At 47.9% G+C, this 144,179-nt stretch overlaps 1 protein-coding gene across 2 annotated transcripts; it reads left to right on the top strand.

The window, feature by feature from the left end:
- Positions 1-66,237: 66,237 nt before the first annotated feature.
- Positions 66,238-130,015, top strand: MAPRE1 (microtubule associated protein RP/EB family member 1). 2 transcript variants are annotated; one of them, XM_069750972.1, is made up of 7 exons: positions 66,238-66,375; positions 70,946-71,070; positions 113,104-113,249; positions 114,332-114,539; positions 119,058-119,179; positions 127,318-127,470; positions 128,674-130,015. In XM_069750972.1, exons 2-7 carry the CDS (start codon positions 70,950-70,952, stop codon positions 128,728-128,730), a joined length of 807 nt encoding a protein of 268 aa, XP_069607073.1. In that variant the 5' UTR covers positions 66,238-66,375; positions 70,946-70,949; the 3' UTR covers positions 128,731-130,015. The 2 variants fall into 2 exon arrangements, with proteins under 2 accessions (XP_069607073.1, XP_069607074.1); XM_069750973.1 differs by lacking the exon at positions 66,238-66,375 and adding an exon at positions 66,377-66,413.
- The last annotated feature ends 14,164 nt before the right edge of the window (positions 130,016-144,179 follow it).

Raw genomic sequence — 144,179 nt, 5'->3', positions numbered from 1 at the left:
GCCTCCATTCAATACATAGCCGCCGGAACTGACTGACAACCGGCTCAGCAGGGAATCAGTACAGAGCCGGCTGTCAGTCAATGATGGTGCACCGTTATAGCCGCCGCTCACCATGTACAGAGCCGGCTGTCAGCCAGTGGTGGTACACGGTTACAGCCGTCGCTCTCCATATACAGAGCTGGCTGTCAGCCAGTGATGGTGCACGGTTACAGCCGCCGCTTACCATGTACAGAGCCGGCTGTCAGCCAGTGATGGTGCACTGTTACAGCCGCCGCTCACCATGTACAGAGCTGGCTGTCAGTCAGAGATGGTGCATGGTTACAGCTGCCGCTCACTATGTACTGAACGGTGACTGAAGGCACACCTCTATAACTGAAAATGGGAGAAATAAAGTTAATTTCCTCCAGGCAGCAGGACACCTTTACATTGCTATTAACCTGTAGATTACACCCATATGTGCAGGTTAATAGCATTTTTGACATGACTAATTCCCTTTACAAGTGTAACCCCTTCTGAATCCCTATGTTTCCCCCAGTATAATAATAAATAATATCAGGTATAGTCACTTCCAATGCAGCGCCGTTCCAGCGGTGTCGGCACTTGCACCCAGGTATCACATGATATTGTCACGTAATCCCTGCAGACCATCAACTCTGGCTGTGCTCTCCTCTCCAGAGGACAAATCAGACATCCAGAGGAAGTGAGAGCTGTAGCTGCCCTTTCACTTCCTCCAGATGTCAATTATGTCCATAGGAGAGAAAAGCAAAGCCAGCCCTGATTATCTGCAGGGATTACGTGACATAACAATGTCACATGCAGGGGTGTAACTACCACGGTCACTGCTGCGACCGGGCCTGGCAGGTCAGAGGCCCGACAGGTCAGAGGCACCCGACTCCCCCTGCCATCGCCGCATTGAACTATACAGTTCAAAGCAATGATGGAGGAGAGAATGTCAGCTGGCGCTCACTCTCCCATCATTCCCCTCTGACACTGCGAGTGCGCGATGACGTCACTTCATTGCGCTGTGTGCGGGTCCCAGGCAGTGCAGCCTCTGGCACAAGTTTAGAGGAGGCTGGATTTTTATAAAGCTGGGAAATTTGCATCACCTGGTCTTTCCTAACGAAGACAGTGAACAAGCTATAAACGTAACAGGCTAATTAAGGTCTGAAAACTTGGTCAAAATTATCTGAGCACACAAATCTCAAAAGGGTGTAAACACTTATGTATTGGCCCATTTTCTTTTTGGTAATTTTTAACCCCTTTACCCCCCATGTTAATGACCAAGCCAATTTGTACAATTCTGACCACTGTCCATTTATGAGGTAATAACTCTGGAATGTTTCAATGGATTCCGGTGATTCTGACAATGTTTTTTCATGACGTATTGTACTTCATGTTAGTGGTAAAATTTCATTTATATGACTTGAGATTATTTGTGAAAAAAAAACGGAAATCTGGCGAAAATGTTGCAATTTTCCAACTTTGAGGTTTTATGCCCTTAAATCACAGAGATATGTCACACAAAATACTTAAAGGGAACCTGTCACCCCGAAAATCGCGGGTGAGGTAAGCCCACCGGCATCAGGGGCTTATCTGCAGCATTCTGTAATGCTGTAGATAAGCCCCCGATGTTACTTGAAAAAGGAGAAAAAGACGTTAGATTATACTCACCCAGGGGCGGTCCCGCTGCTGGTCAGGTCAGATGGGCGCCTCCGGTCCGCTGCGGCGCCTCCCATCTTCTTTCCATGGCGTCCTCTTCTGATCTTCAGCCACGGCTCCGGCGCAGGCGTACTTTGCTCTGCCCTGTTGAGGGCAGACAAAGTACTGCAGTGCGCAGGCGCCGGGCCTCTGACCTTTCCGGCGCCTGCGCACTGCAGTACTATCCTCTGCCCTCAAGAGGGCAGAGCAAAGTATGCCTGCGCCGGAGCCGCAGAAGAGGACGTCATGGAAAGAAGATGGGAGGCGCCGCAGCGGACCAGAGACGCCCATCCGACCTGACCAGCAGCGGGACCGCCCCTGGGTAAGTATAATATAACGTCTTTTTCTCCTTTTTCAGATAACATCGGGGGCTTATCTACAGCATTACAGAATGCTGTAGATAAGCCCCTGATGCCGGTGGGCTTACCTCACCCGCGATTTTCGGGGTGACAGGTTCCCTTTAATAAGTAACAATTCCCACATGTCTACTTTACATCAGCACAATTTTGGAACCAAAATTTTTGTTTGCTAGGAAGTTAAAAGTTAAACTGCGATTTCTCATTTTTACAACACCATTTTTTTTTTAGGGATCACCTCACATTTGAGGTCACTTTGAGGGGTCTATTTGATAGAAAATACCCAAGTGTGACACCATTCTAAAAACTGCACCCCTCAAGATGCTAAAAACTACATTCTAGGTGTTTATTAACCCTTCAGGTGCTTCACAGGAATTTTTAGAATGTTTAAAAAAAATTAACATTTAACTTTTTTTCACAAAAAATATAATTCAGACCAAATTTTTTTATTTTACCAAGCGTAACAGGAGAAATTGGAGCCCAAAAGTTGTTGTGCAATTTGTCCTGAGTACTCTGATACCCCATATGTGCAGGTAAACTACTGTTTGGGCGCATGGCAGAGCTCGGAAGAGAAGGAGTGCCGCTTGACCTTTCAATGCAAAATTGGCTGGAATTGAGATCGGACGCCATGTCGCGTTTGGAGAGCCCCTGATGTGCCTAAAAGTGTCACCATTTTGAAAACTAGACTCCCTAAGGAACTTATCTAGATGTGTGGTGAGCACTTTGAACCCCCAAGTGCTTCACAGAAGTTTATAATGTAGAGCCTTAAAAATAAAAAATCGGGGGCGTGGTTTGCAAGGGAGCAGGAGCAGACCTATTTTACAGGAGCTCCTGTAATTTCCCAGATCCAAGCTACTAAAAAGCTACAAAAAGTGGATTATTTGGGTCCTAAAGCTCTATCAACATGCCTGGAACTGACTCCAAGAAGAATGGACCCAGTCCTGTGAAGAGAAAACCTTCTCCAGGACAGAAACATAGCCGTGGCTCTGGAGGAGTGCTGTCCCTGCATGGAGGAAAGCATGGAGGATCTGCACAGCTGAAGCCGACACCCTGTCAGACCCCAGCTAAACCAAGGACTCCTGGAGTAAAGCTGATCTCCGGGGTGCAGACCAGCAAGAAAGCTCCCCTTCCAGCGGTGCTATCACTGGTGAGTGGCAGCAGAAAGAAACAGGGAGCTGTGGTGGAACTGGGTGCCGGGATGAAGCAAGCAGCAGCTGAGAACAAAGAGATGACTCATCCTTTACAGGCGCCCGGCAAGCTGCAGCTGCCCAGCCAAGCACGGAGGAGCAGCCTAAACCACAGGGCACAGGAGTTTGTGCCGAAGACACTGACAGCTGCTGGGACCCGGAGTGAGACTGCGACTCTGACTGCTGAACAGGGGTCACAGAAAGGAATGCCGCTCTATGCAGAGAAAGCGGTAACGGGATCGCCCCAGGGGAGTTTCACACTGGAATTACAAGAGGGAGCGCTGCTGCATATGGAAAGGAGCGACAGGTTGCTGAACCAAGGGAACCTGGATAAAGAAGATTGCGCTACTACTACAGGAGTGGATTATAAAACACGGAATTGAGAATGGAGAGGATCAAGGGACTTCTGTGTGGGTAAGCAATGTGCTGCACTACCCCATTTTAAATGAACAGTCATCTCCTTACAATAGCACTGCAGGGGGCTTAGCTGCGTTTACCAGCATTAAGGGGAAACATGACACTATTGAAGTACAATTACAGCACAGCCCAACTGTTGTAAGCCCCCCCTGCCATAACATCTTAGAGCTGCAGAGAGAGAATCCCAATGAAACACCACTAGGGGAAATATCTAGAAGTCAAAAAACTATAATGGATGATCTTGGGTTTAATTCTGAGTTTTATGAGTCCCTAATTACTTACTTTAATAGAAACGGAGCTACAGGAAGAAAGCAGGAGGGGGAAGGGGAAGAAGTAGAAGATGTAATGACTAATATATCTAACAGCTGTAATGGATCCTTAGAGGGATCAGAGCGTTCAATATCAAACGAGTCATCTGTGAATAGTGAAGGCTTTAATTTCTCTGACTATGAAACGGATAATTATTCCGGATATTCTACATCAAGTGAGGCTCCCTGTGAGTCATCTAAATTGCCTAAAAAGCGCAGCTTTACAAACTCTTCCCCTGCTTTATTAACATTGGAAGGGATCCCAGCATCTGATGACTATCCAACTGAGGGTTTTATGGTGTATCTCCTCAAATCATTTTTGACCACTATGAATATTTGTGCTAAAGATGTCATCCCTGATCCTAAACAATCATTTAATTCAAAGGCTTCCCAAGCTTTTATAAAAAAGCTTTTCCAAGAGATAATAAAATCTGTAAACTCTGTCACTGAGTCAATCCCCCCTAGCATAGCTACTGGAACTTCACTTGCTCAAGAATCATTTGCATATAAAAACAAACTTGAAAAAAATGAACAAAACTTATCTCAAGCAACCTCTAAGCCTTCAGAATTATTGGAGGTGATTCAGAAAAAAATGGATCTTCTAAAAGCCAATTTAAACAACTTTGAGGATTTTAGAAGGAAGAATAACGTTAAGATCAGGGGTATACCAGATTCAATTCAGGCTTCCCAGTTGGAGAGTTATGTATCATCAATGATCTCTAACTTATTTCCTAACTCTACCGAAGGCCCTCTGATAGAAAAGGTTGTCAGAATACGCAGACCACCCACGCTTCCCAGGGATTTATCATGTGACGTCATTGTTACTTTTTACCCAAATTGGGTCAGGAACGCGCTCTTAGGTATCTCAAAAAATCCGAGATTTCTCTCTTCCCCTTACAAGCAACTAGTTTTTTATAAGGATTTGTCTAAAGTCACTCTCCAAAACAGGAGAGTTTTTTCACATACCACAAGAGAACTACTGCGTGCAGGCCTCTCTTACTCCTGGACAAGATCATCAACCCTCCGGGTGAGACTTCCGTCAGGTTTATTTCATGTTGCCTCTCCGGACGAGGGTATTGAATTTTTAAAACGCATTGGAATCAACTCCTCTGAAGCCACATCCAGTTCCCTACCAACAACTTGAAGGGTAACTGTTCTGGTTGAACAATCTACAAAGATCTGTTATTTGATTAGCTGTAACAACTTAATTCCACTTTAAAAGTTTTTTTTTTTTTTTTTCGTTACTTGTTTGTTTCTTGGATCAAAACCGAACTTTCCTCCACTAGGTCTTAGGGGTGCCATGTGCACTCTGGGACTTGGGCAGGCATTATATCACACATTATGCGACCTTTAATCTACTTTTATCTCACAGGCTATAAAAAACGTGTATACTAATATTACTGAGCATCATATAATATTGACTTTTCAGCGACGTTATCTGATATTCCACTTATTGTGTTTATAAGTAGGCATCATATTCATACAGTATATCTCTATACTTAGGCTACTTTGAATCCGACATGTCTATTGTTGTTTTCTTTTTTAGGCCCAGCTATTAAGCAACATTTTTCTTTACTGTAAATGCTTATTATTATTCTACTTCATCGCACAGGCTACTTTAATTCTGACTTGTATACTTTTGTCTATTCTCTTGGGCCTAGTTATTAAGCAACATTTTTCTTTACTGCTAATGCTTATTTTTACTATACTGCATCGCAAGACTAATTTATTTTCATCCCTTTGTTAGTGACATATATATGTAGTATATTTAAGCTACCATTTTATGGTCTGTTTTCTAATGCCTGATATTTCATTCCCCATTTCACTTGGGGATTCCTTTCCTTTTCCCTACCCTATGTTTATTTCCTTCCCCTTTCTCTCATTTCTACCTGTTTAAAATTGAAAATACCAATAAAAACGTTTGAAAACAAAAATAAAAAATCATATTTTTTAATTTTTTTTCACAAAAATGATCTTTTTGCCCCCAATTTTTATTTTTCCCAAGGGTAACAGAAGAAATTGGACCCCAAAAGTTATTGTGCAATACCCCATATGTGGGGATAAACCACTGTTTGGGTGCATGGCAGAGCTCAGAAGGGAGCGCCAGATTTTACTGTTATTGTTTACAAAATTTGTTCCACAATTTCTACTGAAAGTGGCAATACCCCATATGTGGCCGTACAGTGCTACTTAGCCATGCGGAGAGACTCGGGAGGAACAGAGCGCTATTTGCCTATTCAAGTGAATGGGTCTGTGCACATTATTATTATTATTATTATTATTTTTTATTTATATAGCACCATTAATTCCATGGTGCTGTACATGTGAAAAGGGGTTACATACAGGGTTATAGATATCGTTAACAGTAAACAAATTTACAATGACAGACTGGTACAGAGGGGAGAGGACTCTGTCCTTGGGGACTTACATTCTTTGGGATAATGGGGAAGAGACAGGAGGTCGGTGTGCTGCAGCACTGGTGGTGGTGAGCTAGCAGCTCGGGTGGTTGGTGAGGCGGCAGCTCTGGCAGTGGCGACACGGCAGCTCAGGTGGTTGGTGGGGCGGCAGCGGCTCAGGTGGTTGGTGGGGCGGCAGCTCGGGTTGTTGGTGAAGCGTACGGTAGAATGGTTATTGCAGGCTGTAGGCTTTCCTGAAGAGATGGGTTTTCAGGTTCCGTTTGAAGGATCCGAGGGTGGTGGATATTCGGACGTGTTGAGGCATGGAATTCCAGAGGATGGGGGATATTCGGGAGAAATCTTGGAGGCAGTTGTGTGAAGAACGAATAAGTGTGAAGGAGAGTAGGAGGTCTTGGGAGGATCGAAGATTACTTGAGGGAAGATAGTGGGAAATTAGTTAGAGATATTGGGAGGGGACAGGTTGTGGATGGCTTTGTAGATCAGTGTTAGTAGTTTGAACTGGATTAGCTGGGGAATTGGGAGCCAGTGGAGGGATTTGCAGGCGGGTGAAGCAGGGGAGTAGCGAGGAGAGAGGTGGATTTGCCGAGCAGCAGAGTTGAGGACAGACTGGAGTGGTGCAGGGAGTTAGCGGGGAGGCCACAGAGGAGGGTGTTGCAGTAATCGAGGCGGGAGATGATGAGGGCATGCACAAGAGTTTTAGTAGATTGTGGGCTGAGGAAGTGACGGATTCTGGCAATATTTTTGAGTTGGAGGCGTCAGGAGGTAGCAAGAGTTTGGATGTGAGGTTTGAAGGACAGGGCAGATTCGAGAGTTACCCCGAGGCAGCGGATTTCCGGTGCAGGACAGACCGTGATGCCGTTGAAGGTTTTTTTCGGTATTTATTTATGGTAGTACCTTCATGGCCCTGTAAGGGATATTACTCGGTGTTTCTTGTATCTTTTTTTCTTAGATTGTATTTATATCCCGGTCCATTATGGATTTTAGAAGCAGAGATGCTTCTTGGACCATTCATGCTCAAAACGTGTTCTGTGGTGGTACACCATTGGCGCAGGAGTCAGTCCAGAAGACAGCATTGAAAAAAACGTTTAAAAATGTGCTTAACCGCGGTACTAGGATATGGTGGAATAAGACATCACTGGAGAACTATGTTTCCAAAAGTCTCATTCCTAGAGGACTACGTGTCCAGATTTTTCCTTCATTTCCAGTCAGTGACGTATCCATGCATTCAAGATGGGAAACAGCATGCCATACGTGTTCCATTACCTTTATGACTATTTTGTTTGAGATTAATGGCAAATCTATAAATGATTTAGGTATTGAAATTAACGAGATTTATAAAAAACTTCAGAAGGAATGTACACCTGATGAATTTGAAGACTTTAAAAAGGAAATTGACGAATGTTGTGACACATGGGAAAATGATATCTCAAGTAATAAAAATAAAATTTTTTTGCGTGATCAGCAAGATAAAACTGACAACAAAGTGTCTACAAACAAGGTTGGCCCTACATTGGAATCTACAAGTATATCTAGTGCCAATACTTCTACGTCATTGATTGGACAGGAAGCCGAGCGCCACTTGAGATTTCATCAGAGGCAGAAGGAAGATTGATTTCGTGGGTACAACACGAGGAGACGTCTGAGAAATATTGGCTCTGACCATGATGATGAATCTCAGAATACTTCTATGAAGGTAATTAATTTATCCGGTTTAATATTATCACCTGCTCAAATCTCTCTCCTCAAGAAAGGTTTAACTTTTTCTCCATCCTCAGCTCTTGACCATTTTTCCGTCCTTAAGGATTTGCAACTTTTCGCTAGGAGATTATTTTTTAAAAGAATGTATTTTCACGATACACGTGTTGATATCTCTCCAACAGAAACAGAGGCGGAAGCAATCCAGATTCTAGAGGAATTGGAGGAGGAGGCTGAAGGATGTATAACTAACATTTATCCTAAACATCTCCTTCCAAAGTCCAAGAAGTTTCCTCAAACAAATACTGTGCCCGTTAATGATCTCTTTGTACGACTAGTGATGCAAGAGGTGAAAAATATCCCTGAAACAATTAAGGGGGACAATCTTAATAAAGAGGAAAGAAGTGCGCTCAAGGAATTGAGAAACCTCAATGAGGTAATTATTAAACCATCTGACAAAGGTGGTAATGTGGTGGTGTGGTTGGTGAAAACCTACGAAAAGGAAATGATGAGGCAGCTCAGAAATATCTCTTGCTATCAGAAATTAACATTTAACCCTTTGTCTAAATATAGGAGTGAGCTCCGGGATCTTTTACAGAAGGTAGTTGATAATGGTGTCCTGACGACTAAACAGATGGAGGGGCTGTGGATAGAAGATCCAACAATAGCAATAGCAAGCATATATTTACTTTAAAAAATTCACAAGGACCCAATAACACCCCCAGGTAGGCCCATTGTCTCTGGGACCAACAACATTTCTGAACCTATCTCTAAATTGGTTGATTTCTATCTGAAACCATTGGTGGAAACTTTACCTTCGTTCTTGAAGGATACCACTGATAATTTGAAGAAACTTGATGGGATTCAACTGGCGTCAAATATGGTCCTTGTGACATGTGATGTCGAATCCTTGTATACATCGATTCGCCACAAAGATGGTTTGGAAGCGGTCACCTTTTGGGCAATAGCGGGCTTGATGATCATCTCTGTGTCTTTCTCATCAAAGCCCTGACATTTGTGTTGACACACAACTTTTTTATTTATCGTGACTCAGTTTTCCGTCAGGTACAAGGTACCGCTATGGGGGCGTCTTGTGTGCCCTCATATGCAAATCTTTTTTTAGGACTTTGAGAGCATGAGATCTTCCAAATATTACCACACCAATTGAGCTATGGGGTGGTCTCTTAGTGGAGGTACATTGATGATGTCCTTATGAAATGGCAGGGGACTCGGGCTGAGTTGGATTCTTTTTTCACCGTCTTGAATGAGAACTCTAAAAATATTAAACTGACATACAAATGTGATACGAGGTTAACTGAGTTCCTGGACATCTCCATCTCTGTTGATAACTGTGGGTTTTTGCAAACAGATTTGTTTAGCAAGAGCACGTCGGTCAACTCACTATTGCATGCTTTCTCTCAACATCCCCAACATCTCATTAGAAACATCCCTACAGGACAGTATCTTCGTGCTAGAAGGATTTGTTCAAATGATGTTCTTTTTGAAAAACAGGCATCGGATCTTCACAAACGGTTTAAGGATCGAGGCTATGGGAGGAAAGTCATTTGTTGTTCCTACCAGCGTGCCTTCCGGAGCCACAGGACGGAACTGTTACAAAAACAGAAAGCTGTGGGATACCAAGATCAGGTACGATGTATTCTGGATTACAATTCAAGGAGCAGTGAGATTAGGGATGCTATTGTCAAACATTGGCATATTCTCCAACTGGATGATACTATTTCCAAACTTATCAACAGGACTCCAGCAATTACATTTAGGAGATCCCAGAATCTCAGAGACCAACTGGTCCACAGCTACCACAAAGGTCCAAATCAGAAATACATTTTCGGCTCTAAAGGTCCGTAGTGGGGTTGCATTAGCTGTGGGAGGTGTGTATCATGTAAAAACATCTGTGATACCACCGAGTTCTCTAATTCTATGATAGGACCTTCAAGATTACACACACCATCACATGTACTACCAGGGCAGTTGTGTATCATGCAACTTGCCCTTGTGGTCTCATTTATGTGGGCATGACATCTCGAGAACTTCGTCGAAGGGTGCTTGAACATGTCTTGGACATTGAGAGCGCTTCCGTTGAAGACGATCTCCACAAATTAAAACCAATACCACGACACTTCAAGATCATGCATAATTGTGACCCTAATGGGTTGAAGGTCAAATGTATTGACAGGGTCTTTATTGGCCCCCGAGGCAGCAATTGGAGGAGACTTTTGGCCCAAAAAGAGACCAGGTGGATATACAGATTGAATACCATCTCACCACTTGGCCTCAACGACCATAACAGCTTTGTTCCCTTCCTGCCCACATCATTACATGGTTCCTATTGTTGTTTGTTTCAATTTGAATGCTGTCTTCTGGCTGATGGTTTTATCCTGGTTTTTATTATTATTCACATTTTCTCTCATTCTTTTTATTAATTCTTATTTATTTTTATCTGTTGATAGGGGTTGTTGGTCATGGCTGAATTGGTTCTTCCCTTGGTGTACTTCGGCTTTTGGTCATCTCTGGACTTCGATGCTATGTGAAGCTTGACTACTTGGCGACCAATTTTTCCATCTGCCATCCTTTTCATTGAGATTTCACTTCGTTGGGGGCACAAGATTGCTCTTTATTTAAAATTTTTATGTTTAGTATTTATGTTTTTATATATGTCTTATTATATTGTTGTTCACATTTTTTGTTTCACACAGTGTATATTAATTATATTTCATTATATGCACGTGACACTTTATTTTTTATATATATTATTGTTGCACTTAGTGGTTACTTCTAGTACGTGTATTCATATGTTTCTTTGCTGTTGCACTTTCTTTACGAACGTGCTATACGCTTTACATTCACATTCAGCAGGTATCACATTTTATGTATACTCATTGTCACATAAATTTATTCACTTTTATATATATATATATATATATATATATATATATATATGTATATATATATATAATTTATGTTGTATTATATGCTAATCTTGTTTCCTTCCCAATTTCTAGGTCCCTCATTATCAGTATTTTTATGTTTATTTTTCACCGGTCTGCGCATGTGCCTAGCGCGTATATTGAGGCAGGTATATTGGTTCATTATTATGAGCCTTCCCATTTAGCTTATGGTTGCTATGGTGATAGTCGTTATACCTATTGTGGCATTCTTTATTTCTTACATCCCAGCGCACTGCTGTTATCATAACTAATTATTCTCAGCATTTACCGTACCTAGTGCAGTTGTGGAATTGATGGTGATTCCATCATTTTTATTTTTTCTCACTCCATTTTGGCACTTTTCATTTTCATTCGTTGCACCTTGCACTAAGTATTCCTGATCGCTATGTTACATACTTACCATTAGGTACGTTGAATTTTTAGTCGGTACCATGATAATGGTTGCTGTTCATATGTGCCTTTGCACGTATATATTCATTTTTCTTATGTTTTTTCATCTTTTTGATTGCACTATTTATGCATTATTGTTGCTTATCTTGTTTATTCTGCAATGTTTTTGGTCGATTTTTATTATTATTTTTTCATTTTTCCTTATTGGTTTGCGCATGCGTCAAATACGTACTGTATATAGTGGTGACCATAGCTTGAGTCTATTGCTACTATGGTGATATATGCTATGCCTAGTGAGGTATCGCTCTTCCTTTGGATCTCTGCGCACTATTGTTATTATAACTAATTTCTCTTAACATTCACCTTATGTACAGTAGCTATGTAAATTCCTGTGTGGGGATCCCATTTATAATAGTATTAGTTTTACTTCATTTTGGTACTCCTTGAATCTATTTGCCGCACCCTACATCTGCACATGCGCTAGTTCGGCCTTCTTATCGCTACGTCACATACTTACTTCTAGGTACGTTGTATTCCCAGTTAGTGTTATGGCAACGATTGCCGCTCACATGTGCGCCTACGCGGCGAACTCAGGAAGGCTTTGATTCATTTCTGGGTCAGGAAATCCGTCTCCGCGTTCAATCCTATGCATCGCGCCCGTACTAATAGAGTGGTGGACCTCCTGCCCTATCGTATCGCTACATCACAAGTGCCGATATATATTATAATCAGCAGTGTTCTGTTCTATTGGTCATGACTACCGTAATATAAAACCCCTATCTGGCCAGTACCCAACGGACGAAGCATTTCAGTGCGAAACGCGCGTTGGGTGTGGTGGGTCCCCGGGGTCTCCCTCTTGGTATCTATACCTCTTCCTTTACATCTATGCAGTTCACACTGCTTTTGTTAGACTGGTTAGCTGGCGCTACACATTGTTACTTATCATATTTTCTGCATTATGTGGATGCCATTTTCTATTTGTGTGTGTATATCTATTACCAGTAAGTGATTGTTCACTATTTATATTTGTGCTATTATTGTTGTTGACGTATTTATTGTGACTACATTATTTGATATACATTTCTATGTAGAGGTTGTTCCTGAGGTTTTCCCACCTGTTTTTCTGCGCTAGTGGTTACTGCCCAGCTTTTATGGTAATATGTTTTCTAATAAAGCTTATATTCTTTTATGACTTTTTGGTCCTGTGTGAAGGTTTTTTCGGTATTCGTTTACCATAATAGATAGATCAGGTAGGGGGGGATACGCGAGATGGGGAAAGATGATGAGTTCGGTTTTGTCTACATTGAGTTTTAGGAAGCGAGAGTTGAAGAAGGAGGATATGGCTGACAGACACTGTGGGATTCTGGACAGAAGAGAGGTAACATCTGAGCCAGAGAGGTAGATCTGAGGCTATGTGCACACGTTCAGGTTTTTCGTGTTTTTTTCGCTATAAAAATGCATTAAAAACACATACATATGCATCCTATCGTTTAGAATGCATTCTACAATTTTTGTGCACATGATGCGTTTTTTTTCCACAAAAAAAACGCATCGCGGTAAAAAAAAGCAGCATGTTCATTAATTTTGCAGATTTTTTGCGTTTTTCCCACTATTTAATGCATTGGGAAAAAACGCGGAAAAAAACCGCATTAAAAACGCGAAAAAAACATGAAAAAAATGCATGCAGATTTCTGGCAGAAATGTCCGTTTTTTGTCAGGAAATTTCTGCTAGAAATCCTGACGTGTGCACATACCCTGAAGTGTCGTCCGCATATGGGTGGTACTGGAAGCCATGGGACTTTGAGTTGTCCTAGGCCAAGGGTATAGATGGAAAAAAGTAAAGGCCCTAGGACAGAGCCTTGAGGGACTCCAACTGAAAAGGGGTGGGTGAGGAGGTAGTGTGGGAGTGGGATACGCTAAATGTGCAGTCGGAAAGGTATGAGGCAATCCAGGACAGGGCAAGGCCTTTGATGCTGAGGGAAGAAAGAATCTGTAGCAGTAGGCAGTGGTCGACTGTGTCGAAAGCATAGGACAGGCCGAGAAGGAGGAGGATGGAGAACTGTCGGTTAGCTTTGGCTGTGAGTAAGTCATTAGTAATTTTGGTCAGAGCAGTTTCGGTGGAGTGGTGAGGGCAGAAGCCAGATTGGAGGTTGTCAAGGAGAGAGTTAGATGAGAGGTGGGAGGAAAGTTGACCATGGACATGCTGCTTGAGGAGTTTGGAAGCAAACGGGAGCAGTGATATGGGGCGATAGCTGGGCATAGCAGTTGGGTCAAGGTTAGCTTTTTTGAGGATGGGTGTGATTGTGGCGTTTGAAGGCAGAGGGGAAAGTACCAGAAGATAGCGATAGGTTGAATAGATGGGTTAGGGCTGGAATGAGCATGTTAGTGAGGTTGGGGAGCAGGTGGGAAGGGATAGGGTCAAGTGCACAGGTGGTGAGGTGCGATTTGGAAAGGAGGCGAGTAAGTTCTCCTTCAGTCATGTTGGAGAGGGAAGTTATTGGGGAAGGGCAGAGGTCTGGTATATGGAGTGGTTGGGGTGGTGGAAGACTAAAGGTTTGCCTTGTTTGGTCGATCTTGTTTTTGAAGTAGGTGACAAAGTCCTCAGAAGAGATGAGGGGAGGTGGCAGTAGCGGGCTGAGGAGAGAGTTAAATGTGCTGAACAGTTGTTTTGGGTTGTGGGATAGTGAAGATACAAGGTTAGTGAAATAGGTCTGTTTAGCAGAAGTGAGGGCTAGTTTGAAGGCAAGTGTAGTTTGTTTGAAAGCAGTGAAGTCGTCTGGCAGGCGTGTTTTTTTCCAACGCTGCTCCGTGACCCTGGATGCTTGTCGGAGTTTTTTGGTGAGGTTGTTATGCCAGGGTTGCCTATTGATTTGTCGCACTTTGCCATGCATGAGAGGGGCGACTGAGTCTATGGCTGATGTGAGGGAGGAGTTATAGAAAGCGGTGGCACTATCCTTGTTGTGGAGTGAAGATATGGAGGACAGGGGTTGAAGAGGGTCTGAGAGTCTGTGAATGTCTAGGTGTGCAAGGTTTCTGCGAGGATGTGGTACTGGCTGGACATGGGGGGCGGGTGAGGAGGACAAGGATGAGAAGGTGAGTAGTTGGTGGTCAGATAGGGGGAAGGGAGAGGTTGTGAGATTAGATAAGGAACAGAGGCGGGTGAAGATGAGGTCTAGTGTATGTTCGTCTGTGTGGGTGGCTGTGGAAGACCACTGAGTAAGTCCAAAGGATGAGGTAAGGGCCAGGAGCTTGGAGGCTGCAGGCTGGCGGGTGTCAGTAGGGATATTAAAGTCACCCATTATGATCGTGGGGATGACAGCAGACAGAAAGTGAAGAAGACAGGTGGAGAATTGGTCAATGAAGGCAGTGGCTGAGCCCGGTGGTCGGTATATGACAGCCATTTGGAGATTAGAGGGAGCGTAGATACGGACAGAGTGGACCTCGAAAGAAGGGAGGATAAGGGAGGGTGGGGGTTGGATAGAGTTGAAGTAACAGTTTTTAGAAAGAAGGAAACCCACTCCCCTGCCATGTCTGTTACCAGAGCGAGGAATGTGGGTAAAGTGGAGGCCACCGTAACTCAGTGCAGCAGGGGAGGCCGTGTCAGGGGGCGTCAGCCAGGTCTCAGTGAGGGCCAGGAAGGAAAGGTTGCGGGAAGTAAAGAGATCGTGGATCATTTGGAGCTTGTTGCAGACAGAGCGGGCATTCCAAAGTGCCCCAGACAGAGGAAGTAGGGGGGTGGGGGTCAGTGGCACAGATTTTAAGTGTGAGGGATTGCGGTAGTTTCTCATAGTGTGAGAAGTATAGGGGTGTGGATTAGTGGGATGTATGAAGGGGGGGGCAGGATTGGGGGATATGTCGCCAGCAGTGAAAATGAGGAAAGAGAACAAAAAAAGGGAAAGCAGGTGGGTGAAGGAGAGCAGACGGCTTATATTATATGTTAGTAGGTGAGGTTTGAGGTTGTAGAGCAGGTCTACGTGTGAAGCAAGGTGGGGGGTAGGAGAGAGGGGGAGATAGTTTGGTTTGAGGGTGCAGGGTTAGGGGTTAGCGAAGGAGAGTGAGGATTAGTGGAGCGAAAATAGTCAGGGCAAATCTGAGTATGGTTAAATAGTAGGGCAAGAAGGAGAAGCAAGTAAAATTAGAATACAGTGATTAGTTTTACCATCTGGCTGATTCCTGGACTATTTCTGGCATATTTCTGATGATACACTTAAAGATGTCACTTGAAATGATGTCACATCTGACTAAAGTGAAATCTGACTAGTGCCATTCAACTTATACCATTCAAGTGTCCAAGAAATGAAGCCAGGTGAGAGAGGGAGGGGGAGGAGGAAGGAAGTGGAGGACAGTCCACAGCAGGGGACAATTAACAGATTGCAGTTTAATGAACATTTGACTGCCATCAAAGCTGAAGAAAGATAGGATAAGATAGGAGGATAGTGTTAGGTGTGAAAAGCATAGATAGATGCACGTCACTGTGTTTCCGTGGACCGTGCGTCCGTGGGCAAAACACGCTGACATGTCCATTTTTTAATGTCAGCAGAGGCCATAAAACGTCCCGCACACATGCATATACATAACACACATGAATGTCATCCATGTGACACGCATCAGAGCCGGGAAAAAGCGTTACAGTAAGCGCTGGTGCTGAAAAGGGCTCTCCTCATTCTTCCCTGCTATGCCGGCAGTCGGCGCAAGCAGGGGAGAATAATGTGAGTTACATTTAAGTAATAAAAGAGACAACAGTCGTCAGCAGATGGGACTATAACTCCTATCAGCCTACCCCTGCTGCTTCAAAAAACAGTGACAGCAGGAGTGGCGGATGGGAGCATTCATCTGCCGCTTGTGTGCTGTAAATAAATGCGGTAATTAAAACAAAAATGCTGTGGGTTCCCCCCTTATTTTTGATAACCAGCCAGAAGAAACTCACAGCTGGGGGCTGCAACTCTCAGCTGTCAGCTTCAGCAAAGTTGGATATCAAAAATAGAAGGGTCCCCACGCCATATTTTTTAATTATTTAAATAAATAATAAAACTGCATAGGGTCCCCCCATTTTTGACAGCCAGGTTTGCTAAAGCTCACAGCTGGGAGTTGGTATTCTCAGGCTGGTAAGGGGCCATGGATATTGAGCCCCTTAGTAGCAGCCCGCAGCTGCCCAGAAAAGGCACATTTAATAGATTTGCAAATTCTGGCGCTTTGCCCGGCTCCTCCCACTTGCCCTGTATCGGTGGCAAGTGGGGTAATAGTTGTGGGGTTGATGTTACCGGTGACATCAAGCCCACGGCTTAGTAATGGAGAAGCATCTATAAGACACCTATCCATTACTAATCCTATAGTTGTAATCTATCTATCTATCCATCTATATATATATATATATACATATATAAGCTGAGTGTATGTATATGTGTGTGTGTGTGTATATATCAAGCCATGACCACTCCACATAGCCCCGACCACTGGCGGCTGGAGAGCGGGGTTGCAGAGGGAAAGTCCGGGACGCGGGTGGAGAGCGGAGCTGCGAGGGAGAGAGCGGGACACAGATGTAGAGAAGGACTGCGGAGGGATTGAGCGGGGCTGTGCAGTGAGAGAGCTAGGCTGTGGAAGGAGAGAGCAGGACACGAATGGAGCGCGGGGCTGTGGAAAGATAGAGCGGGATGGCGCATGGAGAGCAGGGCTGTGGAGGGGGAGAGCGGGGTTGTGGAGTGAGAGCGTGATGGTGGGTGGAGTGCGGGGCTGTTAAGGGAGAGAGCAGGACGCGGGCGGGGAGCTGGGCTGCTGAGGGAGAGAGTGGAATGGCCAGTGGAGACGGGCTGTGGAGGGAGAGAGTGGGACGGCAAGTGGAGAGCAGGATGGCGAGTGGAGAGCGGGGCTGCAGAGGGAGAGAGCGGGATGGCCAGTGGAGACAGGCTGCTGAGAGAGAGAGAGCGGGACTGTGGAGGGAGAATGCGGGACGGCAATTGGAGAGTGGGGCTCTGGAAGGAGAGAGCGTGACAGTGGATGGCAAGCTGGGCTGCTGAGGGAGAATACAGGACGGCGAGTGGAGAGCTGGGTTTTGGAGGGAGAGAGTGGGACGGCAACTGGAGAGCAGGGCTGAAGAGGGAGAGAGCAAGACGGCAGTTAATTACTTTGCCGGGCAATACCGGGCTCTTCAACTAGTGCTAAATATAGACACAGCCAGAATAAAGTCTTGTATTTGAAAAAAATGACACAGACACCTTTTATTATTCTTAATTAAGTCATACTTACTGCAACGCCTATTCTAAGCGAAGAACTCTATCTCCTGTAATAAAAGTAAAATAAAAAACCAACAATATTTACATACATATCCGTCGTGTCCCACGCCGTAATCCATATCTGGGGGATATACAGTTTTCAACCTGGACGGTGCTCAGATGCGACCGTCCCGGCTAAAAACCACTAGTGAATGAGCTGCTTGGGAGCGGAGCTTCAGTGACTGGGGGATGAAGTCATAGAGGTTACCTCTGGTCACTGAGCTCCGTTCCCAGCCGGGCTGAGCTGCGGTGACTTCTGTGAGATCCCCGTTAGCACTGGGAGCCATGAGTGCTCACTGTGTTAGTAGGATCTGATTGCACTTCAGTTCGGCTGGGAACGGAGCTCAGTGACCGGAGGTTACCTCTATGACGTCACCCCCGGTCACTGAAGCTCCGCTCCCAAGCAGCTCTTTCACCAGTAGTTTTCAGCCAGGACGGTCGCGTCTTAGCACCGTCCAGGTTGAAAACTGTATATCCCCCAGATATGGATTACGGCGTGGGACAAGACGAAGGACATGTATGGTATATTGTGATTTTTTTTTTATTTTACTTTTATTATAGGAGATCGAGAGCTTTGCTTGGCTTAGGCGTTGCAGTAAGTATGATTTAATTAAGAATAATAAAAGGTGTCTGTGACATTTTTTTCAAATAGAAGACTTTATTCTGGCTGTGTCTTTATTTAACATTACAACTACAAGATTAGTAATGGATAGGTGACTTATTGACGCTTCTCCATTACTAAGCCGTGGGCTTGATGTCACCATTGACATCAACCCCACAACCATTACCTCACTTGCCACCGCTACAGACAAGTGGGAAGAGCCGGGCAAAGCGCCTGTATTGGCGCATCTAATAGATATGCCTTTTATGGGCAGCTGTGGGCTGCTATTTTTAGGCTGGGGGACGTCAATATCCATGGCCCTTCACCAGCCTGAGAATTACAGCCCCCAGCTGTGAGCTTTAGGAAGGCTGGTTGTCAAAAATGGGGGGACCTCATGACGTTTTTTTAAAATTATTTAAATAATTAAAAAATATGGCGTGGGGACCCCTCTATTCTTGATATCCAACCTTGCTGAAGCTGACGGCTGAGGATTGCAGCACCCAGCTGTGAGTTTTACCTGGATAGTTATCAAAAATAGGGGGGAACCCACGCCGATTTTTTTTTTATTAACGTATTTATTCACAGCACAGGAGCGGAAGATAAATACTCCCATTCGCCGCTCCTGCTGTCACTGTTATTAGCAGCAGCACGGGTAGGCTGATGAGAGTAATAGTCCCATCAGCCACCGCCTGTTGTCTCTCTTATTGCTTAAATGTAACTCTCATCATTCTCCCCTGCTCGCTCCGATCGCCGGCATAGCAGGGAAAAATGAGGAGAGCCGTGTTCAGCGCCTGGCGCCGGGGACCAGCGCTTACTGTAACGCTTCTTCCCCAGTGCCGATGCGTGTCACATGGATGACATCCATGTGTGTTATGTGTATGTACTGTAGCGTGGCTAAAGGGTGTCTAATCGATGGGAGATATGTCCCTTATAGATGGCTTGCTACTGTGATGTAACCATAGCTACCTATATGTGTTTCAGGACCTGTGGTGATGTCACAACCACATGTCTGGTCATGTGATGGGTTCTGGGTGTGGTTAGACATATAAAAGAAAGCCTAATGCTTAACACAGGGAGATATGTGTGGAGGTGAGACCCTCCTGAGTGTGTTACGGCTTCAGGACTGAGCCGGATGAACTGGACCCTTGTTTTTCTTTGCCTGACCCAAAGGCTATTTGCTTTCTGTTGTTTTGTCATATGGTTTATGGAGCAATAAACCCAGTGAACTTTAAAGGAACCTGCCTCCTGAGTGTCAGCCGTCGCAGCTGAGTGAGTGGAACCCCTACAATTGGTGGTAGACATGCGAGCAGCGTTCCCAGCGGAGAAGTGAGTTTATTTTTTGAATGTCCTGGGTCAAGGCTGTTGCAAGCCAGCAAGCATTGCCGGAGAAAATGGAGGACTTGCTGAAACACTTGGTCCAGCAGGAGCAAAGGCAGCTGAGTCCCAAAAAGGGGTGGTGCGTCCAAGGTCACAAAGGGCGGGGGAGGTGGTGCCCAAGGTCCCCACGGGTGATATTATTTGTTGGAGGTGCCACAAGCCAGGACATATAGCTGCCCGTTGTTCCCAAACCACTGAGCAGATGGACTGCAGCATGGGACGCCGTTGTTCATACTATGCGTATCCAGCCTGTAGTGTGAACTCTCCATCTAACGAGGGACCTCAAGCGTGTCCCGTAAAGGTGAACGGTCGAGCAGTAACGGCACTGTTAGACTCGGGGAGCCTAGTGACCCTGGTGAGGGCCACTTTTCCTCTCCACCTGCTCCCAGGAAAGAAGGTCGGAGTGCGGTGCATACATGGTGATGCAAAGGACTACCCTATGGCCAGGGTGGACATTGAAACGGCATGTGGCACTGAGTCCCACATAGTCGGCGTAGTTCAGGACTTGTTGCACCCTATAATTATTGGCCGGGATTTCTGTTTGTTTTGGGATTTGTGGGGAAAAGGTTCTGAGCTCCCTGGCAGGGAACCAGTGAACCCTGGAAGGGTATCGCCACACCCAGAGGCAGACAGCTTTCCTTTTTGTGTTCTGGTTGGGGATGAGGAGGAAGTATCCCCTACATCTGACATTTTGGAGTTAGAAGTTACCGGTTAAAATTTTGGGACTGCCCAACATAGGGACCCCACTCTGAGGGAAGCCTTTAATAATGTCACAGTTATTGACGGGGTGGTACAGGAGCCGGGGGCAGACACAAGATTTCCCCATTTTCTGTTGAGGGGGGAGTTGTTGTACCGGGTCACGAAAATAAGGGAGGAGTTGGTAGAGCAGTTGATAGTGCCGGGTCCGTATAGACGGAAAGTGTTGGACATGGCCCATTCACACATCTTGGGTGGACACCTGGGGGTGGAAAAAACGCAGGAACGGGTTGTGCAGAGGTTCTATTGGCCTGGGTGTCACCGGGAAATAGTGAACTATTGCAGGTCCTGCCCTACATGTCAGTTAACTGCTCCCACTCCTCATTTCCGGAACCCCCTTGTGCCACTGCCCATTATTGAGGTACCGTTCGAGAGAATTGCCATGGACTTGGTCGGTCCCTTAGTTAAATCAGCTCAGGGCCATCAGTATATATTAGTCATCCTGGACTATGCCACACGCTATCCTGAGGCAATTCCCTTGAGAAATTCTTCCTCAAAAAGCATAGCCCGCGAGTTGGTCCATGTCTTTTCCCGGACAGGTCTGCCAAAGGAGATCCTGACTGACCAGGGTACACCTTTCATGAGCAAGGTGATGAGGGAGTTGTGCAAAGCCCTGAAGATCTCCCAGTTGAGGACCTCGGTGTACCATCCCCAGTCAGATGGCCTTGTTGAGAGGTTTAACAAGACACTAAAGAGCATGCTGAGAAAAGCTATAGAGAAAGACGGTAGAGACTGGGATTGTCTCTTACCCTATCTGATGTTTTCCATTCGTGAAGTTCCACAGGCCTCCACAGGGTTCTCACCGTTTGAGCTTCTATATGGCCGACATCCACGAGGACTCCTGGATATAGCCAAGGAAACCTGGGAGGCCGAAGTCACGCCCCACAGAAGCGTCATTGAGCATGTGGCCCTGATGCAGCAGAGGATTGCAAAGGTGATGCCGATCGTGAAAGAACACCTTCTCCAAGCACAAGAAGCTCAAGCCAGGGTCTACAACCGGTCTGCAAGAGTGAGGCAGTTCAATCCGGGAGACCGAGTTCTTGTGTTAGTTCCAACGGTGGAAAGCAAGTTCTTGGCCAAATGGCAAGGGCCATATGAGGTTGTCGAGAAACTTGGTGAGGTAAATTATAAAATTCATCAACCAGGAAGACGGAAACCATTCCAAGTTTACCATGTCAACCTCATCAAGCCATGGCAAGATAGAGAACCGACAGTAACTCCGTCATTGTTAAGCAACCCAGAAGGTGAGGTTGGAGCGGTTACTATAGCAGAGACGCTATCAAAGACCCAGAAACAGCAGTGCCGGGAGTTACTCCAGAAAAACAGGGACCTGTTTTCAGAATTGCCAGGATACACGAAGGTCATAGAGCACGAGGTCCTAACAGAGCCACATGTGCGGGTGAATGTGAAACCTTATCGTATTCCTGAGGCTCGTCGAGAAGTTATCTCCAAGGAAGTGGAGCGTATGTTGAGGCTTGGAGTCATTGAGGAATCCAAGAGCGGTTGGTCGAGCCCAATTGTCCTGGTCCCAAAACCTGATGGGGAGTGGAGATTTTGCAACGACTATAGGAAGTTGAATGAGGTCTCTAAGTTTGATGCATATCCCATGCCCCGCGTTGATGAGCTCATCGAAAGGCTTGGGCCCGCCAGGTACATAACCACCTTGGATTTGACGAAGGGGTATTGGCAGATCCCCATGGCACAGGAAGCCAAGGAGAAGACGGCGTTTTCTACACCAGATGGGTGCTTCCAGTATGTCCGGATGCCATTTGGCCTACAGGGAGCTCCGGCCACCTTCCAAAGGGCTATGGATAGAGTCCTTGCACCCCACAAGGCATACGCTGCTGCGTACCTAGATGATATCGTCATCTTTAGCCCGGACTGGGAGAGTCATCTGGAGAAAGTCCAAGCGGTGTTTGATGCTATAAGAGAGGCCGGATTTACAATAAACCCGAAGAAGTGTGCATTGGGTAAAGAAGAAGCTAAGTACCTTGGATACATAGTGGGTCATGGAGAAATAAAACCCCAAATCAGTAAAGTGGAGGCAATTCAAACATGGCCAAAACCAGTTTCCAAGAAGCAAGTTAAAGCCTTCCTGGGAATCGTGGGATATTACAGGAGGTTCATCCCAAACTTCGCCACAATGGCGGCGCCTCTGACTGACCTGCTAAAAGGGACAAAATCAGTAATGGTTAAGTGGTCCGAAGAAACAGATTCAGCCTTCCAAGAAATGAAAGAGGCTTTATGTAAGCAACCCGTTCTGATGGCCCCAAACTTCAAGAAAGAGTTTATTCTTCAAACAGATGCCTCAGATGTTGGGGTGGGAGCAGTCCTTTCCCAAGAACTACATGGAGAGGAGCATCCTGTTCTCTATCTGAGTAGGAAGCTGTCCTCGTCTGAAAAGAACTACTCAGTCGTTGAAAAGGAGTGCTTGGCCATAAAATGGGCAGTCGACACATTACGATACTATTTGCTGGGACGTAAATTTAGACTGATATCCGACCATGCCCCACTTAGGTGGATGAGGGAAACGAAGGGTAGAAATGCTAGGGTCACCCGTTGGTTCTTAGCCCTGCAGGACTTCTGTTTCCATGTGGAACATAGGGCCGGAAAGCTGCACGGTAATGCTGATGCCCTGTCAAGAATCCCTTGTCTAGTGGGAGAAAGTGCCAAGCCCCACGGCTTTAGGCAGAGGGGGGAGGTATGTAGCGTGGCTAAAGGGTGTCTAATCGATGGGAGATATGTCCCTTATAGATGGCTTGCTACTGTGATGTAACCATAGCTACCTATATGTGTTTCAGGACCTGTGGTGATGTCACAACCACATGTCTGGTCATGTGATGGGTTCTGGGTGTGGTTAGACATATAAAAGAAAGCCTAATGCTTAACACAGGGAGATATGTGTGGAGGTGAGACCCTCCTGAGTGTGTTACGGCTTCAGGACTGAGCCGGATGAACTGGACCCTTGTTTTTCTTTGCCTGACCCAAAGGCTATTTGCTTTCTGTTGTTTTGTCATATGGTTTATGGAGCAATAAACCCAGTGAACTTTAAAGGAACCTGCCTCCTGAGTGTCAGCCGTCGCAGCTGAGTGAGTGGAACCCCTACAGTACGTGTGCGGGACATTTATGGCCTGTGCTGACATTAAAAAATGGCCATGTCAGTGTGTTTTGCCCACGGAGTAACGCTTCTTCCCTGGCGCCCATCCTTGTGGTACTGATGTGCGTGTGCCACATGTGTCCAGCAAGTTTTACACACATGGACACTGACATCGCCGGCACCAGAAATATCAGGATGTGTGAAAGAGACCTTATAGCGGGTTTTTATGTTTGGCTGCTGTCACAGACTAAAAGATGGTTTTTATTGCAAAAAATAGTTTTTGCATCGCCATATTTTGAGAGCTATAATTTTTTCATATTTCTGCTGACAGAGTCATGTGAGGTCTTGTTTTTTTGTAGGACGAGTTGACATTTTTATTGGTATCATTTTCAGGCACATAAAATTTTTTGATCGCTTTCTATTCTGATTTTTGGGAGGCAGAATGAGCAAAAACCAGCAATTCATGAATTTCTTTTTTTTAATAAGATATAAATGGAAACACCACTCATGTAATTTTAACCTTCAGTAAATATAAATATATATATTTATTTTAGCGGCCTTCAGATCACTCTCGAGCCATGGCAACTTGTTGGATGAATGCTCTGTAGGAAGATCGATCTTGTACAACCCTAGATCGGTCAACCAGGGTCTTTTATGCCTTTATCCTAAGGGTATGTGCACACGTTGCGGATTCTCTGCGGATCCGCAGGGTTTTTTGAGGTGCAGAAACGCTGCAGATCCGCAATTGATTTACAGTACAATGTAAATCAATGAGAAAAAAAAAATGCTGTGCACACTTTGCGGAAAATCTTTTTTGTGAATCTGCAGCGTTTTTGTACCCATTCCATTATAGAAAACCGCAGGGGTAAAAAACGCAGCAAATCCGCAAGAAAAACGCACAAAAAATGCTGCGGAACCGCACAAAAAACGGAACAAATCCGCAGGTGCGTTTTCTGCCACGAGAGGCAGAATCCGCACCAGAAATTCCTAAACCTAATCCGCAACATGTGCACATAGCACTAATAGTTTCAAGCCATTCGGTTGCTGGTCTTCCTTTTTGCCTTGTTCCTTGTATTCTTCCGACCATGTTGTCCTCCAGTGATTGCTCTATTCGTATGATGTGTTCAAAGTAGATAAGTCATAGCTTTGTGATCCTTGCTTCGAGTGTGTAGCGCCGGCGTCCCTGCACGCTGCCCCTCCTCCCTGGCCGAGACGGCGACTCACCGCCGTGGCCCCCGTCCTGCTCTTACTCCTTCCTTGTCTGCTGCTGCCTGTCGTGCGCACACGGCTCGCAGATCCCCGGTCACTGTGCTTAGGGCTTGTGCGCTCCCTACTTCTTAAAGGGGAAGCGTGCTCTGTCCTTAAGTGTCTCCAGCCAGTATCTGAGGGGCACTTATTATTTAAGGCACCTCCACCTGCATGAAGGTGCCTGTGCAATATTGTTAGTCTGTTCCTAAACAAACTTGCTAATTCTCAGGTCCCAGTCAACTAGTTACTGCTAGTGTCTGTCCATCCCTAACTTTCTTGCCAGTACTTGTCTTGTCAGTCTGTATTACAGCCAGACCCGCCAGCATCTGCCGTGCCAGTTTAAACAGCAGCTGCATCTGCCAGCACCTGCCGTGCCAGTCTGTACATCAGTCAGATCCTCAACATCTGCCGTGCCAGTATGTACATCAGCCAGATCTACCAGCACCTGCCGTGTCAGACTGTACATCAGCCGCATACGTCAGCAAGTGCCGTGCCAGTCTGTACATCAGCCGAATCTACCACCGTCTGCCGTGCCAGTCTGTACATCAGCCGGATCCGTCGGCACCTGCCGTGCCAGTTTGTACATCAACCAAATCTGCCAGCATTGCCAGTGCCTGCTTTCATCAGCCGTTCTTTCCCTCCAGGCCGTTTCAGCTACCAGTCACATGGGGGTTAGCTGGCGTGCGTCCGTGATCTTTCCAGGAGTCGCACTTGGTGTTCATCGGGAGCCAAGCCTAACCCCACGATCAGGGGCTCTAGTGAAAAGTCAGGTGCTCACCCAATCACATCTCTCTGAGCGCTCCTCGGACCACGGCACAGTAGTTCCACAGAGTGACATATCTGGCTTGATTTGCTCCAAAATGAATGTGTTTGTTCTTCTTGCCATCTATGGTATTGATAACATCTTTCTCCAGCACCACTCCATATTGTGGAGTCTACTGAAACAGACTAAGTGACCTTTTTAAATGCTTAGGAAGCCTTTGCAGGTGCTTTTGTTAATTACTCTAATTTATTGAGATAATGATTTTTGGGTTTTCATTGTCTGTAAGCCATAATCATCAACATTAACAGAAACAAACACTTGAAATAGATCACTCTGTTTGTAATTACTCTATATAATATATGAGTTTCACGTTTTGTATTGTAGAACTGAAATAAATTAACTTTTTGATGATATTATAATTTTGTGAGATTCTGTATTACTTTATGATATTTTTGAATCATTTTCACAGTTATGTTTCTCTGAGTAAGATGCCTTTGTCTATTTCAAGCCCAAAGTTTCTATATATAAGAGCTGACCAAGAGCAGCTATAATACAGTGGATTGCAGAATTTTCAATACCCCCCTTCTCTTGGCATTTTTCGTGTTTTGGATTTTCTCTGGGGGTTTTTTTATTTGGGGGGGGGGAGGAGTGTTCTATCAGTTCATGTAAAATACATGCCTACAACTGTGAACTGTGAACCTTTGGTTGTATTTTTTTGTGAAGCAAATGACAATTAGGACATAATAAGTGAAAACATCAGTGTACATAACTATTCACCGCCCTAAAGTCAATACTTTAGAGAGCTTTATTTTGCGGCAATTACAGCTGCAAGTCAGGTTGGATAAGTCTCTATAAGCTTTCCACATCTTGCCACTGGGATTTTTCCCCATTCCTCAAGGCAAAACTGCTCCAGCTCCTTCAAGTTAGATGGTTTCCTCTGGTGAGCAGCAATCTTCAAGTCTGACCACAGGTTCTCAATTGGATTAAGGTCTGGGCTTTAACTGAGCCATTCCAATACAATCACACATTTCCCCTAAAACTAGTCAAGTGTTGCTTTAGCAGTGTGCTTTGAGTCATTGTCTTGTAGGAAGGTGAACCTCTATCCCAGTCTCAAATCACTGACAGACTGAAACAGGTTTTGCTCAAGAATATCCCTGTATTTCGCACAATCCATCTTCCCCTCGACTGTGACCATTTTTCCTGTCCCTGCTGCTGAAAACATCCTCACATCATGATGCTGCCACCACCATGCTTCACTCTGGGAATGAGGTTCTTGGAGTGATGAGCTGTGTTGGTTTGATGCTAGTAGAGGAGCTGCGGAGACACCATGACGTGTTTCTCAACGCAGGCAGTGAATAGCCAGGCCTTTCCTCGGGAAGGAACAACCAAGGGAAGGGCAGCATCCAATAAAGGAAAACATCCAATAAAGGAAAACCACCTATGCCCCGAAACAGCTGTCTGTGGATGGATACTGTCCAGGTGAAAATATATATCTTTATACTCTTTTGTACTTTTATATATTCTTATGCTGTGAAACAATAAGTTTTTCCTTTATGCTTGCTAATGCAGATTTAATTGTATTTAAGATGGCTGCCAGTATTCACCTTTGCCCCAGATTCGCTCTGCTGAAGAAGCAAGTTACACATTCCAGAAGGACAAGTATCATTTCTCTGGAAATGATACTTAAAGCGATGTGGACAAGATGTGGACAAAGGAAGATTCATCAGATGATGTCAGAGCCAACCAGAAAGACTGAATACTAGATACATTGCTTAAACCCCGCTTAACCCCGCCCTCTGCACACCTTCCCCCAATAGATCATATAATGTTGTGTATTAGAAAATAAAGTCAGTTGTTGCTGTGACGTTACACACGAGCATGCAATGAGTTTGAACCAGCATTGTGTCTGACTCATTCTTATCCGGTACCAACATGCTCTTTATTCTGATTTGGAATGACTGGTGGATGAAGGGTATTGTCGTGACGACCCGGACAATTTGGCGCAACCAACGTGGGGCGTGGCCGGTGATCCGAGACCCCCTGGACCCATGCCTGGACGTCCGTGGACGACACCCGTAGTGGCTGACCTCGAGGACTGATCACCCTCCAAACACGGGAAGTGGAGATCACATACTATGTATGTGTCACACCTGCTAGTGTTTCAGCCGTTATTGGTTTGTCTGTGGTCTCCTTGGGTCTGGGGAGTGACCGGTCGAGTGGTGAGACCGAGCGCGATCACGTGCCACGCTTCGAACCAGCAACTGAGAGACGTTGCACTCTGCGCGTCCTCGTGTACACCACACCTCCTCCACCGGTCATTGTACTCCATTCAACCACCCTACCCGTGACTATTGTCTAGTAGTGATAGAGTGAAAGATTGAAGAAGTTGTGGATTGGGGGCGGCTGAGAGAAAGGGATAAGAGACGCAGCCTCTGTGATATTGCACACATTGGTAATTAAGACGTCCCAAGAGGGGGACCACCAGAATCACATTGGTAATTAAGACGTCCCAAGTGGGGTGACCACCAGAATCACATTGGTAATTAAGACGTCCCAAGTGGGGGGACCACCAGAATCACTTACTTGCACAAATTGGTAATTAAGACGTCCCAAGTGGGGGGACCACCAGAATCACATTGGTAATTAAGACGTCCCAAGTGGGGGGACCACCAGAATCACATTGGTAATTAAGACGTCCCAAGTGGGGGGGACCACCAGAATCACAGTGGAGGGGTCTCACTAGGAGACCGCCTCCCAACATTTAGAATATCGTGACAGGACAGACTGTAATCACTGGTGTTCAGGTTAGGGAAAAATATTGAGCGCGAGGCTCTTTATTCATAGCACGTTGAACGAGAAGCTCCGTGTTAAGGACCCAGTGTTGTCGTTGCTGTCAGCGGCCTGCTGCAGAAGGGCGTAGTATTCTGTGAGTCATGTTGCGTCTCTTGAAGCAAGAAGAAGTCCGTGCCCCATGAGTTAAGTGAGGATGCTGTGGAAGTCAAGACAATAGTAGAGTCACGGGAGGGGAAGAAGGCAGTCAAGAATGTTGAGAGGTTGTACAAGCATGTAGGATTGCCCTCGTCAGGGAGATTGCAGCCGTCTACATGGCACCATCTCATAGAGAACAAAAAGGGCATGTTGAAAGAGAAAGGATTGTTAGAACAAGCGCAAGCTCATCTGCGAGTTGCGTGAGGCTTAAAGAACGAGGGATGGAAAGAGGTTGATGGAGAGGGAGGATCATAGGATGCAGAGCCCGTGTTTGGTTATAAAATGTCTCAATCATTGGTTTTTCTAAGGTGTTCTGGCATATGAATTGTGTGAAGGTTTTGTAGAAATTAATTAAGTCTGAGAACTGCTGTATTCCGTTACTCTGTGTGGTTTTCCGAGACACCCGATGGGAGGGGTCAAACAGCTGCGCTGTGCCTTTCTACTTTGTGTTGAGGAATGCTGTGATGTTCTTATCTGTTCCGTGTTTCTGGTATGGAGGGGGCGAGTCGCTGCATCCTCTCCTTGTGTAGTAAGAAGTATTGTAAGTTTAAAGTAAAATATGGTGCTTTGTTTTAGATTGTTATGTTGAAAAAAAAAAAAGGAAAATTATCTATTGCTATGACAAAAAAAACTGGATGTTTTGTGGTGCAAGAAGGAACTGAGAAAGTGACTGAGATTAATGTGTTGGGAAAGCAAACAATAAGAAATTTGGTACAGGGGGGATCCCTGTTAGGTAATATGGTCCCTCCCCAGGAAATTAAGTCTCTTCTCCCGACTGTAAGCTCTGTGCCCCTTAACCCCAAGGCACCAATATATCCTAGACTGCCGAGAAGTTCTATGGGCGTCTTATGGTAGTGTTTAAAGATCTGGGGTTTTCACTGTATAATAAAGCCCATTCACACGTTTTTTGTGGTAGCTTTGATGTCCGAGTTTTAAATCTGAATTGAAAGAGGCAATAATGTCAGTTAGACCTGACATCGAGAATTCCACTCCGGACGATGCATTAAAAGTAGTACAAAGTTTCCAGAAGACCTTAACCCATTCTGTATCAGCAGCTGCGCTCTGTAGCCCCCACCGCAGCTTCAAGGAGCAGGAACGGCAGCTTCAAGGACGCAGCTCCATTCCTTATCAGTGGCCCACTAGACTCCAGCTCCAGCCCCCCTCCCTTACACAAATCTAGTCTCATACTCCAATATCCATTTTAACCCTGTGTCTGGAAATCTCCCTCGCCATGTTAATTCTCAGACCAAGACAAGACAGATGGACTTGTAAACATTGCGGTCAGACAAACCCAGACTGGAGAAATACTTGTATAATCTGTGCTGCAACCCAACCTAAGTGAATTACACTGAATCCTGTCCAGACAAGATCACATGTAGTGACATAAGAAGCTGACGCAGGATTGTGGTTAGTGGGTAGTGGAGACATTAACTTTTGGGAGTAAGCTGACAGTAATCCTTTTGGGAAGGAGCTGTAGACCAGCATGTCATGTCACCCCCAACCGGTCATCTAGTCACCCCCACTACCAGAGAACCAACCACATCAGGGAGTGTAAGACAGATACAGGAGTATTATCCCTGGAGGCCCTCTGACTAGCTAGCTACGCTAAAATAATTGGCTGACCCTGAGAACAAACCTTTCCCATTTTACAGACAAAGATAATATGATGGACGTATAAGTGCACTTGAGCAGACCTAGAGAGTTGGTGAGCCAAGATGATGGTCAGATGGTATTTATGTTATATAACCCCTATGCAGATGAGCATAATGAGATGTGTATCTTACATGTCCTTTCCCAATCAGTTTGAAAAAATAAAATAGGGGGGATAGTGTCGTTAACCCTAGCAGGAAGCCATTATTGCCACTGTTAGTTTTCACAAGTATCTGGCAGATCTGAACTGTCGGGTTTCGGCCTCGAAACTTCGGTTCTGCCTTGGTCAAGTGATATTTTTGGGTCACTGTCTCCTTCAGGGTGCCAGACACCTCACAGAAGAAAAAAAAATAGCCGTCAGCTACAAAGGATGAGACTGAACTCCAGCGTTTCCTTGGACTATGTACTTATTGTTGTCAATGGATACCGGACGCATCCCGCATAATGCAATTTCTCTACAAGGCCCTGAAAGATTGTTTCAAGATATGGTGATGATTTTGGCAGATTCCACACCGGATACACTGTTACTACAGAAGACACTGTATTGCCCGGAGCTGCACTCCCTCCCTCCCTCACTGTCAGCACAAGAAGCAGAATTTCAGGCTCTGTCTACTGCATGTGTTCTGGCCAAAGACAGGCGGGCTAATATACACGGACTCACAGTATGCATTTGGTATTGCTCATGATTTCGGAGCCCTATGGGCCAATCGAGGGTTTGTTACTACCGCCGGGACTCCAGTGAAGAATGCTGAAGCTGTTAAAGCCCTCATGGACTCAATCGAATTACCTACTCAGGTGGCCATTATCAAAGTTAAGGAGCACGGTACTATGGAACAGACCACAGACTGGTGGTAACGCCTTTGCGGATATGCAAGCAAAAGCCGCTGCTCTTCTGCCTGTTGAACAGACCATACCAGCTATCAGGGCTGCCACAAAGAATTTCAGGGCCCCATACTGGCAAAATTTTCAGGGCCCCCTTAAGACTCCGCCCAGGCTCCACCCCAGCCACGCCTCCACCCCTCGAACTGTCCAGAGCCCCACCGCTGTCTCTTGGCAAAACTCCACTTCTCACAAATCACACATTAACAGTTCCCATCACCAGATTAAACACATAGCCAGCAGCTTTTGTTTTGGCCAAAAGGTTTTTTTAAATCTGAGACGACAACAAGGTAGACTCTTTTGGCCGGGCCCTACTCTACTCTAACCTATTAAACATTTGTTAAAATATGCAATACAATTTAGGTGTATTTTTATTTATTTTTCAATTTTTCAAATGACCAATAATACCACATACAAGGGACAAATACCACCACACCATGACCAGACACCATATTATCACCACATAGTAACCTATAATACTATCTACAAGGAACAAATACCGCCACACCATGTGCAGACCACATATTACCACCACAGTGACTGAACAATATCACATACAAGGGACAAATACCATCGCAGCATGTCCAGACCACATATTACCATCACATGGTGGCCAACTACATACAAGGAATAAATACCAACACAACATGAACAGACCACATATTACCACCACACAGTGACCGAATAATAGCACATAGAAGGAACAAATATCGCTACACCATGGCCGGACAACATATTACCACCACATTGTGACTGAATAGTACAATACTGATCATTAATTTAAAAAAAAAATACTATCACCATAAGTGCCATTATACACATGAGATCTGTACTTAGTATGCAGTGTGTGTACAGGTAATACAGTGGTCACCGATGCCATTATACACAGGAGCTCTTTATATAGTGTCAGTGTACAGGTAATACAGGGATCACCATTGACATTATACACAGGAGCTCTGTATATAGGGTACCGTGTACATGTAATACAGCGATCACTAGTGACATTATACACAGGAGCTCTGTATATAGTGTATAGTGTACAGATAATATAGTGATCACCAGTGACATTATACACAGGAGCTCTGTATACAGTATACAGTGTATGGTGTCAGTGTACAGGTAACATACTCACCAGTGACGTCTCTAGCTAAAGTCCTTCATCTTTGCGTTTCTTTTTAATCCAGCGCAGACCGCTATCACTTCTTTCTGCCAGGACTCGACTCTGCATAAAATAAGACAGTTATCTAGAGCACCGCTTCCAGAGCACATTCCCCATTTTTTCCCTTTCTTCTACACTACACATCTGACTACAGACGTTCACCCACCATTAATATATAATTGGTTATTATGCAACCCACCATTCCAAATATAAATTATAATCCACCACTGTGCCCCCACTATCTGTATATAGCCACTTTCCCCATTTAATATATAAACTAATTTGCACCTGTATTCTTTCTCCCAATTTATTACCAGTCACTTTATCTTCAACAACCCCCACTATTTACCTCCCGCTCTAAACCTTTCCCCAATTGATTATAGTTACATACCCCTTCTGCCTCAATTCATTGCCATGTCTTCTCTCTCTCCCACCCTCTATTCATTATCAATTGCTCTTCCCCACCCTCAAAATTCATTATTTGCTCTTCCCACCTTCAATACACCATTTGCTCTTCCCACCCCCACCTTCAATTCAATTGCTGTCCACGTCCCTCACATTCACTTCATGTGCAGTCCCCATCACCCCCACTTCATCATTTAGTCCCCTACCATCATTTAGTCCCCTATCCCCCCATCACTTCATCTGCAGTCCCCCTTACTTCATCATTTGCAGCCCCAATCATTTCATCATGTGCAGAACCCCCTCAAACACACTTCATCATCTGCAGTCCCTATCACTCCCACATCATTTCCTGTCCCCATCACCCCCACATCATCATTTGCAGTCCCCATCACCCCAACATCATCATTTGCAGTCCCCATTATCCCCACATCATTTGCAGTCCCCATCACCCCCACATCATCATTTGCAGTCCCCATCACCCCCACATCATTTGCAGTCTCCATCACCCCCACATCATTTGCAGTCCCCATCACACCCACATCATTTGCAGTCCCCATCACCCCCACATCATTTGCTGTCCCCATCACCCCCACATCATTTGCAGTCCCTATCACCCCCACATCATCATTTGCAGTCCCCCCACATAATTTCAGTCCCCATCACCCCATCATTTGCAGTCCCCATCACCCCCACATCATTTGCAGTCCCCATCACACCCACATCACTTGCAGTCCCCATCACCCCCACATCATTTGCTGTCCCCATCACCCCCACATCATTTGCAGTCCCCATCACCCCCACATCATCATTTGCAGTCCCCCCACATAATTTGCAGTCCCCATCACCCCATCATTTGCAGTCCCCATCACACCCACATCATTTGCAGTCCCCATCACACCCACATCATTTGCAGTCCCCATCACCCCCACATCATTATTTGCAGTCCCCCCACATCATTTGCAGTCCACAGCACCCCCACATCATTTGCAGTCTCCATCACCCCCACATCATCATTTGCAGTCCCCCTCACCCCCACATCATTTGCAGTCCCCATCACACCCACATCATTGCAGTCCCCATCACCCCCACATCATTTGCTGTCCCCATCACCCCCACATCATTTGCAGTTCCCATCACCCCCACATCATCATTTGCAGTCCCCCCACATAATTTGCAGTCCCCATCACCCCCACATAATTTGCAGTCCCCATCACACCCACATAATTTGCAGTCCCCATCACACCCACATCATTTGCAGTCCCCATCACCCCCACATCATCATTTGCAGTCCCCATCACCCCCACATCATCATTTGGAGTCCCCCCACATCATTTGCAGTCCACATCACCCCCACATCATTTGCAGTCCCCATCACCCCCACATCATCATTTGCAGTCCCCCCACATCATTTGCAGTCCACATCACCCCCACATCATTTGCAGTCCCCATCACCCCAACATCATCATTTGCAGTCCCCATCACCCCCACATCATCATTTGCAGTCCCCCCACATCATTTGCAGTCCCCATCACCCCCACATCATCATTTGCAGTCCCCATCACCCCCACATCATCATTTGCAGTCCCCCCACATCATTTGCAGTCCACATCACCCCCCACATCATTTGCAGTCCCCATCACCCCCACATCATTTGCAGTCCCCATCACCCCCACATCATTTGCAGTCCCCATCACCCCCACATCATTCGCAGTTCCCATCACCCCATCATCATTTGCAGTCCCATATCCCCTTCACTTAATCTGCAGTCCCCCTTACTTCATCATTTGCAGCCCCAATCATTTCATGTGCAGTATAGTACCCCCTCAAATACACTTTGTCATTTGCAGCCCCCTATTATTTCATCATGTGCAGTACTCCCTAAAACACACTCCATCAACTGCAGTCTCACTCCCCCTCACCTATTTAAAAAAAAAAAAATGTTTTTTATACTTACCTCAGTCATTCCCGGGGCGTCTAGTGTTTCCAGCAGTGAAGCAGCAGCTAGAATATATGGGCTGCTGAGAGGACCTGACAGGAGCCCTTACATTCTAGCACATTCACTACTGAGACGGCTAGAATGTATGGGCTGTAGTCAGGACCTGCAGGGAGCCCATACATTCTAGCTACAGCCGAGCAGGAGCTGCGCAGCCGACTAGGTGAGACGGCCGTGCACAGCTCCAAGAAGGCTCCCGGGCCCCAGCGCCGACGTGTGCGCCGCAGTGCAGAGTATTTTAGTGCACGATGGGGCCCGATCAGTAGAAGCACAACAGTGGGGCCCCGGATCTGCGGGCCCCTCTGTGTACTGCTGCTGACCGGGCCCCATACAGTAGTAACAGCTGTAATGCCCTGATGGCGGCCCTGCCAGCTATGGTGACCACACGCTCTCAGCGTAAACAGTTACAAGAAACACTGACTCTACAGGAACCTGATGATCTATGCCAGACTGAGGTTTTCTGCTGGACCCCACAAGACCGCTTAATGACGATGCAGAGAATGTCTCCAAAGGAAGAAGTGAAGCAGTGGAAGCTGATGGAGCACGTATGGACATGGTCGCTGGAAAAAGGACCAACTTGTGTGTCTCCCTAAGCGGATGTACCCTGCTATTGCCACATGGGCGCATGGGCCCACACATCGAGGTATCTGTCAGACCTGCAATCCCGGTCAACTTCAACGTGTAACCCCGAAGCACCTTGCTAAGCCCGACTATCCTTTCCAAAGGCTCCAGGTGGACCTCATCACGTTGCCTAAGTCTAGAAGGTATGAATATTGTCTGGTGTCGATATGTTCTCCAGTTGGCCAGAAGTATTCCCCGTTACCAACGTGACTGCAAAGATCACAGCAAAGAATCTGGTGATGGAAGTTATATGCAGATATGGTGTTCCAGAAGTTGTTGAAAGTGACCAAGGCCCGACCTTTTCTTCTTATGTGTATCAGGAGGTTCTGACAATGATTGGATCCACTGTAGCCCTCCATACTCCGTACCATCCACAATCTAGTAGGAAAATTAAGAGGCTGAACGGCACACTGAAGGGACAATTGACCAAAATGATGCAGGAGACTACGGCTCCATGGCCAGGGCTCTTATATATTTGTACTACCCCTATTGCAAAACATGGCCTGTCCCCATATGAGATATTGTTTGGTGCTAGGTTCTCAGTTGTAAATTTTCAGTCTCAGTAGTTGTCAGAAGAAACTGACTGTGCTGTTCAATATGTTATTCAGCTTAGTAAAAATGTTGCTAACACCCATGTTTTAGTTTCTTCTTCCCTTCCAGATTCAGCAGAAACCGACACTGGTCATAATTTGAAGCCTGGTGATTTTGTGGTCGTGAAAAGGCATGTCAGAAGACATGGACTAGAACCCCTGTATGACGGTCCCTACCAGGTCCTCCTCATTATTTCTATGTCAGTAAAGCTGGAAGGAAGGCCGACATGGATCCACGTATCGCACTGCAAGCTGGTCAAACAGACTAGTAGCAAATAAAAGAGGATTCTTTACTGTTAGGGCAGTGAGAATCTGGAATTGCTTGCCTGAGGAGGTGGTGATGGCGAACTCAGTCGAGGGGTTCAAGAGAGGCCTGGGTATCTTCCTGGAGAAGAACAGTATTGTATCATACAATAATTAGGTTCTGTAGAAGGACGTGGATCTGGGGATTTATTATGATGGAATATAGGCTGAACTGGATGGACAAATGTCTTTTTTCGGCCTCACTATGTTACTATGTTACTATGTAAATAAGGGGACATAATGTTTTGGTTTTTCGTATTTCCATATAATAATATTGGTAACTGCATGGGACAGTCTAAATTCCCCAATATCCTTGAATAATAAGTTTGTACAATATCATGAAAGATTAGTAGTACAGATGGGTATAGCCAATAAAATTGTCAGTTATACAAATGTGGGATAAATTGGTTAGGGCCACAGATTATCCAGATGATCAAATTTGGGATATATTGGATATACTTAATACTACTGCCTGTGTTATGAATCTGTTGAAGGGTCTAAAGCCCACTGATTGTTCAGATTATGTCCCACTAATTCATGAAGAACCCAAACTAAAGGTCCCAGGGGGGATAACCGTATTAGCTGATAATTATACCTGCTATAATTCCCACGACACTACAGGTACACCAGTAGGGGTCTTCGAGACAGGTTCTGCAAAGAGAACAGTTCCCTAGATACTGATTTGCTAACTAAACATACACAGTACATGTACGACATTTATTGGTTATGTGGAGATGGTAAGCTCCGTCCTAGGTTGCCTAATGCCTGGACAGGTCAATGCACTCTTGTTAAATTAGCTATGCAGTTCAAGATTTTACCTTGGGATCCGGAGATACCTAATGAATATACCAGAAAGAGGAGAAGTCTCGATCAGCTCCATATGAGTTATGAAGAAGATCTATTGGTATATGTCGATGGCATTGGAGTGCCAAGGGGGGTGCCTGACCAATTTAAAGCCCAGAACCAGATCTATGCTAGCTTTGCTTCTTTAATCCACAAGTGCAGATTAATAAAAATGTTGATTGGATCAATTACATATATTACAGTGAATAAAGTTTTGCCAATTTTATCTGTGATGCCTTCCAAGGTATAGTTGAGGAATTGGGCCCTAACACTAGAATGACTCTCCAAAACCGACTCGCCCTTGATATGATCTTAGCTGAGAAAGGAGGAGTCTGTGGGATGGTGGGAGAGGAGTGTTGTACCTATATCCCTCAGAACTCTGGGGTAAATGAAAGACCATGATAGCCCTTAAAAAGATAAATGAGTTAGCAGCAGAATTAAAATCTAATGCTGGAGTAGACATATCTTTCTTTTCCAGTTGGTTGGGTGGGCTCAAAGGATTCCTTCAACAAGCTTGTCTGGTACTGATTGCTCTCCTTGTAGTTGGATCAATAATTCTCTGTTGTGTTATTCCCCTGTATAAAAAGGTTATCACTGAGGCAACTCCGACTGGCACCTTCCTCAACCAAGAAGTAGACTCACCAGAGTACAATGGCACTGATTAAGGGGAGTTCCCCAAGTATGTCCCCCTCAAGAAGATAGACAAAACCCCTTACTCTCAGATGTTGCTAGGAGAACTCCATGTGAAGCTAGTGAAGGGTTCAGCTGCCTGGAGGCCTCTCGCAAGGGGAGAGCTTCTGAGGTGTCTGGATGAAGAAATCCACCTCCCCTTTCCCCATCACATGGACAGTCTCGAAGGATCTTTCTTTTTAGGGAAAAACTTAGTGTTTAGGGGGGATTGTCAAGGTGAAAATATATATCTTTATACTCTTGTACTTTTATATATTCTTATGCTGTGAAACAATAAGTTTTTCCTTTATGCTTGCTAATGCAGATTTAATTGTATTTAAGATGGCTGCCAGTATTCACCTTTGCCCCAGATTCGCTCTGCTGAAGAAGCAAGTTACACATTCCAGAAGGACAAGTATCATTTCTCTGGAAATGATACTTAAAGCGATGTGGACAAGATGTGGACAAAGGAAGATTCATCAGATGATGTCAGAGCCAACCAGAAAGACTGAATACTAGATACATTGCTTAAACCCCGCTTAACCCCGCCCTCTGCACACCTTCCCCCAATAGATCATATAATGTTGTGTACTAGAAAATAAAGTCAGTTGTTGCTGTGACGTTACACATGAGCATGCAATGAGTTTGAACCAGCATTGTGTCTGACTCATTCTTATCCGGTACCAACATGCTCTTTATTCTGATTTGGAATGACTGGTGGATGAAGGGTATTGTCGTGACAACCCCGACAATACCATGCTTGGCATAGGTGGTTTTCCTTTATTGGATGTTTTCCTTTATTGGATGCTGACCTTCCCTTGGTTGTTCCTTCCCAGGGAAAGGCCTGGCTATTCACTGCCTGCGTTGAGAACCACGTGATGGTGTCTCCGCAGCTCCTCTACATGCATTTGCATATTTGGGGGCAGTGTTCTGGATCACTGCGTAGAGAAACACGTGATGGTGTCTCCGCGGTGTTGGATGTTTTGGTCTCCACGAGGTCAATCATCCGTGCCTTTATTGGTTTGATGCTAGACATAGCGTTTACCTTGGTGACCAAAAAGTTAATTTGTGAAGTCTCACACGTCTTTTGGCAAACTCAAAACGAGCCTTGCAATTTTTGTTTGTAAGTAAAGGCTTTTTTTCTGCCCACTCTTCCATAAAGGCCACTTCTATGGAGTGTACGGCTTATTGTGGTCAAATGCACAGATGCTCCAGCCTCTGCTTGGGAACTCTGCAGCTCCTTCACGGTCACCTTTGGTGTCTGTGCCGCCTCTCTGATTAATGCCCTCATTGCCCAGGCTGAGCATTTTGGTGGGTGTCCCTCTCTTGGCAGGTTTGTTGTAATACCATGTTCTTTCCATTTGATAATGGATTTGATGGTGCTCTGGTGGATCATCAGAAATTGGGATATTTTTTTGTAACCCAACCGTGACTCGTACTGACTCAGGCATTTGTAACTAAAAGAGCCATCTTGTGCAGCACTAATGCTGCATTCTGACAAGGTGGCTCTTTTAGTTATTGTTCGTTGCACTGCAGAAATAATCGCTTTTGAATTTGGTCCCCATACCTGTGAAATCGCCAGGGAGGCAGGTCTTTCCCCCCCTCATCCAGACACAACACAGCCGTCACTCTGGGAGAAGGGCGCCGCCTCCTCGACGTTATTCAGTTGTCCAGGCGCCTACGCGGTCATATTCTGCCTTGGGCATGCGCAGTTCGCACTGCCCGACAACTGACATCACTTGATGTCTTGTTTACTGCGCCTGCGTGAATGCGCAGGATCTCGGGCCGCGCCTGAGTGATGGCTGTGTTGTGTCTGGATGAGGGGGGAAAGACCTGCCTCCCTGGCGATTTCACAGGTATGAGGGACCAAATTCAAAAGCGATTATTTCTGCAGATTCACAGACTTTAAACATGGAGGATACAGACTTCAGCACAAACCATATGGGTAAGAATCTCAACGCGTTTCTGGAGACTAAGCTCCCTTAATCATGACATGGTTAAGGGAGCTTAGTCTCCAGAAACGCGTTGAGTTTCTGAATAAAGAAAACTCTTTTTTTACGGATTCGGTGAAGCTGGACATTCTCTTCTTTTTTGAATTTTATACGCTTGGACACAGCGGGTCCGTGCTCCCGAAGATTGGTTTATGCATCACGGGTGAGCTGGTTTATATTCCTTCTTTCTAAGTACTCAAGGTTCCTAAGAGCACAGTGGTCTCCATAATCCTTAAATGGAAGAAGTTTGGGACCACCAGAAGTCTTCCTAGACCTGGCCGTCCAGCCAAACTGAGCAATCGTGGGAGAAGAGCCTTGGTGAGAGAGGTAAAGAAGAACCTCAAGATCACTGTGGCTGCGCTCCAGAGATGCAGTAGGGAGATGGGAGAAAGTTCCACAAAGTCAACCATCAGAGCAGCCCTCCACCAGTCAGGCCTTTATGGCCCGACGGAAGCCTCTTCTCTGTGCAAGATATATGAAAGCCTGCATAGAGTTTGCTAAAAAAAAACACATAAAGGCTCCCAGACTATGAGAAATAAGATTCACTGGTCTGATGAGACGAAGATAGACCTTTTTGGTGATAATTCTAAGCGGTATGTGTGGATAAAACCAGGCACTGCTCATCAACTGCCCAATACAATCCCAGCAGTGAAACGTGGTGGCAGCATCATGCTATGGGGGTGTTTTTCAGGGACAGGATGACTAGTTGTCATTGAAGTAAACATGAGGGCGGCAAAGTACCGAGATATCCTTGATGAAAACCTCTTCCAGAGTGCTCTGGACCCCAGACTTGGCCGAAGGTTCACCTTCCAACAAGACAATAACCCTAAGCACACAGCTAAAATAACAAAGGAGTGGCTTCAGAACAACTCTGTGACCGTTCTTGACTGGCCCAGCCAGAGCACTGACCTAAACCCAATCGAGCATCTCTGAAGAGACCTGAAAATGGCTGTCCACCAACGTTCACCATCCAACCTGGTGGAACTGGAGAGGATCTGCAAGGAAGAATGGCAGAGGATCCCCAAATCCAGGTGTGAAAAACTTGTTGCATCATTCCCAAGATGACTCATGGCTGTACTAGCTCAAAAGGGGGCTTCTACTCAATACTGAGCAAAGGGTCTGAATACTTATGACCATCTGATATTTCAGTTTTTCTTTTTTTAATAAATTTGCAAAAAATTTTACATTTCTGTTTTTTTTTTTAAGTAAAGATGGGGTGCAGAGTGCACATTAATGAGAACAAAAATAACTTTTTTAAATTTACCAAATGGCTGCAATGAAACAAAGAGTGAAAATGTAAAGGGGTCTGAATTCTTTCCATACCCACTGTATATTCCCCATCCTGGTATGTATGTTACCCATACTAGTATAAATGTCCCTTGTCCTGGGCCCCATCCTGGTATATATATTTCCCCATCCTGGTATGTATAGCTACCATCCTGATATATGTCCCCTGTTCTGCCGCTGTTCTTTAACCCCTTCCCGACCTTTGACGCCATGTAGGCGTCATGAAAGTCGGTGCCAATCCGACCCATGACGCCTATGTGGCGTCATGGAAAGATCGCGTCCCTGCAGATCGGGTGAAAGGGTTAACTCCCATTTCACCCGATCTGCAGGGACAGGGGGAGTGGTAGTTTAGCCCAGGGGGGGTGGCTTCACCCCCCCGTGGCTACAATCGCTCTGATTGGCTGTTGAAAGTGAAACTGCCAATCAGAGCGATTTGTAATATTTCACCTATTATAACTGGTGAAATATTACAATCCAGCCATGGCCGATGCTGCAATATCATCGGCCATGGCTGGAAACACTAATGTGCCCCCACCCCACCCCACCGATCGCCCCCCCAGCCCTCCGATCTGTCCGGTACACTGCTACGGCTCCCCTCCGTCCTGTGCTCCGCTCCCCCCGTGCTTTTGTCCGCTCCCCCCGTGCTCCAATCACCCTCCCCGTGCTCTAATCACCCCCCCTGCACTCCGATCCACCCCCCCCGTGCTCCGTTACACCCCCCGTGCTCCGTTCCACCCCCGTGCTCCGTTCCACCCCCCGTGCTCCGTTCCACCCCTCCCGCGCTCCGATCCACCCCCCCATGCTCCGATCCCCCCCCGTGCTCCCCCCCACCCCATCATACTTACCGATCCTGCCGGGGTCCGTCCGTCTTCTCCCCGGGCGCCGCCATCTTCCAAAATGGCGGGCGCATGCGCAGTGCGCCCGCCGAATCTGCCGGCCGTCAGATTCGTTCCAAAGTGCATTTTAATCACTGAGATATAATCTATCTCAGTGATCAAAATAAAAAAAATAATAAATGACCCCCCCCCCCTTTGTCACCCTCATAGGTAGGGACAATAAAAAATAAAGAATTTTTTTTTCCACTAATGTTAGAATAGGGTTAGGGGTAGGGTTAGGGGTAGGGTTAGGGGTAGGGTTAGGGGTAGGGTTAGGGCTAGGGGTAGGGCTAGGGGTAGGGTTAGGGTTAGGGTTTCGGTATGTGCACACGTATTCTGGTCCTCTGCGGATTTTTCCGCTGCAGATTTGATAAATCCACAGTGCTAAACCGCTGCGGATTTATGGTGGATTTACCGCGTTTTTTCTGCGCATTTCACTGCGGTTTTACAACTGCGATTTTCTATTTGAGCAGTTGTAAAACCGCTGCGAAATCCGCACAAAGAAGTGACATGCTGCGGAATGTAAACCCCTGCGTTTCCGTGCAGTTTTTCTGCAGCATGTGTACAGCGATTTTTGTTTCCCATAGGTTTACATTGAACTATAAACTCATGGGAAACTGCTGCGGATCCGCAGCGTTTTCCGCAGCGTGTGCACATACCTTTAGAATTAGGCTATGTGCACATGGTGCGGATTTGGCTGCGGATCCGCAGCAGTGTTCCATCAGGTTTACAGTACCATGTAAGCATATGAAAAACCAAATCCGCTGTGCCCATGGTGCGGAAAATACCGCGCGGAAACGCTGCGTTGTATTTTCCGCAGCATGTCAATTCTTTGTGCGGATTCCGCAGCGTTTTACACCTGTTCCTCAATAGGAATCCGCAGGTGAAATCCGCACAAAAAACACTGGAAATCCGCGGAAAATCCGCAGGTAAAACGCAGTGCCTTTTACCCGCGGATTTTTCAAAAATGATGCTGAAAAATCTCACACGAATCCGCAACGTGGGCACATAGCCTTAGGGTTAGGGTTTGAATTAGGGTTGTGGTTAGGGTTGTGATTAGGGTTATGGCTACAGTTGGGATTAGGGTTAGGGGTGTGTTGGGGTTAGTGTTGGAGGTAGAATTGAGGGGTTACCACTGTTTAGGCACATCAGGGGTCTCCAAACGCAACATGGCGCCACCATTGATTCCAGCCAATCTCGGATTCAAAAAGTCAAATGGTGCTCCCTCACTCCCGAGCCCCGACGTGTGCCCAAACAGTGGTTTACCCCCACATATGGGGTACCAGCATACTCAGGATAAACTGCGCAACAATTACTGGGGTCCAATTTCTCCTGTTACCTTTGTGAAAATAAAAAAATGCTTGCTAAAACATCATTTTTGAGGAAAGAAAAATGATTTTTTATTTTCACGGCTCTGCGTTGTAAACGTCTGTGAAGCACTTGGGGGTTCAAAGTGCTCACCACATATCTAGATAAGTTCCTTGGGGGGTCTAGTTTCTAAAATGGGGTCACTTGTGGGGGTTTCTACTGTTTAGGCACACCAGGGGCTCTGCAAACGCAACGTGACGCCCGCAGACCATTCCATCAAAGTCTGCATTTCAAAAGTCACTACTTCCTTTCTGAGCCCCGACGTGTGCCCAAACAGTGGTTTACCTCCACACATGGGGTATCAGCGTACTCAGGAGAAACTGGACAACAACTTTTGGGGTCCAATTTCTCCTGTAACCCTTGGGAAAATAAAAAATTCTGGGCTAAATAATTATTTTTGAGGAAAGAAAACGTATTTATTATTGTCACGGCTCTGCATTATAAACTTCTATGAAGCACTTGGGGGTTCAAAGTGCTCACCACACATCTAGATAAGTTCCTTTCGGGGTCTAGTTTCCAAAATGGGGTCACTTGTGGGGGGTTTCTACTGTTTAGCCACATCAGGGGCTCTGCAAACGCAACGTGATGCCCGCAGAGCATTCCATCAAAGTCTGCATTTCAAAACGTTACTACTTCAATTCCGAGCCCCGGCATGTGCCCAAACAGTAGTTTACCCCCACATATGGGGTATCACCGTACTCAGGAGAAACTGGACAACAAATATTGGGGTCAAATTTCTCCTGTTACCCTTGCAAAAATTAAAAAATTCTGGGCTAAATAATTATTTTTGAGGAAAGAAAACGTATTTATTATTTTCACGGCTCTGCATTATAAACTTCTGTGAAGCACTTGGGGGTTCAAAGTGCTCACCACACATCTAGATAAGTTCCTTTCAGGGTCTAGTTTCCAAAATGGGGTCACTTGTGGGGGGTTTCTACTGTTAAGCCACATCAGGGGCTCTGCAAACGCAACGTGACGCCCACAGAGCATTCCATCAAAGTCTGCATTTCAAAACGTCACTACTTCACTTCCGAGCCCCGGCATGTGCCCAAACAGTGGTTTACCCCCACATATGGGGTATCAGCGTACTCAGGAGAAACTGGACAACAACTTTTGGGGGTCAGATTTCTCCTGTTACCCTTGGAAAAATAAAAAATTGCAGGCTAAAAGATCATTTTTGAGAAAATAATTTTTATTTTTATTTTCAAGGCTCTGCGTTACAAACAAACAGTATGGTTCAGTGATTACACCATAGAATGTGCCCCTATGAAATCCAGACCAGACAGTGGTACATAAAAATATCAATTTTATTTAGAAAATATTCAATACACTAGTACCGGTGCAGACGTTAAATATAGTGGCACCGGTACAAACAGGACAACAGTAATAAAGCAAAAGAACAGCTAAAAAGGAACGGTGCATCAGATGTAATACCGTATAGGGGGATGCATTTAAAGACTGCACAGAAAAAATCCCTGCTGCAGATACCAAAACCACCTGAAGCCTAGATGCCGAACAAATAATAGCGCCCACTATAGTCAGTGTACTGTATAGACATCTATACTGTATACTGACTATAGTGGGCGCTATTATTTGTTCGGCATCTAGGCTTCAGGTGGTTTTGGTATCTGCAGCAGGGATTTTTTCTGTGCAGTCTTTAAATGCATCCCCCTATACGGTATTACATCTGATGCACCGTTCCTTTTTAGCTGTTCTTTTGCTTTATTACTGTTGTCCTGTTTGTACCGGTGCCACTATATTTAACGTCTGCACCGGTACTAGTGTATTGAATATTTTCTAAATAAAATTTATATTTTTATGTACCCCTGTCTGGTCTGGATTTCATAGGGGCACATTCTATGGTGTAATCACTGAACCATACTATTTATCTGGCACCATACTTTAGGGTTGCTAAGTTCCCCTTCTTCTTTTTTTCGGTTTATATGTATTAGCTGACGGGGGTTGCCCTTTGGTAGCTTCTAGGGTTTTCTCTTAGGTGATCTGCGTTACAAACTTCTGTGAAGCACTTGGGGGTTCAAAGTCCTCACCACACATCTAGATTAGTTCCTTTGGTGGACTAGTTTCGAAAATGGGGTCATTTCTGGGGGATCTCCAATGTTTAGGCACACAGGGGCTCTCCAAACGTGACATGGTGTCCGCTAATGATTTGAGCTAATTTTCCATTTATAAAGCCAAATGGCGTGCCTTCCCTTCCGAGCTCTGCCGTGCGCCCAAACAGTGGTTTACCCCCACATATGGGGTATCAGCGTACTCAGGACAAACTGGACAACAACATTTGGGGTCCAATTTCTCCTATTACCCTTGGCAAAATAGGAAATTCCAGGCTAAAAAATCATTTTTGAGGAAAGAAAAATTATTTTTTATTTTCATGGCTCTGCGTTATAAACTTCTGTGAAGCACCTGGGGGTTTAAAGTGCTCAATATGCATCTAGATAAGTTCCTTGGGGGGTCTAGTTTCCAAAATGGGGTCACTTGTGGGGGAGCTCCAATGTTTAGGCACACAGGGGCTCTCCAAACGCGACATGGTGTCCGCTAACAATTGGAGCTAATTTTCCATTCAAAAAGTCAAATGGCGCGCCTTCCCTTCCGAGCCCTGCCGAGTGCCCAAACAGTAGTTTACCCCCACATATGAGGTATCGGCGTACTCGGGAGAAATTGCCCAACAAATTTTATGATCCATTTTATCCTATTGCCCATGTGAAAATGAAACAATTGAGGCGAAAAGAATTTTTTTGTGAAAAAAAAGTACTTTTTAATTTTTACAGATCAATTTGTGAAGCACCTGAGGGTTTAAAGTGCTCACTAGGCATCTAAATAAGTTCCTTGGGGGGTCTAGTTTCCAAAATGGGGTCACTTGTGGGGGAGCGCCAATGTTTAGGCACACAGGAGCTCTCCAAACGCGACATGGTGTCCGCTAACGATGGAGATAATTTTTCATTCAAAAAGTCAAATGGCGCTCCTTCCCTTCCAAGCCCTGCCGTGTGCCCAAACAGTGGTTTACCCCCACATATGAGGTATCAGTGTACTCAGGAGAAATTGCCCAACAAATTGTAGGATCCATTTTATCCTGTTGCCCATGTGAAAATGAAAAAATTGAGGCTAAAAGAATTTTTTTGTGAAAAAAAAGTACTTTTTCATTTTTACGGATCAATTTGTGAAGCACCTGGGGGATCAAAGTGCTCACTATGCATCTAGATAAGTTCCTTGGGGCGTCTAGTTTCCAAAATGGGGTCACTTGTGGGGGAGCTCCAATTTTTAGGCACACGGGGGCTCTCCAAACGTGACATGGTATCCGCTAAAGAGTGGAGCCAATTTTTGATTCAAAAAGTCAAATGGCGCTCCTTCCCTTCCAAGCCCTGCCGTGCGCCCAAACAGTGGTTTACCCCCACATATGAGGTATCAGCGTACTCAGGACAAATTGGACAACAACTTTCTTGGTTCAGTTTCTCCTTTTACCATTGGGAAAATAAAAAAATTGTTGCTAAAAGATAATTTTTGTGACTAAAAAGTTAAATGTTCATTTTTTCCTTCCATGTTGCTTCTGCTGCTGTGAAGCACCTGAAGGGTTAATAAACTTCTTGAATGTGGTTTTGAGTACCTTGAGGGGTGCAGTTTTTAGAATGGTGTCACTTTTGGGTATTTTCAGCCATATAGACCCCTCAAACTGACTTCAAATGTGAGGTGGTCCCTAAAAAAATGGTTTTGTAAATTTCGTTGTAAAAATGAGAAATCGCTGGTCAAATTTTAACCCTTATAACTTCCTAGCAAAAAAAAATTTTGTTTCCAAAATTGTGCTGATGTAAAGTAAACATGTGGGAAATGTTATTTATTAACTATTTTGTGTCACATAACTCTCTGGTTTAACAGAATAAAAATTCAAAATGTGAAAATTGCGAAATTTTCAAAATTTTCGCCAAATTTCCGTTTTTATCACAAATAAACGCAGAATTTATTGACCTAAATTTACCACTAACATGAAGCCCAATATGTCACGAAAAAACAATCTCAGAACCGCTAGGATTCGTTGAAGCGTTCCTGAGTTATTACCTCATAAAGGGACACTGGTCAGAATTGCAAAAAACAGCAAGGTCTTTAAGGTCAAAATAGGCTGGGTCATGAAGGGGTTAATGTATAGAAAAAAATAAACCATTATACTCCCCTCCCCCGCTGTGCGGCATCCTCTTTTGAAGTTGGCTGCTGACTTCAGAGTGCAATCACAGGTAGAACATGACGTCACTGCTATGTGTCCCAACACAGGTGCACGTCAACGTCAAGTGCTGTCCTCTGATTGGCCAGCTGCGCGCATGGACCTGATGGATCTCTGTGCAATACACTTTAGTTTAAGTTTGCGCTAGCGTTGGAGGGCCCCTCAATCGCAGAGGCCAGGTCGCAATCTCTGAGACTGTGGGCCTTACGTTCCTGCCCTTACCTGCTTACTAAACTGTCTGACTTGTGCATGTTCAAGCTTTTTCTGACCACACTGCCCATTTTCCTTGTATTCAGGTTTTATGGGGTTTCTTAAGGTTTATTGTTTTTCGGAGATGTGTTGAATTTGTTTATTAATAGTGATGAGCGAATATACTCGTTATTCGAGATTCTCCAGCACGCTCGGGTGTCCTCCAAGTATTTTTTAGTGCTTGGAGATTTAGTTTTCCTCACCTCAGCTGAATGATTTACATCTCTTAGGCTACGTTCACATTAGCGTTGTGCGCCGCTGCGTCGGCGACGCAACGCACAACGCACGCCAAAACGCACGCAAAAACGCTGCGTTTTGCGACGCATGCATCGTTTTTTGCCGAAATTTGGACGCAAGAAAAATGCAACTTGTTGCGTTTTCTTGGTCCGACGCTTGCGGCAAAAAAGACGCATGCGTCGCACAACGCAACAAACAAAAACGCATGCGTCCCCCATGTTAAATGTAGGGGCGCATGACGCATGCGTCGCCGCTGCGTCGCCCAACGCAAACCAGCATAACGCTAATGTGAACGTTACCATAGCCAGCTTGATTACATGTGGGAATTCCCTAGCAACCAGGCAACCCCCACATGTACTTATGCTGGCTATCAGATGTAAATCATTCAGCTGAGGTGAGGAAAACTAAATATCCGAGCATTAAAATTACTCGGAGGACACCCGAGCGTGCTCGAGAAATCTTGAGTAACGAGTATATTCGCTCATCACTATTCATTAATAAAGTTGTTATGCTATTTATACTATTTCTAAGGCCGGAGTCACACTACAGCGAGATACGGCCGAGTCTCGCAGGTTAAAACCAAACTCTGGCACCGGCACTCCGGAGCGGAGCGTGCGGCTCCATGTATTGCTATGCGGCCACACGCTCCGCTCCGGAGTGCCAGAGCTTGTTTTTAACTTGCGAGACTCGGCCTTATCTCGCTGTAGTGTGACTCTGGCCTTAGAGGGGTTATTTGTACTACATTATATACGTTTTGTCGGTAATTATAGGAATATGTACTACTAGATGGTGGCCCGATTCTAACGCATCGGGTATTCTAGAATATGCATGTCCTCGTAGTATATTGCCCAACCACGTAGTATATTGCCCAGCGACGTAGTATATTGCCCAGTCACGTAGTACATTGCCCAGTGACGTAGTATATTGCCCAGTCACGTAGTATATTGCCCAGTCACGTAGTATATTGCCCAGCCACGTAGCATATTGCCCAGTCACGTAGTATATTGCCCAGTCACATAGTATATTGCACAGCCACGTAGTATATTGCCCAGTCACGTAGTACATTGCCCAGTGATGTAGTATATTGCCCAGTCACGTAGTATATTGCCCAGTCACGTAGTATATTGCCCAGCCACGTAGCATATTGCCCAGTCACGTAGTATATTGCCCAGTCACGTATTATATTGCACAGCCACGTAGTATATTGCCCAGTCACCTAGTACATTGCCCAGTGATGTAGTACATTGCCCAGTCACGTAGTATATTGCCCAGTCACGTAGTATATTGCCCAGCCACGTAGCATATTGCCCAGTCACGTAGTATATTGCCCAGTCACGTAGTATATTGCCCAGTCATGTAGTATATTGCCCAGTCACGTAGTATATTGCCCAGTCACGTAGTATATTGCCCAGCCACGTAGTATATTGCCCAGTCATGTAGTATATTGCCCAGTCACCTAGTATATTGCCCAGTCACATAGTATATTGCCCAGCCACGTAGTATATTGCCCAGTCAAGTAGTATATTGCCCAGTCACGTAGTATATTGCCCAGTCACGTAGTATATTGCCCAGCCACGTAGTATATTGCCCAGTCACGTAGTATATTGCCCAGTCACGTAGTATATTGCCCAGCCACGTAGTATATTGCCCAGTCACGTAGTATATTGCCCAGTCACGTAGTATATTGCCCAGTCACGTAGTATATTGCCCAGTCACGTAGTATATTGCCCAGCCCTCATAGTATATTGTCCAACCACGTAGTATATTGCCCAGTCACGTAGTATATTGCCCAGTGACGTAGTATATTGCCCAGTCACGTAGTATATTGCCCAGTCACGTAGTATATTGCCCAGCCACGTAGCATATTGCCCAGTCACGTGGTATATTGCCCAGTCACGTAGTATATTGCACAGTCACATAGTATATTGCCAAGCGACGTAGTATATTGCCCAGCAACGTAGTATTCAGCAGAGCCACGTAGTATATTGCCCAGCGACGTAGTATTCAGCACAGAGCCATGTAGTATATTGCCCAGTCACATAGTATATTGGCCAGTCATGTAGTATATTGCCCAGACACCTAGGTATATAACACTGCCCACGCAGTATTTAGTAGTGTGTGCACCATATCCCTGTTAAAAAAAAAAAATTAAAATAAAAAATAGTTCTATACTCACCCCTGGGATCCAGCGAAGCTGTGTGATGCGGCCGCCATCTTCCGTTCCCAGGATGCATTGCGAAATTACCCAGATGACTTAGCGGTCTTGCGAGATCGCTAAGTCTTCTGGGTAAGTTCGCAATGCATCTCTGGGAACGGAAGATGGCGGCCGGCGCGAGCGCATCGTCCGACGACGGAAGGTGAGAATAGCAGTTTTTTTGTTTTTTTATTATTTTTAACATTAGATCTTTTTACTATTGACACTGCATAGGCAGCATCAATAGTAAAAACTTGGTCACACAGGGTTAATAGCAGCGGTTACGGAGTGCGTTACGCACGGCATAACGCGGTCCGTTACCGCTGGCATTAACCCTGTGTGAGCGGTGACCGGAGGGGAGTATGGAGCGGGCGCTGACTGCGTGGAGCATGGAGCGGAGCGCCGGGGACACTGACTGCGGGGAGCATGGAGCGGAGCGCCGGGGACACTGACTGCGGGGAGTATGGAGCGGGGAGTATGGAGCGGGCGCCGGGGACACTGACTGCGAGGAGCATGGAGCGGAGCGCCGGGGACACTGACTGCGGGGAGCATGGAGCGGAGCGCCGGGGACACTGACTGCGGGGAGTATGGAGCGGAGCGTCGGGGACACTGACTGCGGGGAGTATGGAGCGGGGAGTATGGAGTGGAGCGTCGGGGACACTGACTGCGGGAAGTATGGAGCGGGGAGTATGGAGCGGAGCGTCGGGGACACTGACTGCGGGGAGTATGGAGCGGAGCGCCGGGGACACTGACTGTGGGGAGCATGGAGCGGAGCATCGGGGACACTGACTGCGGGGAGTATGAAGCGGGGAGTATGGAGCGGAGCGTCGGGGACACTGACTGCGGGGAGTATGGAGCGAGGAGTATGGAGCGGAGCGTCGGGGACACTGACTGCGGGAAGTATGGAGCGGGGAGTATGGAGCGGAGCGTCGGGGACACTGACTGCGGGGAGTATGGAGCGGAGCGCCGGGGACACTGACTGTGGGGAGCATGGAGCGGAGCGTCGGGGACACTGACTGCGGGGAGTATGGAGCGGGGAGTATGGAGCGGAGCGTCGGACACACTGACTGCGGGGAGTATGGAGCGAGGAGTATGGAGCGGAGCGTTGGGGACACTGACTGCGGGGTGTATGGAGCGGGGAGTATGGAGCGGAGCGTCGGGGACACTGACTGCGGGGAGTATGGAGCGGGGAGTATGGAGCGGAGCGTCGGGGACACTGACAGCGGGGAGTATGGAGCGGAGCGCCGGGGACACTGACGGCGGGGAGTATGGAGCGGGCGTCGGGGACACTGACTGCGGGGAGCAAGGAGCGGAGCGCCGGGGACACTGACTGCGGGGAGTATGGAGCGGGGAGTATGGAGCGGAGCGTCGGGGACACTGACTGCGGGGAGTATGGAGCGGGCGCCGGGGACACTGACTGCGGGGAGCATGGAGCAGAGCGCCGGGGACACTGACTGCGGGGAGCATGGAGCGGAGCGCCGGGGACACTGACTGCGGGGAGCATGGAGCGGAGCGCCGGGGACACTGACTGCGGGGAGTATGGAGCGGAGCGTCGGGGACACTGACTGCGGGGAGTATGGAGCGGAGCGCCGGGGACACTGACTGCGGGGAGTATGGAGCGGGCGTCGGGGACACTGACTGCGGGGAGTATGGAGCGGGCGTCGGGGACACTGACTGCGGGGAGTATGGAGCGGGCGTCGGGGACACTGACTGCGGGGAGTATGGAGCGGAGCGCCGGGGACACTGACTGCGGAGAGTATGGAGCGGAGCGCCGGGGACTCTGACTGCGGGGAGTATGGAGCGGAGCGCCGGGGACACTGACTGCGGGGACCATGGAGTGGAGCGCCGGGGACACTGACTGCGGGGAGTATGGAGCGGGCGTCTGGGACACTGACTGCGGGGAGTATGGAGCGGGCGTCGGGGACACTGCGGGCAGTATGGAGCGGGCGTCGGGGACACTGACTGTGGGAAGTATGGAGCGGGGAGTATGGAGCGGAGCGTCGGGGACACTGACTGCGGGGAGTATGGAGCGGAGCGCCGGGGACACTGACTGCGGGGAGTATGGAGCGGGCGTCGGGGACACTGACAGCGGGGAGCAAGGAGCGGAGCGCCGGGGACACTGACTGCGGGGAGTATGGAGCGGGGAGTATGGAGCGGAGCGTCGGGGACACTGACTGCGGGGAGTATGGAGCGGGCGCCGGGGACACTGACTGCGGAGAGTATGGAGCGGAGCGCCGAGGACTCTGACTGCGGGGAGTATGGAGCGGAGCGCCGGGGACACTGACTGCGGGGAGCATGGAGCGGAGCGCCGGGGACACTGACTGCGGGGAGTATGGAGCGGGCGTCGGGGACACTGACTGCGGGGAGTATGGAGCGGGCGTCGGGGACACTGCAGGCAGTATGGAGCGGGCGTCGGGGACACTGACTGTGGGAAGTATGGAGCGGGGAGTATGGAGCGGAGCGTCGGGGACACTGACTGCGGGGAGGATGGAGCGGAGCGCCGGGGACACTGACTGCGGGGAGTATGGAGCGGGCGTCGGGGACACTGACTGCGGGGAGCAAGGAGCAGAGCGCCGGGGACACTGAATGCGGGGAGTATGGAGCGGGGAGTATGGAGCGGAGCGTCGGGGACACTGACTGCGGGGAGTATGGAGCGGGGAGTATGGAGCGGAGCGTCGGGGACACTGACTGCGGGGAGTATGGAGCGGAGCGCCGGGGACACTGACGGCGGGGAGTATGGAGCGGGCGTCGGGGACACTGACTGCGGGGAGCAAGGAGCGGAGCGCCGGGGACACTGACTGCGGGGAGTATGGAGCGGGGAGTACGGAGCGGAGCGTCGGGGACACTGACTGCGGGGAGTATGGAGCGGGCGCCGGGGACACTGACTACGGGGAGCATGGAGCAGAGCGCCGGGGACACTGACTGCGGGGAGCATGGAGCGGAGCGCCGGGGACACTGACTGCGGGGAGCATGGAGCGGAGCGCCGGGGACACTGACTGCGGGGAGTATGGAGCGGAGCGTCGGGGACACTGACTGCGGGGAGTATGGAGCGGAGCACCGGGGACACTGACTGCGGGGAGTATGGAGCGGGCGTCGGGGACACTGACTGCGGGGAGTATGGAGCGGGCGTCGGGGACACTGACTGCGGGGAGTATGGAGCGGGCGTCGGGGACACTGACTGCGTGGCGTATGGAGCGGAGCGCCGGGGACACTGACTGCGGAGAGTATGGAGCGGAGCGCCGGGGACTCTGACTGCGGGGAGTATGGAGCGGAGCGCCGGGGACACTGACTGCGGGGAGCATGGAGCGGAGCGCCGGGGACACTGACTGCGGGGAGTATGGAGCGGGCGTCGGGGACACTGACTGCGGGGAGTATGGAGCGGGCGTCGGGGACACTGCGGGCAGTATGGAGCGGGCGTCGGTGACACTGACTGTGGGAAGTGTGGAGCGGGGAGTATGGAGCGGAGCGTCGGGGACACTGACTGCGGGGAGTATGGAGCGGAGCGCCGGGGACACTGACTGCGGGGAGTATGGAGCGGGCGTCGGGGACACTGACTGCGGGGAGCAAGGAGCGGAGCGCCGGGGACACTGACTGCGGGGAGTATGGAGCGGGGAGTATGGAGAGGAGCGTCGGGGACACTGACTGCGGGGAGTATGGAGCGGGCACCGGGGACACTGACTGCGGGGAGCATGGAGCAGAGCGCCGGGGACACTGACTGCGGGGAGCATGGAGCGGAGCGCCGGGGACACTGACTGCGGGGAGCATGGAGCGGAGCGCCGGGGACACTGACTGCGGGGAGTATGGAGCGGAGCGTCGGGGACACTGACTGCGGGGAGTATGGAGCGGGCGTTGGGGACACTGACTGCGGGGAGCAAGGAGCGGAGCGCCGGGGACACTGACTACGGGGAGTATGGAGCGGGCGTCGGGGACACTGACTGCGGGGAGTATGGAGCGGGCATCAGGGACACTGACTGCGGGGAGTATGGAGCGGGCGTCGGGGACACTGACTGCGGGGAGTATGGAGCGGAGCGCCGGGGACACTGACTGCGGAGAGCATGGAGCGGAGCGCCGGGGACACTGACTGCGGGGAGTATGGAGCGGAGCGCCGGGGACACTGACTGCGGGGAGCATGGAGCGGGCGTCGGGGACACTGACTGCGGGGAGTATGGAGCGGGCGTCGGGGACACTGCGGGCAGTATGGAGCGGGCGTCGGGGACACTGACTGTGGGGAGTATGGAGCGGAGCACCGGGGACACTGACTGCGGGGAGCATGGAGCGGGCGTCAGGGACACTGACTGCGGGGAGTATGGAGCGGGCATCGGGGACACTGACTGCGGGGAGTATGGAGCAGAGCGACGGGGACACTGACTGCGGGGAGTATGGAGTGGAGCGTCGGGGACACTGACTGCGGGAGTATGGAGCGGGCACCGGGGACACTGGCTGCGGGGAGTATGGAGCGGGCGCCGGGGACACTGACTGCGGGGAGCATGGAGCGGAGCGCCGGGGACACTGACTGTGGGGAGCATGGAGCGGAGCGTCGGGGACACTGACTGCGGGGAGTATGGAGCGGGGAGTATGGAGCGGAGCGTTGGGGACACTGACTGCGGGGAGTATGGAGCGGGGAGTATGGAGCGGAGCGTCGGGGACACTGCGGGAAGTATGGAGCGGGGAGTATGGAGCGGAGCGTCGGGGACACTGACTGCGGGGAGTATGGAGCGGGCGTCGGGGATACTGACTGTGGGAAGTATGGAGCGGGGAGTATGGAGCGGAGCGTCGGGGACACTGACTGCGGGGAGTATGGAGCGGAGCGTCGGGGACACTGACTGCGGGGAGTATGGAGCGGGCGTCGGGGACACTGCGGGCAGTATGGAGCGGGCGTCGGGGACACTGACTGTGGGAAGTATGGAGCGGGGAGTATGGAGCGGAGCGTCGGGGACACTGACTGCGGGGAGTATGGAGCGGAGCGCCGGGGACACTGACTGCGGGGAGTATGGAGCGGGCGTCGGGGACACTGACTGCGGGGAGCAAGGAGCGGAGCGCCGGGGACACTGACTGCGGGGAGTATGGAGCGGGGAGTATGGAGCGGAGCGTCGGGGACACTGACTGCGGGGAGTATGGAGCGGGCGCCGGGGACACTGACTGCGGAGAGTATGGAGCGGAGCGCCGAGGACTCTGACTGCGGGGAGTATGGAGCGGAGCGCCGGGGACACTGACTGCGGGGAGCATGGAGCGGAGCGCCGGGGACACTGACTGCGGGGAGTATGGAGCGGGCGTCGGGGACACTGACTGCGGGGAGTATGGAGCGGGCGTCGGGGACACTGCGGGCAGTATGGAGCGGGCGTCGGGGACACTGACTGTGGGAAGTATGGAGCGGGGAGTATGGAGCGGAGCGTCGGGGACACTGACTGCGGGGAGTATGGAGCGGAGCGCCGGGGACACTGACTGCGGGGAGTATGGAGCGGGCGTCGGGGACACTGACTGCGGGGAGCAAGGAGCGGAGCGCCGGAGACACTGAATGCGGGGAGTATGGAGCGGGGAGTATGGAGCGGAGCGTCGGGGACACTGACTGCGGGGAGTATGGAGCGGGGAGTATGGAGCGGAGCGTCGGGGACACTGACTGCGGGGAGTATGGAGCGGAGCGCCGGGGACACTGACGGCGGGGAGTATGGAGCGGGCGACGGGGACACTGACTGCGGGGAGCAAGGAGCGGAGCGCCGGGGACACTGACTGCGGGGAGTATGGAGCGGGGAGTATGGAGCGGAGCGTCGGGGACACTGACTGCGGGGAGTATGGAGCGGGCGCCGGGGACACTGACTGCGGGGAGCATGGAGCAGAGCGCCGGGGACACTGACTGCGGGGAGCATGGAGCGGAGCGCCGGGGACACTGACTGTGGGGAGCATGGAGCGGAGCGCCGGGGACACTGACTGCGGGGAGTATGGAGCGGAGCGTCGGGGACACTGACTGCGGGGAGTATGGAGCGGAGCGCCGGGGACACTGACTGCGGGGAGTATGGAGCGGGCGTCGGGGACACTGACTGCGGGGAGTATGGAGCGGGCGTCGGGGACACTGACTGCGGGGAGTATGGAGCGGGCGTCGGGGACACTGACTGCGGGGAGTATGGAGCCGAGCGCCGGGGACACTGACTGCGGAGAGTATGGAGCGGAGCGCCGGGGACTCTGACTGCGGGGAGTATGGAGCGGAGCGCCGGGGACACTGACTGCGGGGAGTATGGAGCGGGCGTCGGGGACACTGACTGCGGGGAGTATGGAGCGGGCGTCGGGGACACTGCGGGCAGTATAGAGCGGGCGTCGGGGACACTGACTGTGGGAAGTGTGGAGCGGGGAGTATGGAGCGGAGCGTCGGGGACACTGACTGCGGGGAGTATGGAGCGGGCACCGGGGACACTGACTGCGGGGAGCATGGAGCAGAGTGCCGGGGACACTGACTGCGGGGAGCATGGAGCGGAGCGCCGGGGACACTGACTGCGGGGAGCATGGAGCGGAGCGCCGGGGACACTGACTGCGGGGAGTATGGAGCGGAGCGTCGGGGACACTGACTGCGGGGAGTATGGAGCGGAGCGCCGGGGACACTGACTGCGGGGAGTATGGAGCGGGCGTCGGGGACACTGACTGCGGGGAGCAAGGAGCGGAGCGCCGGGGACACTGACTACGGGGAGTATGGAGCGGGCGTCGAGGACACTGACTGCGGGGAGTATGGAGCGGGCATCAGGGACACTGACTGCGGGGAGTATGGAGCGGGCGTCGGGGACACTGACTGCGGGGAGTATGGAGCGGAGCGCCGGGGACACTGACTGTGGGGAGTATGGAGCGGGGAGTATGGAGCGGGCGTCGGTGACACTGACTGCGGGGAGTATGGAGCGGAGCGCCGGGGACACTGACTGTGGGGAGTATGGAGCGGAGAGTATGGAGCGGAGCGCCGGGGACACTGACTGCAGGGAGTATGGAGCAGAGCGCCGGGGACACTGACTGCGGGGAGCATGGAGCGGGCGTCAGGGACACTGACTGTGGGGAGTATGGAGCGGGGAGTATGGAGCGGGCGTCGGTGACACTGACTGCGGGGAGTATGGAGCGGAGCGCCGGGGACACTGACTGTGGGGAGTATGGAGCGGAGAGTATGGAGCGGAGCGCCGGGGACACTGACTGCAGGGAGTATGGAGCAGAGCGCCGGGGACACTGACTGCGGGGAGCATGGAGCGGGCGTCGGGGACACTGCGGGGAGTATGGAGCAGAGCGACGGGGACACTGACTGCGGGGAGTATGGAGTGGAGCGTCGGGGACACTGACTGCTGGAGTATGGAGCGGGCACCGGGGACACTGGCTGCGGGGAGTATGGAGCGGGCGCCGGGGACACTGACTGCGGGGAGCATGGAGCGGAGCGCCGGGGACACTGACTGTGGGGAGCATGGAGCGGAGCGTCGGGGACACTGACTGCGGGGAGTATGGAGCGGAGAGTATGGAGCGGAGCGTTGGGGACACTGACTGCGGGGAGTATGGAGCGGGGAGTATGGAGCGGAGCGTCGGGGACACTGCGGGAAGTATGGAGCGGGGAGTATGGAGCGGAGCGTCGGGGACACTGACTGCGGGGAGTATGGAGCGGGCGTCGGGGATACTGACTGTGGGAAGTATGGAGCGGGGAGTATGGAGCGGAGCGTCGGGGACACTGACTGCGGGGAGTATGGAGCGGAGCGCCGGGGACACTGACTGCGGGGAGTATGGAGCGGGCGTCGGGGACACTGACTGCGGGGAGCAAGGAGCGGAGCGCCGGGGACACTGACTGCGGGGAGTATGGAGCGGGGAGTATGGAGCGGAGCGTCGGGGACACTGACTGCGGGGAGTATGGAGCGGGCGCCGGGGACACTGACTGCGGGGAGCATGGAGCAGAGCGCCGGGGACACTGACTGCGGGGAGCATGGAGCGGAGCGCCGGGGACACTGACTGCGGGGAGCATGGAGCGGAGCGCCGGGGACACTGACTGCGGGGAGTATGGAGCGGAGCGTCGGGGACACTGACTGCGGGGAGTATGGAGCGGAGCGCCGGGGACACTGACTGCGGGGAGTATGGAGCGGGCGTCGGGGACACTGACTGCGGGGAGCAAGGAGCGGAGCGCCGGGGACACTGACTGCGGGGAGTATGGAGCGGGCGTCGGGGACACTGACTGCGGGGAGTATGGAGCGGGCATCAGGGACACTGACTGCGGGTAGTATGGAGCAGAGCACCGGGGACACTGACTGCGGGGAGTATGGAGTGGAGCGTCGGGGACACTGACTGCGGGAGTATGGAGCGGGCACCGGGGACACTGGCTGCGGGGAGTATGGAGCGGGCGCCGGGGACACTGACTGCGGGGAGCATGGAGCGGAGCGCCGGGGACACTGACTGTGGGGAGCATGGAGCGGAGCGTCGGGGACACTGACTGCGGGGAGTATGGAGCGGGGAGTATGGAGCGGAGCGTTGGGGACACTGACTGCGGGGAGTATGGAGCGGGGAGTATGGAGCGGAGCGTCGGGGACACTGACTGCGGGAAGTATGGAGCGGGGAGTATGGAGCGGAGCGTCGGGGACACTGACTGCGGGGAGTATGGAGCGGAGCGCCGGGGACACTGACTGTGGGGAGCATGGAGCGGAGCGTCGGGGACACTGACTGCGGGGAGTATGGAGCGGGGAGTATGGAGCGGAGCGTCGGGGACACTGACTGCGGGGAGTATGGAGCGAGGAGTATGGAGCGGAGCGTTGGGGACACTGACTGCGGGGTGTATGGAGCGTGGAGTATGGAGCGGAGCGTCGGGGACACTGACTGCGGGGAGTATGGAGCGGGGAGTATGGAGCGGAGCGTCGGGGACACTGACTGCGGGGAGTATGGAGCGGGGAGTATGGAGCGGAGCGTCGGGGACACTGACTGAGGGGAGTATGGAGCGGAGCGCCGGGGACACTGACGGCGGGGAGTATGGAGCGGGCGTCGGGGACACTGACTGCGGGGAGCAAGGAGCGGAGCGCCGGGGACACTGACTGTGGGGAGTATGGAGCGGGGAGTATGGAGCGGAGCGTCGGGGACACTGACTGCGGGGAGTATGGAGCGGGCGCCGGGGACACTGACTGCAGGGAGCATGGAGCAGAGCGCCGGGGACACTGACTGCGGGGAGCATGGAGCAGAGCGCCGGGGACACTGACTGCAGGGAGCATGGAGCGGAGCGCCGGGGACACTGACTGCGGGGAGTATGGAGCGGAGCGTCGGGGACACTGACTGCGGGGAGTATGGAGCGGAGCGCCGGGGACACTGACTGCGGGGAGTATGGAGCGGGCGTCGGGGACACTGACTGCGGGGAGCAAGGAGCGGAGCGCCGGGGACACTGACTGCGGGGAGTATGGAGCGGGCGTCGGGGACACTGACTGCGGGGAGTATGGAGCGGGCATCAGGGACACTGACTGCGGGTAGTATGGAGCAGAGCGCCGGGGACACTGACTGCGGGGAGTATGGAGTGGAGCGTCGGGGACACTGACTGCGGGAGTATGGAGCGGGCACCGGGGACACTGGCTGCGGGGAGTATGGAGCGGGCGCCGGGGACACTGACTGCGGGGAGCATGGAGCGGAGCGCCGGGGACACTGACTGTGGGGAGCATGGAGCGGAGCTTCGGGGACACTGACTGCGGGGAGTATGGAGCGGGGAGTATGGAGCGGAGCGTTTGGGACACTGACTGCGGGGAGTATGGAGCGGGGAGTATGGAGCGGAGCGTCGGGGACACTGACTGCGGGAAGTATGGAGCGGGGAGTATGGAGCGGAGCGTCGGGGACACTGACTGCGGGGAGTATGGAGCGGAGCGCCGGGGACACTGACTGTGGGGAGCATGGAGCGGAGCGTCGGGGACACTGACTGCGGGGAGTATGGAGCGGGGAGTATGGAGCGGAGCGTCGGGGACACTGACTGCGGGGAGTATGGAGCGAGGAGTATGGAGCGGAGCGTTGGGGACACTGACTGCGGGGTGTATGGAGCGGGGAGTATGGAGCGGAGCGTCGGGGACACTGACTGCGGGGAGTATGGAGCGGGGAGTATGGAGCGGAGCGTCGGGGACACTGACTGCGGGAAGTATGGAGCGGGGAGTATGGAGCGGAGCGTTGGGGACACTGACTGCGGGGTGTATGGAGCGTGGAGTATGGAGCGGAGCGTCGGGGACACTGACTGCGGGGAGTATGGAGCGGAGCGTCGGGGACACTGACTGCGGGAAGTATGGAGCGGGGAGTATGGAGCGGAGCGTCGGGGACACTGACTGCGGGGAGTATGGAGCGGAGCGCCGGGGACACTGACTGTGGGGAGCATGGAGCGGAGCGTCGGGGACACTGACTGCGGGGAGTATGGAGCGGGGAGTATGGAGCGGAGCGTCGGGGACACTGACTGCGGGGAGTATGGAGCGAGGAGTATGGAGCGGAGCGTTGGGGACACTGACTGCGGGGTGTATGGAGCGTGGAGTATGGAGCGGAGCGTCGGGGACACTGACTGCGGGGAGTATGGAGCGGGGAGTATGGAGCGGAGCGTCGGGGACACTGACTGCGGGGAGTATGGAGCGGGGAGTATGGAGCGGAGCGTCGGGGACACTGACTGAGGGGAGTATGGAGCGGAGCGCCGGGGACACTGACGGCGGGGAGTATGGAGCGGGCGTCGGGGACACTGACTGCGGGGAGCAAGGAGCGGAGCGCCGGGGACACTGACTGTGGGGAGTATGGAGCGGGGAGTATGGAGCGGAGCGTCGGGGACACTGACTGCGGGGAGTATGGAGCGGGCGCCGGGGACACTGACTGCAGGGAGCATGGAGCAGAGCGCCGGGGACACTGACTGCGGGGAGCATGGAGCAGAGCGCCGGGGACACTGACTGCAGGGAGCATGGAGCGGAGCGCCGGGGACACTGACTGCGGGGAGTATGGAGCGGAGCGTCGGGGACACTGACTGCGGGGAGTATGGAGCGGAGCGCCGGGGACACTGACTGCGGGGAGTATGGAGCGGGCGTCGGGGACACTGACTGCGGGGAGCAAGGAGCGGAGCGCCGGGGACACTGACTGCGGGGAGTATGGAGCGGGCGTCGGGGACACTGACTGCGGGGAGTATGGAGCGGGCATCAGGGACACTGACTGCGGGTAGTATGGAGCAGAGCGCCGGGGACACTGACTGCGGGGAGTATGGAGTGGAGCGTCGGGGACACTGACTGCGGGAGTATGGAGCGGGCACCGGGGACACTGGCTGCGGGGAGTATGGAGCGGGCGCCGGGGACACTGACTGCGGGGAGCATGGAGCGGAGCGCCGGGGACACTGACTGTGGGGAGCATGGAGCGGAGCTTCGGGGACACTGACTGCGGGGAGTATGGAGCGGGGAGTATGGAGCGGAGCGTTTGGGACACTGACTGCGGGGAGTATGGAGCGGGGAGTATGGAGCGGAGCGTCGGGGACACTGACTGCGGGAAGTATGGAGCGGGGAGTATGGAGCGGAGCGTCGGGGACACTGACTGCGGGGAGTATGGAGCGGAGCGCCGGGGACACTGACTGTGGGGAGCATGGAGCGGAGCGTCGGGGACACTGACTGCGGGGAGTATGGAGCGGGGAGTATGGAGCGGAGCGTCGGGGACACTGACTGCGGGGAGTATGGAGCGAGGAGTATGGAGCGGAGCGTTGGGGACACTGACTGCGGGGTGTATGGAGCGGGGAGTATGGAGCGGAGCGTCGGGGACACTGACTGCGGGGAGTATGGAGCGGGGAGTATGGAGCGGAGCGTCGGGGACACTGACTGCGGGGAGTATGGAGCGGGGAGTATGGAGCGGAGCGTCGGGGACACTGACTGCGGGGAGTATGGAGCGGAGCGCCGGGGACACTGACGGCGGGGAGTATGGAGCGGGCGTCGGGGACACTGACTGCGGGGAGCAAGGAGCGGAGCACCGGGGACACTGACTGTTGGGAGTATGGAGCGGGGAGTATGGAGCGGAGCGTCGGGGACACTGACTGCGGGGAGTATGGAGCGGGCGCCGGGGACACTGACTGCGGGGAGCATGGAGCAGAGCGCCGGGGACACTGACTGCGGGGAGCATGGAGCGGAGCGCCGGGGACACTGACTGCGGGGAGCATGGAGCGGAGCGCCGGGGACACTGACTGCGGGGAGCATGGAGCGGAGCGCCAGGGACACTGACTGCGGGGAGTATGGAGCGGAGCGTCGGGGACACTGACTGCGGGGAGTATGGAGCGGAGCGCCGGGGACACTGACTGCGGGGAGTATGGAGCGGGCGTCAGGGACACTGACTGCGGGGAGTATGGAGCGGGCGTCGGGGACACTGACTGCGGGGAGTATGGAGCGGGCGTCGGGGACACTGACTGCGGGGAGTATGGAGCGCAGCGCCGGGGACACTGACTGCGGAGAGTATGGAGCGGAGCGCCGGGGACACTGACTGCGGGGAGTATGGAGCGGGCGTCGGGGACACTGACTGCGGGGAGTATGGAGCGGGCGTCGGGGACACTGCGGGCAGTATGGAGCGGGCGTCGGGGACACTGACTGTGGGAAGTATGGAGCGGGGAGTATGGAGCGGAGCGCCGGGGACACTGACTGCGGGGAGTATGGAGCGGGGAGCATGGAGCAGAGCGCCGGGGACACTGACTGCGGGGAGCATGGAGCAGAGCGCCGGGGACACCGACTGCGGGGAGCATGGAGCGGAGCGCCGGGGACACTGACTGCGGGGAGTATGGAGCGGAGCGCCGGGGGCACTGACTGCGGGGAGTATGGAGCGGAGCGTCGGGGACACTGACTGCGGGGAGTATGGAGCGGAGCACCGGGGACACTGACTGCGGGGAGTATGGAGCGGGCGTCGGGGACACTGACTGCGGGGAGTATGGAGCGGGCGTCGGGGACACTGACTGCGGGGAGTATGGAGCGGGCGTCGGGGACACTGACTGCGGGAGTATGGAGCGGGCGTCGGGGACACTGACTGCGGGGAGTATGGAGCAGAGCACCGGGGACACTGACTGCGGGGAGTATGGAGCGGGCGTCGGGGACACTGACTGCGGGGAGTATGGAGCGGGCGTCGGGGACACTGACTGCGGGGAGTATGGAGCGGGCGTCGGGGACACTGACTGCGGGGAGTATGGAGCGGAGCACCGGGGACACTGACTGCGGGGAGTGTGGAGCGGGCGTCGGGGACACTGACTGCGGGGAGTATGGAGCGGGCGTCGGGGACACTGACTGCGGGGAGTATGGAGCGGGCGTCGGGGACACTGACTGCGGGGAGTATGGAGCGGGCGTCGGGGACACTGACTGCGGGGAGTATGGAGCGGGCGTCGGGGACACTGACTGCGGGGAGTATGGAGCGGGCGTCGGGGACACTGACTGCGGGGAGTATGGAGCGGGCGTCGGGGACACTGACTGCGGGGAGTATGGAGCGGGCGTCGGGGACACTGACTGCGGGGAGTATGGAGCGGGCGTCGGGGACACTGACTGCGGGGAGTATGGAGCGGGCGTCGGGGACACTGACTGCGGGGAGTATGGAGCGGGCGTCGGGGACACTGACTGCGGGGAGTATGGAGCGGAGCACCGGGGACACTGAGTGCAGGGAGTAAGGAGCGGGCGTCGGGGACACTGACAGCGGGGAGTATGGAGCGGGCGTCGGGGACACTGACTGCGGGGAGTATGGAGCGGGGAGCATGGAGCAGAGCGCCGGGGACACTGACTGCGGGGAGCATGGAGCAGAGCGCCGGGGACACCGACTGCGGGGAGCATGGAGCGGAGCGCCGGGGACACTGACTGCGGGGAGTATGGAGCGGAGCGCCGGGGGCACTGACTGCGGGGAGTATGGAGCGGAGCGTCGGGGACACTGACTGCGGGGAGTATGGAGCGGAGCACCGGGGACACTGACTGCGGGGAGTATGGAGCGGGCGTCGGGGACACTGACTGCGGGGAGTATGGAGCGGGCGTCGGGGACACTGACTGCGGGGAGTATGGAGCGGGCGTCGGGGACACTGACTGCGGGAGTATGGAGCGGGCGTCGGGGACACTGACTGCGGGGAGTATGGAGCAGAGCACCGGGGACACTGACTGCGGGGAGTATGGAGCGGGCGTCGGGGACACTGACTGCGGGGAGTATGGAGCGGGCGTCGGGGACACTGACTGCGGGGAGTATGGAGCGGGCGTCGGGGACACTGACTGCGGGGAGTATGGAGCGGAGCACCGGGGACACTGACTGCGGGGAGTGTGGAGCGGGCGTCGGGGACACTGACTGCGGGGAGTATGGAGCGGGCGTCGGGGACACTGACTGCGGGGAGTATGGAGCGGGCGTCGGGGACACTGACTGCGGGGAGTATGGAGCGGGCGTCGGGGACACTGACTGCGGGGAGTATGGAGCGGGCGTCGGGGACACTGACTGCGGGGAGTATGGAGCGGGCGTCGGGGACACTGACTGCGGGGAGTATGGAGCGGGCGTCGGGGACACTGACTGCGGGGAGTATGGAGCGGGCGTCGGGGACACTGACTGCGGGGAGTATGGAGCGGGCGTCGGGGACACTGACTGCGGGGAGTATGGAGCGGGCGTCGGGGACACTGACTGCGGGGAGTATGGAGCGGGCGTCGGGGACACTGACTGCGGGGAGTATGGAGCGGGCGTCGGGGACACTGACTGCGGGGAGTATGGAGCGGGCGTCGGGGACACTGACTGCGGGGAGTATGGAGCGGGCGTCGGGGACACTGACTGCGGGGAGTATGGAGCGGAGCACCGGGGACACTGAGTGCAGGGAGTATGGAGCGGGCGTCGGGGACACTGACAGCGGGGAGTATGGAGCGGGCGTCGGGGACACTGACTGCGGGGAGTATGGAGCAGAGCACCGGGGACACTGACTGCGGGGAGTATGGAGCGGAGCACCGGGGACACTGAGTGCAGGGAGTATGGAGCGGGCGTCGGGGACACTGACAGCGGGGAGTATGGAGCGGGCGTCGGGGACACTGACTGCGGGGAGTATGGAGCAGAGCACCGGGGACACTGACTGCGGGGAGTATGGAGCGGAGCGTCGGGGACACTGACTGCGGGAGTATGGAGCGGAGCGCCGGGGACACTGACTGCGGGGAGTATAGAGTGGGCAGCTGGCACTGTGACTGCAGGGGAGTAGGGGAGGGACTAATCGGACTGTGCCCGCCGCTGATTGGTTGCGGCAGCCATGATAGGCAGCTGGCGAGACCAATCAGCGACTTGGATTCCATGACAGACAGAGGCCACAACCAAGGAATATCCGGGACAGAAAGAAGGAAGTGACCCTTAGACAATTATACAGCAGATAAGGGAAAAAAAAGGGGCAAAATTCCTATTTTTCGGAAACTGCATGTCCTTTAAAAAAATCTAAAAAAAATGATCATGGCGTCATATGCTTCTCAATATGCTGATAGAAACGTCAGCTCGCCACGCACCACAGATCGCTGTCATCGCGCACACATCATGCCGTCACGTCATTGTAACCATATCATGGTGAGCGACAGGAATGCTGACCACTAACTGCGCTTATTTCACCACTAGTGATGGGTACATTATGGCGGCATTAATAACTACAACTCGTCCTGCAAAAAACAAGCCCTCAGATGGGTAAGCGGAGGAATAATAAATAAATCAAGACATAACTGGTGGAGTGTTATCATTCCTCAGGTGCAGCCACACACACGGGAGTTTCTCCACACCTCATGTGGTGACGCACTGATAACTTTCCGGCCGCACGTCCTCCCCGTGTGCACAAGGTGCAGCTCGCTGCGAGGTAACAGCGGCTCTGCTGCCCCCAGTGGCCGCCACCTGCCCGTGCAGCTCTGCAGTATGACACAGGAGGAGGGCGTTACTCTGCAGTACGCACGGCCCCGCCCAGCAGCCTGACAATGCGGTAGTGTCCGCCGGAATCTGCCTGCCAACCGTCACATCCAGCCTGGCACCCGCAGCCGATAGAGGAAGACAGCACCGATGACCAAAAGGTCTCTACCCCTCTCAGCATCTACTACCAGCTGCGCCATTTTTGTGTAGCTCACATATCGTTATATGACAATGTGAATCTTCAGGAAAGTGGCTACAGTGGACCGGACAAGGGAAATGACGTCTGTCGTGCTGAATTCGCTTCCTCTCACTCTTGTCACGTGACGCCTGGGTGTGGTTTTTCTCAGCTTCAGACAAAGCGTCACCTAGCAACTGTCTGACGTATAAATTATTCATGAGGTGATGTCACCCCGTACGGCACGTTCTTCTACAGGCGTGTGACATCAGCACGGGTGAGGCCGGTTTGAACGACACAGTACAAGGTAACGGCAGCGGCGGGAGAGAGGGAAGGAAGGCCCGGGTGTGTATGGTAGGGGCGGCGGCTTGGTGGTCCGGACATGAGTCCTTCATACGATGTCCCTCAGTAGACTGGCGGAGAGCTCCGGCACCTCACAGTAATGTCCGGAGACCGGCACGTCCGTCCCGTACTGACCCTCACAGCGCCCGTTATCTGCCCCGAGTACACCCCACGTACCTCACCGATTATCTGCCCCCTATTACTACCTCCCATTATCTGCCCCCTATTACTACCTCCCATTATCTGCCCCCTATTACCTCCTCCCCGTACATCGCCCATTATCTGCCCCCTATTACCTCCTCCCCGTACATCGCCCATTATCTGCCCCCCTATTACCTCCTCCCTATTACCTCCTCACTGTACATCGCCCATTATCTGCCCCCCTATTACCTCCTCCCTATTACCTCCTCCCCGTACATCGCCCATTATCTGCCCCCCTATTCCCTCCTCCCCGTACAGCGCCCATTATCTGCCCCCTATTACTGCCTCACCTCCTCCCCGTACATCGCCCATTATCTGCCCCCCTATTACCTCCTCACTGTACATCGCCCATTATCTGCCCCCTATTACCTCCTCCCTATTACCTCCTCCCCGTACATCGCCCATTATCTGCCCCCCTATTACCTCCTCCCCGTACATCGCCCATTATCTGCCCCCCTATTACCTCCTCCCCGTACATCGCCCATTATCTGCCCCCTATTACCTCCTCCCCGTACATCACCCATTATCTGCCCCCTATTACTGCCTCACCTCCTCCCCATACATCGCCCATTATCTGCCCCCTATTACCGCCTCACCTCCTCCCCATACATCGCCCATTATCTGCTCCCTATTACCGCCTCACCTCCCCGTACATCGCCCATTATCTGCCCCCTATTACTGCCTCACCTCCTCCCCGTACATCGCCCATTATCTGCCCCCTATTACCTCCTCCCCGTACATCGCCCATTATCTACCCCTATTACCGCCTCACCTCCTCCACGTACATCGCCCATTATCTGCTCCCTATTACCACCTCACCTCCTCCCCGTACATCGCCCATTATCTGCTCCCTTTTACCGCCTCACCTCCCCGTACAGCGCCCATTATCTGCCCCCTATTACTGCCTCACCTCCTCCCCGTACATCGCCCATTATCTGCCCCCTATTACCTCCTCCCCGTACATCGCCCATTATCTGCCCCCTATTACCTCCTCCCCGTACATCGCCCATTATCTGCCCCCCTATTACCACCTCCCTATTACCGCCTCACCTCCCCGTACAGCGCCCATTATCTGTCCCCTATTACCGCCTCACCTCCCCGTACAGCGCCCATTATCTGCCCCCCTATTACCGCCTCACCTCCCCGTACAGCGCCCATTATCTGCCCCCTATTACCGCCTCACCTCCCCGTACAGCGCCCATTATCTGCCCCCCTATTACCACCTCCCTATTACCGCCTCACCTCCCCGTACAGCGCCCATTATCTGCCCCTATTACCGCCTCACCTCCCCGTACATCGCCCATTATCTGCCCCCTATTACCGCCTCACCTCCTCCCCGTACATCGCCCATTATCTGCCCCTATTACCGCCTCACCTCCCCGTACATCGCCTATTATCTGCCCCCTATTACCGCCTCACCTCCCCGTACAGCGCCCATTATCTGCCCCCTATTACTGCCTCACATCCTCCCCATACATCGCCCATTATCTGCCCCCCTATTACCACCTCCCTATTACCGCCTCACCTCCCTGTACAGCGCCCATTATCTGCCCCCCTATTACCACCTCCCTATTACCGCCTCACCTCACTGTACAGCGCCCATTATCTGCCTCGCTATTACCGCCTCACCTCCCCGTACATCGCCCATTATCTGCCCCCTATTACCGCCTCACCTCCTCCCCGTACATCGCCCATTATCTGCCCCCTATTACCTCCTCCCCGTACATCGCCCATTATCTGCCCCCCTATTACCACCTCCCTATTACCGCCTCACCTCCCCGTACAGCGCCCATTATCTGCCCCCTATTACCGCCTCACCTCCCCGTACAGCGCCCATTATCTGCCCCCTATTACCGCCTCACCTCCCCGTACAGCGCCCATTATCTGCCCCCTATTACTGCCTCACCTCCTCCCCGTACATCGCCCATTATCTGCCCCCTATTACCTCCTCCCCGTACATCGCCCATTATCTGCCCCCTATTACCTCCTCCCCGTACATCGCCCATTATCTGCCCCCTATTACCGCCTCACCTCCTCCCCGTACATCGCCCATTATCTGCTCCCTTTTGCCGCCTCACCTCCTCCCCGTACATCGCCCATTATCTGCTCCCTTTTGCCGCCTCACCTCCCCGTACATCGCCCATTATCTGCTCCCTATTACCGCCTCACCTCCTCCCCATACATCGCCCATTATCTGCCCCCTATTACCGCCTCACCTCCTCCCCGTACATCGCCCATTATCTGCTCCCTTTTGCCGCCTCACCTCCTCCCCGTACATCGCCCATTATCTGCTCCCTGTTGCCGCCTCACCTCCCCGTACATCGCCCATTATCTGCTCCCTATTACCGCCTCATCTCCTCCCCGTACATCGCCCATTATCTGCCCCCTATTACCGCCTCACCTCCTCCCCGTACATCGCCCATTATCTGCCCCCTATTACCGCCTCACCTCCTCCCCGTACATCGCCCATTATCTGCCCCCTATTACCGCCTCACTACCTCCTCTTACATCTTCTGGTTTCTGCCCCCTATTAATGCCTCACCTCCTCCCCGTACATCGCCTGTCATCTGCCTCCTTTTACCTCGTCCCCGTCCATTGCCAGCTAACTGCCCCTTACAACCCACTCACCTTCTCTCCATTATCTGCCCATGTTGCCTTGTCCCTGTACGTCGCCCGTTATTTGCTCTTTAGTTGCTCTCCACTCTCAGAATTTCTTCCACCGCTGTGGTATAGGAGTATTACAATAAATCCTCAGACCCTTTGATTTAGAATGGGGTCAGCAAGTTTCTCACTGCGGACAGCAACATTCAGACCACTCGCAATATTGGCTGCCTTTGTATTGCTTAGATTCCTTTAATCTGGCATCTGATAACTCTGGGTAATTTCACAAGACTGGAAGTAAAAATTCCTGCGATTCTGCCCTTGTTTGGGCATTTTGGGTACCAGGTCCTGAATGTTGTCTAGTCATAACGTGGCAGTTTTCTATTGTCACAATCTGATAATCCAGATTGTTTTATTGAAGGGACTTTGCTGCACTGATAAATGAAACCCCTGTCTTGAAGCTTGTCCATGTTTGTACGCCCCTCTGCTTGGATAAGCGGCTTTGCGCTCAAGGGTCTGCCATGTTTGCAGGTCTTCTAATCTGTGGTGCTGTAGTCTATCACTTGTTATCAGGCTGAGGGCTGACTGACATGTTCCCTGTCACTTTCTCTCTTCTTAAGACTTTTTTACCAGAAGTCCAAACTGGGTGGTAGACGAGATCCTACCCACCTCACCAGTGCTGGGGGAATGGGTAAAGCTGGCCATAAGCTGATAACTGCCTACAGGATCAGGGACCCCCACATGTGCACTGCTGACCTCACACTGGAGTCTTCAGGACCCCCATTCTCACTTTCAGTCAGGTTCCCAGCAATCATGCGTACATCTTATAATCAAGCTATCAGGGGACTATAGGATTAGACGTGCCTGGTCCAGTGCCACCCGTGGCCGGCTTCAGCCTACATTGTTCTAGTTGATTGACAGGTCTATCCCATGTGTGTATAGGGACAAAGTAAAGTCTGGATAAATCCAACATGACTGTTCTTCTTCCAATTTTTGTAAGACAGGCCGCATGGGTTGGACTAATTTATCATTAAAAGGGGTTGTCTCATAAGCAAATACATCACCATGAGAGGAGACAGTCTTATGATCTGACTGATAAGGTGGGGGAGCGTGATGTCTCTAGTGTGAGGTCCGAAGAGGAGCGCTTGCATGACTATATACTCCATTCACTATGAGTGGGGGTCCCAGAAACCATACACAGCTTCTGCCTACAGATGAATGTATCGGGCAACTCTTAAAGCTTTATGACTATGTTTTATTTTCCTGAAACGTCAGTGCATTTCAGCGTAACGTACCTGGTCGCAATTGTTCAGCAGTATTTGTTTTATGCGGGCCGTATTTTGGGCAGCCTGAATCTAGTGACAGGTTCCCTCTAACAGAGTACGGTAAGTTTGGTTTTAGTTGGCTGTAATGGCCACGTTCTGGCATCTATTGTCTGCAAGGCCCAAACACTAGACCGCTGTAGTACAGCTACATTGTGCCCGGATGTTCTGGCCTTCTGAAATAAGAGGAAGAATAATGAACAGTATCTGGTCAGTTCCACTTTCTTCCTGTGTGACGGAGTTGGTTATAGTCTTGAGGAGACTGGAGAATGTAGTGATCTGTGGTCAGGGCTGCAGGAGTGGGCACGTGAGATATATATATATATATATATATATATATATATATATATATATATATATATACTTTTTTTTTTTTTTTTTATTTCCTGACTGCATCCTTTCTCCCTCCAGAACAATGGCTGTCAATGTTTATTCCACGTCAGTAACAAGTGACAATCTAAGTCGTCATGACATGCTCGCCTGGATCAATGAGTCTCTACAGCTCAACCTGACCAAGATAGAGCATCTGTGTTCAGGTAAGACACACGCCGGAATATTTTACTGTATTCTGAGAGGGGTGCCAAAGCTATCCACCTTTTGTCCTTGTGTTTCTGCTGAACAGTATGTTCAATACATAGAAAGCCAGACTCGTATTGTAGGATATCCAGGAACCATATTCCGGCCCCTATATATACTCCCAACAAATCATGTACCAAAAAGGAGGACATAGGAGCGTTAATATTTTGTTTAAAAATAGTAAATATACAAAAATGTATTGAAAGTCAAGCAAAAAACACATACATAAAATTACCGTATATACTCGAGTATAAGCTGAGATTTTCAGTCCATTTTTTGGGGCTGAAAGTCCCCCTCTCGGCTTATACTCGAGTCATACCCAGGGGTCAGAGGGGGAGCGGGGGCTGTGTAATTATAGTTACGTGCTCCTGGCGCTGTGCAGTCCCTGCTTCTTCCGGCGCTGCAGCTTCTTCCTGTACTGAGCGGTCATGTAATTATCCGTAACTGTGACCGCTCAATAAAGGAAGAAGATGCAGAGCTGGAAGAAGCAGGGACCGCGCCAGGATTAGGTGAGTATACGGGGAGGGGAGCGCTGCGCCATATTCACCGTTCCTCGTTCCGGTGCGGCCCCGTTTTCAATGTCCTCTGGCTGTGACGCTCAGGTCAGAGGGCGCGGTGACGTGGTCAGTGCGCGCCCTCTGCGTGAACGTCCGTGCTGAAGACGGAGCCGCACCGGAACGAGGAGTGGTGAATATTGAAAGTGCCGGGGGTCCTGAGAGACGAGAGGTGAGTGTGTGTGTGTGTGTGTTTTTTTTTTTTTTTTTTATTTGTTTTTCATCGGAGCAAAAGCATATGGGGCAAGTGACTGTATGGATGATCATATGGGGCCATAACGTTTGTGCAGCACTATATGGGGCAAGTGACTGTACGGAGCATCTTATGGGGCCCTTATTACCCTTTATGCAGGATTATGTGGGGCATATTTTAATATGGAGCATCTAATGGGGCTCATCAAACTTTATGGAGCATTATATGGGGCTCCTGATTCAATATGGATATTCAAAAACACTTAACCTACTGATGTCTCAATTACGGTAATTTTACTTTTATTGGTATCTATTTTTACTTTTGAAATTTACCGGTAGCTGCTGCATTTTCCACCCTAGGCTTATACTCGAGTCATTAAGTTTTCCCAGTTTTTTTTGTGGCAAAATTAGGGGGGTCGGCTTATACTCGGGTATATATGATAGATATACTAGATGGTGGCCCGATTCTAACGCATCCAGTAATATGCCCATAATAGGCAATAACTTTGATTTCAACATAATATGGTATGGAAAAAGATCTGCCACATCCAAAACCCACAAAGACCATCAAATGTATTACTTAAGCCCCCTATCTACAGATAATGTCCAATCCGGCTCATATACAGGCATATAGCTAATGATAGATCTGGGGTTCAGTCCAGCCTACGGGAAAACCCATGGAAAGTCTCCATAAAGTGCCAGCTGGCGTAACAATTAACATGGGATGTGTAGCGATGTACTAATTAGTAGAAGTCTTCTCCTTCTCTCGGGGAAGTTGGTGGTAAGGATTGCTGTTTACTGCTGTTGTTCCACACTGGCTTGTGGAGGTCCAACATGGGGTCAGTCCAAACTTTATATCGCCACATTGCCATAAGTGTGCTGATGGTTGCCCTGTACCCCACTACTGAATTGTACTTATTTCACTGTAGGACCATGTGGTGATTTTGATTCAATTCAATAGGACTGTGTGGGGGTTTCCAGTAATTACAAAAAAAATGTGTTTACACACTTGGGAAACTGTTGGACCCCTTCCATTTCTTGGTACTGTAGATTTATTACCTCTGACCAATTGGCTGCAACAGTGACCACAGCAGTACCAGGAATGTTGGGGTTCAGGTAAGTCCAAATTTTATCTTTTTTATTTTGTTGCTCTCGCTCCCTTTTTATTTAAAAATCTCTAAATCCAGAATTAAACTGCATTTTAGAGGATTATGCCCAGATGTTAGTGCGGTGTTTTTTGTTTTTGTTTTTTTCTCCTTGCTATAAAATTTAGGACTGGATTCTACAAGTCAGAACATGGCATATCCCCAAAGCCTGGCATCCAGTGTTCCTGGAATTCTGCCACAGTGCCTGACGTTTTGGGTTGTTTTCTGTTGCTGGGTTAGATGGGCTGTGACTGGCTCCTGACTAGAGATGAGCGAGTTTGATTGGGTCGGGGCTTATTCGGCAAGCTATAGCGCTTACTGAATAAGCTGCAGAGTGAGCCCAGCTTCCTGGATCTCTCCTGCTGTTCTGTATCGCACTGCATGTGTCGTGCCTGTGTGTTGGGCTCTCCATGCATCTGAGTGTCACACAGCCGCGACACATGCAGGAGCGATCCAGGAAGCCGGTTCCCTCTGCAGCTTACTCAGTAAGCGCTCTAGCTTGCAGAATAAGCCCTGACCCAATCGAATTCATTCATCTCTACTCCTGCCATCTCCACTATAGAGGCCACCTATGGTACTGCTTTGTTTTCCCCCTCCTGTTTGGCTTCTGTGCTGTTGCCATGTAACGGAGGCCATTGTATCTACCTTTTAGAGACCCTTAGTCACTGGCCTTTGTATTTGAACGTGTTAATAGTTTTGCTGCTGTAGTGACAGCTCGTGGGTTTTTTTTTTCTTTCTTTCCCTAAGATCCAGGAACAAATACTCTTATTGTTGTGCAGCGTTGACCATTAATGTTGGGGGTTGTTTAGGTTTTGGATGGGTTCAGCTCTGAGAATTTGGCACTAGAAGCTTTTTTTTTTTTTTTTTTTTTTTTTTTTTGTTTTAGCCAGGTCTCTGCATACTGGTGGTACTGAGCAATGGCTTAGATGTGTGTGAGCCACTATATGGTGGACTGTCCAGTATTGCCTAGTGAGTGGTTCCAGTGGGTAAAGGTACCGTCACATTTAGCGACTTTAGAGCATAGCGATCCGTGACGTTGCAGCGTCCTGGCTAGCGATATCGTTGTGTTTGACACGCAGCAGCGATCAGGATCCTGCTGTGCCATCGCTGGTCGTTGCTGAAAGTCCAGAACTTTATTTCGTCGCTGCATCACCTGCTGACATCTCTGAATCGGCGTGTGTGACACCGATTCAAGCGATGTCTTCACTGGTAACCAGGATAAACATCGGGTTACTAAGCGCAGGGCCGCGCTTAGTAACCCGATGTTTACCCCTGTTACCATTGTAAAAGTGAAAAAAAAAAAAACCACTACATACTTACATTCCTGTCACGTTCTCCGGCATCAGCTTCCCTGCGTCCCCCAGTGTCAGCGCCGGCTGTAAAGCAGAGCAGTGGTGACGTCACCGCTCTGCTTTCCGGCCGGCGCTGACACTGGGGAACGTGACAGGAATGTAAGTATGTAGTGTTTTTTTTTTTTAACTTTTACAATGGTAACCAGGGAAAACATCGGGTTACTAAGCGCGGCCCTGCGCTAAGTAACCCGATGTTTACCCTGGTTACCCGGGGACTTCGGGATCGTTGGTCGCTGGAGAGCTGTCTGTGTGACAGCTCTCCAGCGACCAAACTTGACGCTGCAGCGATCGGCATCGTTGTCTATATCGCTGCAGCGTCGCTAAATGTGACGGTACCTTAACCCCTTAGTGACGGAGCCAAATTTTTGAAATCTGACCAGTGTCACATTATGTGGTAATGACTCTGCTACGCTTCAACAAATCTCAGTGATTTTGAGACTGTTTTTTCGTGACCCATTATACTTTATGATAATGGTAAATTTAGGTCAATATGTTTTGTGATTATTTATAAAAAATATCAAAGATTTGAGAGAATGTTTAAAAAAATTAGCAATTTTCTAAATTTGAAAGAATATCCCTTTAATCCAGATAGTCATACCACAGCAAACCATTAATAAATAACATTTCCCACATGTCGGCTTTACATCAGCATCATTTGTAAAATGTTATTTTATTTTGTTAGCATTTTAAGAGGTTTAAAAATGTAGCAGCAATTTTTCAAGGAAATTAACAAAATTAATTTTTTTAGTGACTTAACCATGTTTGAAGTGACTTTAGGGGTCTCATATATTGGGAAACCCTCAAACGTGATACCATTTTAAAAACAGCACCCCCTGACATATTGAAAACCTGCTGTCAGGTAGTTTTAACTCTTCAGGTGCTTTACAGGAAATAATGCAAAGTGGTATGACAAATGAAAATGTGTATTTTTACCAACTAAATGCCTCTAACTTCTGAACTGATTACTACAGCTAACAGTGTAAGGCCGCTATTTGGTCATGAATTGCCATCGCAAACATCAGGAACACAAAATAATGATCTGCGGGCACCAGTTTGGATAAATAGGAAGCCCCCACACTCTGTTAACCATTTATAATGATGTAGTCACTATTGACAGCAGCATCTAAGGGGTTAAATAGATTTGGAAGGTGCAAACACTGATCGTGGCTGATGCAGCAAGTTGTCAGCTATAGTGGACAGCTGACAGATGCTGGATTGTCATCTGTATGGGGAGGCTATTCTCTTATATCTCAGGTCAGTTAAAAGATGTGTTGGCGGTCATTAAGGGGTTAAATCTCCTTTTCTTCACTTTCTCAGATGGTAGTAAACCTCCATATTCCGATCTGCTTTTCTCCGGTGTGGTCTCCTGGGTCTGTTCTTTTTCCATTCTGTATTGGTAGCTCCCCAGGTCTATGAATAAACTACTTTACACAGGGCTACACAAGTCCCTGCTGTGAAGTAAGAAATAGAGGGCACCTCAGATCTCATTGCCTTTCAATCAGTGGGCCACCTTTGCTCTTATTTTGCACCTTTTTTATTTTTTTTGTAATCCATATTTTTTCTACGTGTTTCTATGTCTGCTAGAAAAGGGGGGGCCTCAGCAGATCCGAGCAGTGTGGGGGCAGAACCTTCATATAGCTGCAATGTACGCATATATTTCCCCTGCATTGGCCACTGTACGCTGGGAGTGTAATTGGAGGCTTTGTCTCGTGTTTGGATCCAGCCTTGGACTCGGTTGTATTAAGTTGTGTGGGTTCTAAGAACTCCAGACGTTTCCCCCTTTATTGCCCACATGACTCCAGCGCTGTCACTCCCAGTTTCCGCAACAATTAAAAAAATGAATCTCTGGTCTGAACTTGCCAGATATTTCTGCCTTCTTTTATGGGGAATGTTTCTATATGTACCTGCCAGCCCTACTTCATCTAAAATATCTGATTATCCAGAACACTTCCAAAACTGGATTTAAAACATTGGAGTGGCCTTTTGGGTGTTTAACCCTTTTAAAAGGGTTGTCCTTTAAATAACAACTTGTCTATCCATAGGCTTGATGATCTGATCTCTGAGGGTCTGATTGCGGATTTCAGAATGTGGGAGCCAATATATAATAATCCAAGAAAAACAAAATCCCACTTTACTGTATATTTGATAAAGATTTATCCTTTAAGTACTAAATTGTTAAATATAGGTATACCTGCTGATGGATCGGGGTGTTGTTTTTTGTTTTTTTTTAAACCTGCAAGAAAAACAATATTAACAATTGATGCAATACTTGGTTAATGGTAAAGGAAGGACAGATAAATTTTGTGATTTACGGTACTTATCCCTGCACAACCTTAGTAGTCCCTACCTTACCATAGAGGTTGATACCCTTAGGCTGTGTGCACACGTTGCGGTTTTTTTCACGTGTTTTTCGCAGTTTTCCCGATAAAAACGCTATAAAACCGCAAAAAAATGCATACAGTAAGCATCCCATCATTTAGAATGAATTCTGCATGTTTTGTGCACATGATGCGTTTTTTTTTTTTTTTCAGCAAAAAAAACGCATCGTGGTAAAAACCACAGCATGTTCATTAATTTTCCAGTCTTTTTGTGGATTTCCCACTCCAAAATGCATTGGGAAGTGTCCGGAAAAAACCGCGGCAAAATCGCATGCGGTTTTCTTGCAGAAAATGTCTGGAATTTTCTGTGAGAAATCCTGAACGTGTGCACATAGCCTAAATGTAACGATATGGCGGCCCGGCCCATGGCCCTAATGTATACACTACCTGGTCATATGAAAAGCCATCGATGTACAAAGAAGGGTGACAGCAGTCATAAATGTTAATATAAGGCCAATGTTAAGGGAGTATTAATCAAACGGTTTCCAAGAAAAGAAGAATCACGAAGTGCAATAAATCCCAATTCACATAATTACTTGAAGGGAGCCCAGTCATCAGGATCCGGCATGATAAACTAAAGATATGGGCATTAAGTCGCTGATTTAATAGGTACCTTCACTGTAGAATTCTTCAGCCTAGTTATTCTTTATTCACCAATAGAAGTTTTGGTGCAACAAGCACTTTGTTCATCAGGGTGGGCCGGATCGGTCTACGCCAGAGCCGCCTGCGGCTAGAATGGCGCATAATTTTAAATCTTATGTAGATCCTTACACCAGAGGCAGGTGAGGGGCCGTGACTGAGATGAAGACCCTACTCACAGGCCCGAACCGATGCACAAACAGCTTGTTATTAAATCAGAACAGTGACTTCATGGCCATATCTTTAGTGTATCATGCTTGATCCTAATGACTGGTTCTCTCTAAAGGAGCTGTCTGGTCTTGGGCTACAGGTCTGCAGTCGCTCTGTGAGGATTCTCTGGGAGCTGGCGGTCATGTGACTGCAAGTCTGCAATTTTGCATACTTCTGTCAAAATTATCTGACCTCGCTCAATATACTTGCATTGAGCAAGGCTGCGCCCAACTAGTTGGCATGTGACGCCTTTGTAAGCAAATCGCATGCTTGATCTCACACAAATTCTGCTTGACTCCTTACAGTTCTCAGTGTGAAGATTCACAAGTCTGCAGTCATCGTGACTGCAGACTCGTAGCTTAAGGCCTGAAAACTACTTTAAAGGGACACTGTCACCTGAATTTGGAGGGAACAATCTTCAGCCATGGAGGCGGAGTTTTGGGGTTTTTGATTCACCCTTTCCTTACCCGCTGGCTGCATGCTGGCTGCAATATTGGATTGAAGTTCATTCTCTGTCCTCCATAGTACACGCCTGCGCAAGGCAAGATTGCAACCTTGTGCAGGCATGTACTACGGAGGACAGAGAATGAACTTCAATCCAATATTGCAGCCAGTGGGTAAGGAAAGGGTGAATCAAAAACCCCAAAACCCCGCCTCCATGGCTGAAGATTGTTCCCTTCAACTATGGTCCATTGTGCCAGAAATATATTTAGTATTAGACGTATTCCCTGTCCAAATAGATAGCCTTTCTCGGACAAAGAATGTTCAACGACTCCTAAGCCAAACAAAAGAAGACTACTGCCCAGTACACAGCTATGCGTTTTACATAGACAGTAATGTGGTGTTTTTGGCGCATTTACGAGGCAAGTGTGTTGCATGCGTTGTTTGCTGGAAATTTGTCGCCGGAAAAATGCAACATGTCTGGTACGCCCAAATGACGCATGCGTCGTACAACGCTTGACAACGCATACCGGCGCATGTCCATGCGCCCCTCCCATGTTAAAGATAGGGGCGCATGCGTCGGTATCCGTCGACGACGCTGCGCCCAAAGATGCTAATGTGAACGTAGCCTAAGATGGTGCGAACCATTCATGGTCGGTGGGACTGGCTTTCATGGCCGTGAGTGTTGGCTCTTGCGTCTGTCCCTTGGTGCTGTGCATACAGAGGTACAGAAGGCAGCAGTGGTCGGCAATGCTTCTCTTCTCTCCAAAGGATGCCTGACTGGGCTTTTGCGATGCTGAGGAACAAGGCCCCTGCACAGCCACAGTGAAAACTCATGTATAGGCTATAATAAAGGGAATTAAAGACTGCAAAATTGATGTGTGCGTTGCCGGAGCTAAAATGTTTTCTACAAAGCTTTGTCTGGTAAACAATGAAGGGGATTCATCCCCTGTAGTAAGCTGCCTGGTGGGAGTTTTTTGGAATTCAGACCCACTCCCAAAATTTTGATACCAGAAGACTTTTTTTTTAAATGGAACCTGCTATCCTATTCCTGCTGGTAGCATGAATCCGATCCTGATGGCAGTCGGGTGTAATTTTTCTCGACCGCTTCAGCATTTCAGAGAAAATATAATCAGAAGTTCTGCTGAGGACTGTTAGCCAGAGACTAGGCTAGTTTGACTCTGCCGTGACCGAAACTTCCCAGCACTGCTACAGATGATTGACAGGTCTCTCTATGGACACGAGGGCACAACCTGTCAATTACCTGCAGGAGAAGGCAGCTAGGGATGGCACCAGACTAGTATGGTCTGTGGCCCCCAGCAGAATCTTATATTCTTCCTAAAATACTGGAGCATTTCAGAGAAACATATACCTAGTGGCAATCCTAAAACCAGGATATGATTTAGGGTGGCATGAATCACATGACTGGTTTCAGTTTTATTTTTTTAAAAGGTAATTGGTCAGTGGAAAGGACTTACTAGGAATAATGGTTGCACTGGAGTCTTGCCCTAATTCCCTCATTACTGGAATTGTTTAGTAGTTGGGAGGATGGCTGTGGCTGCTAATGTAACGGAAGGGCTAATATAATTTACCGAAAATTGAAATTTTGCTAGATGCAAAAACCATTAATTCTGAAGTCCAAGTGGTAGGCGGATGTGAGGGATATCTCCGGAAGTGGTGGGATATTCTTGTCTTAAACCTCTAGACTCGCTATTCGAGTGACCGCTTCATATATAGAATCCACATGGACTCCGCGTGTCTCGGGTGCCAAAGCTTTGCTGTAACCTCATGCACACTGTAGGATCGCACCATGGTTGGAGCCATTTGGTACAGAATATTATCCCTTAATAAGAGTAAATGCTGATAAAGCCGCAGGCTACTCCCCAGATGTGTTTTGGAGGCGGTTGATAGCGGGTTTGACTCCGTTGTTGAAATTGGCACTTCTCGTATCCTATTTCGGGCCTAGAAGTTATTGGCTCTCCAATGGCGAGAAGAGAACCCTCACACTCGTACCCACGGTAGCTGAATTCTTAAGCAAAATCAAGTGTTATTGGATTACAAAAAGGAGAATACCAAAAGAGGAAAGCACAAATTCAAACCTCCTCCCGCCATGGAATAATCCTGGTATAGGTCCTCTAAATATAACTGGAAATCCCCAGCAATTTAACCCCTTTACGACCGCTGATAATAAACCTCAAAAGATTGACCGTCACTTCCAAACAGAACATTGGTCTGAACAGGTGTATTCTAAGACTAGTAGCCATCTCCATACATAACTAACAAATAAATTGGCTCTCTATTGCTATAGCTTGTACACATGAAGTATATGAAATTAGAATTGCATTTATGAGATACACCCCCAAGTACTGCAGGAATTAAGTACAGTCAATGATAGACCATTATTTTTAATCTTTAAAGACTCCATAATAACAGGGTCTGTACCACAGGACTGGCGTATAGCAAATTTGGTGCCAATATTCAAAAAGGGGACAAAAACTGAACTCAGAAATTATAGGCCAGTAAGCTTAACCTCTACTGTGGGTAAAATCCTGGAGGGCATTCTAAGGGATGCTATACTGGAGTATCTGAAGAGGAATAACCTCATGACCCAGTATCAGCATGGGTTTACTAGGGACCGCTCCTGTCAGACTAATCTGATCAGCTTCTATGAAGAGGTAAGTTCCGGACTGGACCAAGGGAACCCAGTGGACGTAGTGTATATGGACTTTTCAAAAGCTTTTGATATGGTGCCACACAAAAGGTTGATACATAAAATGAGAATAATGGGGATAGGGGAAAATATATGTAAGTGGGTTGAGAGCTGGCTCAGGGATAGGAAACAAAGGGTGGTTATTAATGGAGCACACTCGGACTGGGTAGCGGTTAGCAGTGGGGTACCAGAGGGGTCAGTATTGGGCCCTCTTCTTTTTAACATTTATTAACCCCTTCCCGACCCATGACTCCACGTAGGCGTCATGAAGGTCAGTGCCAATCCGACCCATGACGCCTATGTGGCGTCATGGAAAGATTGTGTTCCTGCAGATCCGGTGAAAGGGTTAACTCCAATTTCACCCGATCTGCAGGGACAGGGGGAGTGGTACTTTAGCCCAGGGGGGTGAAGCCCCCACCCACCCCCGTGGCTACGATCGCTCTGATTGGCAGTTTCACTTTCAACAGCCAATCGGAGCGATTTGTAATATTTCACCAAAAAAAAAAAAACTGCTGAAATATTACAATCCAGCCATGGCCGATGCTGCAATATCATCGGCCATGGCTGGAAACACTGATGTGCCCCCACCGATCGCCCCCCCCCCCCCCCCCCCCCCCCCAAGCCACCGATCTGTGGTCCGCTCCCCCATCCTCCTGTTCGCTCCCGCTGTGCTCCTATGCCCCTCCCCCTTATACTTACCGGGCCTCCTGGTGTCCGTCCGTCTTCTCCCTGGGCGCCGCCATCTTCCAAAATGGCGGGCGCATGCACAGTGCGCCCGCCGAATCTGCCGGCAGGTTCGTTCCAGGTATATTTTAATCACCTTGATAGGTTATATCCGTGATCAAAATAAAAAAAAAAGTAAATGACCCCCTCCCCCTTTCTCCCCCCCCCCTTTATCAACCCAATAGGTAGGGCCAATAATAAAATATATTATTATTAATATATGTATATGTGTGTGTATATATGTGTATATGTGTGTATATATATTATTATTTTTTTTTTTTTTCCCCCCACTACAGTTAGAACTAGGGTTGGGGTTATGTGCACACGTATTCTGGTCCTCTGCGGATTTTTCTGCAGCGGTTTTTATAAATCCGCTGTGGATTTACCGCGGTTTTTCTGCGGATTTCACTGCAGTTTTCTATTGGTGCAGTTGTAAAACCGCTGCGGAATCCGCAGAAATAAGTGAAATGTGCGGAATGTAAACCGCTGCGTTTCCGCACAGTTTTTTCTGCAGCATGTGCGCAGCGTTTTTTGTAAACTCATGGGAAACTGCTGCGGACCCGCGGCGGCGGAAACGCTGTGGATCCGCAGTGTTTTCCGCATCGTGTGCACATACCCTTAGAATTGGGCTATATGCATACGGTGCTGATTTGGCTGCGCATCCGCAGGAACGCTGTGTTGTATTTTCCGCAGCATGTCAATTCTTTGTGCGGTTTCCGCAGCACTTTACACCTGTTCCTCAATAGGAAGCCGCAGGTGAAATCTGCACAAAAAACACTGGAAATCCACGGTAAATCCGCAGGTAAAACGCAGTGCCTTATACCCGTGGATTTTTCAAAAATGGTGCGGAAAAATCTCACACGAATCCGCAACGTGGGCACATAGCCTTAGGGCTAGGGTTGGAAATAGGGTTAAGATTAGGGTTATGGTTAGGGGTGTGTTGGGGTTAGGGTTGTGGTTAGGGGTGTGTTGGGGTTAGGGTTATGGTTAGGGGTGTGTTGGGGTTAGGGTTGTGGTTAGGGGTGTGTTGGGGTTAGTGTTGGAGGTAGAATTGAGGGGTTTCCACTGTTTAGGCACATCAGGGGTCTCCAAACGCAACATGGCGCCACCATTGATTCCAGCCAATCTTGCGTTGAAAGTCAAATGGTGCTCCCTCCCTTCCGAGCCCCGACGTGCGCCAAAACAGTGGTTTACCCCCACATATGGGGTACCAGCATACTCGGGACAAACTGGGCAACAACTATTGGGGTCCAATTTCTCCTGCTACCCTTGTGAAAATAAAAAACTGCTTGCTAAAACATCATTTTTGAGGAAAGAAAAATGATTTTTTTATTTTCACGGCTCTGCATTATAAACTTCTGTGAAGCACTTGGGGGTTTAAAGTGGTCACCGCACATCTAGGTTAGTTCCATGGGAGGTCTAGTTTCCAAAATGGGGTCACATGTGGGGGAGCTCCAATGTTTAGGCACACAGGGGCTCTCCAAACGCGACATGGTGACCGCTAACGATTGGAGCTAATTTTTCATTCAAAAAGTCAAATGGCGCTCCTTCCCTTCAGAGCCCTGCCGTGTGCCCAAACAGTGGTTTACCCCCACATGTGAGGTATCAGTGTACTCAGGAGAAATTGCCCAATAAATTTTAGGATCCATCTTTTCCTGTTGCCCATGTGGAAATGAACAAATTGAGGCTATATTTTTATTTGAAAAAAAGTACTTTTTCATTTTTACGGATCAATTTGTGAAGCACCTGTGGGTTCAAAGTGCTCACTATGCATCTAGATAAGTTCCTTGGGGGGGGGGGGGGGGGGGGTCTAGTTTCCAAAATGGGGTCACGTGGGGGAGCTCCAATGTTTAAGCACACAGGGGCTCTCCAAACGCGACATGGTGTCCACTAACGATTGGAGCTAATTTTTCATTGAAAGTCACTGGCGCTCCTTCCCTTCCAAGCCCTGTCGTGTGCCCAAACAGTAGTTCCTCCCCCCCCCCCCCCAAAAAAAAAAAAATTTTAGGCTAATTTCCATTTTTTTCACAAATAAACGCAAAAATTATTGACCTAAATTTACCACTAACATGAAGCCCAATATGTCACGGAAAAACAATCTCAGAACCGTTAGGATCCGTTGAAACGTTCCCGAGTTATTACCTAATAAAGGGACACTGGTCAGAATAGCAAAACACGGTCAGGTCATTAAGGTCAAAATAGGTTGGGTCATGAAGGGGCTTTATGACCTTGTAGGGGGCATACAGAGCAGAATTTCAATATTTGCAGATGACCCTAAACTCTGCAGGGTAATCAATACAGAGGACAAGTTTATATTATGGGAGGATTTATGTAAACTAGAAGCTTGAGCTGATAAATGGCAAATGAGCTTTAATGGGGATAAATGTAAGGTCATGCACTTGGGTAGAAGTAATAAGATGTATAACTATGTGCTCAATTCTAAAACTCTGGGCAAAACCGTCAATGAAAGACCTGGGTGTATGGGTGGATGACAAACTCACATTTAGTGGCCAGTGTCAGGCAGCTGCTACCAAGGCAAATAAAATAATGGGATGCATTAAAAGAGGCATAGATGCTCATGAGGAGAACATAATTTTACCGCTATACAAGTCACTAGTTCGACGACACTTAGAATCCCGTGTACAGTTCTGGTCTCCAGTGTATAAGAAAGACATAGCTGAACTAGAGCGGGTGCAGAAAAGAGCGACCAAGGTTATTAGAGGACTGGGGGGTCTGCAATACTAAATTTAAAAGGGGACTGGATGCTTTTCTTGAAAAGTATAATGTTACAGGTTATATATACTAGATTCCTTGATAGGGCGTTGATCCAAAGAACTAGTGATTGCCGTATGTGGGGAAAAAAATTCCTTCCCGACTCCAATGTGGAGCTTACTCTTTGCCACATTTTTTTTTCCTTCCTCTGGATCAACATGTTAGGTTAGGCTATGGGTTGAACTAGATGGGACTTGATCTTCCTTCAACCTCAATAACTATGTTACTATTACTGCTCTAGAAAATAGGAGAAAAAAAAAAATTTACTTGGTGCATAAATTGGCCAATCCATGTGTGCCCAGCAGCCTTGACAAGGCAATCTTCTTTGCTGGGAGCCTATCTAATGTGATTTCTCTCCTGGGCTGATACATACAGGGACTGAGTAATATAGTTAAAAAAAAGTAAATAAATATATTTATTACGCATTTGTTATTGCCACGTCCAGAACGACTCAATATATAAAGCTGTCACACTAGTTAACCCCTTCAGTGAACACACAAAAAAGTGTTGTTTTTGGATTATAAGGCACAATACACCCCCCCCTCCTTCTCCACCCCTCCAAATGTGGGAGGAAACTGGGGGTGCGTCTTAGTCTGAATAGCGGCTGTGGTGGTGGGAGGATGGGGAGTCTTGGTGCTATGGGCCTTGGGCTTTAATAAATTGTGAGCGAAGTCCCCTTCCCCCATTTGATTTCACTGCTGTGGACTTCTGGAAAATGGATACCGAAGGCGGCACATGCACAAATTGAGATCCCTGGAGTTGAGGCATTTGCCCAAAGTCCATTGAAAACCATTGAGTGTGGGGGTTCCGGGCTTTCACAAAATGTCGGTGAAGCCCCTGCACCCTCCAGCTTACTGCAACAGCGACCCTGCTACACAGCAGAGGGTAAGCTACATTCGGATTATAAGACGCACCCCCAATTCCTCCTCAGCCCCCTCCAAACTTGGTGGACAATAGTGTCTCTTGGTAATATTGTGTTTTGTTTTTTTTTGTTTTTTTTTTTTTTTTCCCTTTCTTCACTGCCCAATGATATAACATTCTGTGACCTGCCTGTGGTGTCAATATGATCACTGGTCCCATTTTACAAGCTACACCTCTCAATTAATTCATCTAGGGATGCACTTATGTGGGTGGGGGGGATTTCTGCTGTTCTGACATTTTAGGGGCTTTGCCAATGTGACATGGGGAAACCTGCAAACCATATCGTGCATACCTCTTATGGGGCATTGGTGTACTCGGGAGAAATTGCGTAAAAAATTGTAGTGTTTGGTTTCTCTAATTGCCCCTTTTGCAAACTACAAACTTGGGGCCAAAGCAACATTAGTGGAAAAATATAAATGGTAATATTTGATTTCAAGTTCTGTGAATCCCCTGAGGGTTAAATATACTCATTACTCCTCTAGTAGTAGTCTAGTTGTAAACTACCTCCTCAAGAGGTGTAGTTTACAAAATGGGGTAACTTGTGGCGGGTTTCTGCTGTTTTGGCATGTCAGGGGTTCTTCAAATGCAACATGGGGTTCGCAACTTATTCTAGCCAAAGTTGTGCTCCTTCCCTTCTGAGCCTTGCCGTGCAGCCAAACGGTAGCTTTCTCTAGTCCCCTTCCATGACGGCATATGGAGGTTGTCTTTGCCATAATGGGTAACAGGAAACAGAGAGGTTTAAAAGGACCTCCCACCTGCCAGTGTCTTTCCTGTTCCCCATGGGACAGGGAGAGGTCTCCATGTGCTGTAGTGGCCGGCGACTGCAGTACCTGGTACAGGCTTTGCCTGTTTAAGCCAGGCAGCTGATGGTCGCACTCCGCCTCCTCCGTTGCTGCTCCCGTCATCCTGCTTGCAGGTGCCTCGAGACCCCCTCCCGGCCTTCCTGCGCCCCCACGAGGGCAAAGCAGGCCTGGGATCCCTCGCCGGGTTCCTCCATGAGCTTCCCGGCGTTCTCCCCCCTCCATTCGGTCAGCTCGGCGTTCTGGAAGTGACGTCAGCGGTCGCGCGCGTCACTTCCGGTTTTTCGTATCATCTGGAAGCTGGTACTTCTGGGTTCGTCGGGCTGATGGCGTCCCCTCACATGGATCCTGGAGGGGGAGGGGGGACATTTTGATTGCTGGAGGCAGGTGCGGACGGCGTTCTTAAACCCTGCTGAACCACCACTGAGGTAAGGCTATTTCCCCAGTATGGATGGTTCTTTGTGCCCTGCGTCTGCGGAGCCCAGCGCTACCCCTGCTACAGTGAGTGTTTGCAGGGATAGGATCCGGGAGGTAGTACCTTTTAGGGGGTTTAGTTGTCCTCACTCCTCTCTCCCTTTCTGTTTCAGGGAGAAAAGTCTGCCCCTAGAGCCGCTAAAAAGTGCCCAGTCTGTTCTGCTAAATTCCCTCTTAACTGGGATAAAAAGCTCTGCCAGCCATGTACTGACAGGATTGTAAAAGCCGAGCAACCATATCTGCTGGATGAAATTCGCTCCCTCGTAAAACAGGAGGTTCAATCTTCATTAGCAGCTTTTACTCCTCCACCTCTGCCACCACATTCCCCAGCTAAAAAGAGGAAAATTCAGGTCGTTGAATCTGATTCAGACCTCTCTCATACTTCATCTGTGGGCTGGGAAGATCCAGTATCGCCTAAAGCTGAGGTCAGGAAATGCCTCTTTTCCTCAGATTACATTGAGGATCTAGTATCTGCTGTCCGTAATACTATGGGCCTAGAAGAGGAACCTGAACCACAGTCCATACAGGATCAGATGTTTGGTGGGCTCAGATCGGAGAAGAGAGTGGGGTTCCCAGTGCACGCTAACATTGTTAGTATGATTGATCAGGAATGGGAACAGCCTGAGAAACGCCTCAGTACCCCTTCAGAAATGAAGCATAGATTTCCTCTAGAGGGTGAAATTATCAAATTGGACATTCCAAAGGTTGATGTGCAGGTGGCTAGAGTCGCCAAAAGAACAGCACTCCCTTTTGAGGATTCTTCACAATTAAAGGATCCTATGGATAGGAAGATTGAAAGTCTCCTGAAGAAGTCATGGGAAACTTCTACGTCTGTCCTTAAGGCTAACGTCGCTTCCACTTGTGTTGCCAGGGCCCTCTCCTGCTGGCTAGAATAATTAGTCTCACATATCTCAAGGTACCTCAAGAGGCGAGATATTAGATTAACTCTCCATTCTGCATAAAGCTACTGGGTTTCTGGCTGACGCTTCTCTAGAATCTGTTAGAGTGGCCGCCAGATCTCTGGTGCTTTCCAACTCTGCCAGAAGAGCCCTTTGGCTTAAAATATGGAGCGGTGATATCACCTCTAAGGCCAAGTTGTGTGCCATACCCTTTAAGGGAGATTATGTTTTCGGTCCGGCCTTATATGACATTCTTGACAAGGCTACCGACAAGAAAAAGGCACTCCCGGAGCAAAAACAACCTAGGAAACTGTTTTTTCGTGCCCCACAGTCTCAGCCCTCTCAAGCAAGAGGTAAAGGCAAAACCGGCAGGTGGAGTTACGCAAAGGGTAGAGAGAAAAATATTTTTGTCCCGCAGCAGTCCCAACAGGACAATGATTCCGAGCCGGTGGGGGGGAGACTCTCAAAATATGTGGGTCAGTGGGAAAATATCACCAGTTCCCACTGGGTCCTCAATGTTATCAAGGAGGGCCTATTGATAGATTTAATTTCTTCCCCCCCCCCCCCCCCCCCCCTCCTCAGGGTCTAAAAGTTACTACCCTTCCAACATCAAGAGATCAGTTTGTTGACATTGTCTCAGAGATCTTGTGAAATCAAATGTGATTTCCCCAGTTCCACAATCGGAACAGGGAAAAGGACATTATTCCCGGCTGTTTTTGGTACCCAAACCCTCAGGGAACGTACATATTATAAACCTAAAAGGTCTAAATCAACATGTGAAATATCGGAAGTTCAAGATGGAGTCTGTAAAATCTGCAATTCCTCTGATAGAACATCACTCCTTTATGGCAACCATCGACCTAAAGGATGCATATTTTCACATTCCTATCCACCCAAGACACAAAATCTCAGGTTTGCGATACAGGGAGTCATCGAGTGGAGCACTATCAGTTTGGAGTCCTTCCCTTCGGCATTTCCTCAGCACCGAGGGTTGTTCTCCAAAATCATGGCAGAGGCGGTGTCATTTATCCAGAAACAAGGTGTCTGTATATATGCCCTATCTGGATGATCTCCTGATAGCAGCTCCCACCGAGATGACCCTGATATTCCATGTGTCAACCACTTTGGAGATATTGAGGTCTCTGGGTTGGATTCCAAATATGAAGAAATCTCAGCTTCAACCCTCAAAAACCAGGAAGTTCTTGGGTGTGGTTCTGGACTCGGCAAAACAGATGTCCTTTCTCCCAGACGATCACAGGCTACCATTTAGTAGCAAAAATCAGAAGATTCAAAGAGATGAGATTTCCTCCTCTTCGAGAAGGAATGTCTCTTAGGCTCCATGACAGCATGCATACAATCGGTGGCTTGGGCTCAAGCTCACTCAAGAATTCTCCAAACCCACATTCTAGACAAGTGGGATGGTCGACCTGGCACTCTAACAAAAAGGATCCACACACCCGGGCGAGTGAAAGCATCCTTAACATGGTGGATGAATTCCAGAAACCTCCTGAAGGGCGTGAGCTGGATTCAGCTTCCACTAACCACGATCAAGACAGGTGCCAGCAAGAGGGGCTGGGGAGCCATAATAAACCATGTTCCTTACCAAGGTCTTTGGAACCAGTCGATCAGCGAGAAATCGTCAAATTTCAGAGAGCTCAAAGCTGTGGAAGAGGCCCTGTTAGCAGCAAGCCGTCAGATTTCTGGTCAACATGTCCAGATTTATTCAGACAATATGACAACGGTGACTCACATCAAGCACCAGGGCAGTACAAAATTCCTCAGTTTGAAAAAGATCTCCGCTCGAAATTTTTATTGGGCCGAAAAACACTTCAGGCAGATTACCTGAGTCGCCAGGACATTCATCCTGGCGAATGGAGCCTGGATCTTCAAACGTTCAATATGCTAGTACAAAAGTGGGGTCTTCCAGATGTCAACCTCTTTGCCTCTCACCAGAATGCAAAAGTCGAAACTTTTTTTTCCTTGAACCCAAGAGGCAATCCCAGAGGAGTGGATGCCCTAGTCCAAGATTGGCATTTCCAGCTAGCCTACGCATTTCCACCAATCCCAATTCTTGCAAAGGTTCTACGGAAGATATGAATAGAAGGGACTCCGACTATCCTGATAGCTCCTTTTATTCAGTCGCCATGACAGCACAACGAGAGAGGGGATCCGCCCTTCAGGGACAGGAAACCTACAGACATAAAAAGGGCGGTACCTCTCTCCCACGTCAGTTTGGTTTCCTGTCCCTGACAGCGGAACCTCTTTCAGACAGGCCCTGAGAAGAGGGTCGAAGTTAAGAAGATTTCCCACTCCTGGCAGGCCGGTGCAGGTAGTGGGGGTCCCCTACTTCGGTCTGTTCGGGAGGCAGGAGGCACCACACGGCAGGGGAACTGCGCGGTGTAGGTGGCAGCAGGAGGAAGCAGCCTCTGACATATAGGCTGGCTTCTGGGGTGTCCGCAGCGCAGAGGTACCTGTGGAGCTGATGCTTGGCTACTAGGGTCCCGGGGGTCAGGCTGTGCCAGTCGGGATCGCGGCGTTGGTCCGGTGAGGGATCTGCTGGCGTCCTGGTCCGCGTGTCGGCTTGGCGCCGCCGCGTCCGGATGACGCGGCGCGGCCGGATGACGCGGCCGGGCATGCGCAGTAGCGTCATCTCCGGCTAATGGCGGCGCCCAGCTGCGGGGACAGTCGGGGCTTCGGGGAGGGGTAGCGCAGCACGGGAGCGGACGGATGATTACCACCTGGATTTCCCTGCTGGCCCCCATCCGGGGGCGGTACCTTGGGGGATTTAAGGCGGCAAGCTGGGATGGTCAGTGTTCCTTGCCCATTCCATAATGGAGTCACCAGAGGGAACTATCGACAGCCAGCAGCAGCAGCAGGAGCCGCAGCAGCAACACCAGCAGTCAGATAAGCCTCGAAGAAGCTCCCAGCGTCGGTCTAGTGGCAGTAGCCGCGCTGGTGGAGCTAAGGAGGCTCGGCTTTCTATACCAAAGTCCTCAAGCCGTAAGGATTTGCCGGCTACGAAGGACCCCCCCCCCCCCCCCCCATCTACGGTACCACTCATTACTGGACGGGGTAAGTGATCTTCGTGAAAGTCCACTTAGTGATGATTGTATTCCCCTTGTTTTTTTTTTCCTCTATCAGGGGAGGAAAAGTTTGTCCAAAGCCAAACATAGGCAGTGTGCCGAATGTGCAGAGCCACTTCCGGATGGGTATTTGAAAAAGTTGTGTAAAATATGTATCCAACGCCTGCTGGAGGAGGAAGCGCCTGATCTGACCTCTACAATAAGGGAGATGGTCAGACAGGAAATTAAAGGTGCCGTGAGATCCAAGACTCGGGGAGCAGAAGCTAAAATATCATCCCCTTTATCTGAGGTAGATTCGGACTCGGGTGAACTGAGCTCAGGGTCTCTTCCGTCTACTTCCTCCTCTGAGGATCTGGAGTCTAGTCGAGCCTGTTTGTCCCTAGATAGGGTTAACCATCTAGTTAAAGCAGTTAACAGCACAATGGGGATAGAAGATACCCAGTCGGAATGTTCCATTCAGGATGTTATGTTCAAGGGTATTGAGTGGAAATCCCGAAGAGCCTTTCCAGTGATTGACAAAATCAAGTCGCTAATCTCAAAAGAATGGAAAAAACCAGAAAGGAAGGGGTCGCTTCCGCCAGCCTTTAACCCCTCTGTGACCTTGGACGTACTATCCCGTCGAGGTGCCCTGGGCCTATCTGACCCTTGACGGGATAGTACGTCCTGCCCTTTAATGCGATACCGCGACTTAAGTCGCGGTGATCGCATTAAAATTCCGACGCCATCTCACCTGGGGGGAGATGGCCTCGGCATCCAGGGCATTGTCGCCGCCCACCCGCCCTCTCGATCGCTGTGATTGGCTGTTCAATTCTGAACAGCCAATCACAGCCATTCTCATTGTTTCAGCCAATCGGAGCGGCTGAAACAATGAGGTCACAGGCTAGGATCGAGTACCGATGTACTCGATCCTCGGTCCGGTGCCTGGCAACGCCAGGCATCGGCAAGAACACCCCTGATTGGCGCGATCGCCGATCGCATCGATCGCGCCAATCGCAGGGCACCGCGCGGTATTACCGCGCTGTGCCCTGCCGGAACCTGCGTGGATCGGTGCTCTAATAGCACCGATCCTAGGAAAGGACACAGTGCAGGGCCTGCAGGAGCCGATTGGCGCGATCGATGTCATCGTCGATCGCGCCAATACAGGGCGCAGCGGCGATCACGCTGTGACCGCTCTGTGCCCTGCAGGTGACCTGCCTAGGATGGCGCGAACAGATCCGATCCTAGGCAGGTCACAGCCAGGTCACCAGGAAAGCTCTGATTGGTGGGATCGATGTTATGGTCGATCCCACCAATGACAGGTCACAGCAGCAGCATGACCGCTCTGTGACCTGTCTGTGTCACCTGCCTGACCTGTGTATGACCGCTCTGCAGGGTCCTCATTCTAGCTGAGGATTCCTACAGAGCGGTCATACTGCTGGATCTCCCTGCTGGATTTTGTGCCTGGATCTCCCTGCCGTGTTGGGTATTGTGGTGCCACAGCAGCCTGTAGCACCACAATCCCTGCTAAAGAAAGAAGACAACTAAACGTAAGTTTTATCCCTGATCCCTGCCCAATCCCCGTTCATCCACCCCAATCCCCGTTCATCCACCCCAATCCCCGTTCATCCACCCCAATCCCCCCTTCCCCCTCTTTTTACCCCCTCCACCCCCATTTGTGCCGCCTCCGTGCGCACATTTAGTAGCCGCCGAGCGTTGATTGGTGACGCAGTTCACCGATCAACGCTCGCGCTCGCTTTTTTTCCCTCGCCCCGTTGCGCTAACTCCGTACACACATTCCGCAGCCGCCAAAGTTTGATAAGTGACGCAGTTCACTTATCAGAGTTTGTGCCTGCCGTTTTCCTTTTTTTTTTTTTCACCCCCCTTTTGCGCCACCTGACTACAACCGTACGTTTTGATCACTGATCCCTGCCCAATCCCCACTTCCACCCCCATCTCCCTTCCCCCTCTTTTTACCCCCCTTTGCACCTCCTTCCGTGCGCCCATTTAACAGCCGCCGAACGTTAATTGGTGACGTAGTTCACCGATCAATGCTCGCGCTCGCTTTTTTTCCCTCACCCCCGTTGCGCCAACTCCGTACACACATTCCGCAGCCGCCAAAGTTTGATAAGTGACGCAGTTCTCTTATCAGTTTGTGCCTGCCTTTTTTTTTTTTTTTTTACAGGTTTTTCTTCTCCTTTTAGCATTTTCTTGTCAGATAAGTTTGCACAAATCACTATCCCCCCACACATACACATACAGTTATCAATAAAGTGCACCCAATCACCATATTCACACAAAAATGTCCCGCTCGTCCCAACAGCGCTATTCATTGGAGGAGGCATATGCTTTCCTTGCCTCCGACACTGATAGCGAGGGAGAGGATCCCACTTTTCTTCACTTTTCTGATTCTTCATCCTCTTCCTCCTCCTCCTCCTCTTCCTCCTCGGGTCCTGCGGAACCACCACGCAGACGCCCCAGGACAGAAGATGAGGCAGCCCCCACCACTCCTGAACCAGCGCTCCCCACTGCGGAACCCACATGGACCTCGCCCCCCGAAAATTACGAGCCACTGATTCCTGATTTTGTGGCAGAATCAGGAATCAAGTTTGACACCACGGGCCTCACAGAAACAGACTTTTTCAAAGTCTTTTTCTCTGAGGATTTTATTAACCTCATGGTGGAGCAAACTAATTTGTATGCTCGTCAATTTTTGGAGCAAAACCCCGGTACATCATTTTCCAACTGGTCTCCTGTAGACGCAGTTGAAATGATGCAGTTTTGGGGCCTGGTCCTCCACATGGGGATCGTGAAGAAGCCAGAAATGCGGCAATATTGGAGTGTAGATGTTTTATATAACACTCCAGTATTCCGAATGGCCATGGTTCGGAGACGTTTTGAGGCCATCCATAAATTCCTGCATTATTCCGATAATGCACAATGTCCCGCACGAGATGACCCCAACTTTGACCGTCTGTTCAAAGTTCGGCCGGTCATCGAACACTTCAACAAAAAGTTTTCTGAAGTGTACGTGCCCAAAAGGGACATCTGCGTGGATGAGTCCTTGGTCCATTTTAAGGGGCGGCTCGGATTCCGTCAATACCTGCCCAACAAAAGGGCCAGGTACGGAATCAAACTCTACAAGCTGTGTGAGAGTGCCTCAGGGTACATCCACAGGTTTAGAGTGTATGAAGGGAAGGACAGCAGGATTGAACCCCCTGAGTGTCCTCCTGTCCTGGGAGTGAGTGGGAAGATCGTGTGGGATTTGGTGCACCCACTGTTGGATAAAGGTTATCACCTCTATACTGATAACTTTTATACCAGCATCCCACTCTACAAATCCCTCTCTGCGCGAGGTACCGCAGCCTGCGGTACTGTGCGCAAAAATCAGAGAGGCCTCCCAAAGACGCTACTTCGGCAGATGCTCAGAAAAGGTGAGAGCAAGGCCCAATGTAGCGACCACCTGCTGGTGGTCAAGTACAAGGACAAGAGGGATGTCCTTCTCTTGACCACCATACATGGTGATGGCAGAGCCCTCAGCACTGTACGGGGTACCTCTACACAGGTCTGCAAACCGGACTGTGTACTGGGCTACAACAAAAGCATGGGGGGGGTTGATCTCTCTGATCAACTCCTCCAACCATACAGTGCTTTGAGAAAGGCCAAGGTGTGGTACAAAAAGTTGGCCGTCCACATCGTACAAATGGCAATGCTCAACGCTTTCCTGCTGTTACGATGTGCACGCCACACCGATACGTCGTACCTTCAGTTCCAGGAGGTAGTGGTTAAGGCCCTGATATTTGGTACTCCGGAAGGAGAGGGCCCCAGTACTTCCGGAACTGAAGGTGCTCGTATCGTACCAGGCCAGCATTTTCCGGGGGTGGTCCCGCCAACCGGCAGAAAAGGTAAGCCGCAAAAAAGGTGCCGAGTGTGTTACAAAAGGGGAATACGCAAGGACACCATTTATCAATGCGACACCTGCCCCGAAAAACCTGGCCTGTGTATGAAGGATTGCTTCAGATTGTACCACACCTCCATGCACTACTAATTTACTTTACAAGAAAGCGTACATTAGTTCCAAAAAGGGGGCACATCTAGATAAGTTCCTTGGGGGGGGTCTAGGTTCCAAAATGATGTCACTTGTGGTTTTTTTTTTTACTGTTTAGGCACATCAGGGGCTCTGCAAACGGAACATGACGACCGCAGACAATTTCTGCATTCCAAAACGTCACAACTTCCCTTTCGAGCCCCAACGTGTGCCTAAACAGTTTTTTCCCACATATGGCGTACCAGCGTAATCAGGACAATTTGGACAACAACTTTTGATGTCCAATTTCTCCTGTTACCTTTGGGAAAATTAAAAATTGGGGACTAAAATATCATTTTTGTGGGAAAAAATAGGATTTTTTATTTTCACGCCTGGGCATTATAAACTTTAGTGAAGCACGTGGGGGTTCAAAATTCTCACCACACAACTAGATAAGTTCCTTAGGGCAGGGGTCCCCAACTCCAGTCCTCAAGGCCCACCAACAGGTCATGTTTTCAGGATTTCCTTTGCATTGCACAGGTGATGCAATTATTACCTGGGCAAGACTAAGGAAATCCTGAAAACATGACATGTTGGTGGGCCTTGAGGACTGGAGTTGGGGACCCCTGCCTTAGGGGGTACAGTTTCCAAAATGGGGTCACTTGTGGGGGGTTTCTACTGTTTAGTCACATCAGGGGCTCTGCAAATGGAACATGATGCCAGCAGAACATTCCATCAAAGTCTGCATTCCAAAACGTCACTACTTCCCTTTCGAGCCCCAACGTGTGCCCAAACAGTAGTTCCTCCCCACATATGGGGTATCAGCGTACTCAGGACAAATTGGACAACAACTTTTGGGGTCCAATTTCTCCTTTTACTCTTGAGAAAATAAAAAATTGGGGACTAAACGATCATGTTTGTGGAAAAAATAGGAATTTTTTTTTTCACGCCCGGGCGTTATAAACTTTCGTGAAGCACTTGGGGGATAAAAGTGCTCATGACACATCTAGATAAGTTCCTTAGGGGGTCTAGTTTCCAAAATAGGGTCACTTGTGGGGGGTTTCCACTGTTTAGGCACATCAGGGGGTCGCCAAACGCGACATGGCGTCCGATCTCAATTCCAGCCAAATTTAGCTTGAAAAAGTCAAACGGCGCTCCTTTCCTTCTGAGCCCTGCCATGCGCCCAAAAAGTGGTTCCCCCTCACATGTGGGGTATCAGCGTACTCAGGATAAATTGGACAACAACTTTTGAGGTCCATTTTCTCTTTTTACCCTTGGGAAATTAAAAAGATTATTGCTGAAAGATCATTTTTGTGACTAAAAAGTAAAATGTTAATTTTTTCCTTCCATGTTGCTTCTGCTGCTGTGAATCACCTGAAGGGTTAATAAACTTCTTGAAGGTGGTTTTGAGCACCTTGAGGGGTGCAGTTTTTAGAATGGTGTCGCTTTTGGGTATTTTCTGCCATATAGACCCTTCAAAATGACTTCAAATGTGAGGTGGTCCCTAAAAAAAAATGGTTTTGTAAATTTGGTTGTAAAAATGAGAAATTGCTGGTCAAATTTTAACCCTTATAACTTCCTTGAAAAAAAAAAAGTTTGTTTCAAAAATTGTGCTGATGTAAAGTAGACATGTGGGAAATGTTATTTATTAACTATATTGTGTCACATAACTCTCTGGTTTAACAGAATAAAAATTCAAAGTTGGAAAATTGTGAAATTTTCAAAATTTTCGCCAAATTTCCGTTTTTTTCACAAATAAACGCAAGTTATATCGAAGAAATTTTAGCACTATCATGAAGTACAATATGTTACAAGAAAACAATCTCAGAATCGCTAAGATCCGTTGAAGCGTTTCGGAGTTATAACCTCATAAAGGGACAGTGGTCAGAATTGTAAAAATTGGCCTGGTCATTAACGTGCAAACCACCCTTGGGGGTAAAGGGGTTAAAAGAAGGTATCCCTTTGAGGAAGCGGCTTCATCCTCATGGGATAAAGTTCCGAAGCTGGATGCAGCAGTCGCCAAGGCATGCAAGAAAACGTCTCTCCCCTTTGACGACTTGGGGAACTTGAAGGACCCATTAGATAGAAAAGCCGACATCTTCCTTAAAGGAGCTTGGGAGACTTCAGCGGGGTCCTTGAGACCAGCTATAGCAGCCACCTGTACCGCTCGGTCCTTGATGGTATGGTTAGGTCATCTCGAAGATCAGCTCAAGGATAAAGTCCCTAGGACGGAAATATTGTCCTCCATGCCCATAATCCAGGATGCCGCGGCTTTCCTTTCGGATGCTTCAGCAGATTCGGTCAGGTTGGCCGCCAGGTCCTCGGCGTTATCCAACGCAGCCCGGAGAGCGCTATGGATAAAATGCTGGCCAGGGGACTTACAAGCCAGAACAAAGCTATGTAGCATTCCTTGTGAAGGAGCTCACCTGTTCGGACCGGTCCTAGACGAGCTATTGGAAAAAGCAGGGGATAATAAGAAACGCTTTTCCTTCCTAGGAAGACCCTTCTACAGACGGGACTATAATAGAGGATGGTCTAACCGTAGAAGACCATATAGAGACTCCAACAGAGAATCTACTAGATACGACAACAGCAGAAGGAGAGGTAGAGGATTTATGTTTAATCCTTCACGAGAGGTTAAGAAACCACAATGACTGGCGGACCAGGTGGGGGGTAGGCTTTCGGCCTTCTACCCAGCCTGGGTGCGGATTACAAACAATCCATGGATTCTAAACATTGTAGCGGAAGGCCTAACCTTTGACTTCCACCATACTCCTCGGGACAAATTTATGTTGACACCTGTTCGTTCCTCCTCTACAGAGCAGTTGGCGCTGGAGTCTGAGGTCCGGGAGCTCCAACAGAAGAAAGTTCTAATCAAAGTCCCTGCAGGCGAGGAAGGTAGGGGGTTTTATTCCCCTCTGTTCCTGGTCAAAAAACCTGATGGTTCATATCGCACCATTATCAATTTGAAAGGCCTGAACAATTTTTTGTTGATACCCTCCTTCAAAATGGAGTCGGTCAAGACAGCAATAAAATTACTCTTTCACCATTGTTTTATGGTTGTCTTAGATCTCAAAGACGCCTATTACCATGTTCCAATACATATTGATCATCAGAGGTTTCTTAGGGTGGCGGTATCACTAGCGGGCACAGTAGAACATTTTCAGTATCAGGCACTTCCCTTCGGAGTCGCAGTTGCACCCCGGGTGTTCACAAAAATCATGGTGGAGGTTATGGCGCACTTGCATGAACAGGATATATTGATAGTCCCTTACCTGGATGATTTGCTAATTGTGGGTCATTCTGAGTCACATTGCAAAGACCAACTACAAAAAGTCATGGATGCGTTACACAAGTTGGGCTGGATAGTCAATATCAAAAAGTCGCGCCTTCAGCCCCTAAAAGTACAAGAGTTCCTGGGGTATGTTATGGACTCTGGTCAGCAGGAATGTCGCCTGCTGGACGCTAAAATTGCTAAAGTTAAACAGTTGGTCACCAGGGCAATAAATAATCCCTTAGTATCGGTCAGAAGGGCGATGTCGATCTTGGGTTTTCTTACGTCCTGTATCCCGGCGGTTCTCTGGGCACAGTTCCACACAAGGACTCTACAGTGGGACGTGTTACACAACTCCCGTCGTCTAAGAGCTCACCTCGACAGTAAATTCACACTTTCTACGGAGACTACACATTCTCTTGGTTGGTGGACTCACACTTCGAATCTACGCAGGGGGGGTCCCTTGGATAAATCATATATCTAGAGTATTGACTACGGACGCTAGCCACAAGGGGTGGGGGGCTCACTTAGGGGAGGATTGGGTTCAGGGACTATGGTCTGTCTGAACAGGACTCTTCCTCCAACTTGAAAGAGCTGTTGGCGGTAAAACATGCCTTAAATAAATTCCTTGTACCCCTACAGGGTCGACACGTCAGGCTATTGTCAGACAATCGGGTAACTGTGGCCTACATTAATCGACAAGGTGGCACGCGATCCAGTTCATTGATGGAGGTCGCAAATCATATCTTTCAGGTGGCCGAAGTACATCTTCTCTCCCTGACGGCACTTCATATAAAAGGAAGTATCAATACCAAAGCCGACTACCTAAGCCGCAACATGCTCAGACAGGGAGAGTGGTCGTTAAATCCAGCCATTTTCAACCAGATCATTCAGTTATGGGGTTGTCCGGAGATAGACCTTTTTGCCAGCAGGGGGAACAAAAAATTACACCAATTCTGCTCCCTAAATCCAAAAGACAACCCATACGCTGTGGACGCTCTGCTGATATCTTGGCGCTTCAGGCTCGCATATGCTTTTCCCCCTCTAAATCTGATTCCCTTAGTTCTGAGGAAGATTCGGGAGGACAGGGCCCAAGTAATCTTGATAGCCCCGTTTTGGCCCAAGAGGGCTTGGTTTCCTTGGCTGAGGAAAATGTCTGTCTGCCAACCATGGATCCTGCCAGAGCTACCAGATCTGCTCTCCCAAGGGCCAATCCTCCATCCTCAAGTAGCCAACTTACACCTAGCGGCATGGAACTTGAGAAGTCCTTACTGAGGGGAAAAGGATTCTCTCAGAATCTGGTAAATACACTCCTTAAAATTAGGAAACCCTCTACAACGAGCATTTATGTTAGTGTGGAGAAAATTTTTGTCATATTCAGGGGCTCAAATTGACCAAAAGCCATGTATAAACCAGATTCTCGAATTTTTACAAAAAGGCCTAGAAATGGGCTTAGCCACAAGTACTCTTAGAGCGCTAGGAGCATTATATAATCTTAATTTAGCCAGTAACCACTGGATTTCTAGATTTTTTTTTTTTTTAAAGCAGTCACGAGGTCTAGACCAATTATTAAACAAAGGTTAGTCCCATGGGACCTAAATTTGGTACTCTCAGCCCTAACGCAAGCCCCATTCGAGCCCATTGATACCATCCCTGTAAAGATCCTTTCAATCAAAACAGCCCCGTTGGTTGCTCTCACGTCTGCTAGAAGGGTTAGTGATCTGCAGGCACTTTCCAGACATCCACCATACATGCAGGTTAGGGAGGATAGGGTAATATTGAAACCCGATCCCCTATATCTTCCTAAAATTGTGTCAAAATTTCACAGGGTACAGGAGGTAGTCTTACCCTCATTTTGCTCTAATCCTGCTAACGATAAAGAACGTAGTTTTCATTCCTTAGATGTAAGAAGATGCCTCCTTAAATATATTGCAGTAACAGATGCCTGGAAAAAGGATAACTCCCTGTTTGTAGCCTATCAGGGGGTGAGGAAGGGTCTTAGAGTATCTAAAAACACTCTAGCCAGATGGATTAGGGAGGCGATCTCTCTCGCTTATACCGCAGGTGGCAACGAAGTTCCAGATGGTATAAAGGCACACTCCACGCGAGCCGTAGCATCTTCCTGGGCGGAGAGGTCAGAAGTGTCGATCGAAAACATATGTAAGGCGGCCACATGGTCTTCCCCTTCTACCTTTCTTAGACACTACAGATTAGATCTGGGTAGTTCCTCAGACCTTACGTTTGGGAGAAGAGTGCTAGAAGCTATTATCCCCCCCTAAATCTTTTGTCTCTGAAAGTCTCTCGTTGTGCTGTCATGGCGACTGAATAAATACGTACGCTACTCACCTGGTAGCAGTGTTTTTTCAGGAGCCATGACAGCACCCTTAGATTCCCTACCCTATTTTTTGGATGACTCAACACCCTGTTAGTTTTGGGTTAAAATTTATGTTCACTTGCATAATAAAAATATATTTATGTATCTACTGCATCTGTGTTATTAACCAAGGTGGTCCTCTCATACTCTGGAAACAACTGACGTGGGAGAGAGGTACCGCCCTTTTTATGTCTGTAGGTTTCCTGTCCCTGAAGGGCGGATCCCCTCTCTCGTTGTGCTGTCATGGCTCCTGAAAAAACACTGCTACCAGGTGAGTAGCGTACGTATTTTTGGCCCAAGAGATGTTGGTTCAACTTGATCATCCAACTACAAGTGGATGGGCAGGTAATGTTACCACTAAAAGACAATCTCCTCTCTCAGGGTCCCATTCTCCACGCAGACCCTCAGAAATGGAACTTAGCGGCGTGGTTACTGAAGCCCAGGTTTTGAAAGCAAAAGGATTATCGGACCCTGTCATAGCTACTCTCCAAATCGAGGAAGCCAGTAACCAACGCCATCTACAACAAAATCTGGAAAAAGTTTTCGTCGTTTTGTCTGCCTAACCTTCCAGACCCTCTCAAGCCAAATATACCTAACATATTAGATTTTTTACAAAAAGGCTTGGAGATGGGTCTTAGACCCAGTACTCTAAGTCCAGGTCCCTGCGCTTAGCTCCTTTTCCAGGACGTCCCCCTGACAGCATGCTGGAGGACGTCCTCCTCCTCCTTGCAGGGACAGGAAACACAACACGAGAGGTTAAAAGGTCCCACTCCACCCCCTTTCCCTCAGTGTTTTTCCTGTCCCTGCATGGAGGGACACACGAGAGCAGAGCAGCGCAGCGTGAAGCTTACCAAGTCCGGAGGGCCCGGGGGATCGTGCGGCTGTGCCAATATCTTTTCCCCGCGAGGATGGCCCAAGGCAGAAACTTCCCGGTGGGGAGTCCCTCTGTCCAGAGACCAGTTGAGCGGACGAGCTCCTGGGTAAGAGCCGCTTCCTCCCGGTGGGAGGCTCTCGGCTCGGGCGCCAGACCAGCAAAAGGCGCCGCATGTCAGAGAGGTTCGTTGATGGTTGCGTTCCACGAGGTGGAACGCGGGAGTAGGACGCAGGCAGTACTTCCGGGGGCGTCGTAAGGTAAGGTGACGTCACATCCGGGGGGAGGTACGCATTCGGCGTGCATTCCACCAGGTGGAACGCGGAAGCATGTATGTAAGACCGGAGGTACTGCAATGGGGCGCCCTGCATTCCTCTATGGGAAAGAGGAGAAGGCGCAAGCCTTGATTGTCCAGAGGTGGCGGCGAGACACGGTATAGCGGATAGTCCGAGCCGGCCAGCATATTGAACCGTTTTCGGATGCCGGAGACAAAGGGTGAGTGCAGCAGAAGCTGCTATATCCTTTATTTGATTGATAGAGATTACACACTTACTCTGTGTATCTCTCAACAGAAGATATGGAGGTCAGAAGTGAGGAAGCGGGGGTAAGTGCGCAGAGCACAAAGTAACATACTCATCTGCAGTACACTGAGCAGTGCCTATGCTTATATTTAGGGTAGAGACTACCCAGACTTCCCTTCCTCTGTCAAAGAAGACTGGAAAGGCATCTTCAAAATCTAAGAGGTGCTCCGTATGTAGTATGAAGCTCCCAGAGGCGTACAATAAAGCTCTCTGTAGCTCTTGTATCTCTAAAATAGTCAAAGAAGAACAACCTTCGTTATTATCAGAAATGAGAAGCCTAATCCGGGAAGAGGTCCAGAATTCTTTGGCGTCTGTCTCAGGGCGGTCCGTCCAGTCCGGGCCCGGCCCGTAAGACTCAGAAGTGATCCAGACCAGAGGGACCTGTACGGCTCTTCAGAAGAAGAATTGGAAATTAGAGCAGCTGGTTCAAGCTGTAAGAGATACTATGCAGATAAAGGAAGAGCCACGACTGAGATCGCGACAAGACCAGATGTTTGGAGGTCTCACACATCAGGAACAGACTGTATTTCCGGTGAGCGAACACATTCGTCTGATGATTGCTCAAGAGTGGAAGGATGCGGAGCGAAGATTGGTGATGTCACGTGAATTTAAAAACAGTCTACCATTTAACCCTGAAGAAATCAAGATTTGGGAAGAGACTCCGAAAGTAGATGTGCCCATAGCTAAGGTTACAAAGAAGACATCCATCCCCTTTGAGGATTCTTCGAGTCTCAAGGATGCTATGGATCGCAAGGCAGATATCCTGTTACGTTGAGCTTGGGAAACCTCAGCAGCTCTGATAAAGACTAACATCGCAGCTACGTCAGTAGCAAGATCCATGTTTCTATGGATGGAACAATTAGAAGAACATTTAATTAACAAAACTCCGCGGGCAGATATAATTGCCTCCTTGCCTATCATAAAGTCAGCCACGGCTTTCATGGCAGACACTTCAGCTGAGTCAGTTAGATTTGCAGCCAGAAATAGTTCTTTGTCAAATGCGACCCGTAGGGCCATTTGGCTTAGATCTTGGTCGGGGGATAACGCATCAAAAAATAAGTTATGCGCCTTTCCTTTTACGGGTTCCAGAATATTTGGCCAGGCTCTGGATGACATTTTGGAATCTGCTTCAGATAATAAAAAAGGATTCCCTGAGGATAAACCTAAAAAGTTTCTGCCCTTTCGGAAGAGACCTTTCCCTCCTCCCCCTCCCCCCCGCAGGCAGCCTGAGTATAGAGATCAATGGAGACCGAGCAGAGGGTCCTTCAGAGGTTCCTTTTCTCAGAACAGGAAGGGACGAAGTTCCCTTTTTGGTTCAAGTTATAGATCGAGAAGACAATGACGCCATAAGGATAGGCGGGAGATTAAGTCTTTTTCTAGAACCTTGGAGTCTGATTTCAGACAACAGTTATGTACTATCTATAATTGCAGAGGGTTACAAATTAGAACTAAGTTCCCGCGTACCACAGAGATGTATTGCTCCAACGGTGGTAGCCACAAATTCTCCTATGTACTCAGACCTTCAAAAGCTATTCAACTCCCAGGTCATAATTCGGGTTCCCTCTTCCAAAATAGGCTCAGGTCACTATTCGTCTCTGTTTTCAATCCCAAAAGTGTCAGGAGAATCCCGTACGATAATAAACTTAAAACCTCTAAATTTGTATGTAAAGTACAAGAGATTCAGGATGGAGTCCATAAGGTCAACTGTTCATCTGATAAACAAAGACTCGATGATGTGCACTCTCGACCTGAAGAGTGCGTATTATCAGGTTCCAATACATCCCTCATCTCAGGATCTGCTGAGGTTCTCGGTGAGATTCCCGGACCAAACCTGCCACTTCCAGTTTCAATGTCTTCCCTTTGGTCTAGCATCGGCTCCAAGGATTTTCACGAAGTTGGTAGCAGAGGTGGTGGCTTACCTAAGAAACCAAGGCATAACTATAGTTCCATACTTAGACGATTTTCTCGTAGTGGCAAGAACGGAAGACCTACTACTAAGACAGAGATCGGGTCGTATCGGTATTGGAACACCTAGGATGGGTGGTAAACCGGGAAAAGTCACATCTAAAACCAGAATCCCGAAAAATATTTCTGGGAGTACTCCTGGACTCTACAAACAGACAATCCTTTTTGCCAGAAGACAAGCGGATCTCAATAAAGAAGATGATGTTAGAATTCCTAAAAGGTCCGGTTACAATAAGGTCAGCCATGAAGATTTTGGGGAAGATGACAGCTTGCATCCCTTGTGTCAGGTGGGCTCAGGCACACTCAAGGCTACTACAGGAACAAGTTCTCAAGGTATGGGATCGTCGTCGCTCATCCCTGGACAGAAGGATATGAGTATCAATAAGCGTAAGAAAGTCGTTACTATGGTGGACTCAAGACCACAACCTAAGAGTGGGTGTTCCTTGGATTGCTACTCCTTGCGTGGTAGTCACCACGGACGCAAGTCAGTGGGGATGGGGAGCTCACTTGGAAGGAAGTTTTTTCCAAGGGGAGTGGCCAGAAGAGATCAGTCGGATGTCTTCAAACTACAGAGAATTGTATGCAGTCTGGGAAGCTCTCAGAAGAAATCGTCTCCGTTTAAGGAACAGACACGTAAAGATACTATCGGACAACGTAACAGCAGTATCTTTTTTGAGACATCAGGGAGGTTCCAGACACAAGCCTCTTCAAGATCTAGCACGAAGAATTTTTACCTGGTCAGAAAACACGATCCTGTCAATAACAGCGGTACATCTAGAGGGATCTCAAAATATTCTAGCCGATTACCTGAGCAGAAGAAATGTTTCTCCAACAGAGTGGGAACTGAATCAAGGAATCTTTCAAATTCTATGCCATCGTTGGGGAACTCCCGGGATCGACTTGTTCGCCACAAGAAAAAATTCGAAGGTTCCCAGATTTTATTCCCTCAACCCCTCACTTTCCGGAAGCGGTCGACGCTCTGAGTCAGACGTGGAACAAACCTCTGTCTTATGCTTTTCCTCCAATAGCACTTATCCCAGTTGTGCTCAGAAAAATTCAAGAGGATCGAGCAACAGTAATAACAATTGTGCCATACTGGCCGAGAAGAAGTTGGTTTCCACTGTTGGGAACCATGACGTTGGAAGATCCTATCAGACTCCCGTTATGGAAGGACATCATCCATCAGGGGCCGGTATTACATCAACTCCCGGAGAGATTACATCTATCGGCATGGATCCTGAGAGGGACATGTTAAAAGCCAAAGGTTTGTCTGATAAAGTAATTTCAACCATCCAGGCTAGCAGGAAACCTGTGACTATAGCCATCTACCACAAGATTTGGAAGAAGTTTTGTACAGAAAGTGGCAGGTCGATCGGGATGTCGGGAGCCTTGGATGTTCCTAGAGTTTTGAATTTTCTACAATCTGGTTTTGACATGGGGCTTAGTCCAAGTACTCAAGGTTCAGATTTCGGCTCTTAGTACCTTCTTGGATTATCCATTGGCCTCCCACCCGTGGATAATTAGATTTGTGAAGGCCACCCAGAGATTACGTCCCACCTTGAGACAACTTGGGATTTAAATTTAGTTCTCAGGGCCCTATGTAAAGATCCCTATACTCTTAGAGAAGGCATGCCTATTTCTCTACGTACCTGGAAAACGGCCTTTTTAGTAGCAATTACAACAGCTAAACGCATAGGCGAGATTCAGGCTCTTTCAGTTAAAGACCCTTACCTTCAGGTCCGAGAAGATCATATAATACTAAAATTAGATCCAACCTTTATTCCCAAGATAGCGTCTGAAAAAAATCGAGATCAGGAGATAATCTTACCCTCTTTTTGTGACAACCCTTCCAATGAGAAAGAACAGGCGTTACACTCCCTAGATGTCAGACAGGCGGTCTTAGACTATCTAGAAGCCACTAGTTCTTGGAGAAAGGATTCTAATCTGTTCATTTTGTTCGGGGGTAAAAATAGAGGTAAAAAAGCTTCCAAAACTTCAATAGCGAGATGGATCACGTCTATAATCTCAAAAGCCTACTTATCAGAAGGGGTAGATTGTCCAGTAGGGATTAAAGCACATTCTACTAGAGCGGTTTCGGCTTCATGGGCCGAACGGGCAGGGGCATCCCTGGATCAGATTTGTAAAGCAGCAACATGGGCCAGAGTAGATACTTTCTGCAGGCATTATAAATTGGATGTGTTAGCAGCCCATCAAACGTCTTTTGGGAGAAAAGTTCTCCAGGCAGTTGTCCCACCCTAGAGGAGGTTTCTTTGGTATTCTCCAGCGTGCTGTCAGGGGGACGTCCTGGAAAATGGGTGTTATACCTACCGATAATTCGGTTTCCAGGAGTCCATCCTGACAGCACTGTTATTTCCCCCCCAATGGTTTCTATTTTCATATGCTGTATATGTTGGTAAATAAAAAATTTTTCTTTTTGCAAAGTATATCTATCCTTGGTGTGGTACTTGTCAAATCACTGAGGGAAAGGGGGTGGAGTGGGACCTTTTAACCTCTCGTGTTGTTTCCTGTCCCTGCAAGGAGGAGGAGGACGTCCTCCAGCGTGCTGTCAGGATGGACTCCTGGAAACCGAATTATCGGTAGGTATAATACCCATTTTTTGTTCAAGATCTAGCAGGTCATCGCTGGATCAAAAGGTTTTTAACATCTGTTTTCTAGGATTCATCCTAGTTGCTGATCATCGTTCCCCATGGGATCTCAATGTGGTGCTCCAAGGTCTTACAGGCCCGCCTTTTGAACCTTTGTCCTCCTGCTCTCCTCAATCTTGCCTATAATGTGTTTTTGGTAGCCATAACTTCAGCTAGAAGAGTGAGTGAACTGCAGGCCTTATCTATAAGAGAGACGTATCTTCTAGTGCGAGATGATTCAATAGTACTTTGTCTGGATCCTTCTTTTCTTCTGAAGGTAGTCTCTGAATTTCATAGTTCCCAAGAGATTGTTCTACCGACCTTTTGCCATAAACCTGCAAACTTGGAAGAAAGAAGATTCAACACTCTGGATGTCCGACGTATTCTGCTGCAATACTTAGATCAGACCCGTGCTCTCAGAATCGATCATAACCTCTTTGTCCATCTCTCAGGGCAAAATAAGGGGAAAAAAGTAGCTAAAAGTACCATTGCAACATGGATCAAAAAAGCCAAAACTGAAGCCTACCTTGCTCAAAACAAAATACCTCAATCAAGGCCCATTCAACAAGATCTACGTCAGTTTCCTGGGCAGAAAGAGCAGGTGCATCTCCGGAGCAGATCTGCAGGGCAGCAACATGGTCTTCACTCCATACCGTCTCTAAGCATTATAGATTAGATGTATTGTCCAATAAGGACTTAGTCTTCGGCTGTAAAGTTCTCCAGGCCGTTGTCCCTCTCTAGTGCCAAATTAGTTGGTATTCCTTCATATGCCGTCGTGGAAGGTGACTAGAGAAAATAGAATTATTCTTACCGTTAATTCGGTTTCTAGGAACCTTCCACGACGGCACTAATATCCCACCCAATACATATTCCTGGACTAGTTCTGGGATTCAGAAGGTAAACCGGTGCTATGGTCTCAGTTGTAAGTCACTGGGAGGTCCTTTTAAACCTGTTTCCTATTCCCCATTAGGGCAAAGAGACAACCTCCATATGCCGTCGTGGAAGGTTCCTAGAAACAGTAAATAGAATTATTCTTACCGTTAATTCGGTCTCATATGTGGTGTACTGAGGAAATATTACACAACAAATTGTGTGGTGCACGTTCTCATTTTACCCTTGTTAAAATAAATATTTTTTTTTCTTTTCACACTGCTTTAATTCCCATGAAGCACATAAAGGGTTAATAAGCTTCTTGAATGTGGTCTTGAGCACGTTGAGAGGTGCTTTTTTTTTAAAAAAAAAATAAATAAATAAATAAATGGTGGTTTGGGTATTTTTATGTCATATAGGCCCCTCAGAATCACTTCAAATGTGATGTAGGGTGTCTTTAAAAAAAAAAAAAAACTTTTGATGGAAAAATGAGATCTTGCTGATTAACTTCTAACTTAAAAAACAAGACCTTCCCTTAGAACTTCCTAGCAATAATTTGTTTTAAAAATGATGCAGTTGTAAAGTAGACGTTTGAGACTACATTTATTATGTTGCATGATGTAAAAAAATTAAGTTTAAAAATTGCAAAATATTTGCAAAAATTCCAATATTATTTATATATATATATATCTATCACTTCCGTCCTTCTGTCATGGTTATTCATTCGCTGATTGGTGATTGGTCTCGGCAGCTGCCTGGTCGCGGCAGCCATGACAATCAGCGACTGGCACAGTCCGATTAGTCCCTCCCCTACTCCCCTGCACTCACTGCCCGCTCCGTAATCCCCTCCACTCACCGCTCACACAGGGTTAATGGTAACGGCCCGCAGTGTAACGCACTCCGTTACCGCTGCTATTAACCCTGTGTCCCCAGCTATTTACTATTGATGCTGCCTATGCAGCATCAATAGTAAAAATGTCATGTTAAAAATAATAAAAAACAAAACACAAAAACCTGCTATACTCACCCTCCGCTGCCTTTCCCACTACTCTGGACACTCCCGGGACCGCGCCATTGCAAGCGCCAGCTTCCGCTCCCAGGGCTGGTGTGTGACAAGGACCTGCCGTGACGTCACGGTCATGTGACCGCGACGTCATCATAGGTCCTGCTCCGGTCCCAGCCCTGGGACCGGAAGCTGACGCTTGCAATGGAGCGATCCCGGGAGCGTCCAGAGGAGCGGGAAAGGCGGCGGATGGTGAGTATAGCAGGACTTCCAACGGGCCTTCGGAAGGTGAGTATATGTTTTTGTTTAAGTCTATACTACGTGGCTCTGTGCTGGGCAATATCCTATGTGGCTGGGCAATATCGTACGTGGACATGCATATTCTAGAATACCCGATGCGTTATCTAGTGTGTGTGTGTGTATATGTATGTGGGTTGATTAACCCCTTTACCCCCAAGGGTGGTTTGCACGTTATGGACCGGGTCAATTTTTACAATTCTGACCACTGTCCCTTTATGAGGTTATAACTCTGGAACGCTTCAACGGATCCCGGTGATTCTGACATTGTTTTCTCGTGACATATTGTACTTCATGATAGTGGTAAAATTTCTTTGATATTACCTGCGTTTATTTGTGAAAAAAACGGAAATTTGGCGAAAATTTTGAAAATTTCGCAATTTTCCAACTTTGAATTTTTATGCAATTAAATCACAGAGATATGTCACACAAAATACTTAATAAGTAACATTTCCCACATGTCTACTTTACATCAGCACAATTTTGGAACCAAAAATTTTTTTTTGTTAGGGAGTTATAAGGGTTAAAAGTTGACCAGCAATTTCTCATTTTTACAACACCATTTTATTTTAGGGACCACATCTCATTTGAAGTCATTTTGAGGGGTCTATATGATAGAAAATACCCAAGTGTGACACCATTCTAAAAACTGCACCCCTCAAGGTTCTCAAAACCACATTCAAGAAGTTTATTAACCCTTCAGGTGCTTCACAGGAATTTTTGGAATGTTTAAATAAAAATTAACATTTAACTTTTTTTCACAAAAAATTTACTTCAGCTCCAATTTGTTTTATTTTGCCAAGGGTAACAGGAGAAAATGGACCCCAAAAGTTGTTGTACAATTTGTCCTGAGTACGCTGATACCCCATATGTGGGGGTTAACCACAGTTTGTGCGCATGGCAGAGCTCGGAAGGGAAGGAGCGCCATTTGACTTTTCAATGCAAAGTTGACTGGAATTGAGATGGGACGCCATGTTGCGTTTGGAGAGCCACTGATGTGCCTAAACATTGAAACCCCCCACAAGTGACACCATTTTGGAAAGTAGACCCCCTAAGGAACTTATCTAGAGGTGTGGTGAGCACTTTGACCCACCAAGTGCTTCACAGAAGTTAATAATGCAGAACCGTAAAAATAAAAAATCATTTTTTTTCACAAACATTATCTTTTCGCCCCAAATTTTTTATTTTCCCAATGGTAAGAGAAGAAATTGGACCACAAAAGTTGTGGCACAATTTGTCCTGAGTACTCTGATACCCCATATGTGGGGGTAAACCATTGTTTGGGCGCATGGGAGAGCTCGGAAGGGAAGGAGCGCCGTTTGACCTTTCAATGCAAAATTGACAGGAATTGAGATTGGACGCCATGTTGCGTTTGGAGAGCCACTGATGTACCTAAACATTGAAACCCCCCACAAGTGACACCATTTTGAAAAGTAGACCCCCTAAGGAACTTATCTAGATGTGTGGTGAGCACTTTGACCCAATAAGAGCTTCACAGAAGTTTATAATGCAGAGCCATAAAAATAAAACAAAATTTTTTTCCCACAAAAATAATTTTTTAGCCCCCAGTTTTGTATTTTCCTGAGGGTAACAGGAGAAATTGGACCCCAAAAGTTGTTGTGCAATTTGTCCTGAGTGCGCTGATACCCTATATGTGGGGGAGAACCAGCGTTTGGGCGCATGGGAGGGCTCGGAAGGGAAGGAGAGCCATTTGGAATACAGACTTAGATGGAATGGTCTGCAGGCGTCACATTGTGTTTGCAGAGCCCCTAATGTACCTAAACAGTAGAAACCCCCCACAAGTGACCCCATATTGGAAACTAGACCCCCCAAGGAACTTATTTAGATGTGTTGTGAGAACTTTGAGCCCCCAAGTATTTCACTACAGTTTATAACGCAGAGCCGTGAAAATAAAATAAAAAATTTCACCTCAAAATTATTTTTTAGCCCCCAGTTTTGTATTTTCTCGAGGGTAAAAGGAGAAATTGGACCCCAAAAGTTGTTGTCCAATTTGTCCTGAGTGCGTTGATACCCCATATGTGGGGTGAACCAGCGTTTGGGCGCATGGGAGGGCTCGGAAGGGAAGGAGCGCCATTTGGAATGCAGACTTAAATGGAATGGTCTGCAGGCGTCACATTGCGTTTGCAGAGCCCCTAATATACCTAAACAGTAGAAACCCCCACAAGTGACCCCATGTTGGAAACTAGACCCCCCCACGAACTTATCTAGATGTGTTGTGAGAACTTTGAGCCCCCAAGTGTTTCACTACAGTTTATAACGCAGAGCCGTGAAAATAAAAAATCTCTTTTTTTCCCACAAAAATTATTTTTTAGCCCCCAGTTTTGTATTTTCCCAAGGGTACCAGGAGAAATTGGACCCCAAAAGTTGTTGTCCAATTTGTCCTGAGTACGCTGATACCCCATATGTTGGGGTAAACTCCTGTTTGGGCACACGGGAGAGCTCGGAAGGGAAGGAGCACTGTTTTACTTTTTCAATGCAGAATTGGATGGAATTGAGATCGGTCGCCATGTCGCGTTTGGAGATCCCCCTGATGTGCCTAAATAGTGGAAACCCCCCAATTATAACTGAAACCCTAATCCAAACACACCCCTAACCCTAATCCCAACTGTAACCCTAACCACACCTCTAACCCAGACACACCCGTAATCCTAATCCCAATCGCAAATGTAATCCAAACCCTAACCCTAACTTTAGCCCCAACCCTAACTGTAGCCTTAACCCTAACCCTAGCCCTTACCCTAGCCCTAACCCTAGCCCCAACCCTAACCCTAACCCTAACCTTAACCCTAGTCCCTAACCCTAACCCTAGCCCTAGCCCTAACCCTAGCCCTAGCCCTAGCCCTAACCCTAGCCCTAACCCTAGCCCTAACCCTAGCCCTAACCCTAGCCCTAGCCCTAACCCTAATGGGAAAATGGAAATAAATACATTTTTTTCATTTACTTTTATAGCGGGTTTTTTAGCGGATTTTTATGATTGGCAGCCGTCACACATTGAAAGACACTTTTTATTGCAAAAAATATTTTTTGCGTTACCACATTTTGAGAGCTATAATTTTTCCATATTTGAGTCCACAGAGTCATGTGAGGTCTTGTTTTTTGCGGGACGAGTTGACGTTTTTATTGGTAACATTTTCGGGCACGTGACATTTTTTGATCGCTTTTTATTCCGATTTTTGTGAGGCAGAATGACCAAAAACCAGCTATTCATGAATTTCTTTTGGGGGAGGCGTTTATACCGTTCCGCGTTTGGTAAAATTGATAAAGCAGTTTTATTCTTCGGGTCAGTACGATTACAGCGACACCTCATTTATATCATTTTTTTATGTTTTGGCGCTTTTATACGATAAAAACTATTTTATAGAAAAAAATAATTATTTTTGCATCGCTTTATTCTGAGGACTATAACTTTTTTATTTTTTTGCTGTTGTCGCTGTATGGTGGCTCGTTTTTTGCGGGACAAGATGACGCTTTCAGCGGTACCATGGTTATTTATATCCGTCTTTTTGATCGCGTGTTATTCCACTTTATGTTTGGCGGTATGATAATAAAGCGTTGTTTTTTGCCTCGTTTTTTTTTTTTTTTTTCTTACGGTGTTTACTGAAGGGGTTAACTAGTGGGCCAGTTTTATAGGTCGGGTCGTTACGGACGCGGAGATACTAAATATGTGTACTTTTATTGTTTTGTTTTTTTTATTTAGATAAAGAAATGTATTTATGGGAATAACATATATATATATTTTTTTCATTATTTAGGATTTTTTTTTTTTTTTTTTTTTACACACTTGGAAATTTTTTTTTTTACTTTGCCCCAGGGGGGGACAATACAGATCGGTGATCTGCCAGTTTGCACAGCACTCTGACAGATCACCGATCTGTCTGAGAGCAGTGCAGCGTTACCAAGTGCCTGCTCTGAGCAGGCACTTGGTAAGCCACCTCCCTCCCTGCAGGACCCGGATCCGCGGCCATATTGGATCCGGGACTTACTGCAGGGAGGGAGGTAGGAGACCCCCGGAGCAACGCGATCACATCGCGTTGCTGCGGGGGTCTCAGGGAAGCCCGCAGGGAGCCCCCTCCCTGCGCGATGCTTCCCTGCACCGCCGGCACATCGCGATCATCTTTGATCGCGGTGTGCCGGGGGTTAATGTGCCGGGGGCGGTCCGTGACCGCTCCTGGCACATAGTGCCGGATGTCAGCTGCGATAAGCAGCTGACACCCGGCCGCGATCGGCGGCGCTCCCCCCGTGAGCGCGGCCGATCGCGCTGGACGTAATATTCCGTCCTTGGGAATTAAGGCCCACCCCACATGGACGGAATATTACGTCCAATGGCAGAAAGGGGTTAAACCTTCCACTTTATTCACTTTAACAATGGAGTGCTGCCTCTTCTTTGAATCTTTGTAAATCTGGTGCAATCGTTGGACTGGTTGCCTGAGGCCCTGCACCTGAAGATAGATAGATAGATAGATAGATAGATAGATAGATAGATAGATAGATAGATAGATATTTAGTACAGTGTCATGGAAAAATAGCAAATCGGTGGCATCCATTGATGCATTCCAGAGTTGTTACTCTGGAGCTAAAGGGTTAAGGTACCATTGTCCTTTTTTTCGGAGACTGTAAAGGGGGTCTCCGCATACAGGAAATGCCGGTGCTTGTCATGACTTTTAAACACACACTGTGATTGGCTAAAGAGGATCACATGACTAGTGCTGGCACCTTGTCTCGGGTGTCTGACCTGTGGGAGTGTTGCAGAGTCTTGATTTGCAGCTATTAATGTTTGTCCTACTTTCTCCTGGCAGGTAGCGTATATTGTCAGTTCATGGACATGTTGTTTCCCGGATCAGTCACATTAAAGAAGGTGAAATTTCAAGCCAAACTTGAACACGAGTACATCCAGAACTTCAAAGTGCTACAAGCCGGCTTCAAGAAGATGGGCGTTGACAAAGTGAGTACAATGTGACCTTGTGTGGCATATTGGGTAGACATACAGCCGGCACTGACCTGCAACCGTTGGGTCATTACTGTGATCCTGATGTGCCCACAGTATGGCCAGCATGGGACGGGCACAACAGACTTCCCCATTCCATAGCAGATGCATTGAATGAATAAAGAGTTAATATTCCCATGTTCGTAATCCTCATATTGGTGATGAGGCATGAACTTGTCAGATAAATGTCCGTTCTCTAGGTAGTCCTTCCCACCATGCAGGGGATTGTGCTGCTGTGATCTAGCAGCAGCGACCACACTTCTGTCATTTAAGATTTAATGCAAGCTGGCGCCCAACTACAGAGCAGTAAGGAGTCAGAAGATTGGATGCTTTTAGAGGGGTATTCAATCAAGAAGCTTCTCACAGCAGCCTAATGGCTTCACTGGAAAGAATGGCATTTGTGCTCAAGACCATCGCTATGATGTGTGACCGCCAGTCTTGGAGCAATTTTCAGATGTGTACAATTGCTTCTATATGTGTAGGGAATACATGGTGGGACAATGTATCATCGTTATTGAAGTCCTAATGGATGCTGAATTGCCATTGGCCGCATGTTTCTTTTCTATTGATTAGTCAACACCTAAGGCCGGGATCACACATACATGAGATACGGCCGAGTCTCGCAGGTGAAAACCCAGCTCTGGCGCCGGCACTCCGGAGCGTGAAGCCGCACAGCAATACATGGCTCCGCTCCGGAGTACCGGCGCCAGAGCTGGGTTTTCACCTGCGAGACTCGGCCGTATCTCATGTATGTGTGATCCTGACCTAAGACAGAGAGAAAATGAACATATACCCTGCTGTAAGTAAAGACAATAGTGCATATAAATAACCTGGGGTGCTTGGTAAATACTGTTTTTGAAAAAAGAAAAGCGTAAAAGCCGTCCCGCCAGCACCAAGGTGTACCCAAATCTGTGTTGGTCTTGGCGTCTAGTTATTAACCTTGCCATGTGTCAGTGACCTTAATATGAATAATAATATATAACCAATCAGATGAATGTTTCAGTCTCACATAAATGCTCCTGAATAACCTTTCTCTGTAGATAATTCCAGTAGACAAGTTGGTGAAGGGGAAGTTCCAGGATAACTTTGAGTTTGTACAGTGGTTTAAGAAGTTCTTCGACGCAAACTATGATGGCAAAGACTACGACCCCGTTGCTGCTAGACAAGGACAAGAATCTGCCCCTGCACCCGTCCTCCCCACTCCAGTCATGAACAAGCCCAAGAGGCCAATGGGATCCACAAACTCTGGTACTGGCAATTGCTTACTCTGCTTCTTAATGCTTTGGTGATTTTTACGCCGCTGTATTATGGCTCCGTTTTGGTGTCTGTATTATGTCTGACAGCCAAACTTCCGTTTGTACTGAACTATAAGGGTCTGCACCTATACAGATCCTATTGAATCTTTGGAGCAGGGGTGTCAGCTTTAAGACCCTTCATGTGCATCTAAATATGACTTTCTTTTCAACCAAGCGTCAGGTATGAGCAGACTATAGTACTTCCGACGGCCACACTAGAAATGAAGCGTATTATCTGTGACCTGTTTTCCACATTGATGGGATAAGCTACAAGTAATTGGAGTTGGGAGCTCAGAATGTTAACCTCACAAATTGGGAGACTGAGCATTACCTGCTCCCTTGTTCAGTACTCCCATTGAAATACCCCCTTTAAAGGAGCAGTCTCCATACATTCTGTGGGTACTGAATCATGGCCAAAAAAAACCCCACCTTGACTTTGCACATGGCATTGGAACTGGCTCTGTTTGCTGCTTTTACGTCTGCACCCGACCTGTGATGTACATGTAGCTCACACGTCTGAAAGGGGTTGTCCAAAATGACAAACCCTTAGGCCTCTTTCACACTTCTGTCTTTCAGCTCCCGTCGCAATCTGTCGTTTTTTGAGAATGCAGGATCCTGCATTTTCTCATAGACTTGTATTAGTGACGGATGGCCATCCGTTTTATCTGTCTTTCACTGGATCCTGCATTTAAAAAAAAAAAAAAAGGTCCATCGGATAGAGAAAAAGTTCAGAGGAACGTTTTTGTTTTTTTTCTGCACGTTGGAAAATCGGTCAGCGACGCATCCTGCGCTGCCCGTCACTGGCTACAATGGAAGCATATGGGCGCAGGATGCGTTGCTGCCTGTGAAAAGCAGGAATCCAGTGACTGGTCCCGTCTTTTCAAAGAGAACGTGCATGGAAGAATTTCCCGTCAGGGTACCACATCTGTCACGGGTTATGTGTGATATTACAGCTCCATTTACTTCTGTGGAGTAGTCTGGCTGCCAGGGGCATAATACCACATCTCAGTCTTTTCTTTTTATGGTGGTGATCAGTAACAACTGTTAAGTAATTGTAGTGGCAGCACCGCCTGCCCTTGTGGCCTTAGTCTACAGGACATGGGGGAGTAGACAGTGGATTGGAGGGTTGCACCAGCTACGGTTGTAGTGATGTGACAATGCGGTTATTACAAGCTGTAGCTTTAAGAGATGGATTTTCAAGTTCTGAATGTTGGAGACAATCGGACATGTTGGGGTGCAGAATTCCAGAGGGCGGGGAATGTTTTGGAAAAGTCTTGAAGATGATTGAGTGAGGAACATGCGGAGATCTTGTGAGGACTTAAGAGAAGTGTGAAAAGATAATGGGCCATTAGGTGGATGTGTGGAGGAGACAGGTTTTGGACGGCTTTATAAGTCCGTTTGTAGTGTAAACTGTATCCGTTCATTGAACTGGGAGCCAATGAAGACATTTGCAGAAGGGAGAGGGGAATTGATCGAGCAGCAGAGAAAAGCATAAACTGGAGATGTGTTTGTTGGCAGGCCATTGATTAGAATATTGCAGTAGTCCAGGCGGGAGATGAGGGCATGCACTGACAGCATTTTAGTACAGTCATGGACAAAAATTTTGAGAATGAGACAAATATTAATTTTTCCAAAGTCTACTGCTTCATTTTTTCTAATGGCAATTTGCATATACTCCTGAATGTCAGTGATCAGCTTAACAGCAATTACTGTACTTGCAAAGTCAATATTTGCCCAGAAAATGAACTTTAACCCCCCAAAACACATTTCAACATCATTGCAGTCCTGCCTTAAAAGGAGCAGCTAACATCGTTTTAGTGATTGATCCATTAACACAGGTGTGGGTGTTGAGGACAGGGCTGGCGATCAATCAGTCATGATTAAGTAAGAATGACATTACTGTACACTTTAAAAGGAGGCTGGTGCTTGGTATCATTGTTTCTCTTCAGTTAACCATGGTTATCTCTAAAGAAACACGTGCAGCCATCATTGCACTGCACAAAAATGGCCTAACAGGGAAGAGTATCGCAGCTACAAAGATTGCACCTCAGTCAACAATCTATCGCATCATCAAGAACTTCAAGGAGAGAGCTTCCATTGTTGTCAAAAAGGCTCCAGGGCGCCCAAGAAAGACCAGCAAGCGCCAGGACCGTATCTTAAAACTGTTTCAGCTGCGGGATCGGACTACCAGCAGTGCCGAGCTTGCTCAGGAATGGCAGCAGGCTGGTGTGAGTGCTTCTGCATGCACTGTGAGGTGAGACTCTTTGAGCAAGGCCTGGTTTCAAGGAGGGCAGCAAAGAAGCCACTTCTCTCCAGAAAAAACATCAGGGACCGACTGATATTCTGCAAAAGGTACAGGGAGTGGACTGCTGAGGACTGGGGCAAAGTCATTTTCTCTGATGAATCCCCTTTTCGATTGTTTGGGACATCTGGAAAACAGCTTATTCAGAGAAGAAGAGGTGAGCACTACCACCAGTCTTGTCTCATGCCAACTGTAAAGCATCCTGAAACCATTCATGTGTGGGGTTGCTTCTCAGCCAAGGGAATCGGCTCACTCAGTCTTGCCTAAAAACATAGCCATGAATAAAGAATGGTACCAGAATGTCCTCCAAGAGCAACTTCTCCCAACCGTCCAAGAGCAGTTTGGCGCCCAACAATGCCTTTTCCAGCATGATGGAGCACCTTGCCATAAAGCAAAGGTGATAACTAAATGGCTCATGGAACAAAACATAGAGATTTGGGGTCCATGGCCTGGAAACTCCCCAGATCTTAATCCCATTGAGAACTTGTGGTCAATCATCAAGAGATGGGTGGACAAACTAAAACCAACAAATTCTGGCAAAATGCAAGCATTGATTATGCAAGAATGGACTGCTATCAGTCAGAATTTAGTCCAGAAGTTGATTGAGAGCATGCCAGGGAGAATTGCAGGGGTCTTGAAGAAGAAGGGTCAACACTGCAAATATTCACTTGCTGCATTAACTCATTCTAACTGTCAATATAACCTATTGGTACTCATAATATGATTGCAATTATATTTCTGTATGTGATATAAACATCAGACAAACACTAATAAAAACCAGAGGGCAGCAGATCATGTGAAAATATAATTTTGGTGTCATTCTCAAAATTTTTGGCCATGACTGTAGGTTGAGGAAAGGATGAATTCGGGAAATATCTTTTTTTTTTTTTTTTTTTTTTTTTTTTTTTAGTTGGAGGCGGCAGGTGGTGCCAAGAGCTTATATGTGCAGTTTGAATGAGAGGGCAAAGTTGAGGGTTACTCTGAGGCCACTGCCTGAGTAACCCGCAACTTTACCCTCTCATTCAAACTGTACAGGAGAGCGCATGATGATGTTGTGTATAGTGATAGGCCGGTGTGGTAGTGGAGTTAAAGGGAACCTGTCTGTAGGTTACTGTGCACAATCCTGCTGACAGTGTCAGGTTTATTACTGAATAAACTGATATCTCTGGGTGATGAAATGCGTCTTGTGGTTGTTTTTAATCTTTATTTTCAGTTTTGAGTTATTGATATGCTCGTGCCCCGTGTGGGAGGGGGGTCTTCATGTGGTGCTCTGATTAGGTATTCATAATGCAGACTGCTGACAGGTCACTGATCACTCACTGACCTGCCCCCTAGATAACATTCATTAGGTAATCTGTACATACTGGAAAAAAAAAAAAAAAAAACCTGCAGGCAGGTGCCCGCCATGGCACCTGCGTGGCTGCATAATCGCATGTGTCCTGTTTATAACTTAATATATTTGAGGTTACCCTGTTAATTAAAAAAAAAAAAAATTTGAAAATGGCACCCGCAGCGCCATCTTACTAGAGGGGAAAAATTCCTCCTCCCAAGTTGGCGCCTGCGCGATGGCAGCTATCAGATCACCTTTATGTACACTGATGGCTGCTACGGCACAGGCGACATTTTAAAATTATCAGGGTAACCTCAACCACATTAGTTATAAACACAGTACACATGCGATTTATGTTGCAGCGCAGGTGCCACGCCTGCAGAAGGGCTTTTTATTTATTTTATTTTTTCTCGTAACCTTCCCTTGCCACCACAGTGCTGGACTGCTTTCCCAGTATACAGTAAAATATGATGGCAGGGTTAAAAGGACCCAAATAAATCCTACACCTCAAAGGGCAGAAAACTACCATTCACACCCAGACCCACACATTCTAGAGAATTGTGCACCTTCTTTGTGGGTTTTTTGTTTTTATCACTTTTGGAAGTGTCTGATGCTGGTGAATACTGTACCTCTTCCAGATGACTCTGCTGAATCAAAGCCAACAAAGACAGAAGCGCTAAAGAAAATGGCCAGAATTGGTACATACCTGTGTTGGGGAGTGGGGTGCACATATTTTTGGTGGTGTCACGATGGCCCCTGGGTTATCGTTTTGTAGGGGGAGCACTGTGCTCTTGTAACAGTGTGCTTACTATGATGACTATTGGATTTTTCTCTCTCAGCTCCACAGAGGGCCGTCCCCGCCCAGAGGACCGCAGTAACCAACAAACCTGCTCCGGCAGTTGGCAGGAGGCCTGGAGCTGTGGGCAATGGAGAAGAGGAGTCTGCAGAGCTAATGCAACAGGTAACTGGTCTGTTCTTCTTAAATACTGTGGTACTTCCAGCTCCCTGGAATCTGCTGGTCTCTGTTTACTTCAATTACTAGAATCGGTGGTCTTTGATAAGCCAGTGACTGACATTGAGGTATCAAATTAGAACTGTCCTGCTCTACACATGCATATTGAGAGGGCTTATATAATAAAATGCAGTGAAGAGACCCTTGTAGTTCATGTATGTACCAGAGGAGAACTTTAAAGAGAATGCCAGTACGATCAGCCCTCCTAAGCAGTCTATAAGGACACGTAGGTCATAGAATGTTAATAAAATGATACCTTGAAATCTGCACTTTGATGTTGTAGTCCAGGGAAATCCATACTTTTCTTAGAAAATGAGGTGTTAAGATCTCTGGGCCAGACATAGATCTCCCTGAGAATCTGCCTCCAGAGCTTATTTTAAATGAAAGGCGTTATCAGCAGGGCTGTGGAGTGGATAAGCCAAACCTCTGACTCCTCAATTCCTATGACACCAGCTCCCTCATACATGGCTCATGTTTGTGATAAATTTACTGTAGTAAAATGGTAACATCTGGCTTTTAATCATTATTATGATACAATAATCAAGCCATTTAGATAGAACATAAAATATATGTATTGGAATACAACTTTAGAACAGAAAACCTTTGCTTATTTATAAATTATACACTCTGCAGTAAGTGGGAGGGGGGGCAGTTTTCAACAATAACGTACTGAATAACATTTGTGCAGTCTATGAATTTGTTCTGAGAAATATTATTGCCTCCATCTGATCCTCCTTCATAGATGACCTCAAATCTGACCTAATTATTTTAAGGCTAGAGAAAAACCTCTCTATACTAACTTGCTTTGGTGGCAAAGCAGTAACCACATGGGTAACATCTCTAACAATTTCAGGGTATAAAGGAGTTGCCTCGTGCAGTTTGTTTTGATGAGCAATTGAACTCTTCTACTTCTTCTTTGAGAGCAAGTGAAAAATGTTGCTGAAATATGGTCAATCTGTTTTCTATGGCAGTGCAATCTTGCTTTGCCTGGTCCATGTCGTCCAAATACTTTTCAAAATTAAACTCCTCATCTGATGAGGATGAAGAAACTGCAGTACCAGAGTCCTCTTGCTCTTTGCTGTCCTGTAGCCCACTCATCCTAACTGCTACCTCAATCAGAGCTTCTTTTCCTTTAGTAAGCTGTTGATCATCCAGCAATATACGATGACTCGGTCCACATAAACAGCTGCCAGAAAAATTTTATTTTCTAACAGCAGTGTCTCGCTACGTTTCGTTGAAGCAGCAATGCCATCTGTGATTTAAACCTCCTCTTTGGGACAGGCAAAACAACAAGTTCTTCCTTCCACTCCTTCATAAAATGCCAGGAGTTAAATCCTCAGCTTGTAACTTTTTAGTTTAATTGTACTTACGTTTGAAGCATTATCAGTTACAATAGCAACAACCTGTTCTTAAGTTCATAATCTTGCAGAACTTTTTCCACTAAGGTCTGGAGAAACTGGCTGCTGTGATGAGCTTTACTATCTTTTACTGCCGGCATCTTAGTAACAATTTTTGTTGTCACAAACCTATTGAACATTGATGGCAAAATAGTTCACTCTGTGGCGTGTGCAGGCATCCATTTTAAAAAAACACAAAGCGTCTCTCGAGTCTTAACCCCTTCATGACCCAGCCTATTTTGACCTTAAAGACCTTGCCGTTTTTTGCAATTCTGACCAGTGTCCCTTCATGAGGTAATAACTCGGGAACGCTTCAATGGATCCTAGCGGTTCTGAGATTGTTTTTTCGTGACATATTGGGCTTCATGTTAGTGGTAAATTTAGGTCAATAAATTCTGTGTTTATTTGTGATAAAAAATGGAAATTTGGCGATAATTTTGAAAATTTCGCAATTTTCACATTTTGAATTTTTATTCTGTTAAACCAGAGAGTTATGTGACACAAAATAGTTAATAAATAACATTTCCCACACGTCTACTTTACATCAGCACAATTTTGGAAACAAAATTTTTTTTTGCTAGGAAGTTATAAGGGTTAAAATTTGACCAGCGATTTCTCATTTTTACAACGAAATTTACAAAACCATTTTTTTTAGGGACCACCTCACATTTGAAGTCAGTTTGAGGGGTCTATATGGCTGAAAATACCCAAAAGTGACACCATTCTAAAAACTGCACCCCTCAAGGTGCACAAAACCACATTCAAGAAGTTTATTAACCCTTCAGGTGCTTCACAGCAGCAGAAGCAACATGGAAGGAAAAAATGAACATTTAACTTTTTAGTCACAAAAATGATTTTTCAGCAACAATTTTTTTATTTTCCCAATGGTAAAAGGAGAAACTGAACCACATAAGTTGTTGTCCAATTTGTCCTGAGTACGCTGATACCTCATATGTGGGGGTAAACCACTGTTTGGGCGCAGGGCTTGGAAGGGAAGGAGCGCCATTTGACTTTTTGAATGAAAAATTGGCTGCACTCTTTAGCGGACACCATGTCACATTTGGAGAGCCCCCGTGTGCCTAAAAATTGGAGCTCCCCCACAAGTGACCCCATTTTGGAAACTAGATGCCCCAAGGAACTTATCTAGATGCATAGTGAGCCCTTTAAACCCCCAGGTGCTTCACAAATTGATCCGTAAAAATGAAAAAGTACTTTTTTTTCACAAAAAAATTCTTTTAGCCTCAATTTTTTCATTTTCACATGGACAACAGGATAAAATGGATCCTAAAATTTGTTTGGCAATTTCTCCTGAGTACACCGATACTTCACATGTGGGGGTAAACCACTGTTTGGGCACACGGCAGGGCTCGGAAGGGAAGGCGCGCCTTTTAACTTTTTGAATGGAAAATTAGCTCCAATTGTTAGCGGACACCATGTCGCATTTGGAGAGCCCCTGTGTGCCTATGCAATGGAGCTCCCCCACAAGTGACCCCATTTTGGAAACTAGACCCCCCAAGGAACTTATCTAGATGCATACTGAGCACTTTAAACCCCCAGGTGCTTCACAGAAGTTTATAATGCAGAGCCATGAAAATAAAAAATTTTCTTTTCTCAAAAATGATTTTTTAGCCTGGAATTTCCTATTTTGCCAATGGTAATAGGAGAAATTGGACCACAAATGTTGTTGTCCAGTTTGTCCTGAGTATGCAGATACCCCATATGTGGGGGTAAACCACTGTTTGGGCGCACGGCAGGGCTCAGAAGGGAAGGCACGCCATTTGGCTTTTTAAATGGAAAATTATCTCCAATCATTAGCGGACACCATGTCGCGTTTGGAGAGCCCCTGTGTGCCTAAACATTGGAGATCCCCCACAAATTACCCCATTTTGGAAACTAGACCCCCAAAGGAACTAATCTAGATGTGTAGTGAGCACTTTGAACCCTCAAGTGCTTCACAGAAGTTTATAACGCAGAGCCATGAAAATAAAATAAAAAAATTATTTTCTCAAAAATGAATTTTAGCCCGCAATTTTTTATTTTCCCAAGGGTAACAGGAGAAATTTGACCCCAAAAGTTGTTGTCCAGTTTCTCCTGAGTACGCTGATACCCCATATGTGGGGGTAAACCACTGTTTAGGCACATGCTGGGGCTCGGAAGTGAAGTAGTGACGTTTTGAAATGCAGACTTTGATGGAATGCTCTGTGGGCGTCACGTTGCGTTTGCAGAGCCCCTGATGCGGCTAAACAGTAGAAACCCCCCACAAGTGACCCCATTTTGGAAACTAGACCCCCAAAGGAACTTATCTAGATGTGTGGTGAGCACTTTCAACCCCCAAGTGCTTTACAGAAGTTTATAACGCAGAGCCGTGAAAATAATAAATACGTTTTCTTTCCTCAAAAATAATTTTTTAGCCCAGAATTTTTTATTTTCCCAAGGGTTACAGGAGAAATTGGACCACAAAAGTTGTTGTCCAGTTTCTCCTGAGTACGCTGATGCCCCATGTGTGGGGGTAAACCACTGTTTGGGCACACGTGGGGGCTCAGAAGGGAAGTAGTGACTTTTGAAATGCAGACTTTGATGGAATGGTCTGCGGGCGTCACGTTGCGTTTGCAGAGCCCCTGGTGTGCCTAAACAGTAGAAACCCCCCACAAGTGACCCCATTTTGGAAACTAGACCCCCCAAGGAACTTATCTAGATATGTGGTGAGCACTTTGAACCCCCCAAGTGCTTCACAGACGTTTACAACGCAGAGCCGTGAAAATAAAAAATCATTTTTCTTTCCTCAAAAATGATGTTTTAGCAAGCAATTTTTTATTTTCTCAAGGGTAACAGGAGAAATTGGACCCCAGTAATTGTTGCGCAGTTTGTCCTGAGTATGCTGGTACCCCATATGTGGGGGTAAACCACTGTTTGGGCACACGTCGGGGTTCGGAAGTGAGGGAGCACCATTTGAATTTTTGAATACAAGATTGGCTGGAATCAATGGTGGCGCCATGTTGCGTTTGGAGACCCCCTGAAGTGCCTAAACAGTGGAAACCCCTCAATTCTACCTCCAACACACCCCTAACCCTTATCCCAACTGTAGCCGTAACCCTAATCACAACCCTAACCCCAACACACCCCTAACCACAACCCTAACCCCAACACACCCCTAACCCTAACCACAACCCTAATTCCAACCCAACTCTAAGGCTATGTGCCAACGTTGCGGATTCGTATGAGATTTTTCAGCATCATTTTTGAAAAATCCGCGGGTAAAAGGCACTGCGTTTTACCTGTGGATTTACCGTGGATTTCCAGTGTTTTTTGTGCGGATTTCACCTGTGGATTCCTATTGAGGAACAGGTGTAAAACGCTGCGGAATCCGCACAAAGAATTGGCATGCTGCGGAAAATACAACGCAGCGTTCCCGCGCGGTATTTTCTGCACCATGGGCACAGCGGATTTGGTTTTCCATATGTTTACATGGTACTGTAAACCTGATGGAACACTGCTGCGGATCCGCAGCCAAATCCGCACCGTGTGCACATAGCCTAATTCTAAAGGTATGTGCACACGCTGCGGAAAACACTGCGGATCCGCAGCAGTTTCCCATGAGTTTACAGTTCAATGTGAACCTATGGGAACCAAAAATCGCTGTACACATGCTGCGGAAAAACTGCACGGAAACGCAGCGGTTTACATTCCGCAGCATGTCACTTCTTTCTGCGGATTCCGCAGCGGTTTTACAACTGCTCCAATAGAAAATCGCAGTTGTAAAACCGCAGTGAAATGCGCAGAAAAACCGCGGTAAATCCACGATAAATCGGCAGCGGTTTAGCACTGTGGATTTTTCAAATCCGCTGCGGAAAAATCCGCATAGGACCAGAATACGTGTGCACATACCGAAACCCTACCCCTAACCCTACCCCTAACCCTAACCCTAGTTCTTACCCCAACCTTAGTGAAAAAAAAAAAAAATTCTTTTTTTTTTATTGTCCCTATCTATGGGGGTGACAAAGGGGGGGGGGGTCATTTACTATTTTTTTTTATTTTGATCACTGAGATAGGTTATATCTCAGTGATCAAAATTCACTCTGGAACGAATCTGCCAGCCGGCAGATTCGGCGGGCGCACTGCACATGCGCCCGCCATTTTGGAAGATGGCGGCGCCCAGGAAAGAAGACGGACGGACCTCGGGCGGCCAGGTAAGTATAAGGGGGGGGAGATCAGGGCACGGGGGGGGCGTCGGAGCACGGGGGGGTGGATCGGAGCATGGGGGGGGTGGATCGGAACACGGGAGGGAGGATTGGAGCACGGGGAAGGATTGGAGCACGGGGTGAGGGATCGCTGTGCGGGGGGGTGTGGATCGGAGCACGGGGGGGGGGGGGTCGCTGTGTGCGGGGGGGGGGGGGGATCGGAGTGCGGGGGGGTTTGATTGGAGCGCGGGGGGTGTGATTGGTGCACGGGGAAGCGGACAGGAGGACGGGGGAGCGGAGCACAGGACGGAGGGGAGCGGACCACAGATCGGGGGGCTGGGGGGGCGATCGGTGGGGTGGGTGCACATAAGTGTTTCCAGCCATGGCCGATGATATTGCAGCATCGGCCATGGCTGGATTGTAATATTTCACCATTTTTTTAGGTGAAATATTACAAATCGCTCTGATTGGCAGTTTCACTTTCAACAGCCAATCAGAGCGATCGTAGCCACGAGGGGGTGAAGCCACCCCCCCTGGGCTAAACTACCACTCCCCCTGTCCCTGCAGATCGGGTGAAATGGGAGTTAACCCTTTCACCCGGCCTGCAGGGATGCGATCTTTCCATGACGCATATGCTGCGTCATGGGTCGGAATGGCACCGACTTTCATGACGCAGCGTATGCGTCAAAGCTCGGGAAGGGGTTAAGATCTTTTTGGCTAAGGGTTTCTTCAATTACTAATTTTCTAATACTTTATCTTTCCAGAGAAATGCAAGTTTGCGGGCCATTCCTCCATTAAAAGCTGGTCGTGCAAATAATAATGGTACTGTCCTTCACAACAAGCTTGATGAGCTGTCTTTTAAACACATCTGCTGTCATTGTTACAGTAACTTTGTCACAAAATATCTTGTAACTGATGTTTGAGACGCTCTTTCCTCATTTGCCTGGCAGGAAGTGCTGGTCTCTGATTATTTTATTTTTTTTGGTGCTGCTGTGGTCTTTCAATCACAGCTTTGTAAACTTCTGGGTGGCAGTGTTGTAAATGTCTTTTTAGATTGAAAAATCTTTAAGGAGCATTTTTATCACTGCCTGAGTATGCACAAATTTTGGCATCACAGCATTTGTTTTCATCTGGGTCACTTATACAGTGACACAGTGTTTTGTTGTTTTTTTTTTTTTCTTTATTATCTGGAGTCACTGTGGAATGCTCAAATACAGCTGACTTCATAAGATGCTTCTTAGACATTTTGTAATTGTGTAAATTCGTTCTCAAAATTTTGTCCTGTAAAAAAAAAAAAAGTTGGGTATATTGTAATTCTTAAGGAGTCAAGCAACGTATAATTTAGGATAGAAATACAACAATCTTTGCATAAATCAATAGGACAGATAAGGTATAAAGTTTGTAAGATGTTATATAGCTTTACTCTAAACTTTCAATGTCAGGCTTGTCTCGGGGTACAGCTCACTAAATGCTTCACATCATATTTCTTCAGTCTATGAAGAGGGGAGGAAGGAGCATGTTTGTGCTGAATCATATTTCAGAACACACTCACACTCACTGTCACACGTCCATCGATCCTGTTAATGTATTTCCATATTTTGAGATGTTAAACAGTTTTTCCCCTTATACACTATACATAGAATATATGTCATCAGAGCATTTACCGTAATTTCTCCAAACATGAGCCAAGAGGAAAAACAAACAAACAAGCATACAGAGACAACATATACAGGACTATTGATTTATGCAGTTTGTTGAAAGTTTAGATATGCTTTAAGAAGTACGGTACTTGCCTTCCTTAATCCTGCTTCACTGTTTACTCCAGGACTTCTGAGATGAATGTAAGCATTCCTTCCCTGTTTATTTTTTCCCCTTATCTGTAGAGGAGGAGCTTCACTACTTATCATGAACATAAACTGCAGCACAGATTCATTTCGGCTAAAAGTCTAGACCTTAGATCAGGAAAGAATAGGACATTTTATTGGACATTTCATAACTTTCCCAATTTCTTATGAAAAAAAAAATATTCCCCACAAACTGCATTGAACTTCTGTACTCAATTTATTACATATTTTTGGAGTTGGACTCTGTCCGTGTTTGTTTTGTTTGTTTTTTACCTACTCCACCAAAATGGGCTCTGACGCTACAGCCCTGGTTACCAGTGTGAGACATGTAGATCAGGAGTGCATACCCTCAGCGATTACATGTCATACACTGGTAACTCCCTGTGCTCTGGAGACAGATTCTTGGGGAAATCTATGTCCGACCCACAGATCTTATCATCTCATTTATATGATGAAAGAATTAGGATTTCTGTGGCGTAAGATATCAGATCGCAGACCTAAAATATAATTTTCTTCAGCTTCCTACGACCTGCATGACAATATAGACTGCTTAAAAGGGTTGATCCTACTGACAGCCTCTTAAAGGGAATCTACCTCATTTTAAGATATTTGATGCACTGGTATTTGAGTTTTTTTGCTTTTGTTCCCCCCCCCCCCACCCCCCCCAGATAAATGTCCTAAAAATCACTGTTGAAGACTTAGAGAAAGAAAGAGACTTTTATTTCGGCAAGCTAAGAAATATTGAACTGATCTGTCAAGAGAACGAAGGCGAGAGTGACCCCGTGCTGCGGAAGATTGTAGAGATACTTTATGCCACAGACGTGAGTTTTTCTCGTACCATTACACTTTGTGGGTAATAGATAAATTATTTTATTTTACAGGTTGCCTTAGCAAATATTGATGGCATTTCCTAGCAATTGGTCACACAAGTCTAGTAGAGTGGGGTCCAACTGGTATGGCCACACTACTCTAGTGACCGATGGGGGTCACAATGTCCAGACACATGAAAACACAAAGCACAGTAAAACCAAAAACACACTGTTGCAAAAAAAATCACAGTGGACAGCAAGTGCTAGTAAAAAGATGGGGAAAAAAACAGGGTATTTGGTTGATACGTTTTTTGCAAAAAAATGTATATTAAGCCGCTCTACCAAACGTCAAGGTATACCCATATCAGAGCAGTCCTAACTAATGTATGTAATCCCTATCTGTTGTATTTAAAACCTGGTCATATGTACAATACCTGTATGAGCAGGATTCAGAAAAGGAATGTCCATGTGGATACGCTGGACAGAACGGCTCCTGTGCGCACAGCTCAAAAAAAGAGGGGTGGAGGCCTCCCCAGTCTTGTGGACACAAGAAAACAATTCTATGAAACCAGAACACATGAGCTGCGCGCACAGTGAACAAGCCCGTAGAGACATGTTCACACCACCAAGAGACTTGAAAACACAAAGCACAGTAAAACCAAAAACACACTGTTGCAAAAAAATCACAGTGGACAGCAAGTGCTAGTAAAAAGATGGAAAAAAACAGGGTATTTGGTTGATACGTTTTTTGCAAAAAATGTATGTTAAGCCGCTCTACCAAACGTCAAGGTATGCCCATATCAGAGCAGTCCTAACTAATGTATGCAATCCCTATTTTAATATACATTTTTTGCAAAAAACGTATCAACCAAATACCCTGTTTTTTCCATCTTTTTACTAGCACTTGCTGTCCACTGATTTTTTTTTTTTTTTTTTTTTTTTTTGCAACAGTGTGTTTTTGGTTTTACTGTGCTTTTTTTGTGTTTTCAAGTCTCTTGGTGGTGTGAACATGTCTCTACGGGCTTGTTCACTGTGCGCGCAGCTCATGTGTTCTGGTTTCAATGTTCAGACACATGTAGATCAGATACTAATGTCATATGTCAACAGTGTCTGAGTCCATACCAGAGTTGCAGAGTAATAATTGTGTAAACTGGCCAATGATTTTATCATTTTCTCTTTTTTTTTTTTTTTTTTTTTTTTTCCCCTTTTCTCCAGGAGGGCTTTGTCATACCAGATGAAGATGCTCCCCCAGAAGACCAAGAAGAATATTAGCCACTCTCCTACGACGCTGTCATTTTCGAAAACATATATATATATTTTTTTTTGTTTTGTTTCCCTCCCAAATCATGTGCTTATCTGTAAGATATCCCTTTTATTCTCAGAGGGCTGGCTCAGCACCTCACTTTTTGAAAGTGTACTTTGCCAAAGTTTCACTCATTTTACAGTGGTTTGACCTTGGAGATGTCTCGTTTTGTAGCAAAGAAAAGTATTAATGTAATGTTTTTTAACGTTCTTCTTACGGGAACGTTTTGAGGACTGGAGAAGGTTATGTTGCTGAAAAAGAATGTTTTAATTGATTGTTGCTAAATGAAGCATGCGGTGGGGAGAACAGGAAAACGAGTGTAACACAACCTTGCATTCATTGCATTGAGATCAAATCTAGCGACTGGGAGACAAAAAATGCCTTAAGAAGTTTACACGTGCTTTCACATCGAAGCCTAAGAATCTACAACCCAGCCCACTGAGTGCTATGCTAGCGAGTCCCCGAAGCTGGCGCTCATTCTTCTTAATCGTTTCATGTTTGCAAAAAGTAGTAGGAGAGCTCCCCCACTGCCTCCCGCTCTTAGATGCTGAGGGGAATGGGTTTGTGTCGCTGCCTCTACCTCTTGCATCCTGTTGCTTTCTGTCAGATGGCATCGTTGCATGCAGACCCCTTTGGCAGCCCCTGAGGGTAACGCAAGGTTAGAATTAAATTAAATATATATACATAATAAAATGAGTTGAAATTTTTACTGAGGCTTGATGACTTTTGGGATTTTCTAAAGCCTCTCATCTATAAACCCCCTTGTCACTTTTTTTTTTTTTTTTTTTTTTTTTTTTTTTTTATTGTATAAGTTTATTTTGCCAACATATTATTTAATATCTCAATGTGTTGTATGTATCTGCTGTATCCTCCCAGATCACTGGGTTGTTCACTCTGGGGGAGGGAAAGGATGGTTTGGTTATTTCTGTTTACAAACTATTGGATAAGATAAAGTAATGTGTAATGCATGGAAAAAGAAAAAACTAGAAAGAATCGAGCCCGTGTTGTCTTGGTAGCAAGCCATCACTGACATTGCAGTGCTACACTTTCTAAATCTCTTGTGGCCTTTTTAAGACTCTTTAATTCTTAGTATGTTTGTTCATTTTCTTCTTTTGTCGTTTTTTTTTTTCTTTTCAATTTCTCAGATTTTAGTACCCTTTCTTTTTATTTTTGTCCCTCTGTTCGTTCTACTTTCTCAACAGTTTTTCTACTTTAAGCCATTTCTAAATAAAACTTCTGTATTTCAAGAGTGAATGTCGCTCCTTCTGTGTCTTTATTCATGGGCCTTGAAATTGGATTTAACCCCTTAACCGCTGATACCCTTTTTAAGGCGGCAGTTAAGGGTACTTATTCCTCAGCCCTGCTTCTTTTAACAGCACTGTGAAATAAGGTTATAGCGCCCCCCTCAGCATTTGAAATTCTCCTGGGTCTCAGCTACCGGGGTAGCAGAGACCCCAGAGAAAATTATTCAGGTCTGCTTTTACCGACCCTAGGGTTGTGATCACCGGTATTCATGGAATAATGGCAACCAAAAAAAATAAATTCTGATTTGTTAATTTCTCTCTCCTCAGATATGATCAAACACATCAGAGGAGAGAGAAATGGGGGTCCCCCGTGCCCTCCCAGTCCTATTCCACCGGCTGTCGACTTCTTCTGGGAAGAAAATGGTGGGCACAATGCGCCTGCCAAGATTTGATGGCCGGTTCTTGGCAATAGTAGGGTTTTCCAATTGGTTCAATTTGATCATTGATGGGTCCCTATCACAGTGATCAAAAATAATGGAGGGTTTGATTTACTATTTTTTTATTTTTTTTTTATCACACCCTTAACCCCTTCAAGTCGCGGCCCTTTTTCGTTTTTGCGTTTTCATTTTTCACTTCCCTCCTTCTCAGAGCCATAACTTTTTTTTTTTTTTTTTTTCCATCAATATGGTCATGTGAGGGCTTATTTTTTGCAGGACGAGTTGTACTTTTGAACGACACCATTGGTTTTACCATGTCTTTTACTGGAAAACAGGAAAATTCCAAGTGCGGTGAAATTGCAAAAAAGTGCAATCCCACACTTGTTTTTTGTTTGGCTTTCTTGCTAGGTTCATTAAATGCTAAAACTAACCTGCCATTGTGATTCTCTAGGTCATTACGAGTTCATAGACATCTAACATGTCTAAGTTATTTTTTTATTTATCCAAGTGGTGAAAAAAAATTCAAAACTTTGACAAAAAAAAGTGCCATTTTCCGAAACCCAAAGCGTCTCCATTTTTCGTGATCTGGGGTCGGGTGAGGGCTTATTTTTTTGCGTGCCGAGCTGACATTTTTAATGATACCATTTCAGTGCAGATATGTTCTTTTGATCGCCCATTATTGCGTTTTAATGCAATGTCACAGCGACCAAAAAAACGTAATTCTGGCGTTTCGGATTTTTTTCTCTCGCTACGCTATTTAGCGATCAGGTTAATGCTTTTTTTTTTATTGATCGGGCGATTCTGAACGCGGCGATACCAAATACGTGTAGGTTTTTTTTTGTTTGTTTTTTTTTAATTGTTTTATTTAGGATGGGGCGAAAGGGGGGTGATTTAAACTTTTATATTTTTTAGATTTTTTTCATATTTTTAAAAACATTTTTTTTTTACTTGTGCCATGCTTCAATAGCCTCCATGGGAGGCTAGAAGCTGGCATAGCCTGATCGCTGCTGTGTAGCTGAAATGCAGGTGTGCTGTGAGCGCTGACCACAGGGGGGCGCTCACAGCAGGCCGGTATCAGTAACAATAGAGGTCTCAAGGACCTCTATGGTTACCTTCCTGATGCATCGCCGACCCCCAATCATGTGACGGGGGTCAGAGATGACATCATTTCCGGCCGCCCGGCCAGAAGCGCCGGTTAAATGCCACTCTCTGCGTTTGACAGGGGCATTTAACAGGTTAATAACGGCAGGTGAATAGCGATTTCACCCGCCGCTATTGCGCGCACATGTCAGCTGTACAAAACAGCTGACATGTCGCGACTTTGATGTGGGCTCACCGCCAGAGCCCACATCATAGGGGGTGACACGGCATGCGCAGCAATAGTACGGTGCATGTCGTGAAAGGGTTAAGAGAAATACATTTCCATTTTTCTGTTAGGGATGGGGGGGGTGTCCGCTGTTTAGGTACATCAGGGGGCCTCCAAACGTGACATGGCGGCCACCATTGATTCCAGCCAATTTTGCGTTCAAAAAGTCAAACGGTGCTCCTTCCCTTCCGAGCCCTGCCATGCACCCAAACAGTGGCTTTCCCCCACATACGGGGTATGGGCGTACTCAAGAAAAATTGCACAATCAATTTTGTGGTCCATTTTCTCCTGATAACCCTGTGCAAATTAAAAAAAAAAAAAAAATTTGGTTCCAAAGTACTTTTTTTTTTTTTTTTTTTTTGTGTTTAACCCCTTTCTGCCATCCGACGTACTATTCTGTCCATGTGGGGTGAGCCTTAATTCCCACGGACAGAATAGGACGTCCAGGGCGATCGGCCACGCTCATGGGGGGGATCGCGGCCAGGTGTCAGCTGCCTATCGCAGCTGACATCCGGCACTATGTGCCAGGAGCGGTCATGGACCGACCACGGCACATTAATCCCCGACACACCGCGATCAAACATGATTGCGGTGCGCCGGCGGTATAGGGAAGCGTCGCGCAGGGAGGGGGGTCCCTGAGACCCCCGCTGCAACGCGATGTGATCGCGTTGCTGCGAGGGTCTCCTTACCTCCCTCCCTGTAGCAGGCCCGGATCCAAGATGGCCGCGGCATCCGGGTCCTGCAGGGAGGGAGCTGGCTTACCAAGTGCCTGCTCAGAGCAGGCGCTTGGTAAGCCTGCACTGCTCTCAGAGTGCTGTGCAAACTGTCAGATCAGCGATCTTTGATGTCCCCCCCCTGAGGCAAAGTAAAAAAAAAAAAAAAATTTCCACATGTGGGGGGAAAAAATAAATAAATAAATAAATTCCTAAATAATGAAGGGAAAAAAATATATTATTCCCATAAATAAAGAAATGTATCTAAAAAAAAAAAACAAATCATAGTACACATTTAGTATCGCCGCATCCGTAACGACCCAAGCTATAAAACTGTCCCACTAGTTAACCCCTTCAGTAAACACCGTAAGAAAGAGGCAAAAAACAACGCTTTATCATACCGCCGAACAAAAAGTGGAATATCACGCGATCAAAACGACAGATATAAACTTGGCACCTCTGAAAGCGTCATCTTATCTGCAAAAAACGAGCTGCCATACAGCATCATCAGCAAAAAATAAAAAAGTTATAGTCCTCAGAATTAAGAGATGCAAAAATAATTATTTTTTCTATAAAATAGTTATCGTATAAAAGCGCCAAAACATAAAAAAAAAATGATATAAATGAGGCATCGCTGTAATCGTACTGACCCAAAGAATGAAACTGCTTTATCAATTTTACCAAATGCGGAACGGTATAAACGCCTCCCCCAAAAGAAATTCTTGAATAGCTGGTTTTTCGTCATTCTGCCTCACAAAAATCGGAATAAAAAGCGATCAAAAAAGTCACGTGCCCGAAAATGTTACCAATAAAAATGTCAACTCGTCCCGCAAAAAACAAGACCTCACGTGACTCTGTGGACCCAAATATGGAAAAATTATAGCTCTCAAAATGTGGTAAGGCAAAAAATATTTTTTGAAATAAAAAGCATCTTTCCGTGTGTGACGGCTGCCATCATAAAAATCCGCTAAAAAACCTGCTATAAAAGTAAATCAAACACCCCTTCATCACCCCCTTAGTTATGGAAAAATTAAAAAAAAATGTGTTTATTTCCATTTTCCCGCTAGGGTTAGGGCTAAAGTTAGGGTTTGGATTACATTTACGGTTGGGGTTAGAGGTGTGGTTAGGGTTACCGTTGGGATGAGGGGTGTGTTTGGATTAGGGTTTCAGTTATAATTGGGGGGTTTCCACTGTTTAGGCACATCAGGGGCTCTCCAAACGCGACATGGCGTCCGATCTCAATTCCAGCCAATTCTGCGTTGTAAAAGTAAAACAGTGCTCCTTCCCTTCCGAGCTCTCCCGTGCACCCAAACAGGGGTTTACCCCAAGATATGGGGTATCAGCGTACTCAGGACAAATTGGACAACAACTTTTGCGGTCCAATTTCTCCTGTTACCCTTGGGAAAATACAAACCTGGGGGCTAAAAAATAATTTTTGTGGGGAAAAAGACTTTTTATTTTCACGGCTCTGCGTTATAAACTGTAGTGAAACACTTGGGGGCTTAAAGTTTTCACAACACATCTAGATGAGTTCCTTGGGGGGTCTAGTTTCCAATATGGGGTCACTTGTGGGGGGTTTCTACTGTTTAGGTACATTAGGGGCTCTGCAAACGCAATGTGACGCCTGCAGACCATTCCATCTAAGTCTGCATTCCAAATGGCGCTCCTTCCCTTCCGAGCCCTCCCATGCGCCCAAATGGTGGTTCCCCCCACATATAGGGTATCAGTGCACTCGGGACAAATTGGACAACAACTTTTGGGGTCCAATTTCTCCTGTTACCCTCGGAAAAATACAAAACTTTGGGCTAAAAAATTTTTGTGGGAAAATTTTTTTTATTTTTACGGCTCTGCATTATAAACTTCTGTAAAGCACTTGGTGGGTCAAAGTGCTCACCACACATCTAGTTTAATTCCTTAGGGGGTCTACTCTCCAAAATGGTGTCACTTGTGGGGGGTTTCAATGTTTAGGCACATCAGTGGCTCTCCAAACGCAACATGGCGTTCATCTCCATTCTAGTCAATTTTACATTGAAAAGTCAAACTGCGTTCCTTCCCTTCCGAGCTCTCCCATGCGCCCAAACAGTGGTTTACCTCCACTTATGGGGTATCGGCGTACTCAGGACAAATTGTACAACAACGTTTGTGGTCCATTTTCTCCTGTTACCCTTGGTAAAATAAAACAAATTGGAGCTGAAGTAAATTTTTTGTGAAAACAAGTTAAATGTTCATTTTTAAAGCGCTGCGGAATATGTTGGCGCTATATAAATAAAATTATTATTATTATTATTATTATTATTTTTATTTAAACATTCCAAAAATTCCTGTAAAACACCTGAAGGGTTAATAAACTTCTTGAATGTGGTTTTGAGCACCTTGAGGGGTGCAGTTTTTAGAATGGTGTCACACTTGGGTATTTTTTTTCATATAGACCCCTCAAAATGACTTCAAATGAGATGTGGTCCCTAAAATAAAATGGTGTTGTAAAAATGAGAAATTGCTGGTCAACTTTTAACCCTTATAACTCCCTAACAAAAAACAAATTTTCGTTCCAAAATTGTGCTGATGTAAAGTAGACATGTGGGAAATGTTACTTATTAAGTATTTTGTGACATATTTCTGTGATTTAATTGCATAAAAATTCAAAGTTGGAAAATTGCAAAATTTTCACCAAATTTCTGTTTATTTCACAAATAAACGCAGGTAATATCAAAGAAATTTTACCACTATCATGAAGTACAATATGTCACGAGCAAACAATGTCAGAATCACCGGGATCCGTTGAAGCGTTCGAGTTATAACCTCATAAAGGAACAGTGGAATTGTAAAAATTGGTCCGGTCCATAACGTGCAAACCACCCTTGGGGGTAAAGGGGTTAAAGGCAAATGTTCATTTCTCCTTCGCCTCATTGGGGGACACAGGACTGTGGTGTTTGCTGTTGCAACTGGGAGGCTGACACTAAGTTAATACAAAGAAAGTTGGCTCCTCCTCTGCAGTATACACCCTCCTGCTGGCTGCCAGAGAACCAGATCATGCTTGGTGGCCGTAGGAGGCACACGGGTTTGCTACTCAGAGCGAAAACCTTTTTTTTTTTTTTTTTTTTTACCTGGAAGAAGGGGCGACTGATCCTTTCAAGGCTCCGATCTCCCTGAACCAACAACAGGCGAGCACATGGAGTGTCGCCTCCATGTATCCTCTCCTGCGACATGAGATACCATGCCTGGGCTGATTTTTAGTGGCGACAGGTCCCTTTTAAAGGGCACCGATCTCCCTGCACCATCAACAGACGGTCACATGGAGTGTTGCCTCCATGTACCCTCTTCTGCAGCCAGGCCTAACGCCGGACAACCAGCCCTGTCCACCAGGATTAAACCCCTTGAATGCACAGAGGCACCCTCAGTTTTGGCGTCTGTGCAGCCCCCACTGCTCTCGCACTGCTCCACCACTGTCTAGTGGATGAAGCAAGGTGGCAGATGGCTCCTCTCCATCTCCCTATGAAAGGGAGAGTGGATTGAGGGTTTTTAAACCTTATCCCTGCACAGTCCAAAAAAAAAATCACTAGTGACAGCAGCTGTACAATGGAGGTACCTGCAACATCACATATCCATCCTCTCCTGGTTAGCTCTGAGAAAGGATGGGGTGGGGGGGGAGGAGGGACTCTGGCAGTCCACGCACAGGCAGCAGACTTTCCTGGCAGGATGGGGGTCTGCTTTCCGGCCGCTGTGCTTACACAGGGCAGAGAAGCAGAGCGCCGAGGGACAGACAGCGGAAGGTGAGTATGTAGTGTTTTTTTTGTTTTTTTTTTACTTTTATGCTGGTAACCAGGGTAAACATCGGGTTACTAAGCGCGGCCCTTCGCTTAGTAACCCGATGTTTACCCTGGTTACCAGCGAAGACATCGCTGAATCGGCGTCACACACGCCAATTCAGCGATGTCAGCAGGAAGTCCAGCGACGAAATAAAGTGCTGGACTTTCTGCAACGACATCACAGCAGGATTCTGATCGCTGCTGTGTGTCAAACTGAACAATATCGCTAGCCAGGACGCTGCAACGTCACGGATCGCTAGCGATATCGTTCAGTGTGACGGTACCTTAAGACTTCTCTGGCAAAGCACTTGAATCCTTCAGTATTCCTTCTTGGGATCGTGGAGTTTGCATGTCTGACGCAGATGGACCTTCTCCTACACGGGAACAGTCGGCTACCAGGGGTCGCACACAATCTAGAAACGTACAAGCATCCAGGAAACTAATACATAGTACGTCTCCCTTACCATCACGTACCCTTGTGTCCGTGAGCTCCATTTCTCCTCCCTCTCCAGACTTTGGAAGCGAACTCTATTCTGAGTATGAATTGGACGTCTCCTTTAGATCCGGATTCGCCAGATTTTCAGAGGACGGTTGATTCTCTGAGGCCATCAACCAAACTCTGAAGGTTAATGAAGACTCCGGCTCTGTGCCGGATCACGCTGTGTGCTTCAAAAAAAATGCTAGCATCCTCATAGAACATTCGCCATTCACCTGGAGTTTTGGGATATAGTTAATCGGCACAGGGAGTGACCGGATAAGCGCTTTACAGGACAAAAACCGCTTGAGGCGAAGTACCCGTTCTCAGCTGATCTGAGAAAAGATTGGTCTGAGTCCCCTGTAATAGACCCACCAGTCTCTCGCCTGGCATCCAAAACTCTTCTATCCCTGCCGGACGTATCATCTGTTAAAAATCCCACAGACTGCCAGATAAAAAATTTGGCTCGATTTGTCTTTGAGGCCTCAGGTGCGGTTCTATAGCCTTCCTTCATTGCAGCGTGGCTAGCTAAAGCAATGGTTTCCTGGTCAGAGAACTTGGCTAATTACATTCAGAGCAGTAATCCTCCAGAGGCAGTGCAGCTAGCTAGCCAAATTTCTCAGGCAGGAGATTACCTGGTACACGCTTCTTTGGCCAACTGTGCGGCTCTATTGGCAGCAAATGCCATCACAATCAGAAGATCTTTATGGCTCAGAAAATGGAATGGATTCTGCATCAAAATAGTCTGACACCTCTTCCTTACCAGAGCGGGCGTTTGGAGAGAAGCTGGATCAGGTTATCACGGATGCTACGGAAGGAAAGAGCAAATTTCTTCCCCAGCAGAGGCTTAGGCGTCCTTTTCGGCATCAACAAATCTGTTTTCTGACCCTTTCGTGCCAATCAGGATTGGTCCACTACCTCTTCAGGATCAGGACGCTCTCCTCGCACTAACAAAGGACCTCAGGAATCTTTTAGGTCCAATCAGCGATGGAAGGGCTGGCCCAAACAGTCTGGATCTAGGTCCCACAGATTTTCCTCCCAATGACTCATGGGGTTATCCGGTCGACATCAGCAGGGGAGGCGGTCGCCTACTTCAGTTTCTGGATACAAAATCGATTTTTCTTCATGTCCCCGGGTTCGTTTCTTTCCTTCCCGACTTCCCGCATCAAGGGCAAAGACCCTTTCCCGAGCCATAGACTCTTTGAGCCGCGATGGTGTCATTGTCCCGGTTCCAGAAATTGAAAGGTTTGAGGGATTCTACTCCAACCTATTCGTTGTCCCAAAAAAGGATGGAAAAGTGAGACCCATACTAGACCTCAAACTTCTAAACAAGTTTGTCAAGGTCCGTCATTTCTGCATGGAGTCTCTACATTCGGTCATCACCTCAATGGCAAAAGGAGAGTTTCTAGCATCCATTGATTGTTAGAGATGCTCACCTGCACATCCCGATTTCTTCCACCACCATAAGTTTCTGCATTTCGCAATTCACAAACAGCATTTTCAGTTCATGGCCTTGCTACCGCTCCCAGGGTCTTCACAAAGGTCATGGTGGATGTCCTGTCCATCCTGCACTCTCGGGGCGTGGTCGTACTACCCTATCTGGTCAAGGGTTCGTCTTTCCATGACTGCCTGGAGTCCATTCGTATCATTTGCGATACTTTCTCATTTGGGTTGGTTGATACTTAGCCAAGTTTTCCCTCTTTCCAGCTCAGCAGATATCCTTTTTAGCAAAAATAGAACAAATAACGCGGCAACACTCACCGATCCTGTGATAAAGGCTTGTCTTTAATGAAGCATACCAAAAAACATCTTCACGGCATGGGGGAGTGAAACAACAGAAGAGGTGAACAGAAAGGGACGACGGCCGTTTCACGCTACAACCAGCGCTTCTACGGGAACATGGACCCGAAACAGCTGTCTGTGGATGGATACCATGCTTGGCATAGGTGGTTTTCCTTTATTGGATGTTTTCCTTTATTGGATGCTGCCCTTCCCTTGGTTGTTCCTTCCTGGGGAAAGGCCTGGCTATTCACTGCCTGCGTTGAGAAACACGTGATGGTGTCTCCGCAGCTCCTCTACATCTATTTTTGCTACATGACATTGTCTTTTTTTTCATACGCGAGCACCTCCCGATATCGTCAGGTTTCCAGCGTTCAGGACTGATTAACAGACTGATCCCCTACTGCAGGCTGTGCTGCTTTACTTTTTGCTCGTTTTCAAGATATCCTTTCCAGGTCGTCCCTCATGACAGCACCACAGGAGGTTGCTCTTCATATCCTTGATAGGGACAGGAACACAGAAGAGGTTAAATAGCCCCTCCCCACCTCCACCCCTCAGTGTTTTTCCTGTCCCTATCAGGGACGGACGCAGGAGAGAGATCTCCAGGAAGGGGCTGGGGAGCCCACATAGAAAGTCGATACCTTCAGGGAACTTGGCCACCATCGATACGCGACAGTTCCTCCAATTACAGGGAACTCAGGGCGGTCTGGGAAGCACTAAAGAGGTGCCAACACGAGATTCAGGGACACCACATCCGAATCTTCTCAGACAACTCGACCACGGTAGCTTTCCTCCTACATCAGGGAGGACCAAGGCACCGTCCACTTCAAACACTAGCAGAAAAAATATTCTCCTGGGCGGAAGATACCGTGAAGTCCATCACAGCAGTACATCTAAAAGGTTCACAGAACCAAATAGCGGACTTTCTCAGCAGAGAGAAGGTACAGCCGTCAGAATGGTCTCTAAACGAATAAATCTTTACTCAATTAATTCAACAGTGGGGCACCCCACAAATAGATTTATTCGCCTTAAGGGGCAATAGAAAAACGAAAGAATTCTTTTCGTTAAATCCAAGAGACAATCCAACTGGCATAGATGCCTTAGCTCAACATTGGGACATGGAACTTGCATACCCGTTCCCTCCACTAGCCCTAATTTCCAGAGTTTTGAGGAAAATTCAGGAAAGTCCAGCCGTAGTAATCCTAATAGTGCCATATTGGCCCAAGAGGAGCTGGTTTCCTCTGCTGAAGTGGATGGCGGTGGAAGACCCAATGTTACTACCACTGAGACGGGATCTTCTAATACAGGGACCATTGGTCCATCAAAATCTAAAGATGCTACAACTCTCAGCGTGGATCTTGAAAGGGAGATCTTGAGATCAAAGGGACTGTCTGAGTCAGTTATCTCAACCATGAAAAAAAGTAGAAAGTCGGTGACCTCGGCTATATACCAGAAAATTTGGAAGAAATTTTGTGCGCAGACCAATACTCCAATATCCGTTCTCCAACAACCAGATATTCCTCAAATACTAAATTTTCTCCAAACAGGTTTTGATATGGGTTTGAGACCTAGTACGCTAAAGGTACAAATCTCAGCTTTAACTGCCTTTTATGATTATCCACTAGCGAATCATCCCTGGATAATGAGATACATCAAAGCTACACAACGTCTTAGACCAACAATACGAAGCTCAGTACCCTCATGGAACCTCACTTTGGTACTAAATGAGCTACGGAAAGCTCCATACGAGCCACTTAATCAGGCAGACCTAAAGTCTGTGACATTTGAGACTGTTTTCCTTGTCGCAATAACGTCAGCAAGGCGAATAGGCGAAATTCAAGCCCTATCCATAACAGACCCATACTTAAAGATACAGGAAGATTGCATCGTTTTAAAGTTGGATCCCTCATTCCTTCCAAAAGTTGTGACGGACTTTCACAGAAACCAGGAAATAATTTTACCTACGTTCTGTCAGAATTACAATAATGAAAAAGAACGTTCTCTTCATTCCCTGGATGTTAAGAGAACAGTATTACAGTATCTAAACCTTACAGACAGCTGGAGAATTGACTCTAACCTCTTTATCCAGATGTCTGGGAAAAATAGAGGCAAAAAAGCCTCAAAAGCGACTCTGGCCAGATGGATCAAATCTACCATTTGCGCTGCGTATATTTCAGCCGGTGAATCTCCTCCAGATCACCTAAAAGCCCACTCGCTGAGAGCAGTATCTGCTTCATGGGCAGAGAGTGCGGGTGCATCCATGGACCAAATTTGCCGGGCGGCAACTTGGTCTAGCTCAAATACCTTTTGCAAGCACTACAAGCTGGACGTTCTTTCAAAGCAACAGACTAGCTTTGGGAGAAAAGTCCTCCAAGCTGTAATCCCGCCCTAATAGGAGTTATTTGGTATTTCTCCTGTGGTGCTGTCATGAGGGACGACCTGGAAACTAGGAGTTAGTCATACCGGTAACGGTATTTCCAGGAGTCCATCATGACCGCACCCATTATTTGCCCTCCCTTGAACTACTGTCTAATGTGTGATATGAACATGTATAGAGAGGAAGTTCAATAAAATTGTGTTGTATCCATCTTGATGTGGTACTTTGTAAAATCACTGAGGGGTGGAGGTGGGGAGGGGCTATTTAACCTCTTCTGTGTTCCTGTCCCTATCAAGGATATGAAGAGCAACCTCCTGTGGTGCTGTCATGATGGACTCCTGGAAATACCGTTACCGGTATGAATAACTCCTAGTTTTTAGGCATGACCCTGGACACCTCTCGAGGGTTGGTGATTCTCCCTCGACAAGGTCCTAGCCCTTCAGCAAGGAGCCTTCGCATTTTCGGTCATCCCCTCATTCCATCCGCTTTGCAATGAGGTTTCTGGGCAAAATGGTGGCAGCAATGGAAGCGGTTCCTTTCGCACAGATGTACCTCCGTCCCCTACAGCATGCTCTTCTAGCGGCTTGGGACAGGAACCCTGTCACGGGGTCCTTCTCTGGTATCACACAATCAACAGAGCTAGAGTATAGCAAACAATTCCAAGACCTTTATTTAGGAAAAAATACGAAAGGTCCAACACACAAAGGATAAAATAGCCCAGAATCCGAATGCAGTTCAGTAAGAGGATAACAATCCAGCAGAAAGAGGATCACATAGTCCATATACTCTTCTTTCTCTCTCACGTGCTGTCTTCACATCATGGTTCCACACAGGACTCCTGTGTCTCACCTCCCTGATATTTTAAGTCTCCCTCCACATTCACAGGTCAGGAGGGGGGGAAGGTCTCAGGGGCTCATTGTTTCAACAAGATAGGTCAACATGTCATTAGCATATTTGCAAACTATACTGTGGGGGCTGATATCAGATGGCAGCAACAGATATTCATCAATTAGCAAATAACTCCTTCTACAAGAGAACACCATGAAAATAAGTAAAATAGAAATATATACAAAATTGATACCCACATAGCATATCACACCATCACAAACCCGTTCTCCCTCGACTGCCGATGCTGCCTATCCCTCCGGGTCAGGAAGACTCTCAGATGGTTGACACTTGAGTTCTTCCTTCAACCAGGGAAAGTCCTTTCTCCAGGTTCAATGGCTAGCAGTGATTACCGATGCCAGTATTCTTGGCTGGGGAGCAGTTTTTCGTCACCACACTGCTCAGGACCGCTGGTCATCCCAGGAATCGAAACTTCCAATCAGTGTCTTAGAAATCCGAGCAATGAGGCTAGTGCTACTGCAGTTTTATGATCTCCTAGTGGGTCACCCCACCTGAATTCAATTGGACAATGCCACGGCCGGCATGCATCAACCATCAAGGGGGTACGCGCAGCAGGGTGGCCATGTGCGAGGTATCTCGCATTCTTCGATGGACAGAGAGGAACCACTCGGTAATCTCAGCAGTACACATACCAGGCATGGAAAACTGGGAGGCAGAATTCCTCAGCCACCAGGGTCTCGCCTCGGGGGAGTGGGAACTTCATAGTCATCAGAAAGGTCAAGGCGGAAGGGGTTCCAGTGATCCTGGCCTCCGGATTGGCCATGCTGGGCGTGGTTCGCAGAGTTGGGGCGCCTCGTCGCTGACGTACCCTAGTGACTGCCAAATCGTCTAGATCTGCTCTCCCGGGGGCCGATTTACCACCAGAACTCAGCGGCCCTGTGTTTAACAGGTTGGCCGTTGAATCCTGGATTCTGACCCAGGCTGGTTTTTCACAACTGGTCATGTCCACAATGATCAGTGCTCGTAAGCTTTCGTCGGTACACATTTATCACCATACCTGGAAGACCTTTTTTGCTTGGTGCAATGTTGTGGACGTCTCCCCCTCATCTTTTCTATTCCCACCATTTTAGAATTCCTACGGACCGGTCTAGACTCAGGCCTGGTGCTCAGCTCGCTCAAGGGCCAGATATCTGCCTTATCAGTCTAAGGCTACTTTCACACATCAGGTTTTTTGTGTCAGGCTAAATCCGGCTAATGTTGTAAAAAACGGATCAGACTTTTTTTTGCGAAAAACTGATGTGCTGATCCGGTCTTCCTTAATGCACATGTATTTTTTGTGTTCCTGGTTCTGAGAGAGACCAGAAAGAAAAATCTCAATGATTTGCATAGAAAATACTGTGAAAACCTGATCAGGACGCCGGATTCTTCTTTCACACCACCGTTTCATATGTTTTTGGCCGATTCCGTCAACGTGCGTTTTTTTCCGCCGCACAAAAAAAAGTTGCAGTGGACGTTTCGTCCGTCCGCCGGAGAAGACTATTTGGACGGATCCGGCTAAAAAACGGATGAAACGTGTGGCCATCAGGCACAATCCGGCGCTAATACAACTCTATGGGGAAAAAAACAGATCCGTTTTTTTTTAAAAATTGCCGGATTGTGCCTGAAACAAAAAGCCTGATGTGTGAAAGTGGCCTTATTCCAACATAGGATTGCGACAAAACCTCAGGTGAAGATGTTCATTCAGGGGGTTACTCATGTGTTTCCTCCCTATCGCATGCCTTTAGACCCTTCAGGACATTTCGTTCACCTTTCTGTCCTGGAAAGTTGCTTTGATGCGATTGCATCTTATAGATGCCACAATTCTGGCACTTAGCCTTGCTCTTCCCACTTGCCCTGTAGCGGTGGCAAGTTGGGTTGATGTCACCTGACAATACAAAGGTGACATCAAGCCCACAAGTTAGTAATGGAGAGGCGTCTAGAAGACCCTATAGTTACATGGTAAATAAAGACATGGCCAGGATATAGTCCTTTATTTGAAATAATCACAGACTCTGAATCTAAATTTACCCTACTGAACGCCTTCTCCCCCAATGCCCTCATCTCCTGCAATCAAAAAATAATAAACCAACATATATAATACTATCCTGTCCGACGTAGTCCATTTAATAGAGTGTCCCATGGCGAACTCAAGTGTAGAACAGTCACATCGGGAGATGTGACCTCTACATGGCCGCCGGCGAAACACTGACCAGGAGGTGATTGCTCCTGCAGTGTATCGCCAGTGGCGGGGTGAGATCGACGTGGGACACTCAGTATTAAATGGACTACGGTGGAAAGGTGAGTATATGTTGGTTTATTTTTGATTGGTTGCAGGA

The sequence above is a fragment of the Ranitomeya imitator genome, chromosome 2 (genome assembly GCF_032444005.1).
Source record: "Ranitomeya imitator isolate aRanImi1 chromosome 2, aRanImi1.pri, whole genome shotgun sequence".
Lineage (NCBI taxonomy): Eukaryota > Metazoa > Chordata > Amphibia > Anura > Dendrobatidae > Ranitomeya > Ranitomeya imitator.
Note: the sequence above shows the minus strand (reverse complement) of the source record. Positions and strands in the feature narration are given on the sequence as shown.

What these genes read in the sequence shown, in the direction of transcription:
- MAPRE1 (XM_069750972.1), top strand. Translation starts at nt 70,950, where the DNA reads ATGGCTGTCAATGTTTATTCCACGTCAGTAACAAGTGACAATCTAAGT. An exon ending in GATAGAGCATCTGTGTTCAG is followed by an intron (nt 71,071 to 113,103) that starts GTAAGACACACG and finishes TTCTCCTGGCAG; the next exon opens with GTAGCGTATATTGTCAGTTC. An exon ending in AATGGGATCCACAAACTCTG is followed by an intron (nt 114,540 to 119,057) that starts GTACTGGCAATT and finishes TTTCTCTCTCAG; the next exon opens with CTCCACAGAGGGCCGTCCCC.